Raw genomic sequence first — 111,512 nt, forward strand, 5'->3', positions numbered from 1 at the left:
CGTGATTTGTGCCGGTGGGGCACGACACGATCGAGCGAGCTGCTCAACAATCGCTGCTGCGGCGGACGCTACGGGCCTGCCAGGTGGAGGTAACTTTTTTTTTACAATACTTGACGAGTGCGTTTCTATTGATATAACAGAAAAATATAAGGTTATGTCCCTCGGAGATTATAACCAAGCAAAAAAAAAGAAAAAGAGAAATACAGAAACAACACTAGCGGGTTGGATTGGGGTATCAACACGCGCCGAACTCAACATTACTCAACGAGCCGCACAACTCGTCTCTAAAGACAACTCTGTCTGGTCAGAAATTACTCAACAAGCCGCACAACTCGTCTCCAAAAACAACTCTGCCTGGTCGGAAATTACTCCATGCGACAAACGCAACAGAATTGAAGCCCGCGGCACCCACCAAAATATCCACACTCATATAGTCACTGAGAACCTCCAGGCGTGATCCTGTGATGACAGGGAACCGAAAGGTGCAGACTGCACCGCACCGGGAAGACCACCGCCATGCGGGACCCTCCACCGCCGTGTCGCTGCAACACCACCCTCCACTTGACGGAGTGATACCACCAAAACCAGACCTCTTGTAGGCTACCTCGTAGTCGCCACCAAGATAACACAACTGAAAGGATCGATGGACCAAGAGGGGGGGTGAATTGGGCCTTTTTCAATTTCTAAAACAAGATAAAACAACCTTAACCTATGCAAAAACTAGAAAGGCTCCAATTCACCAACCGGATAACTAAACAACCTACACAAGCTAGTTAAGATGAAAAGAGATAAAGCCTAGCAAGGTAGAGCTAACTAGTGATCCCTAAATCAAGCACATGAATGAATTGCATGAAAGATAATGCTTGAAAAAGTAAAGTGGACAAGGGACAACCGGATTTTTCCCGTGGTATCGATGTGTTGGCACACACCCCTAATCCACGTTGTGACACTCACAAAGAGTATTGTCACCTCCCAAGTCACCAAGACGAGGGCGCTCACTAAGAGTCTCCGTTCACCATCCCGGTGTGGTGGAGATCAAGCCACGTACAAGTCTCTTCTCCGGGCTTCCACAATCCTTGGCAAGCTCCGCGAGAATCACCTCGATCACCAAGATCGCCTAGGTGATGCCAATCACCAAGAGTAACAAGCTAAGGCCTTCACTTGAGCAAGAACCAATCACAAAGAATGAATGCACACAAGCTTCTCTCTACTCAAGTCCTTAATCTTGCTTCTTGAATGATTGAATGAACAAGTGTATGAAATGTTGAAGCTCAAAGTGGCTCTTGGCTAAAGTATGTGTGTTTGGATGTTGCCTGGTGCCAAGAGTAGTAGAATGACCCATTGGAGGGGTATATATGGGCAGCTCACACGAATAGAGCCGTTGGAGAAAAAGCTGCCAGAAAACTGCGTAGCGCCGGTTAATCCGACGTCGCTCCAATAGTCATCGTCGGTTTAACCGGTGAATGTAAACTCCCCTTTTGAAAACTAGCCGTTACTGTTTGGGAAAAATAACCGTCGTTGCATCGGTTTAACCGGTGAGTGTAATCATCCTTTGATCAAAAGAAATACCAAGTCACTGGACAACTGCACCGACGTCCAATTTCAAATAGCGTCGGTTTAACCGGTGAGTCTATTTGTCCACTGATCAACTGAAAACCGAGTCTCTGGACAACTGCACCGACGTCCAATTTCAAATAACGTCGGTTTAACCGGTGTATTGACTTGTCCAGACCTGGTGACCTTGTTTAACCGACGTATAGAAAACTTTAGACGTCGGTTAATCCGGTGATAAGGATTTTTCTGAATTTGCCTTTTCTGACTTGAGTCTTGAATGAAATCCAAATATTCTTGAGATATAAGTTGAGAACCACTTATTTGAGCTTCTAGAAACCTGAGTGACCATTGTGTGCATCCATTTTCAAATGACCATGTCCATGCTCAAGTTACTAAGCCTAAACCCCTCTTAATAGTGCGATCACTACAAAACTACAAAACCTATACTAACCTAAGTGTCCTTCTCAACCTTATGACACTTAGGACTAGAAAGATCCTTAGTCTTGACACATTAGAGAGTTGAATGCCGAGATCGCCTTTTTGAATAATGAAAATTAGGGGCCTCTTTTGACAAATAACCAAATGAGCAATAATGATCTATAAAGCTGCACAAACTCATTAGTCACAATAATGGTTGTCATTAATCACCGAAACATACCTTAAGGGCCTAGATGCTTACAATCTCCCCCTTTTTGGTGATTGATGACAACACTGACATAAATAACGAGAGAGCGAGAAGGATATGGCAAGAATAAACACAGGCAAACTCGAAAGAAAGGAACCAAAGAGCTCAAAGGCTCAAACGAAATCCATAGATATGTCTCAAAAGCTCAGCATGCTCAAATGACAAATGTACATATCCATGAACTAAAACCAAATATAAGACAATATATAATACAATAAGAAACAACAGAGTCCTGATCGAGCTCTCTCTAGTGCTACCCTCCCCCTGACTCCCTCTCCCCCTTTGGCATCAAAGCCCAAAAAGGATAGCTACTGATCCGGGTGCCGCGGGACGGCGAGGAAGCGATCCGGGTCATCATCGTCGTCGTCGTCGTCAGACGGTGGATCCTCGGTGACAGACGGAAGCTGCTGATCTGAAGGGCCTGCTGGTGCTGAGCTGACCGGAGGTGTAGCTGTCGTCGAGGCTGTCGTCGAGGCCCTGGTGCTAGCACTGCCTGGGAGAGGGTCCGTGGAAGTAGTAGCCGGCTCAGCAGAAGATGTGTCAACATCTGAAGTAGTGAGTGCTGATGCTGCCGGCTGTGACGACTGCTGAAGTAAGGACACCTCTCCGCCTCCCCCTGAAGGTAGTGGCTGTGGTACTGCGGGGAGGCCAACTGACTGCACTGCAGAGGGTGACTCCTGGAAGAGTGAGGTCGCAGGCAGAGGAGAGAAAAGAGGACGACTCGCAGACCCAAGAAGTGCAGACAGTGAGAACATGATCTCCGGGGTCGCAGAAGAAGCTGGAGCAGTGGGGGCCGGAGCAGGTGTAACTGCAAGTGGTGGTGCTCCGGCGCCCTGAAGACCTGACTGTGCTGGCTGCTGAGGGGCGAGTCCGGTGTGAGAATATAACTGTGAAATCATCCCGAACATCGCCATCATGCCCTGCTGCATCTGCTGAAACTGAGCATCCGTCCTCTGAGAGACTCTGTCAATAAGGCCGACGAAACGCTCCTCTGTAGCAGCTCGCTCTCGGGCGGCCTCCCTCTGAATCTGTGCAAGCTGGGCCTCATGGGCTCTCCTGGCCTCCCCCTGTGCCCGGCGGTCCTCTCTCTGCTGTGTGACCAGCTGCTGTAGAAGAGCGGTGAGCTCAGACGGCTGAGACACCTGAGACTCTGAAACTGTAGTAGCAGCAGCTGACACTGGAGCTGGCTCTCCTGAACCCCCTGCCTCGTGATCATGACTCGCTGGAGCAGGTGCAGGGAAGTACTTCTCATCCTCGGAGGAGTCTGACTCTAGGTCTGACCAATGAATCTCATCATCTCCTCCGGGAAGCTGTGCCTCTGCGGCAAGCAGTGCCTCATCCTCCTGGGCCACTCGGGCCTGTACCTCTGGTGACAATCGTGCCATGGCAGCACGATCTGCCTGTCTCCCTCTCCTCCTGTCTGAGGGTGCTGTCGGTCGGTAAACTGGAAACCAGGGAGTCTCGTCCTGTCTGTAGACAGCACTGATGGGTGACTCAGCTGGCACAATCATGGAGCAAATAAAACTGATCCAGTGAGCATATGGGAACTGACGCACGACTCCCATCCCATCAGTGATGACATCCTCAATCTCTGCCAGAATAAAATCAACAATATCGAACGGCTCGTGAGTGAGGATGTGAAGTAGTAGCAGCTGCTGCAGACCAGTGAACCCGTCTGGGTAGCCACTCCTCGGGAGCAAAGTCCTCCGGAGTGCCATGTGAACTGCGTAAGCCTCTGGGGTCAGCAGGCTGGGAACTCTGGCGTAGGAAGCCGGGAAGGGCTGGCGGAAGCACTGTGAGATAGCCTCGTGAGAAGGTGCTATTCCGCCAATCATGGCTCTGCGCGGTGGATCAGCATCACCATATACCATCTCGTGCAGGGAGACGTCAACCAAGTCAACTCCTAGAATCCCTGCAAGTGTCGCTCTGGACAAACCAAACACCTGCCCCCCAAACATGAAGTGAACTGCTCTGCGCTCTGGGGCAATCCAAGCTGTGGCGTAGAAAACTCTGACCCAGTCCTCAATATATCTGTTCCTCTCAATCGAGAGCAACCTGGGCAGACCTCTGAAGTGCTCGAAGTGCTCGCGGACATCTGCTCCCCCTGCAGCTGTCCTCAGTGAAACCCAGTCGAGAACCCTGTGCGGAAATATCCTGTGGCCCCGCCTCTGGTAGGTCTCGTAGAAACTGGCCTGAAGAAGTGTCCAGAATCTGCGATCGACCCGGCTGTCTCGTGTCACGGGAAACCACTCCTCCTCCTGTACACTCCACCTGAGCCTCTTGACCTTTGCCGCATTGGCCTTGGTCAAGTTCTGGAGCAGCACACCTGGCTCCAGACGCACGACAGTGTCCATGCGGAACACTGCGCGCTCGGCCGCTAGGGCCTCGGCTCGACGAGCTGCTGCTGCTGCTGCTGTGGACCTGCGAGGCTCCTGCGGCTGGTGGCCTCCTCGCGTCCTAGGTCCGGTGCGACGCTCGGTCGCAGGTGGAGTCTCCTCTGCGGGGGACGTCTGCCGAGTGCGGCCAGAACGTCGTAGAGCTGGTGACTGAGGTGTAGCCTGCCCCTGAGACTGCTCTGACTGCTCTGACTCTGAAGCTGAATCGGACTCTGCCGCTGAGAGTGACTGCGCTGACTCTGCTGCTGCTGCTGCGGCTCTGGTGGCCCTGGCACCTCTGACTCTGCCCATGCCTCTGCCTCTGCCTCTGCCCCTGGCTGCTGGATCTCTGATTGCGAACGGACGAGCACGGCCAGACGCCTGCTCCTCGGCGGCCTTAGCCACCATCTCGGCCCTCTCGGCCTCTCTCGCTGCGCGAGTCCGCTTGCGTGCGGGCTCCTCAACCACGATCTCCTTTCCTTTCCTCTTGTCACGGCCCATCACGATCACAGATAGCAACAAGACGCGGTGACACGGCAGTGACGTCGACGCGGTGGCGCAAGGGCTCGCTGGTGCGGTGGCGCGCTAGTGGTGAATGGCGGCGGCGCGGTCGCAATGCAGGCGGTGCTTGGGCACGGCTGGGCGCGTACGGGCGGCGAGAGCGAAGGTGGCACGGGTGCGTGCGCGGCAGATGGTGAAGGACGGTGGCGGCGGCGCGGGCGCGACAGGCGGTGGTGCGACGACGGCCGGCGCGGGAATGCGGCGGGCGGCGGCGGCACGGTGGTGGACGGGCGCAAGTGAGGGGCCGGTGCGTGCGCGCGGGCGGCAGGTGACGGCGGTGGCGCGGGCGCAGGCGGCAGTGGGGTGAAAGACGGTGGCGGCAGCGCGGGAGTGCGGCGGGCGGCGGAGCGAGGCGACGCGAGCGGCGTACGGCGGCGCGTGCGGGCGGTGCAAGGCGGCGGACGGCGGCGGCGGAGACAGGAGCAAGGACGAAGGCGAGGGGTCGAGCAAAACACGAGCGAGAGTGAGGTCGTGACCGGTCAAGAGAGGAATATGACATGTGGACCCCGCAGATTTTCTTATCGCCGGTTGATCCGACGCTTAGGTTTTGAACACCGGTTGATTGCGTCGGTGCAGTTTACCAGAAACCCTGCCAAATTTGTATCTGTACGCCGGTTGAACCGATGATCTGAAAAGTGAACTCGTCGGTTGAACGATGCAAATAACAGTTGATTTTCAGGTCAAAATCGAGTTCTGTTCATCGGTTGATCCGATGCTTCAAACTTTGCATACGCCGGTTGAACGCCTGAAATGACTGAGCTGTGGCTGACACTTAGTAACGCCGGTTAAACCGATGGGTATGAATCCATTGAACGTCGGTTTAACCGGTGAACCCAAAAACCCTCTCTCAGCTCACTTTTCTATGCTAAGTCCAATGAACTTATAAGATTCAACTAAACTCAAGTTAATGGACTTGCATAGGCGACTTTACCCCTCAAAATAGGATAGTTTAATAACTTAAATAGTTTTTCTTTTCAAAATCAAGGATAAGTCGCAAGAGAGACAAAGCGCCAAATTAAAATGTATGAGCCATGTCATAGGAATATTGAAGGAGGAAAGCTTCAAACTCACACTGACATTGCTCACTAGGCAATAACGCACCTAACACTTTACTCTCTTCACTTCTCATGAATTAAGATCTTGCATGTAAAACAAGTCTCATCTTCATTAAGTGATCTCCTTTGTGACTTTTACGCATGCAATGATAATGCAAATTACAAACACATGTGAAAGAAAGGTAAACATGAGATGCACAACTATATGACAAGAAATGCATAGCGAGAATTTAAGATCTACTTGTCAAGTTTGATCCCACGGAAAGCTTCTTCATGATGAGCCTTTCTACAAGCCTAGAGGAAAACAGGTGGACCACCACCTCTAGCTAAACCCTTGCTCATCACTATCTTACCATGGTTAGACAAGTGTCCTATATGTATGCATTTTTCTATATGACATGGCAACTTACATGACGTTTGCCGCATCTAACACATTTAGCTCATTTCTTAGCCTAACAAAGGTACTCTCGTCTAAAGGTTTTGTGAAAATATCCGCCAATTGCTCCTCGGATCTCACACCTTGAAGGGAAATGTCCCCCTTGGCTTCGTGATCACGCAAAAAGTGATGGCGAATATCAATGTGCTTTGTGCGAGAGTGTTGAACCGGATTCTTGGCAATTTTTACGGCACTTTCATTGTCACAAAGGAGTGGAATTCTTCCTAGTTTCACACCAAAGTCCAAAAGGGTTTGCTTCATATATAGGATTTGGGCACAACATGCACCGGCAGCTATATATTCCGCTTCCGCGGTGGACAAAGCCATGGAATTTTGCTTCTTACTCGACCAAGAAACTAGAGAACGCCCAACCAAGTGGCAACCCCCGGAGGTACTCTTGCGATCGACACGGCTTCCGGCAAAATCCGAATCCGAGTATCCCAAGAGATCTAAGCTAGCGCCTTTGGGGTACCACAAGCCTATGCTAGGAGTGTGCTTGAGATACCGAAGGATCCTATTCACAGCCGAGAGATGTGATTCCTTAGGGTTAGCTTGAAAACGGGAACACAAGCACACACTAAACATTATATCGGGCCTAGATGCGGTAAGGTAAAGCAAAGACCCTATCATAGAGCGATAGAGGGATTGGTCAACCGGTTTACCGTCCACATCCAAGTCGAGATGCCCATTGGTTGCCATGGGTGTCTTGATTGGCTTACATTCATCCATCTTGAACTTCTTCAAGATATCTTTAGTATATTTTTCTTGATAAATGAATGTCCCTTCCTTCATTTGTTTAACTTGAAAACCAAGGAAGAAGGTCAATTCGCCAATCATGGACATCTCGAATTCGCTAGACATCATGGTAGCAAACTCATGGCTTAGTAAATCATTAGTTGAGCCAAAGATAATATCGTCAACATAAATTTGACAAATGAAAAGATCCCCGTTGCCGTCTTTTGTGAACAAGGTGGTGTCCACCCTCCCGATCTTGAAGCCTTGCATGATTAGGAAGTTACGAAGCCTCTCATACCAAGCCCTTGGAGCTTGTTTGAGCCCATAGAGTGCCTTGTGCAACCTATAAACATGATTAGGATTCCTCGGATCTTCAAACCCGGGAGGTTGCTCAACATAAACAAGTTCGTTAATAAAGCCATTTAAGAACGCACTTTTCACATCCATTTGATATAACTTAATATTATGATGTGAAGAGTAAGCAAGAAGGATGCGGATAGCTTCAAGTCTTGCGACCGGAGCAAAAGTTTCACCAAAATCCAAACCTTCGACTTGAGAAAACCCTTTTGCCACAAGTCTTGCTTTGTTGCGTACTACCACCCCATGTTCATCTTGCTTGTTTCGAAAGACCCACTTTGTGCCGATGATGTTCTTGTCTTTTGGAGGAGCTTCGAGGACCCAAACTTCATTGCGGGTGAAATTATTCAATTCTTCTTGCATGGCCATCACCCAATCCGAGTCCTCAAGTGCTTCCTCTATGCTAGTGGGTTCAATACAAGAAACAAACGAGTGATGTTCGCAAAATGAAGCATGCTTAGAACGAGTTCTTACTCCTTTGGAAGGACTACCAATGATTTGACCAATTGGATGATCCTTGGAGATGCGACCATGCTTCACTAGCGGTATTTGCGTGGATGCTTGTTGGGGTGGATCATGAGTGATTTGTGCTTGTGGTGGAACATTTTGCTCTTCTTGTTCTTGGACTTGGGGTGTTGGCGTTGACACATTTTCTTGAGGTAGTGGGTCAACTTTATCTTGATTTTCATCCACTAGGGGTGCCGTGGAGGTGCTTGGTGTAGATGAGGAAGGTCCTCCCCCTTGATCATTGCCTTCATGCACCTCTTCCGGCTTGATATCCCCAATGGACATCTTCTTCAAGGCTTCTTCAATCTCTTCATCCCCTACATTTTCATAGCCAACAACCTCCTCTTGGGAGCCATTAGATTCATCAAACTCCACATCACATGTTTCTTCAACTAACCCGGAGGTTTGATTGAATACTCTATATGCTTTGGAGTTTGATGCATAACCAAGAAAGAAACCTTCATCACATCTACTTTCAAACTTACCGAGCCTTTTCTTCTTATAAATGAAGCATTTGCAACTAAAGACTCGAAAGTATGATATATTTGGTTTCCTCCCGGTGATGAGCTCATATGGAGTTTTCTTGAGGAGTCGGTGAGGATACACTCGGTTGGATGCATGACACGCCGTGTTGATTGCTTCCGCCCAAAACTTCTCGGACGTGCCATAATCATCCAACATTGCTCTTGCTAGGGTGATGAGTGTCTTGTTCTTTCTTTCCACCACACCATTTTGTTGAGGCGTGTAGGTGGCGGAAAACTCATGTTTGACTCCTTCTTCATCGCACCATTCTTCAATCTTCATATTTTTGAACTCGGTGCCGTTGTCACTTCGAATCTTCACGATTGGGGAATTATATTCCCTTTGAGCTTTTCTTGCAAATGTCTTGAAGATTTCCGGAGTTTCACCCTTATCGCCTAGAAACATGACCCAAGTGTAACGTGAAAAATCATCAACAATAACTAGGCAATAGAGGTTACCACCAATGCTCTTGTATGAAGTTGGACCAAAGAGATCCATGTGTAGTAACTCGAGCGGCTTGGAGGTAGACAACATTGTCTTGATAGGATGATGAGTTGCAACTTGCTTCCCGGCTTGACATGCTTTGCATAGCTTGTTCTTGTCAAAAGTAACGTCCTTTATGCCGGTGATCATCCCTCTCTTGTGGGCTTTCTTGAGGTTGCTCATGCCAATATGAGCAATTCTTCTATGCCAAAGCCACCCAAGAGACGACTTGGTGAAGAGGCAAGTCATGGTGCTTGTTTGCTTTGAAGAGAAATCCACCAAATAGATATTGCCATGCCTAAACCCCGTGAATACCAATGACTTGTCTTTTTCATGAGTCACTACAACATCATTCTTGTCAAAGGCACACGTTAGTCCAAGATCACACAATTGTGCAATTGAAATGAGGTTAAAACTAAGTGCTTCTACAAACAAAACATTTGAAATGGATAAATCTTTTGAAATTGCAATTCTACCCAAACCTAAGACTTTCCCCTTAGAGTTATCACCATAGGTGACATGTTCATGATCGCCGGGGTCTTCAAGTGAGGTGAACATGCTATCATTGCCGGTCATATGTTGAGAGCAACCGCTATCAAGTACCCAGTGTTTTCCACCGGCTTTGTAGTTCACCTACACACATGAGAATTTATTTTTGAGTTTTCGGAACCCAAACAAGCTTTGGGCCTTGCACATGTGTGACAAGAGCTTTTGGGACCCAAAGTTGCTTGGGGAGCTTCTTCTTCGACTCCTTAGCAATTTTGCCAATGAACTTGGCCTTCACCTTGCCCTTCACTTTACTCAAGAGAAAATGATTATTTTGAAACATTGATGAGTAATTCTTGGGTAATTTAGGAAGAGGACGTGATGGTAAAGTGCACTCCCTAGTGTGGTGCCCGGTGACTTGGCAATGTTGACAATATGACCCAACTTCCTTGATGAAGCTTGTCTTGATCTCCGGAGAAGGAATTGTAGCCATGTTTGGCTCCGGAAATGAACCAAGACCTCTCTTACCATAGTCACGGGCATTGTTAAAGAGAATCTCCTTGTGGATGTATTCTCCCTTTGAGAGTTTCTCCACACTACTCTTGAGGCTTGCCACTTGATCCATCAATTCCTTTTCCCTAGAAGAGGCAAGCTTGGGCACAACATTAGTGGCATATGCATCAATGAGTAGGTCATCACATGAAGTAGAAGCATTGACCTTTTCATTAACAACTTTCTCAAGACTTGGGTCAATTACTTCATAAGCAAATTCAAGTTCTTGATACTTGTGAGCCAACTCCCTATGCTCTTGTTTGAGCTTTTTGTGGCTCTCTTCAACTTGCTTAGCAAGTACAAGTGACTCATTGTGCTTTTTGAGCAAGTCATTGTACTTACTAAGTAAGTCGGAGTGGGCAAGCTCTAACTTGGCATGAGTGCTCTCAAGAACTTTAACTTTGCCCTTTTCCCTCTTGATGACGGATGTATACTCATTGATGAGGTTAGTAAATTTATTTGGATCAAACTCTTCATCACTATCATCTTCACTATCTACCTCACATACCTTGATGTTACCTTTTGCCATGAGGCACATAGGAGGCGGAGGTAGAGATGGTTCTTCATTGGTGAGGGCGATGGTGACAATGTCTTCTTCATCACTTGAGTCTTCGCTTGATGAGACATCGGTCACCCATTCTTGTTTCTCCACCAAGAAACTTTTCTTGGTGTGCCCTTTCTTCTTTGGGAAGAGCTTGGTCTTCTTGTCATGGGTCTTCTTCTTCCCAAATCTCTTGTTTTTGTTCTTCCTCTCCTCTTCTTCATCATCGCTTGAATCATGGCGATGCTTACTCTTGTTGTCCTTGCTTCTTTTGTCCGGCTTGGGGCAATTTGGACGGATGTGTCCTTTTTCGCCACAATTGTAGCAAATCTTGTTCTTGACATCCATTGGCCGGAACATTCCCTTCTTGGAGTCAAAGTTGAAGCCCTTCTTATTGATCTTCTCGTTCAAGCGTGTGAACTTTCTCATCATGAGAGCAAGCTCTCCATCATCTTCAACATCGGATGAGCTCTCATGATGATCATCTTCTTCATTGCTTGAGCTTGAGTCTTGTTTGACCATCTTGAGCTTGCGGGATTTGTTTGTCTTGGTCTTTAGAGCAATTGACTTGCTTGAAGTTGGCTCTTCGGTCATACCAAGAATGCTCATTTCATGAGCGCGAATTTCGCCCACAAGTTCTCCAACTTCCATTGCGGCGAGATCCTCCTTTTGAAGCATAGCATTGATAATGTTATACTTGGGCTTCGGGAGTAGCATGAGGATCTTGCGGTTGATGGATGCACTGTCAATTTTGGATATTTCAAGTGCATTAATGTTCTTGACAATGACATTCAAGCGAGAATACATATCATTGCAATTTTCATGAGCTAGCATTTTGAAGGAATCATACTTAGCTCTAAACAAGTGATATTTTTGTTCACGAACTTTGGTAGAACCTTCATGTATTTCAATGAGCTCCTTCCAAATATCACTTGCTAGGTCCATGCCATTTACTCTAGCAAAGACCTCCTCACTAATAGCTTCGAAAATTGCATTTCTAGCTCTAGCATTCCATTTTAATTGGTCGGGGGTGGGATCTCCGGTGAACCCGACTTTAGTTGCCAACCACACTTCGGGGGCAATCGCATCAAGGTATGCGGCCATGCGAACTTTCCAATAGGCAAAGTTCTTGCCCTCGAAGTGAGGCGGCGAACCACCCATCTTGGCCATAGCTCTAGGCGGTGAAGCCTAATGATCCAAATGAGCAACGAGGCTCTGATACCAATTGAAAGGATCGATGGACCAAGAGGGGGGGGGGTGAATTGGGCCTTTTTCAATTTCTAAAACAAGATAAAACAACCTTAACCTATGCAAAAACTAGAAAGGCTCCAATTCACCAACCGGATAACTAAACAACCTACACAAGCTAGTTAAGATGAAAAGAGATAAAGCCTAGCAAGGTAGAGCTAACTAGTGATCCCTAAATCAAGCACATGAATGAATTGCATGAAAGATAATGCTTGAAAAAGTAAAGTGGACAAGGGACAACCGGATTTTTCCCGTGGTATCGATGTGTTGGCACACACCCCTAATCCACGTTGTGACACTCACAAAGAGTATTGTCACCTCCCAAGTCACCAAGACGAGGGCGCTCACTAAGAGTCTCCGTTCACCATCCCGGTGTGGTGGAGATCAAGCCACGTACAAGTCTCTTCTCCGGGCTTGCACAATCCTTGGCAAGCTCCGCGAGAATCACCTCGATCACCAAGATCGCCTAGGTGATGCCAATCACCAAGAGTAACAAGCTAAGACCTTCACTTGAGCAAGAACCAATCACAAAGAATGAATGCACACAAGCTTCTCTCTACTCAAGTCCTTAATCTTGCTTCTTGAATGATTGAATGAACAAGTGTATGAAATGTTGAAGCTCAAAGTGGCTCTTGGCTAAAGTATGTGTGTTTGGATGTTGCCTGGTGCCAAGAGTAGTAGAATGACCCATTGGAGGGGTATATATGGGCAGCTCACACGAATAGAGCCGTTGGAGAAAAAGCTGCCAGAAAACTGCGTAGCGCCGGTTAATCCGACGTCGCTCCAATAGTCATTGTCGGTTTAACCGGTGAATGTAAACTCTCCTTTTGAAAACTAGCCGTTACTGTTTGGGAAAAATAACCGTCGTTGCATCGGTTTAACCGGTGAGTGTAATCATCCTTTGATCAAAAGAAATACCAAGTCACTGGACAACTGCACCGACGTCCAATTTCAAATAGCGTCGGTTTAACCGGTGAGTCTATTTGTCCACTGATCAACTGAAAACCGAGTCTCTGGACAACTGCACCGACGTCCAATTTCAAATAACGTCGGTTTAACCGGTGTATTGACTTGTCCAGACCTGGTGACCTTGTTTAACCGACGTATAGAAAACTTTAGACGTCGGTTAATCCGGTGATAAGGATTTTTCTGAATTTGCCTTTTCTGACTTGAGTCTTGAATGAAATCCAAATATTCTTGAGATATAAGTTGAGAACCACTTATTTGAGCTTCTACAAACCTGAGTGACCATTGTGTGCATCCATTTTCAAATGACCATGTCCATGCTCAAGTTACTAAGCCTAAACCCCTCTTAATAGTGCGATCACTACAAAACTACAAAACCTATACTAACCTAAGTGTCCTTCTCAACCTTATGACACTTAGGACTAGAAAGATCCTTAGTCTTGACACATTAGAGAGTTGAATGCCGAGATCGCCTTTTTGAATAATGAAAATTAGGGGCCTCTTTTGACAAATAACCAAATGAGCAATAATGATCTATAAAGCTGCACAAACTCATTAGTCACAATAATGGTTGTCATTAATCACCGAAACATACCTTAAGGGCCTAGATGCTTACAACAACGCGCGGAGGCCTCACCACTTCTGCCGTTGGACCTCGCTCTCATCGCCTCGAAGAATCACCACGCGTGGGGACCTCGCCACACCCGTCACAATACTCCACGCCACGGTTCCGTTTCCTTTGCTGCCGTCGGGGTGGTGAGCAATGTTGCCCCACGTCCCTAGAACTCCATCAATGCTAAGCCACCACCGCAGGCCGACCTCACCTACTTGCTTCACCCGCGCACATGACCTCTGCCGCCATGCCATCAAACTGAAGACGTTGCTTGTGCCGTCTTTCGATGATGTACCGCACCGGATAGCCAGCCAAGCTGAGGAGCCCGCCGCGGTCCGTTGCAAGCCAAGTCGTCCCATGATGCCAATGCCACAAGTGCCATCCTTCGATGCAGTCCCACACTGCACTGACAGATGCCAGGCAACGCCAGCCGCCGCGGTCCGCTGCAAGCAGCCACAACCGACAAACATGCAACAACCTCCGGCCACCTCCATAGCTGCGAACGCCACCCCGAGGGCTGGACAACACCCGTTCAGCTTGCCACGCGGCGGAAAAACCAACATTGTCCGCTGCCGCCTATGACCAATGGACAAAAATACCTCATGCCTAGATGGGTCTAAAGATGATGCCTTCATGAAGGACACAATCCCAAAAGGCTCCGCCGTCGCTCGTCTAGGAACTGGATAGGATTTTCACCTAGAGAGCCTCGTGCAACAAGGTTGTAGCTCCAAGATGACGCCCGCAACAGGGAAAACGACGCCCTAGCGCGCCGCCATCATCTGCAAGGGCTTTCGCCCAGAGCATTCCAAACCCTCGCTACACGCTCACGGCTAGGCACTCCCGGACCATAGCCACGGCAGCCCATCTAGGGCGGCTCCGCCGCCATGCCTCCACGCACCACGCCGCTGACCTCCACCTCCGCTGCGCTCACCGCCCAGAACCGAGCTCCTCACACGCAGCCACCTCTGCACCACGGCCATCTCTGCACCAGCCCACCACTGCGCGCCGCTCCCGTAGTACGGCGAGGCAGCCCTACACCCACCACATGCCGTTGCCACGTAGCTATCGCCTCGCCCGATGTGTGCCCTCACGGCCTCCGCCGCGCAGGTGCCGCCGTGTGCACCGCGTAGAGGTCGCCGCCGCCGCACTGCACGGCCCACGCCGCCACGCGCCCTACGCCAGGCCGCGGCTGTAGTCACCATCGGGACACCGCACCGCGCTGCCAGACCCAAGCTAAGGAGGGCCGTCTGGCTGCAGATCCGGTGATAGGAAGACCGGATCCTCCTACGGCCGGGCCGGATCCGCGCCGCTGAAGCACCGACGTGCAACCAGGCCATGGGTTCTCTACGCCGTCCCACCCCATCGCGTGAGTTCCCCAATGGCCGAGTCGCTCCACCGCTGCCTTCCTCGCCAGCCGTCGGGCTTTCGGAGGCCCGCTCGGGCGACGGCGAGGGGGGAAGGCGGCGAGGGCTAGAGGCGGCGGCGCAAGGGAGCCCCCTGTTCGCCTTGCGGTGAGGGGGGGGGGGGGGGAGGGATTTGTCCTGTAGGTCGAGGTAACGGGTCAGACGTGTTGGTCTGGCGGTGGATCTTTACACGACGAGGTGTGACACATTTGGTATGGTGCTGGGAATTGGCATGGTTCTCTGATTTCCAAAGTTGATCTTACGATCTTGCGGAGAGTACTAGAGCAGGTACTTTCTTTTGTAAGATTTCTTTAATTCACCTGTCTTTGCTGGGTAGGGCAGGAGAACTAGAGCAGCAGCAATCGTACTAATAATACCCCGGCAGATGAGATGCAGGCGAATTAATTCTGCTTGCTAATTAACGCTCCTTAAATTAAGTACGGCACTTGTACTGTACGTCCGGCCGTTCCGTGGTACAGATGCTAGTGAGTAGTGATGCGGTGCTCTCTTCACCTGTTAGTTTTTCTAGTACCGGCTACGGTAGATGCGCGATGGCCAATGGGCGCATGCACGTCGCATGGACGGTAGAGTACAGAGGGAGTGCGGAGGGTTTGGATAGCCAACTGTAATGTGCAGCTGCTTGTGAGTAACAGAAGTGCCGTGCGAAAGCGCATATTTGGTGTTTCGCACGTTTCTGCAATCATGCTGTCGACTCCGGAAATAGCCGGCAGCTAAATCTACTTAAAATATGTATTGCACATTAAGATCGGATGTGGCCTACCATACAATGACTCAAGATTTATATTGATTCAGGCAAAATGCTCTACGTCTAGTCGGCGGTCAGTCGGTTGTACTGCTTAAGCCCAGGTGCTCGAGAGAGTCTGAGGAGTTAGAGGGTTTCAAGTGATGAATTGTCTCTGGTTCAAATCTATCGAGGGATCAACCCTCCTTTTCCTAAACGGAGGACCCTCCATTCTATAGTCCAGGGGGGCTCCATTACAGGAGATCTAAGGGTGTGAGAATAGAAAGAAAGGACTCCGACCCGTCGGTCGGGGTCGTCAGCTTCGTCAGTCGGGCCTTACCATCCCGTCAGTCGGATCCTTCCTAACCACCGCCCAAGTCACACGTCGTGGGGCAAGCATCTTGTCTTCTTCCTACACGTCATGCTCCGTCGGTCAGCGGGTGTGGGGGCGTCGATGGATATGGTATGGCTATCACGCCCCATCCCTGGCATCTCGCCGGGCCACTTCGTCATGACGGGGGACGTTTCGACCGTATCATGATGACGTTTCATCCCATCCCTTCAGTGAGGATGGGCAGGTAGAATAGTGGCACTCTACTGCCACAGCACAGGGAACTGTAACCCCGTGAAGGAAGCCGTGAAGGAAGTGGTTGGCCGTGTATGACAGGTTAGCTCTGAGGTTCATTCTTATCCTTCGTACCTACTCCTACCGCCCGCTAGTAAGCCGGGCCCGGCCTCCCGGCTAGCCTGCCAATCGGGGAGGCGGGCACGTGTAAAGCGGAGCTCGATCGGAGTACCCGGTCAGCGCCTCGGTCATCCCGACCGAGTTGCCAGTCGGGATCGTGGGCCGCGACCCTCCAGACAAAGTTGTTGCCTTGTATTGACGGATACTTATTCCAAGTCCAGTCGGCCTTGGACCAGGCCTACTGGGGAGACCCGGGTCCTGGACCCGTCACGTGCACTGCGGGTCTAAGGCTGTGTAACTTTTGAGGCTCTGCTTGCAACTGCACCAGTACGAAGCCATAGACAGAAATGGGCCGGTAGCAGAACAATACTCTGCTGAGCCAGACCCAACACTGAACGTCCATTCATTTTGCATACTCGGCGGCCGATCACCTAATCTTTTGATATAATCAAAACAAGATCACCAAATGGGCTACTTGAAAAGACATGTTAGGGTGCAAACTACCCATCGTACGGGAAACCATCGCTCCCAAATTGACGGCCAACAATGATACATTGATAGAAGTTACATCCGAGAGTGTTTTTGTCAGACAAGGGTTTCAGTAACTATGAAAATGCATGCCCAAACATCAATCGATGAGCAACATTCACCAGAATTACAAGATGATCATTAAAGATCCTGTGACTAAACAGGCTTCCCGTTCAGCTTCGGGAACGGGTCTTGTTTGCTGAGGACAAGGACCTTGCTCTTGTGAGCAAAGTAACCTTTTATGAGGTTCTTGTATATGAGGCATGCCATGATACACTCCACCTGGTAGCAAGGTGAGAAACTGGGTTAAATACGTCGCAGATAAACTGTCTGCAAGATATGATAGATTGATGCGCTCTCGAATCACCTCATCGACATCCATGTCGATTTCAAGCCATTTCAGAGCTTTTACGACAACACCTAGCTTAATTTGATGTGCCTTGGCTGGTTCCTTCTGCCTCTGAATGATATGGCTGTGAAAAAACAGCAGAGACTGTAAGGATTAGGACAAAAGGTGTGAAGCAATCTAGAGATGACTTCAGTTTTGCACTCACATTTTCTTAACTAGTCTCTGATAGACCTGAAGTTCAAGTTTCTCCAATACAAGGTAGACACCAGATTTCAAAAATCTTGCAAAAACAGATATTAGAGACAGTTAAAGGAGTGAAGCTGATTTAGGATAGGAACAGATGAATTAAGAAATCTTGCAAAACAAATAAGATATCAAAGACAGTGAATGGATTGGAGCTGATTTAGCCGAGGAACAGGTAAATTAAAGAAATCTTACAAAACAAATAAGATATAATTGACAGTGAATAGATTGAAGCTAATTTAGCAGAGGAACCAGTGAATCCAAATCTCTTGCAATGCAAAACAAATAAATATCATAGACAGTAAAATGATTGAAACTAATCCAAGGACCAGCGAACAGGTAAACTTACTGGTCTTCATGCCTGTCTAGGGCTTGCCTGAGAAGCCTGAGATCCCCTCTCTTAAGTGAAGTCATAACATCTGCATACTGAAAGGTCATATTACCACTTGTGCAAATCCCAATGAGAAGCATGACAGATCTCCCTAGATGAGTAACTATAGCACCATAAAATACAAGTCAAGCATGTTTATCGAAGAATAACGGATACGATGGAGAAGCATATTTAGCAAAAGTAGTAAGTACAACCATCAAAACGAGCTTAAGAGTATCAGCCTAAACAATAGTAGCTGTTAATGAGAAGACCAGAAAGATTAGCAAGGGAATTCAAAATAGCAGTCACTAGCAAAACAATCAGCTGGAGGTCATACCAAAACAACGTGTTCCCCTTTCATATCTTGGCATGTTTACCTCTGAAGTCGGTTAATGGTCATGTTTACACATAGTATGTTCATCATTATGGCAATTCATTGAAAAGCGAGGCTCGTCTTTGATGAATGAAAAGATAGTGTGTTTATAACCAGCCTGACTCACCAACCATGGTTTCATAGGCTGCTGTAAATAAGGTTGAGTGGTCAGGGCTTCCATACTAAACTCAATCGATAGCCATATCAACTCACCTAGAAGCTGTTCTAGTATAATTTGTGTAAAATGAGGCCATTATGTGGCCTAGCTGCTGATTACATGGTAGCAGATAGGGCCACATATTCCATGTGTATGACAGGGTATATGGCCTGGGACACCCGTGTTCAGAACAGTGGCGACAGCAGTAGATGAAAGGAAAAGGGCCTGTTCCAAAATGCATGTAGTAGGTCTCACAGGGCTTAGGTGTACTGTAGGATCTTTTCTTCACAACCCTTGTTTTAAACAGGGTAAACTTAATAAGAAAAGTTGTATCCTTCAGATTAAGAATCAACAAATGTAAAATTCTTTTAAATGTAACCAATATGTGGTGAAACTATTCTGTCATATGTCAAATACGAATTTTCAGCCCCATTGAATCCTCCTATCTACTCTTTGCAAAACCAGCTTTATACATCGAGAATGGGACAACGTTACCCTTTCAAGCATATTAAATGTGTCGTCACCTGTAAAGGTCTTCATGTAACAAAGCAGTGATTACACTGTTGCCGAAGTAACATGAGAAAAAAAAATAGCCTCATGTCATTTTGTAGTTGAGGAAGGTGGATGGTTCAATTCTGATGCATATATCACATGCTACAATTGCCTCCAATTTAAGCAATAACCCGTGAGTACTGAGTAGAAGTAAACATACCTCAAGCAGATTGTATCTCTCCAGGAGGGTCCTTTTTGGCAGTACACCTATTGAAAGCTTTACGGGGATAAGAAACTTCAAAATTCTCCTAAAAGTGGAACAAGGTTTGAGTTACAACACACATGTATGCTATAAATCACATGCTACACAAACCCCATGCAATATAAGTACCTCAAATTTGACTCGCTTTGAGGATTGCAATGCATCAAAGCATAAGTTAGCTTCTGATCTGCCTGATTTAATGAAACAAAAACTTGTGTTAGCAATTTCGCTATTTTGTTGGTCAAAATATCTTTGTAACCATGAAAATGTTCGCGCGTGCTAGAGAGATAGAGAGCTTACGACAAGAAAGTTCTCATTGAACACCTCCAGGCGCCCAGTGTAATACATGTAAGTGACCTGTACCATCACAAGGTAACTGATTAAGTCTCCGAGAGGGAACAATGGCTGTAAACTACGCTTATTTTACCTTATCTTTCACTGGAAAATCTTCAAAATCGAAATTCCTGGCAGTTTCGATACTTCTTATGACACTACGACAAAGGTTTACTGTTCCAAGCTGCATAATTTCATCATCAGCTCCAAGTCCTTGTTAACATAAAATATATTACTGATGAACTAGTGTACATACTACACTTAACTACTCATCAAACATAATGTCATCACTGCATATTGTATATATTTCGTTTTGTTCAATTAGTAAATCTAGCAACACAAGTTACAGACAGATGAACAAAAAATTACAAGGAAAACAACCCTACCCTGAAGTAAATTTTGAATAGCTGGCAGGTAACATAGAGTGCTCCAATACGCTTAGGTCCTTTCACCTGAAATATTGGACAGAAAACAGCTATCAAAACACAACAGATGATAGAAATAAATATGATGCATCAAAGAACAGGCTGAACGGTTAGCCAATAAAAAATACCTGAAAGATTTCAATGCAAGAATAGCCACTAAATGATGTTCCTCATAATTCGTATGAGCCAGAAAACGATAAGACACGGAATCTAATTCCAACATCAACTATTCAAGCCTAGCTAATTAGCATAGCAATTACCAAAATAGCTCACAGCTGTCCTAGTAATTCATTTGAAGCTTAGTAGCCTAAATCACCATTCAAGCAAGAATACTGAACAAATCTTTCAATCAATAGCATACCGCTAGTGCGCCGAAAACTTTCATCAGGAAGGACCCAGCTGCCTGAAGCTTGTCAGGGTTCTTACCGGTCATCGCAAGCTCCCTATCTGCCTACACCAAGACAATACACCAGAATACATGAGCCAAATACTCAAAAGTTCACACACCCAGATGGCCAGATCAGCCACCCCACTCACCTTCTCGGCGAGCAGCCTGATCTCGAGAGCCACAGTGTGCATCGCCTCCATCGCCCACGGTGTCTCCCAGTTCCTGAACTCCTGCAGGAATGCGCTGCAACCAAAACCACGTCAAATATTCAAAGAATCCAACACATTGAACCGAATCCGGAGGAAGCGGGACGAACTTGGCGGCCTTCTCGAACGAGGAGTAGGCGTCAGCGAAACGCTGGAGGGAGTGGGAGTGGATGGCGCGGAGCAGCGGGACGAGGAGGTCAGCGAGGTGCGGGAAGCGGTCGCCGGCGAGGCGCGGGAAGTCGGGGAAGGCGGCGAGGGCGTCGGAGAGAAGGGTGGAACCGGGCGCGGAGACTGCGAAGAGGGAGGCGAGCGCAGCGCCGTCCGACGAGGAGATAGCGTCGACCACGCGGGAGAGGTAGTCGCCGATGCGGCGGTGCGCCTCGCCCATGCTCAGGTACGCTGCCATCTCCGGCGGCGGCGTTGGGGTTTCGGGTTTCAGAATTCGGCGGCGGCGGCTGGAAGAAGCCGGGTATCGGGTTCGATCCAGACGTGGCGACGGTCGAGTCACAATTGTCCGAAGAGAGGTGCCGATCAGCAACCCTCGCCGTCGATCGAGAAATCGACGGTTATGATCGAGTTCTGCTTGGCTACACGGAACCAAAATAAGTTTTCACTTAAAGAAATTTCAAACATATTACCCCTAATTACTTATACTAATTGTAATTGAAAATCATATTGTTTATTTGATGCTTTAGAATCTAAAAAATGTGAATGCATTGGAACGAGAAAGTAGTACCTGTATACCATTAGATGATTTCATACCCTTCTCTTCTTGATATTTGGTATTGGTTTAATTAGATTGACCTTACTAGAGTTAAAAGAACACTGTTTGTGGAATAAAATTTGAATGCTAAAGGAGTATTATTTTAAAATGGAGAAAGTATTTCTTTGCTAAAAATTGTTTGACCGTTGCATCATTCTTTTGTGCCTGACCTATTTAGAGCAAGTATGTTGGTATTATCCAATAGGTGATCTCACATATTGCCACATAATTTTAAGATTATATAAATAGATAATACTTATAGTGGGTTGTATTTTAAGATTTCTCACAATAATTGTTTAATCCATTAATTTGTACATAAAAAGAAATTTTGTGAGCTATATGGAAAAACAACTTGTACAATACTTAGAAAAGTGATCTTGTAGTCTTTAATTTTAGTTTATAAGACGGTTGTTTCGCAAAACAATTATCTCATTCTCTCTCTCCACCTCCTCTCACCTCCATGTAAAAAAGAAAATAGCATAGACTGTATAAGATAATCTATCAGCTCGCTAATGCGTACCAATATAGTTACCCTTACCCTTACCATGATGAACTCCTTAAAAATTGTATCAACAAGTTTGTCATGAAAGCTTATCTTTGCCTGCAAAAATTGAATAACACACATAAGAACAAGAAAGAACGCATCAAAATTTTGGATCAATGATTAAGCACTCAAGTTTGGATCTTACAAACCGAGATCTTAGAACCGTTCTTGACAAATTAATCTAAGCCAAACTCAAATCTAGTTTGGACGATGGTTTTTAAATATAAAGGATTAGGATCAGCCAAGGAACAGACACGTCCCTAGTGAACTCCAACATAATAAACGACCCACGACTCAAAATAAGATGGTGCAGCACTCTGACAGCTTGTGGACATCCACTTGTTTTGACGATTCCTGTTGACTCAGACCTAATCTTGACGTGAGATTGGTGATATTGGAAATATTATGTTCTTAGTTTTTTATCTATATATACAACGTAAAAATATAGAGTCCGTATATGACATGGATGACGATTTTAGTGCGAGCTGCTCTTGGACTTCGAGCTGAACTCGAACTTGGTATGTTATGGGTCTCCAACTTAAGTTTGGACGCCCTTGTTGGCCTTCTCCTCCTCCGTGCCTCTCTTCAACCACGTTCTGATACTCTTCATTGTTTCTAAGTACAATAATATCATTAGATAATATACCATTCTTAGAGTTACAAAGAGTATACATAAACAAGCTCATTTGTGATTTAGTTGCCGAGCTCAAACTCTAGTGATTAGCCCCTGCACATCAACGTAACAAAATAGTGATATTCTCATCAAAAAGTACGAATAAGGGGCTGAGAGCGTAACATAGCCGAGCTCTCAAAACTAGTTGAACTTTCGATAAAAACAGTTGATATGGATAAAGTTGGCAGAGCAGAAGACACAATTAAACATGAATCAAAGCAGACAACTTTATCATAGATACGGTTAAGTTGGATCAAATGCTCAAATCGGCTAGAGCTCCTGGACCCAGGGGCGGATCCAGCATGGGGGTGGAGCCCCCTCCCCCCAACTTTTTTCAGCCATGGATGAAGAAGAGGAATAAGAAAAGGAGGAGGAAGAAGAAGAAGAAAAGGTGAGGAGGAGGAGGAGGAGGAAGAAGAAGAAGACGACAGCCCTCCTAACTTCAATCCTTAGATCCGCCATTGCCTCGACCAACAACTAGAGGGTGAGTTGAAGTCTAGGTGACCTGGAAAAATAATGCGTCGACCCATGGATCAGAACTAGCTTAGCGTCCGGCTGTAAGCTTGTACTAGAACCCGTCGGTTGAGCCGGAGGTACCAGTACATAAAGGTTTGAATAAGATCGAGCTGATTGAGCACATATCTCTATACGATTGTTAGTAATATTTTGAGCTTTGAAACACCTGCATTGTATCAAATTTAGATTCCTTTGTAGTATGATTTTTAAAAATGGAACTAAACCTTTAACTTGAATCCGGAAGCTTGCAAACCTTTTCCTTTAAAATATTGCAGATGCTAATCACCTTATTCACATCTTTATTTACCACTAAAACAATGAAAATCCATTAAGGAGGGTTGAATCCACTTTCAGCATCACAAGCGAATCTGGCGCTAACATAGTTTCATCTAGATAAATAGTGTTGGATGAGTCTCAAATTCTTGGCCTGCTTGTTATGCAAGGATCAGTTCAACACCCAAGACAACCTCCTTCTCCACAAGATTTTTCTCAAACTAGTCAAAGGCCTATACGTTCAATGACCCCACCCTACGAGGATCGCTTTGGCTAGGGATGTAAGTAGATGGGACAGATATCACTGATATCATATTTGTTTTCATATTTTTCTTCGGAGTCAGATTCGGACACGGATACCTGTCGGATACAGATAAGAATTCGGATTATCTCGGCTACAAATACGAATGTATATATATCAAATACATGACAAGACGGATACAGATAATATTGGTCAAGCATATTTCCTCTGAAACTTTTGAAATAACTAGATCTTTAACAGCATCAATAACAGCACAGGTTAGACGCGTTGCCACCTAAGACTAGTGTCAATAATTTGAGAGTGCTGATTTGAGAGTGCTGGAAAATGTACTTTGATATTTGGCTCCAGCTCATTTTCCTTATAAAAGTTAGATCATTACAAACGTCTAGTATCCCCTACTCATTTTTCATTTTAAATATGCTTGGAAAGGGGTGTAAATCGTATGTTACCTTACGAAAAGCATTTGTCTTCTCTAGATTTTATATAGAATAGCTAGGGGTGTAAATAGTACGGATATTTTCTGACCGACTGACCGAAAGGGGTTGGATAGTGGTTGTGATATCATTTTCGTATATCCGGATAGTTTTTTGATACCGGATGCGAATTCGGATATTTTATCCAGATATCAGATTCGAATATAATACGGGTAATATACGTCGGATATCGGATATCCAGTTGGATAATCCGGATAGTTAAGTTGGATACTAAATTCGGATAGTTGCATTATACAATATATATATATATATATATATTAATAAAAATCTGATTTAATCTCTAAAAGTTCATCACTAATTCATTTCAAATCAGAAAAATATACAATTAGTACCAAAATATTTCTAAAAATATAAACTACCTATTGGTACTATATTGAAGGTGAATCTATTTATTCATAGTTTAGTAATAAGTTAGAAATATCATGTGATGGTTGTTAATTTGCTTCATTAAGTATGATTTGATTAAAATTTGAACTTGTAGGATGTTTGAATGTTACAACACGTGTATGAATAAATATTGTATTTACTAGATATCCGAATAAACATCCGTGTCTGATATTATCTGCATCCGGTTCACTTTGTATTCGATACGCATCTATTCGTATTCGTAACCAAAGCAATCCGAATTCGTATTTGTATTCGAGGCTATCCGTGTTCAAATTCGAATTTGATAGAAAACTTGACAGCAAATACAATATTAATGATATCCGTCCGTATCCGATTTGTTTACATCTCTAGGAATAGCTTGTGAAGAAAACAAATACCCATCGACAAAAATCGGTGCAAATGAATCTTCAACATCTTTCCCTATTCTTCGATGGAGGAAAAAAGCATGCTAGCACGTCCACTCGTCCACAAAAGTCAACCAAATTAATATTCACCGATATTTCAGCGCGGAGAAAGGATGCACGTCAATCAAAACCTTGAAGATCACGACCAAGAGATTAAAAAGAAAAATCTCCATGGATTCACCCTCACAATCCACAGCCAGCGAACATTCTAGCCCCTTGTGGCGTCAACGGCAAAGCCTGCCCATCAAATCAGCCGTCCAAAAACAGCCGACGCAGAACCAGCCAGCCTCCATCGGACGGCGGAGAAAGGCCGTTCGCCACCTGGATTCAAACGCCCCGTCACTCCCACTCACCGAAGGAAATTACCAAGCTGCCCCTAGCCCGCTCCTTCTCCCTCAGCCTCCTGCTCCGTCGGAACGGGCAGCCGCTGCATTCCCCCTCCCTCCCCACCCCCTCCACCCTCGCAGCTAGGGTTTGCTCCCAATCCAACGCCTCCGCCATGGCCAAGACGAAGCAGGGGAAGCGGGACGTCGACGCCTACACCATCAAGGGCACCAACAAGGTGGTCCGAGGTAAGCTCCCGCCCCGGCCGTGTTCGTGATCGCCGCCGTCGCGGTGCACGTGCCTAAGATTCGAGCTCTGACGGGTCTGGCTGCTGCGCGTGAAGTGGGGGACTGCGTGCTGATGCGGCCGGCGGACACGGACAACCCGCCGTACGTGGCGCGGGTGGAGCGGATGGAGTCGGATGGGCGCGGCGGCGTGCGGGTGCGGGTGCGCTGGTACTACCGCCCCGAGGAGGCCAAGGGCGGCCGCCGCCCGTTCCACGGCGCCAAGGAGCTCTTCCTCTCCGACCACTTCGACACGCAGAGCGCGCACACCATCGAGGGCAAGTGCGTCGTCCACTCCTTCAAGAACTACACCAAGCTCGACAACGTCGGGCCTGAGGATTTCTACTGCCGATTCGACTACAAGGCGGGCAGCGGCGCATTCACCCCCGACCGTGTCGCCGTGTACAGTGCTCTTCCCACTCTTATTTTTAACCTTGGGTCATGTGGCCATCAGTTTGTATAGTGTCGCTTTGCTTGCGATGCAATGTGGGATTGCTGATCTTATGGTGTGGTTTGTTTGTTTAGGTATTGCAAGTGTGAGATGCCATACAACCCGGATGACCTCATGGTGCAGTGTGAGGGATGCAAGGACTGGTAAATTCCTGCGTAAAACGCCACCTTTTCCTCAAGGATGCATGTTCCGTGTTTATGTGGTCGTTATATGAGCTGCCTCTGTCCAGATGTTGCACTTTGCTGCTTTGTAGACATATCTCTACTTTGTCATGCAGAATTAATTAGTTATCTTGTCTTCAGTTTCTTATTAACTGCCGGGCAGAGTATAAATCATTTGGATTATCTGATTTTGTCCTGGAAGTAAGACTAAACATTGATTGGAGTACAGCTGATGAATATCTCCGAGGTTTCTTTGAGCCTTATGCTCCTGTATTTGCTTGCTCCCTGTGAAAGATACATGGTAATCACTATTAGCAGATGTTGCTTGCATATCTTTTGTATACATGTATAGTTTCAAGAACAGCAACACATATCAAGGAAAGGGCTGGTTTCTATTATGTAGCATTTTTCTATGTTGTCTGATTTGCTCTGTTTCATCATACATGTTGCGCATTGGTTTTTTCCTGTTTGATGAGACGCTACCCTTCTGTTTGGACCTGATTGTGGTGCACGCCATCCCGCTAGAAACTAATGTAGGATTGGAATTAGAACATAGAAATGAAGATGCCAGGCATTCTTTTTGGGTCTTTGCATGCTCTGGCATTTTTCAATTGTTTTATGTATGTAAATAAGCTCATAATATGTTTGATCTGCGTCATTTGCTTATAAGAATGTTTACACATCATGGTCCTGTCTGCTGTTCTGAATTGGAAGCCTTGGGCTCCTGGCACAAGCAAAGGACTCACTATTTTTTGGACAAAATATGCACATTTTGTTCTATATTACCACAAAATATCTCAGTATCTATCTATTTATATGTTGCATGAAGTTCTGACCTGCATGGTATTATTTAAAAGTACAATTTGTGTGCATGATAAATGCATGGCATGTACTCTACATAAAGACAGAGCAAATTTTATTGTACTTGTTGCTGAAGGATGCTATGCTGGCATAGATACAATGTTTGTCTTCTTCTTTGGCTTTCTGTTGAAAGGTTCCTTGAGACTTTTTTCATTGTGCATAATAGTATCTGTCACCATTTAATTCTGCATTGTGATATATTATTTTCGCCAATCATTATTTTCTCTACATCCTGGTGCTATGGATAGGACTTGTACATGATACCCTGTCTTCTCTATAATTTGTGGGAAATGTTTATGTAACATTTTAACAATGTAATGCTGTTTCTGCTATTTGTATGCTGTAATTGTTCTTCTTTATTTACATTTTTTATTACTCATCCAACTTTTAACTTGTCTAGGTTCCATCCATCCTGTATGGGAATGACCATTGAGCAGGCCAAAAAGATAGATCACTACATGTGCTCGGACTGTGCTAAAGAAAATGGTGCAAAGAGAACCTCAAATTCATACCCAGTTCCACCAAACTCTGATTCTAAGGTCATTCCGTTTTTTTCTCTTTATCAGTTATCACATGACTGCATAGATTGTTTGCTACTTTTCTTTTTGCATGTAGTTTCTTTTTCTATTTTGAGATGATTTTTAGGCTGACCCTGTAAGATCTGCATTTGCATGCAATGTGTTTCCAGAACTGGTGGTTGTTGCCTGTTTTCCTAAATTAGTTGATGCTCAGTGCTTAGTGCTGAGTTGTTGACTACATAATGCTCAATTTTGGTGATGTTTGCTGCCGTTAACCCTTGTAACTATTTGCATGCATAATTTTCATGTGTCTTGCATTGAGCAATACTGCAATACTGCCTCATGATTATTTGATGCAGCATCTGAATTAGTCTTCATTCTGTATGGTTTAATTTGTGTAAGCTGCCCTACTGTAAATTTGTATCTTGTTAACTAATGGATCCTTGTATTCTCAGTAAGTTTGTTTATGCTGCCTCTGTAGAGTATTAGCCGCATTGCTTTCTAGCATCTCACGCATGCTATTCTTCATCATTAATCTTTGATTCAGAATGCTAGTCGTTAAACTTGACTTCCAGTCTTGTCTTCCAATGTCTGAACCATGATCTCCTTGATCGATAGTACCACCTAGTACATTCTGAGCACCTGAAAACATCTCATAGAGATATGGAGCTTGCCATTCGAATTATAATGAGATTACTGCTAATCTGTGACATTCTGGAAAACACAAGCTATGATCACATGACAAATCAGTGGCCTGATCACATGACAAACATTAGCTATGATCACATGACAAACATAAGCTATGCTGTAGTGTTGAGCCCAAAGTAAACAGCGTTTAAACCTCCATTAGTATTTTTCACTCTGCATTTCTTGGTGCATATTAATGTAATAAAACCGGGGCTTGTTTCAACAATCCCTTTTGCATACAAATTAACTAGATTATGTAAGCTTTCTGTTCTGTTCTCTTCACTGCAGATTGAAGCAAAGAGGCGCAAGAGATAAATGCTGTAACAGAAACATCCCTGGCAAGGAAATGCGCTGTTTATGGCGCCAGCTCTTCGTTGCTGGTGCAGATTTAAGCTGTGGAGATGTACAACTGTGAGAGAAGAGCCAGTTCATTTGTAGGACAAAATCGTGTTTGACTTATTGTTCTGCTGTGTATCCTGGGGACGTTTCCTGCAGTTTAGAACATTAGAGTGGTGAGTAGGTTAATTTCCCCGCGGCTGCGCAACGCGCGATCAGCCACATGAGGCGGGGAAAGAATTCGAGAAATGCTAGAATGCTGCTGACTTTGTCGATGTAACCGTATCAGTGTGTGTTTAACATATTCCCCTGCCGGAAACGTTCCCTTGTGTGAATGATGTTGATGATAGCTGACTGTTTCATAATTTAATTAGATGTTGCGAAGAGTTTACAAACTGGTTATCTATGGCTGCTGCTGCATGAAATGTTATCGAGCTTGATGCTTCAAGTTTCCATGTGTAGAACTGTTTGACGACGAGGAAATTATGCTGGAATTTCTAGAGAGAACTTGGAAGAGCATTCCAGATCAGCGTTATGTGTGCTTGTGCAATCCACTACTTTGCTTCCTATGCTTGCAGATTTCTTTTCCTAGCTTGTAACACGTTGCATCAATTTGCAGATCTGGCTGTTCTCGTAGTTGGCTGACAGATTCGTGGATCTTGATTGGAAATGTAATGATGAATCAGGAAGGCATCTTGATGAAGTTGCCGAAACCCTGTGAGCTTTGACGTCGATCAGTGGTGGAGTGGTAAGGCGATGTCTGCGACTCCGATCCGGTGCCAGGCCGGCATGGCACGAAGACATACGAATGTGCTAAGTCCTGGCAACGCAGCACGACAGGCAGCAGGCAAACCTGCATGGTGCTGGTACGTTGGCTAGATGCATCCTGTGGTCTGTGGCGCTACCCTGATCGAGCAAGAACCAATCCACAGGACGGCACCGGAGGCAGCACATGTCGCACTCGACAGCACTGTAGCTACATCGTCCATGATTCATCAGTAGAATCGTGAAGAAACAGCTAGGCTACTGGAGTAAGATGCAAGGGTCAAAGACTCTAGGAGACGAGTCAAGGACCTCTTTTGGTTGGGTACCACACTTTTTTCAAACTCTATGGCACTTATGTGGCAACTGTTTGGTTCATGCCACAGTTTGAGCGTGCTACTGATTTTTCAAATATATATAATCTCACTCATCATGTACTCATTCTTTAGCTAAACATTGACTAAGGTGTGACTAACAAATCATTGCCTCATTGGTCACATCTGGGCAATGTGTTGGCAAGATGTGCTGTAAATTGCCATAGCTAACCAAACATAGGTTTTGATACAGCGGAGAGAGGACCAGCATGGCTTTTTGCAGCAAAGAGAATAATTTTCTTGGAAACGCAACAATTTGACATCCTTGGACCAAATCAGGAGGGGTTATTGGCTTACTCCGACGCTAGCTGGAGAAGGTACTGCCGTCTGCAACTCTGCCGGGCTTCTTAATTTGTTCAAAAAAGAAGTCCCGTTGGGCTTCTTTCGGGCTATCCATGATACGGTGATCAGGCACGGCCCACGGACCATGTTTTGCTGCTATCATGTCTTCACGTAATAATAAATAAAATCACAAGTTTTATATAAATAAAATATATGACAAACGGAGCTAAACTTCTTTTTTTAAGAGGACAATGCCCCACAAGTGTTAGGACTGGGGGTTGGGTTGGGGAGATAGATAGACAGATAGATAGATAGACAGAGAGAGATAGATAGATAGATAGATAGACAGAGAGAGATAGAGAGAGAGAGAATCTCTGCTTTATGGGTGTTACCACGATATATATTTCGATGACAAGGAAAAATCTAAAATAGTTACTCGAATATGATTAAAATTTGAATAACCTTTTAAACTATTTTATGGTTCCATTAACTCCTTCAAACTTTTGGGTCCAATTTATTTCATGTGAGTGAGGTAATGATATATATTCCAAGAAGAAAAAAGTCTAAATTACTCCCTTAAGTATGATTATAGTTCGAATAACAATCTAAACTATTTTTTAATTTAATATACGTGAGTGTGCCATTATATATATTCCAAGATGGAAGATGCATAAATTGTCCCCTCATGTATGACAAAAGTTCGAACAACCTATTAAACCATCTTTTGGTTCAATTTACTCCTACGACTATAGTAATTTTTCCCTTAATAAGATTTGTCCTTTTTATTTCTCCTGAAGTTTTAAGTTAAAATTTTATAGAATTATAGTAGACATCATTACTCATGTAAAAAAATAAATTACAAATTTGTATTATTACATTTATATAATTATATATGTAAGAATAATTTATTATTAGATATCCTAACCTATCAAAATAGTATTTTTAACATATGTTATGATGTCTTGCCTGCTATCACTCTGCAAAATTTTAACTTAAAACTCTACTATGCATGGAGGAAAAAAATTGTTAAAGTTAAGATGGGCCAGTTGATATTGTTATGGGAATAAATTGAAAAAAAATAGTCTAGAGGTTATCTAAACTTTAGCATATATATAAGAGGAGTAATTTGGAACTTTTTTCTTATGAGAATTCTATCCTCGTGCTATCTATGTGTGTCTCATATTGTTATATGCAAATAACTTAACCTCCAGTCACCATTAGCAATTCCTTGTAGAGCTGGGATCACATCTCTTGGAGGGGTGATTGAAACCATGAGGTTAATTGGACTCACTCACCAAAGATTCAACTTCTGACGTGCACGGTGAATGGTCGTGTGGTACCAAGTAATAAATTACTGCGAATTGAGTATAACTCAGCTGGTAAGGTTTCTTGTTGTGGAATTTACTCATCCAAGTTTAAATCCTCGACATGTCACGAGTGCGCGTATTTTTCTAAATTGATTCTAGAATTTAACAAGTACTACTTTTAGTGGTAAGCGATGTGATGTGCTCATTGACAGAAAGACGTCTGTGGTGTCTTAGAGACTCTCTCAAATGTGCTCAAAGGAGTAACGTTGCAGATCTATATTCATAGAGGTGAGTATGCGAACATATTTGTAAGTGCCTACATCCATACAATATTTTACAGAAGTACCAAACTACCAACAGCTACCATATTACTCAAATCATTTTTTTGAAACGAAATATTACTCAAATCATAACATCGTTTATCAAGCAAACAAATTAAGCACGTTCATATCAGGGGTACCACATAGCATGGGCGCCATCCCTAACCGCCAGCTGATCCATTAATAAATGGATGCGCGTTCTTTGCCCTGACGAATTAAAAGCACGCTAGAGACCCGCCTTGGACGCCGCCATCGCCGTTGTCGTCGTACGCGGCTGCTGCTGCAGCAACAGGAACTCCCTGAGGCAGCGGTTGAAGGCGCGGGGCCGCTCCAGCATGACCAGATGCCCCGCCTCTCTGACGCTCCGCAGCGCCGCCCTCTCGCCCAGCTGCCTGCATGTACGTTTCGCATTTATGCACCGACACGAACGTACCGTTAGTGTTCAACTACTACGCGTGCCTGCCTGCCTGGGTTGTGTTTCGGCACGTGCGGTGAATCATTTCGTGCCGACAGGTAAGTATGTGTGAAAGCTTGCTGGCCATGTGCACTCACTCTTTGAGCTTGCTCGCGAGCTCCACGGTGAAGATGCTGTCGTTCTCGCCCCATAGCAAAAGTATGTCCTGCATGCGATTTCAAAACATCAATTTGAAGTCCAGGAGCTTCGTAAGAACAATCCAATGCAGTTGGTCTTACGACGCGAGGGAACGAATCGACATAAAGTACTCTCCTAAGTCCTAACCATGTGAATGTAGGTCAAATTAGCACGCCAAATTTTCAAATCTGAAGCCAATTCATGCACTCACGCTCTGTATCTTGCAGTGGATCGAGAGTCGTCTCTGCATACGTACCTGCCGAAAAGAAGGTGCAGCTGCGTCTTCGTCGCTGATCACCATGCCCTCCAGCAGTTCCGCCCTCTCCTTGCGGTTAAACATCATCTGCACAACTTGTGCCCTCAAAAAAGAGAAAAACTTGTGCAATTTTTGGAAACATTTCTTGAGATGTACCAGCTCGAGGTAGTCCTTGAGGACGAAATCAGGGAACCACCACTTCCTGTGGGTGCCCGCGGCGAAGAGCGACCTGAGCCCGGCGACGTCGCCAGGGAGGAGCAGCTCGGCGAACGACGCGGCGCCGAGCCTCCGCAGCATGCGCTCGCTGGTGGAGCAGGTCATGTCCGCCAGGGAGCCCGTGACGACGACCGACGCGACCAGGCCCGGGTGCGCCTCCGCCATCCGGAACGCCACGAAGCCGCCGTAGCTGAACCCGACCACCGCGCACCGCCCCACGCCGAGCCTCCGCAGCGCCGCCGCCACGCAGTCCGCCTGGAACGCCGGGGACCGGCCGCCCCCGCCGCCCGCCGGCAACGCCGAGCCGCCGAAGAAGAGCAGGTCCGGGACGTAACGTCGTAGTGCTTGGCGAGGGCACCGACCTAGAGCAGTGTGCACGGAGCATGCCGTTCATCAGATACAGACCAGCACAGCACTGCACAGTCAGTGAAGAACAATGCAGCTTAAGGAGAGATCGATTGGTCAAGGCTATGTGTACAACCTGGAGCACCCACGTGAGGATGCCGTCGCCCGCGAAGCCGTGGAGGAGAACGACGGCGAGCCTGCTGCTGTCTCGCTTCGCTTCCTCCTTCCTCCTCTCCGCCGCCGGCTCGGGGCAGGCTGGCAGCGTGTCCTTGGGCACCCAGAAGTTCATTACCGTGCCGGCATCGTCGACGTCGACGGCGCATGGCTGCAGCCCTGCCTTCTTCGCCAGGCGGTGCACCAGCTGCTGCTTGGCTACTTGCACCCAGTTCACCATCCTCACCAGCTCGTAACTTCACACCGGCTCCGTGCTTTGGAATCGCTTTCTGATCCGATGCTTCGTGAACGCACTTGTTCCTCGATGCCCATACTCATTTATGCACCACCTGATGCCCATACTCATTTATGCACCGATCTTATACCCATTAAAGCTATTTTGGGCTGTGCCGTCAGATCTAGGCATCTAGCAGTATATACTCATTTTATATGAAAATATGATAGTTTTATCCCAAGTAAAATACTGACCAAATTTATAATGTATTTTTCCTATGAACTTAGTCAAAGTTAAAGGAGTTTGACTAAACAAAACTAAAACAGCCTACATTTTAGATCGGATAGAGTACATCTCCGGTGTAAATGTGAAACCAGTAAACGCGTGTTTCTGAGAGAAATGCCCAGATTCCGCGGTGCCAACTAAATTCTTCACCCTGTGCTCCGAGATCCTGATATTGGAGAGCACGAACTTTTTAGATGCCTTCTTATGGCTATCTGGATGCACGTCTAATAAAACAATTCCCAACTAGCATGAGCTGATTGAGTGATCACAAGTGAGGCGCGACGCTGGACAACGAAGCCAGGAGCAGAGCAAATCAGCAATTAGCCACACCACAAGAGGGCAACTTGAACACATGAAGACATACAAAAAGCACATGTAATAAGCTAATTACAAGCCAAACCCCAAAAAGAAGAAGCGTATAAACTACAGTGGCACATAGCTATCAAGCAGATATCAGATATCTTGGAGTCAAACCAAACCGATCACGGAGCCCCCAAAGGATCAGGCCAGCAGGAGTCGCAGCTGCTTGCCTCAGTCGTCGCCTACCGATGACATGGCAAGCGTCCGTCTGGAGATCTCCATGTGCAGTTGCTTCACGAGGTTGATCCAGGCACCAACGCTCTGTCCGTCTATTGTTACCCAATCCACGATTGTCGCTGCTGGCTGCTCGTACCACTCATCTACCTGGAAGTTACAAAAGCATGGCCACATGAGCTCACATTGTATGGCAGTATGTTTCACAGGACAGACAGGTTTGTGATGGCAAGACGGCAACAGATCTAGGCAACAGACAAGTTGACACGATGATCTAGTGAACAAACAAGTCCATAATCGCAGAGATATAAGTGGAAGCCAGTATTCACTAACCAGGCCCCTAACGCGCTGGCAATCTTCAAAACACCTTCGAGCTTCTTGAACTGCATTTCTCAGTTCCGGCAGCCATCTTTCGCTCACCACCTTTTCTTGTTCACCGGCTAATTTAAGGCAATAGTTGGCCACTCTAAACCAAGAAATGGCATATCAGTATGTGTTCTTTGAAATGTGCAGCTAGCTGGAAAATACATTAACTTGAGATAGAATAAGATAGAATAAAGCATTCTGACCAAAATAAAGAGAGTAAAAAATGCGATAGAGAAGATATCTCCTTTTCATTGAATCAGTTCCTGACTGGATTCAATAAATAGCTCCTGTTAACAGAGTGAACAAAATATGATGTACCTTTCATATTCTTGCTGAGCACGATGTGCACGGTTCAGCAAAACACGGTCATTCTCAACAAGATTTCTCCGTGTGTGCACCAAGTTGATAGCTTTTGATAAATCTTCTAATATACTAGCTTCAGACCCACAAGGTTTCAGGCAGAACTCCAGTGAATTTAATACTGAAGCCAAGCCAGAATCTGTGCCTTCAGTACCTGGTGAAACTATTAATCATGATACAAGAACTATTTCAGTACACAGTTGATAAATCAAGTCACATGTGCAGTAAGCAGTTGATCATTTGTTGCAACTTGCAAGCCAGTAAGTCATAGGAACAGAAAATATCAAAACATCCTTTAGTTGCTGTGAACAATAGCAACACAAGGATGGATACATTTTTCATTTCTTGCGTGTCATCATTATAATAAAACAGTTACATGTGATTTCATTTGAGTACGCATTTTACCTTATGACATTCAATAATCAATGATAACACATCCATGCCTAATGATAACACATCCTTGCTGCCTTATATATATTTATTTAGTTTTTCTCTTTCTTTTCCCTTTTTGTTGTGGTTCATGTTAGTTCAACTCTAGCCTACACCAACTTGCTTGGGACTAAGAGGTTTTCTTGTTGCTGTTGAACTAAAAACATACAATGACACCAGTGGCACTGAACATACCGGAATTATACTGAAGGGCAGCAGAGATGCGGCATATAGATGGCACAGCAGATGGATCTCTGGCACCAGCTCTTGCAGTTAACAAAGCTGCATGTTTTTCCGCAGCTGCAAGTGCTTCAGCTCCGGTCACACCGCTAGAACCCACAGCCTCCAAAAGGGCCTGCAATATAGAAACATCAGCAAAATAATGACTCGAGTTAACTGTGATAATGGAATTTATAACAATGGCTGACAGTAAGGGAGATGCACAGAGGTAGAGATGGAAGCTTTTATCTTTACTGAATGCTGAACATGATTCAACAGTGATAACAGCAGCAAAACAAAGACAATATATGGAGAACTGCAGACTATCAACCATAGTTGTAGTGGCTCATGCTTATCCAGTTCTTTCATGTAAAAGCTGATATAAATGAGAACTGATATAGGAACATAGCAGACAGATTTTATTTTGTAAAGAAGCAATCAATTTAAACATGTAGCGTTACCAACCTGAGGAGTTGCTGGCAATCTGCACAAGCTATTATCCAAGCTCTGGCCAAATGCAGCCAATTCTCGCTCTATGAGGTCTCTTGAGTTCGTAGACATGTCTACCACAGCATTGCACGCAGGAATAATCGTACTTGACGCATATCCTCTAGCTGATAATGGTTGTTGCTCCCAAAATGCTGATGCATCCTATATCAGCAAGATTCCATGTCAACACAGAAATTGACTAACTGTATTTGATGATCGTATACTGACAGTAAGACCAAGCCCATGGGTCCCCACCACCACTGACATATTTATGCATAGTTCCTACAACTTATAAACTGCAAACCACTATAATCACAAACCACATATCAACCTCTTAGTAGGAATAAGCAAATATTAGGTTGAAGCTCATCACAACGCTATATTCAATGTTATCTGTACTGGGAAGAATAAGCAACAGTGATTGACTTCAATTCCTAAGTTCAAGCCCATACTAAACAAATTCTTGAAACGATAGAGAAAGCCACAAGATTGCAACTAACCATATTGGCCCGTTGAAGAGCACTGTAAATGCATTCCAGCTCTGATCGACGAGCGTCAAATTCTTCGATTTTCTTCCACTTCTTCTTTAGTGAATCTTCTGCTTCCTTCCATTCAGCACATAACTTATACAGACGTTGTACCTCAGATGTAAGTGTACTCAAGCTTGCCTTTAGCCCCGCAACTTCTCTTTCCTTGGCCCAAACGTCCAGCTAAAATGAGGTGGACTATGTTATCAGGAAAAGAGTATTGATTATCCAAAGGTTTCTTTATTGATTTTGATATGCTAAAACTGGGAAAGAAGACCGAAGAATTCAGGAGCTTAGAAGCAGCAAGCACATGCAGCTCTAGACAGAAGTTTTGCCACTGCCATGAACAACTTTATGTAATTGCTTTGGTGCATACATTTAGCTACAGATAGTTATGTTCTATACAAGCAAGGTGTTTAAAATGAACTTGCATTATTACGCTGCTCAAGGCAATAAATTGGTTTTTTTCCTGTTACCTGATAGCACAAACTGCTAAACGCTGAAACTGGAACGACAAATTATATATCTCAGACAATGTGTGCAGAAGTTACTCTTGTTCCTACCTAAACATAGGCATTATAAATACCATTTAGTTTGTTAAGGAGCACCAAAATTGACTTCATTGTAGGCCCAACTTCCAAAAAACGTACCTCTAAATGCCTACTGTTGGTCACATTCTGTGAGGTATTCCCAGTAGGCAGCTTCTTACTTCCTGCCATGTCAATGGTGCCATGCAGGCGTTGCAATAGCTTCTGACTTAGAGCTTTAGCTTCTGCAGCTTTGTTCAAAGCATCTTCTGTTGCTAAAAATTGCTGGACATGTTCTTTCTGAAAGGCAAAATGTGATTAATAAGATGACTTCAGTCTTCAGCATCATCTGCTAATTGAGGTTATGTACAAAAGGCACAATGCAATATCTTAGTGGTTTAGTGCACCAAGTGGACAAAGAAGAGCTAGATGAATTACAAATTCATTTTTTTTGTGTAAGAGGTAGGCAAACACCATAACACTACAGGTTTCTATTATGTTTTCTCCTTCAAGGAATTAATTGTTCAATTCATTATTCTAAAGCAACAGCTACTAACATTTCAATAACTTTATTTTAAGAAAGTGAATTTGGTATCAGGAACGTTGAATGTTTAGATAAATTAAAATAAAGCAGGCCAAATAATATTAGTTCTACGAGATATTTTGAGACTTCTGATTTCGGAGATAAAATAGATGCCACGAAACAATATAGAAACGTAAATGTGATTATTTCATCCATAAAAAGAAGTGTGGAATCAGAAGAGAACAGTAAAGGTAGAGGGTAAACAATAAGCCTTGTGCTAATAGGACATCAAAACACCTCATAAGAATCAGAACAAAAAGAACACCTCACAAGCAACTACCTGTCTTTCTAGTAGCTGATCATATGTTCCTCGAGTTGACAACTGAGATCCAGTCTTCCCATTGCCATACACCTGATACGGTAAGGGTGAGCTCGCATCAGTTGAAGCAGCATCAATAACCTGCTCATTTTCATATTTATACCTAGGAAAAGAATGTGTATCTGGTTAACATCTAACCCAGAAAAATATAAGCATATGTAGCAACTCAATTCAGAACACATATTGACTACTAAAAATGAACAGACAATATGTGACCTTTCCAATTAGAAGTTTCATGTTAATATTAATACCATAGTCCACTTCCCACCAAAATAAATGGCACGAATATAAAAAGTAAATAACTTCCCAACCAAAACTTAACCCAGGTATATAATACAATCTCCGATTTCACTCATGAGCGCATAACTAGAGCATCAAGAGTTAGAATACTCCAGAATCAGCACTATGCGTCACAAAAGTAAGATTACACAGAACTCCTTTTCATGTCTATTCTTTAGATACAGCAAGAAAAAACAAAGATAAATGAGGCATGTAATACCTCAGCAGTTCTGCATCAGCGCGTATGTCGATCTTGTCTGTTTCTCTATGTATAAGTGTTTTCATGCGTGATGTGTAGGTGATGATTGACTGCAGAAGCAAGGTTGGATTCTTTAGGGAATCCAACACGACAGCTTTAACATCTGTTGGTATGTCACCATCCAAGTCAATGCCCAGTTTTGCCACATCTAATTGGCAGCTTGAATTAATGCCACTCCCTTCAAATGCTGGGAATGAACTCCGAATCGTTTCAATCATATCTGCAGCAAGAGTTTCACATGCCTTCCGAATGCTCCTTTCACCTGCAGTTTCTACAAGATCCTCTGGCAACCTATTGCTTTTGATAGTCGATGAGTAAAGGTTTTCTCTATCACTCTGCAATTGCATATCCTCAACAGCACCTGCAGCTCCAGAGACACCTATACTTGACCTTCGCACGTCCCTTGCTTGGTTAACGAACTGATGTAGCCGGCGCTGGTATTCAGCAAATATTTTGCATGCTTCGTCACATTGCTGTTCATATGCCTCGAGCATAACTTGCTTGTGCCTATTTTTTTATAACCAAAAAAAGACCTGTCATTTATCCTAGATCTGCTACAGTGCAACATCACCACTTGCCACGATTTATGATGAATAAATGAAACTGATAAGCATGAATGGAGAAACGCAAATTTAGTATCGCTATCATTTTTTAATGCATTAATGCTGATCATAGAACGTCTCTACCACAAAAGTTGATGCCAACTGCCTGTGTGCCAGAATTGAAATGTCAAAAAAAAAATTGCATGCTAAGAGATAGGTACTATTTTTCAGGCATTCCTGTCAGCAGGCTTACTACCATGAATGTCTTGACCTGTTAATGCAACAAGCATAAAAGAAATATTAATTTAGCCACTAAACCCTCAAATAGATTGCCATCAGATGTTGGTATGTGCACAAATGCTGATTTTCAGATTTAGACAATTGGTAGGAATATAAACGTAGTGTATTTTTCCTAATGAAAGAACATCTAATGACATCTAGGCTGGTGATAAAATGAGCAGATCATGTAGAGTGGAAGTTTGCTATGCGCCAGTCTTCTGGATTTCATCTCTGTGAAAACTCCTTTGTTCATAGCAAAGTCTATTCCTATCAAACTACAATTAGGAACGAAATTGTCAGCTTTAAAGCAATCACACCAGTACATTGAGCAGCCTGCACCATGGCTATTTGTGGAACAGTTACAGTCAGGAGGTCATTCATCTTTTGTGCCATTTCTATCAGAACTACAGAAGATTTAGCAAGCTTGTAAAACTGAACACTAGCATCAATGTGATCGCCTACAGCTAGTCACACGCTCGAACCCAGTAATTCCGCTTTGAATTTAGGTACCTGGCATTGGAACGCTCGCCGAGGACGCGCTTGCGCTCGGCCTCCTCCCTGGCGACCTCCGCGATGCGCGCGCGGAGCTCCTTGCGCTGCCGCCTCACGACCCCGCGCAGCCGCTCGGCCTCCTCGGCGGCGAGGTCCCGCTCCCTCGCCTCGGCCTCCCTGGCCGCGGCGTCGCCGGCCCCCGCCCCCATGGCCCCGCCCTCCCGCGCCCGCCGGGCCGCGACGCCATGGACGAGGATGTTGCGGCGAGCGGTGGCGACGGTCCGCTCGGAGCGGACGCGGCGGAGGAGGAAAGACCAGACGGGGATCATGTTGCCCCGGCAGATCTTGCGGAGCTGCTCCGGGGCCGGCGGGGCCGAGGGGTACCCCATCTCGTCCTGCAGCCACTCGATGATGGCGTCCGGGGAGACGCCGCCGGGGCCGCTGCCCCCGGAGACGGAGGACGCGGGCATCGCTCGCTGCCGGCGGGGGCAAACCCTAGGCAGGCGGCGCTCGATCTGGTGAAATGCGGAGAGGGGATTGAGGTAGGGTGGGTAGTGTGGAGGGAGGGAGTGGGAATGGTTTTTGAAACTTTTTTTTCTGGGCTTGCTTTGGATCTGTCCGCTTGGACAGGACGGCGCAACGGAACGGGATGACGGAACGGCGTCGGAGAAGGCCGGCTGTTTGGTTGTCGGGGACGGCCGCGGACGGCGGCTTTGCGGGTGAGAGCCCCGTGTGGCCGTGTCAGTGTTGCTGCGGGTGGAGCCTGTGGAAGAAATGTTCCATAACACTTCATACTGCATCATCCATCGGTAAAAGGTAAAGTTATAGCAGTGTTTTTCATGAGAAGATAGTAAGATCGTCGTACTTCATCACGATGACAAGTATTATTAAAAATTCAGATTTGCTAAGGCATGATTGAATTTGGCGGGGCTAAACTTTAGCCCTGTCATATCGATTGCTAATTAGAAGTATTAAACGTAGATTAATAATAAAACTAACTACATAATCCCTAAGCTAATTCGCGAGATGAACCTATTCAGTCTAATTAATCCATAATTAGCCCAAATGATGGATTAATTACAGTAAACATGTGCTAATTATGAATTAATTAGACTTAATAATTATAGATTAATTAGGCTTAATAGATTCGTCTCGCGAATTAGCCCTAGACTTTGCTATTAGTTTTGTAATTAGCTCATGATTAGTGCTCCTAATTAGCATCGAAACATACAATGTGACAGGGCTAAATTTTAGCACTTAGGACCCAAATACCCCCTAAATAACTTGGTCTAGCAAACATACAAGTCACCTAGCAGTTCTTTACAAAATTTTGGCTGATGATTGCTTACTCATACTAGCTTCTTTAAGGATCTCTACGAAAGTTGGATAGCCTCGTGACCGAGGAAAAGGGAGGGAAGGAGTTATGATCGGCGAGTCAGTATAAATGTTGCTCATATTCTACCGATGAGTGTGTCGAAAGTTAGGAGTTGTGTCTTCCGATGGTTAATGTTCAGGGTAATTTGTAGTGAAGTGATGGCTTCGGTGGTGGTAGTACTGCCAAGACCGATTAAAATGTTAATGAAAAGGCAAGAAAAATATATAGAGTTGAGAATAATTCCTACATAAGGGAGAAGGAATGTGGTGGGTCCTTGTCAAGACAATAATGTTGAGACAATTGGAGGCAAAAGCGATGAGAGAAGAGCATCAAGAAGATTCTTCTTCATGTGGAAAGGAACAATAAATATGGGAAGAGATGAGATAAGATAAGATTTAGATCAGATGGTTCAAAGACTGTCATTTGAAAAAAAATGGTTCAAAGACTTGGCTTAATTGACACTAAATCTAGTTATACGATGAGATTGACACTATAAATTTGCCAATTTTTGAATTTTAAACCTAGAAAGCTAGTTTTATCATGGTAGTAGGATGGTTTTAATCATGGCACCATGTTTAGTTGTATACATGGTAGTAGAAAGTTTCGCTTGACCAAGGAGAGCAACCTGTAAGGTGCATTCATAATATGTTGATCCTCCTACTCTATCTTCATATAGTTTGTAATAAGTGAGTTCCCCATGCTAACTACTTAGAGTCTATCTAGTGGGTAAATTATGGGTGGTACCGTTTATCATAATTTTTTGTCAAATTGGTTTAAGGTTAACTCACCAAATTCCACGTTTCGTTTAGTTTAGGAGAATGTAGTCCCCTTCTCTAATTCATTGACGTTTGGGACCAATCTTGAAGAAAAAGAATTTTATCATAGTTTGCGACTTTTGGTTACAGGTTTGATCAAACTCGCATAACCTTAGACATGATAAATAATGGCACGTTTTGGCTGCAAGCCAAATAGACACTTAGAAATAGCTAGACATAGCCTAGAGTTCCGTATAGCAACCACATTAATCTACAATTAATAAGTCACAATATATGCTCTATTTCGTGTCGTCAATCTTGACATTTGACTTGAGAAGAACAAAGAACCATCAATGTAGGTGTTTTGTTGTTTCCCTATGGCCCAAGCAGGAGCTCCTAAGCTTATATTGGATTTGGCATGATGAGATCAATGTTGAGCAAAGTATGGTGCTCATGCTGAAAATTGAAGTGCATCTTCAGAACTTGGGCCGGCTAACCCGGTAGGCCATATTACTCGACATTCCAAATTTGCTAATATGCAAGTGTATCGGCCCACCTTACTGAGGATCCTAATACGTGACCATCGGGATATAAAATGCCTCCTCCCCTACCATCTCCAAAATCAATCTCACTTCCCTTCTCCTTCAACTAGGGTTCCCGGCGGCGCTACTACCCTCGAGAGGTAGATGGCGCCCCAAGTCAAAGGATGGCAGATGAGCAAGCACCGTCGCAGATCCAGGTTTTTCTGGTCAGGGCTAGAGGCCCAACGTCGTGAGCAGAGAGAAGACGCAACTGAGGAGGAGCCACAACCCCAACCATGGTGGCTTCGAATGAATCACGGTATTATTTCTTTCGATTTCCTTACACAAATATCAAATCGATATTAGAACCTTGAGAAAGCAATCATTTATTCCATAATTTGTTTCCCGAAATATCAGATCTATTTCACGACATTTTGATCTCGATGCTTTGGTTGTTTATTTCACGATCTGTTCTCTTAAATACCAAATATACATCGCCATATTTCGATCTCGATGCTTTGATTATTTATTTCACGATCTATTCCCTCAAATACCAGATCTACAGCACCGTATTTCGATCTCGATGTTTTGATTGTTTATTTCATGATCTGTTTCCTCATATACCAGATCTAACATCATTGTGTTTCGATCTCGATGTTTTGATCTGTTCCTTCAAATACTAGATCTACATCATCATGTTTCGATCTCAATGCTTTAATTATTTTTATTTCACGCTTGATTTCCTCAAGTACCAGATCTACATCGTTGTATTCCGATCTGTACGATTTGATCGTTTTATTTCCAACTTTTACCTAAATATACTATATCTATTTTGCTAAATACTATATCGATGCCGTTGTTTCGAGCTTTGATCTTTTATCGCCTAGTATAATTTATTTTCCAAATATCATATCTACATCACCGAGCTCTCACCTTTGTGCTCAGTTTATCTAGATTTCAAAGGATCTCCAAGCCTTGCATCATCCACCATCAGCTATATCTTTTCCCTTGTCTCTTCGCGCACCTCTCCGTTCTTGATTCCTTTCCATTGGAGATATTCCAATACATTCACGAGGCACTAGCAGCACCAACGCCGGTGGGAACAAAGCCAAAATCTGGCGTGCACGGCATCAGCATGGAGGCACGGTGAAAGGCCGGAGCTCGGAGGTCCCCACGGCAAGAAGATCTCCGAGGACGGCCGGATCCACATGGATCACCAGAGCATCCGCGCGAACCTTGCCAGGGCGCCCCGGCGGACAAGCGTGAGCGATCCCAGTGCTTTCCCCCAAAATTCCCGCTCTTTTCGGGCAAAAACCCCCTGAACGGGCAAACGGCAAGAGGGACCTCATCAACCACGCCGTCGGAAACGCGCTCCTTGATCCCTCGCCGCTGCCCTAGCCCCTTGTCGTCCTCCCCCTCTCTCACCTTCCGGATTCACCTATAAAGATCATCCCTCTGGCTCTGATCCTCCCGTACAACGAGTGCTTAACATGGTAGATCTTTGACGCCTCCAAGGTACATTCCCTGCTCCTCGCCGTCCTACTCGGGCCCTCGAATCTTTCTCCGAATCTTGGCTGCCGTGCCGGCGCGATATTCTTGAGCCTTTCTCGTTTTCCTTTTTTTTTGGTTTAGAGGATTTTCGAATGTCTCGATTGATTCCGTTGTTTGTTGATTGCGCAGGGAGTAGCAGCACGAACAGCATTACGAGCACCTGGGAGACGAGATCAATGGAGGAGGATGGCGGCGCCGGCAGTAGGGAGTGGCTTGTGGCTGGGGCGGGCACCGGCAGCGACGGCGGCGGCACGGGCGGAGTCGGAGGAGGGCCCAACGCTGGTGGCGGTGCGAAGCCCCCGCAGGCACTACCGAAGAGCATCGGCGAGGTGCGGGGCATCCTGGAGCACAACCGCGTGCTGATCCAGGAGATCAGCCAAAACCAGGAAACCCACGACACGGACGGGCTGACCCGCAACGTGTCGCTCATCCGGGAGCTCAACACCAACATCGCCCGCGTCGTCGACCTCTACGGCGAACTGTCGAGCTACTACGCCCACGCCGTTGCCGCCAAGAAGGCCGCCGCCGCCGCCGGTGCCACGGCGGCAGCAGCAGGCGACAAGGGGGCCCCCAAGAGGCCCCGCTCCTCCAGCGCCGGGCAGCAGCATTAGAGCCAGGCGGCGCCCTCGCTCCGTGTTTAGATTTTCTGTTGTAGTTTAAAAAAAAGATTTTCCCATAGCGATCGATGGGGTTCGGGGATTTCAGAAGTGAGGGGGGGTGGGGGGGAGGTAGAATTGGAAATCCTTTTCTTTTCCTGATTTGGTGATGGATGACAGGATGATGTACTGGGGCGTTAACTAGTTCGTGTTGAGTTGGACACCTTGTTGTGATGTTGTCAGTCAGTCGGTCAGTCAGAGGTGAATCGTCAGTCGAAGAACATGCAGGTAAAGTTGATTCAGGTACAGGGCTGCGTGTGCATGCTTCAGCGAGTGGGCATGGGTACTGGTGTGGACCGTGGTGTCCTGCCGTTACACTGCACTGTTGCTCACGATGATGCCATGCCATTGCATCAGCAGCTCGTGATGGTGAGGTGGTGACGGCCACTGGTCAGCTTGGACCACGGGGCAGATGCTGCATTCTACAACAGCAAGCAGCCATGATTTATCCATACGAGGGATGCGGTTTCGTGAGCTTCCGATCGATCGGTACATCTGCCTCACGAATCCTTCCTGCAAGCAACAATTCGGAAAGGTGTGTCCTTCGCTTTTCTTCGGAGCCACGTTTGGTTCGCCGCCGGAAAACAGGTTGCTGTTTGTTTGTTCCCTCTGTCAAGCTGCGATTTGTTTGTTCCGTCAAGCTGCGAAAGGACTAAGAGCATGTCTGGGAAGCACTCCACTCCATCAAAACCAGCTCCACTCCACCAGCTTCATCTTCTGGTAGCTCCACTGCATCTTTTCTACGAAAATTTGGAGTTGATATACGTGTTTGGGAGATTGTGGTGCTCCAGCTTCAGAAATATGAGACCTTGGTAGGAATAGCCTATTTTGCCTATGATGGTTGGCTGAAGGGTTGGGTTGGGTTGTTTCTTTCTACTGCTACAGTATGCTACAGTACCTGTGCACTGTTCATTCTAAAAAACTAGCCCAACAATAATGTTCCAATGTCATTGTTGAACCAAAAAATATTAAAGATTGTAATAATTATGGTAAAAAAGTAACATTTTCATTACAAACTAATTCCAAGCGAGAGAGAGTGATGCGGCGGCGCTATGGGAGGGGAGGCAGGGGGGCGGTGGCGCCGCTAAGGGAAGGGGTGCAGGGGGTGCCGGCGGCGCTTGGGGAGGGGGAGCAGGGGGGCGGCGGCTCTAGGGGAGGAGCCGGATTTGGGCCGGCGGCGGTGGCGCTAGGGGAGGGGAGGAGCGCCGGGAGGGGAGGGGGGCAGGTGGCGACGGGATGAGGGGAGGAGCCAGAGTAATCGAACCGGTACATTGTAACGAGTGGTACGGTGGGTAATTACCCCATAACTCCATGAGTTGGAGCACCTCTTGAGGTAGTTAAAAAAAAGTGGTTCTGGCCCTCAACTTCACTTTTTTCTGGAACTGGAGTTGGTGGAGCTGTACATGTTTGGATGGCAACTTTGTACAGTTGGTGGAGTGGAGCAGTTTTTTATGAAGTGGAGTGCTCCTAAGGACCTGTTTGGGACTGCTCTGCTTCACAGATCACAGCTCAGCTTCATGAACTTCACAGCAGAGCAGCTCAGCTTTGAAGTTGCAGAGTTTTTGAAAGTGTTTGGCTAGCAGACCAACTTCAGCTTCAGAAAAAAGAGATTCGGATTGGAAAAGTCCCTTATGCCCTTGAACGATGTATGAGAGGATTTCATTTATGATTTTTCATGTAAACGCTTAATAAAAAAATAACAGTACATTATAAATAGATAATAAAGTACAAATATTACAAAATAATTCCATTACATATCAAGTCTCAATGATCTACTACTCATACTACATCCAAATTTGAGAAATAGCCGTTGCTAATGCATCACGAAAAACATCTATAGTAGGCGCATTGAGTACTGGAGATGATCCATCCGAGGGCACTACATATTTGTTATACCTTTCCGGTATTGTAGGCTCATAATTTTCATCACGCTCCACACGTTCAAAGTCTAAATCACCACTGTTATGCTCACGGATGAAATTATGGATCACCATGAGTCCTATCGGTATCATCTTTTGCTTCCATAATGGATACATCGATATTTTATAGAGAATTTGCCACTTCATTTTCAAGACACCAAATGACCTCTGAATAACACTACGAACTCGTGTATGAATACGATTGAACTTTTCCTTAGAAGACCTTGGTTCTACACCTCTATGCCATTCGGGTAAGTGATACCTCTCACCCTTGTATGGTGTTAGGTATCCCGGTCTATTAGGATATCCGGTATCAACAACATAATACTTACCTACAAATAAAAAGTATATGATATGTTTAGATAATAAAGAACTAGAGTTGCAAAATTGAAAATGTAGAAACCGGCCCTAATGTGTGTCCGATCTAGAGCACCAATACAATCTTTGAAGTGTGGAAATGCCCTTCTATCATCTGCTATCTTTTTGTGGACTGTACGAAAGTTTGCATCTTTTGGAAAAAAAATATTTTGCCATTTCCATCAAAGATTCTAGAACCTCAGTAAATTTCCTACTAATAGTTTCACCAGAGTGATTAAAACGATTTTGGCATTTTCTATTGGACTCATTTCCAGAACATATGAACAAGAAAATTGCAAGAGCCTCATAGGTGTTCATGTGCATAGATGGTTGCAGTCCATACCTTGACACCAATAAATTATGCAAATCCATGAATATTTCCGTGCTCATGCGCAACTGAGAATGACATTCACCTGGAGTTCTCAAGATATATTGTAACCAGCCCATGCCACTTTGTTCCGCTATCCTTGGTGGATTTTTGTTAAGGTAGAGATCAACATATTTCTCTGCCACTTTAGCACCACACAAAATCAAGTTTGCAGCGCTTTCTTCTTGAATTTTCCAGAACCCGGCACATCCTGAACAAGGAAGGTAATCAGAACCCCAAGAAGATATTGTGAACATAGATGAACAGCTAAAATTTGTGAACAAAACGATACTTACCACTTTTATTTTTTTCCACCATTCATTGTCCATGTTAATTACTCCTCTTGTATTGTCCCAACTGGTTCCGGTTTGATTCCGCAGTAACTTTTGCCAAATTGACCAATCATTCTTCAACCTATCCCACTTGTTTTTGATTTGTGTCTTTGATAACTCGATTCCGGTCATTTGGTAAAATCTTTCTGATACTTCAGTGTAACCTAAAGTGTTCAAATGTGTATTTGGTATATTCCCTCTCCTTACTTGTTCAGCGAATAACTCACATACAATACGATTATAATCATCCGTCCATTCCATAAAATCACCCTAATCAACAATTGTGTGAAGCAATATTTTGAAGCATACATGACAAGATAAATTATCTAATTGACTAGCATACATACACTCAGCAGCAATGGAATTGACCAGCAGCCATAGAAGAAATCGAGCGAAGAAATTATACCGATTTCGGAAGACTAGAGATGTGGGCACGACCCCTGCTGCCTCCCGCGCCGCCCCTCCCAGCGCCGCCCCTGCTTCTTCCTGCGTCGGCCGCGCCAGCCGCGCCGCCCGTGGACATGGCCGACAGCTAGGGTTTTGAGGGAGCGGACAGAGAAATGGGAGCGGACAGGGGGAGGAAGAGGGGGGGAGGTCGTGGGTACGGGAGAGAACAAAAGAAAAATGTTTCATTCCAGATGTGTAATCAGTGGTATTGGTGGGTAATTTTCCTCCAGCTTCATGAGGGAGTTCAAAACGACTATTCGTGAAGTACCGTTTTGGCTGCTTCATGGATTTCGTGAAGTTGGGGCCAACTTCACGTTTTTTGGTGAAACTGAGCCGGTGAAGCTGTGGGTGTTTAGCTACAATTTCATGAAGCGAAGTCGAATTTGGTGAAGTGAAGCAGTCCCAAGCTGCCTTTAAGTATGGCCAAAGGACTAGGCTTGGCACGGCGGATCTTTCGGTAATCTTTCGGATGCAATTCCCTGGATCCTCTTGGTTTTATTGCGCGAACTAGAAATTTTTTGTTGCAAATCATTTTCTAAATTTTTATGCATGTTTGATTGCCTGCCACATGTCTCCGGACCTTTATGACGAAAGCGTGCCGCGGATTTATGGATTCGTAAATATCTGAAACCAAACCACTGCTCCGAACCCAAATCAGGAATCGAACTGCGAGCAGCACGACTCTAAAATCAAGACTTCAATGGCGTGGGCCCGTCCTGTCTCCGCCTCTCTGTATCATAGTGGCCCCCGCCACGACCCCGACGAGTGGGACCTCGACTCGAACAGTCGAACCCAACCAGATCCCCCCAAACCCAAAAGCCACGCAAGCAAGCAGCGACCCCGTCCGCGCACGGCACCTTCCCCCCCCCCCCCCCCCCCCCCACCCACCGCGCAAGCGTGCCGTCTCGCCGGGAGCGCGCGCGGGAGGCAACACAACCGCCGCTCCGGCGATGGCGTGGGCGGAGCCCCGGCCGCGGGGGCGCCTCCCCGCCCTCCTCCTCCTCGTGCTCCTCGCTGCGTCCGCCGCGCTGCCGCGGGGCGCCCGGGCGGTGGAGCTCGGGCTGAAGGTGCCCTTCAGCCCGCGGGACGTGCTGCCCATCCTGCCGCGGCAGGTGGCGTGGCCCGTGATGAACACGCTCCACAGCGCCGTCGACCTGCTCCCGTCCTTCGTCGCCGCCGTGGCGCCCGGGGCGCCGGCGCCCGCGGCCTGGGGCGGCGCCTGCTTCGCGGAGAACGAGGCCGCCATCGAGCTCACGCCCGGGGACCGCAACGGGACCGACGTCGGCGGCGCCGTCCTGCGGCTCAAGGTCCCCATCCATGCCTCTTGACCCTTCGGTTTCTCGTTCTGGAAATAGCGCCGCGTTTATTTTATCGGGATTGGGCGGAATTGCTTGAGACTGCTATGCCATCTGGTGAGGTATAGGAGTGGGTACTGTTGATAACTGTTGACTTAGGTGGTGTTATGAGCAAGCACTTCGTACAAGAGTTGGTTGCATTAGAGAACTATTTAGTTGATAATTAGTATTTTGCATTGCTTGCATGTCTGGAACTCTGGATGGATATGCTTGCTATTGATCGTACTATAAATGATTTGATGTAGTCTAAGACTCCTCCAGAAGTCTAAACCAGCACATGCCTGTTGTATGAACAACCAAACTTATGTTGCACCTTGTTATGTCGACTAATTCCTTGTTTACTTTTTTTTTTGAAATAATAATTCCTTGTTTACTTAATCTGTGCCTGACCAGTTCATGAAGGTTGGTAGTTTTTATATGATCATTTTGTCATAACAAAGTTTTTTCCCTTTGTTTATGCAGACTGCTTCAGCTCAGAGCTGGACATGCATGGATCTCTATGTTTTTGCGACACCATATAGGATAACATGGGACTATTATTTTGCTGCTCGGGAACACACCCTGGAGATTAAATCATGGGAGGAAGAAGCGGAATTGGAATATGTGTGTTTTCTTTCTGAAAGTTCCTATCTATTTTCACGATTTTCTATCCTGTTGAATTTATCTTAGCAGTCTAATACTTTATGTTTGTGATCAGGTGAAGCAGCATGGCATCTCTGTTTTTCTCATGCCATCTGGAATGCTTGGAACTTTGTTATCTTTGATTGATGTCCTTCCTTTATTTTCAAACACTGCCTGGGGCCAACATTCTAACTTGGCCTTTTTAGAGAAGCATATGGGAGCCTCATTTGAGAAACGTTCCCAGCCTTGGGTTGCTAACATTAGAAAGGAGGACATACAATCTGGTGACTTTTTGGCTCTATCGAAGATTCGAGGTCGATGGGGTGGGTTTGAGACATTGGAGAAATGGGTAACTGGTGCATTTGCTGGGCATACGTCTGTTTGCTTAAAAGATGAGAAGGGTGATCTCTGGGTTGCGGAGTCAGGCTATGAAAATGACAAGGTATGTTAGTTTAATTTCATCTTCCAGAACAGATGAAATAATCACAAATCTAATAATCACAAAATCAGTTCCACTGGTCATCATTCTGAATATAATACGAAGACAAATCTATTATGCAATCGAACTTTTAGCTCATCCCTCCTGATTAAATATTGGGTTGAGTCAAGATGAGGCTCAAACTGTTGTCTGTGTTTGTACGATACATATTTTGGTTTTCTCTTCTTTAAAGAATTTTCTTGTCTTTTTGGCATCTTTGTCAGCCTCTTGGTGAATTCTAGAGTTATTGTCTGATTGTCTTGGGCATCTGGTGCAAACCACTGTTGGCCAATAAACAGTTTTTCCTCAGAAGCTTGTACCTAGTAAATCATGCATTTTACTCTAGTACAAGTGTTTCCATTTGCGATATTTCTGACAATAATCACTTGCAAAACAACAGGGAGAAGAAGTTATTGCTATAGTTCCTTGGGATGAATGGTGGACCCTGGCACTCAAGGATGAATCAAATCCTCAGATAGCCCTTCTTCCGTTGCATCCTGATATACGTGCCAGGTTCAACGAAAGTGCTGCATGGGAGTATGTCCGGAGCATGGTTGGAAAGCCTTACGGCTATCATAACATGATATTTAGCTGGATCGACACAATAGGAGATAATTATCCACCTCCTCTTGATGCTAACCTGGTAAGTCTTTGTGATCTCTGGAAAGATTAAATTGTTATTTTGTTTTATGTTCATTATTTATCTCCAGTGTTGTGCTATTTTAATACTATCTGAGTCCATGCATGATTTTATTTTCTATCACCTCAATTTCGTCAACACTGTTTTCAGGTAATGGCTGTTATGTCCATGTGGACTAGAGTACAGCCACTTTATGCTGCAAACATGTGGAATGAAGCCCTTAACAAACGCCTTGGCACTGAGGTTTGTAAAGTCCTGTATTTTAAAAGAACACTGGATTTCTGTTAAACCTATGGATTTAATTAGGCATTCCAGTGAGCTGTGGTGGTACATAATACATGCTGCCACTGTAGCTAACTTTTTGATATGTTATCTACTTGGGCTACGGCCGATGTTTATTGATCGGGTATGGTGGTTGACTGCACTTTGTTGGGCTTGAAATATGTTCAATTCAGTATTTTGCTCAAACTGAGATGGCTTATCAAAATGGATTTCCTTTTCTCATCTTAACTTAATTTTCCTGCTTTAGTTGTTACAGCTATGTTCAGTATCAAATTCATAAGCATGTATACATTTCGTATAGGGTTTGGACCTCCAGGGAATCATTATAGAGACGGAAAGACGTGGAATGTCTTTCGATCAGTTGCTCACCACACCTGAGCAGGATGAATGGATATACAGTGATGGCAAATCAACCACCTGTGTTGCCTTCATTCTTGCAATGTACAAGGAGGCTGGGATATTTGCTCCTTTCACCGAGTCGATTCAGGTCACCGAGTTCACAGTAAGTGTTCAACTAGATGCAGGTCCACACATTTCATGCTCAGTTTTTTTTCCTCTCTCGGTACATTTCCTCTAGTTGATTTTACATCACATCACCCAGCCTCACCTACACTGTTTGGCTCTGCTCTTTCTGCCTCAGATTCGGGATGCATATATGCTCAAGATTTTTGATGACAACCCAGCCAGGCTTCCAAGTTGGTGCAACACGGAGTCAGACAAGCTTCCCTTCTGCCAGATCCTCGGAGAGTACAGGATGGAGCTGCCAGAGTACAACACAATAGAACCTTATGCGAAGATGAACGAGAACTGCCCATCCTTACCCCCAACATACAAGCGACCTGCACGCTGCTGACCGTCAGATTGTTTACTTAGCTTGCTTCAGCTGTTATTTACCCACTGGAAGTAGAGCATTGTCCTAAGTTACGCTGTAAATAAATGGCGCGTATATATAGATATTGGGTAGATGATGGTAGTTACAAGTAATGTATGTGTTCAGGTTTCTGGCGTCATCCGAGCAGTTGTGGAGCTCCGGAGCAGCCAAAGTATGTTAGGCTTTGTCCACTTGGATCTGAAGTTTGTATACGCTGAACATTATTACTTGCCTGAGCACAGTGGGCCTGGACTACTCCGAAGTTGCAGGGCATGGAAAAATACACGCATGCAACGACCAATATTACATTTTTTTAATAAACTTGGCAAGGGATCTTTGCGACGAGCAAAATTTACGCCGCACCTCACGCGCTGAGAATACGGGATGACGTGGCGTCGCGGGGTTGCCTTGTATCTTTAACCGACCCAGGGCACTTTAGGAACTGCAGATCTGCTTTCCAAACGGGAGGGCGACGGGCCTATATATAAAAGCCATCGACCCCAACGAACCCGTTGCTTCATGTTGCCTTTTGGGATCTGAAGGTATGCCTACCCTTCTCTTTCAAGACTTAGATCTTCCGAGTTTTTTTTTTTGATTGGAGGGTCACTTCTTTTGTTTGTTATTCTCCACTCCTCTCTTTTGATTTACTCCTCTTAATCTAAGGGAAAAAGTCAATATTTGGATTGAAAGATGGATATGTATTCTTGTGACCTCTTTTCTTGTGTCTGTATGTTTTTCCTCTTTCAGTTTTGTTGTTTCCTTCATATAATTTTCTAAGTGGAGAGCTAAATGTTCATGTTGATCTAGATTTGCTAGGGAAAAGTGAAATCCTAAAATCTCCCTCCGTCTCAAATTCCTTAAATGAATCTATAGGAAGATTTTGACAGCTTAGCATCATGAGAAAAAAGACCTTTTTGTCCTATAATAATCTTGTGTTCCCTCTCCAAAAAGTGTCGTTGACGTTTCGATAGCCGAAACTAGTTTAATTCGCAGTTCATAGATCGATGCACACAATTAAAGCATAATCATATGATTGGATGAATGGATAAGTGGTGTGTCAAATTGATGGGGGTTGGGCTGCAAATGGATCACATACTGATGGATACCTATAGATACAAATACAGGTAGTTATTGTTTTCTCGGATTTGAATTCGGGTACATATAGTGTTAGCTATGCCAATATGATATGAATGGATATCGACATCATCTACATATTTTGAGTATTCGGATTAGCGTCGTACACTGAATATCCGGACTCTGATACGAACAGATGTCTGCCTCCCATCGAATAACAAATCGGATATGGATGGATAATATCCATACCATTTACACCCCCACATGAGGGACAATGAAATACAAGCCTATAAATTGATTTTTTTTAGATAGAGGGTGTACAAAATTTGTTTTTATATGCTTTTAAACATGTGTTTTTGTTCATACATTGTTTGATTATTTTTCACATGTATTACCTTTTGTAACTTCCTATATGGAATAATAGCATAACTACTCCATATGTCACTTGGATTTCGCGATACACACAATAAGCCATTTTGTGTAGATGCCCACCTCTTACTCTATTACGTTGGAAAAGCGAACCTAGTTGTAAGGTAGAAGTACGAGGGTAGCTATTAAGATTTCTCGAAAAACATACTTTTCTTCAAAAAATGTAGTGTGAAGTGCACAAGAGCAACGATCTAATCGCTCGTATAGTCGGATGTGATATGAATGGCCCGAGTGAGGGTCGGAGTTATCTCATTCTTTCAACTAGAGCGGATGGGGACAGGAGGTGAATAAGACGAATCGTTTTTTCCGTAATTAGTGGTAGGTGGGTAATTTTTTACCTCAAAAGCCACTGAAAGCAGGGGGGAGGTGTTTTTGCATTTGTATTAGGATGAAAGCTGCTTTTGGGCAAAAGTACCTAGAGCGTTTGCAAAAGCGCTTTGTTTGAGTTTTGGCTTTTGCAAAAGCAAAAGCAGATGCAAAAATCCAACCAAACACACCCTTAATTTTCCGGTACACCAAGCTCTCTAGGAACACAAGTATACAACATCTGGAAAATCTACCCTTCTCAGATTATTTGTGACAACGAACCTAGCTACTGTACATTCTCCAGTGCACACGATTCGTCACCTCCTTTGCTGTCTCGCGGACAATGTGAGGCGGCCTCCGGCTCCGGTGATGAGCAAGGCTCCTTCAGAACCTGCAAAGCATGCTCGACGGCATAGACGATCATCTTCTTCACCTGCAGCCATGAAGAGGTAAAAGAAAAGCTGTCAGTGGCAGCTTACATTTCTTGATGCAATGCTTTTGCAGGTAAAATACAAAGGCTAACGGTAAAAGGTGTGGAATGCCCTCGACCACATGTCAACCGGTTATGTGTGACGGGACTCGCAATTATGAGCTCTCCGCGGCGGCAGCAGCTGTACGTAGAGCCTAACCTTCGTCGCAGTCGTTAGTTTGTTAGCCCATTGTTTAGGAGATAAAAGGGAGATGATAGTTGGTATCTGAGCATCAGGTTAGATTATTGGGAAGGGATCGTATTTGTTAGCTCGATTTGTTACGTCGTGTTTTGTCTATAAGTTAGCCAGTGCGGTGCCCAACCTATACATAAAAAAGCTCTACATGAATTGTTGAGTCAATACCCTTCGTGAAAACAATGCCGCGTTGAAAAGATCCTTCTTGAATGCCTGAATAATCTAGTTCCTTACGTAAACTTAACATATATCATGTTTCTATGAACTGAAAGTAGCTTAGTTGGTTATATACTTTTTTACGGTGGAATCTACCCACTCTGATTCAAACCCTCGACTTAGTATATGTATTCAAATTTTTATAAATTTATTATAGGAATTATCGGTGCTAAAGCCAGAACAGTTTAGTTCCTTTTTTTTCCAAAAGAATCCAAGAAACATGATACTAAGAGTAGCTCAATTGATGTTCATGCTTGTTCAAGACCTCAACTCAGCACGGTACTGTAGGGAACTCGCATTTTTCTATTTATTCCAGAAATTAGTGATGTTGTTCCTTCAACCGTAGGTGACCTGACGGTTGACAACAAGACGATTTTGGTGAATTCGTGAACAATGCTAACAGTCACTCTACAGTGCTTCTCGTGGTAGTCTGGTAGACTCCGGATACGTGTATTCTAGGGATGAATGTGTGTGCATATATGTGCATTCATTTATGTATTGTAAAAATGTATTTTTTTTATCTTGAAACTTGGTAACTGTGGTGTATCGTAGGGAAGGGGTATATGATAAGCGAGTACCATAAGCATTTTCACGACCTGATCTGACAATGAGATCATCTGTTCTTCCATCCTATCACATCTCATTTGCCGACTAAACATACGAAAGCACGTAAAGAAAGATATAATCCTATCCTACTTCATCCTATGAATCAAGCACACCTTTCTGTGTTTGAGTTACGACCCCGAGCGGCTGCATATGGCTGTCGGGTCATTGGGGGGTGGATCTATCACCACGAAGGAGGACCAGAAATCTCGGACCCTCTAAATAGTTCCTTAATTTAAGTTTAGAGAGCTAACTTAAAAAATATACTCCAGCAGAAAGCATTCAAATCCTCTCCTCCATCCTCCACCCTTCATACCTGAGGGGCCTTCAGAGAACTCTAGAATTGAGAGTTTTTGAAAGACTCTAAAATTAGAGGCAACCTGCATTTAGCATTTGGAGGTTTGATTTAGGAGCAATTTCAACATTAGCCTCTAAGGGTGTGTTTGGTTCAGCTGTGGAGCTGTGAAAAAGCTGCTGTCAGATGTCTGCTGTGAAAAAGCTGCTGTGAGATATCTACTGTGAAAAAGCTGAAAGTCGTTTGGTTCAAACTGCTGTGAGTTGTTGACTGTGAAAAAGTTATATATTATCTTTATGCAAATTGACAATATACAATATTTCTTTGTGATGACCAAATTCTTTTTCCTTTAAATCTTTATTTTTATATATATGAAAATATTTGGAGTTAACTTTTTTGTATTCTTTTTTATTTTTATTTTCCTATATATGAAAATCTTTATTTTCTTATATATAAAAAGAATTGAAAGGGTATATATGTGACCAATAGTAGGTGTATAGTTTTCACAAATTCGGAAAAGCTGCAAAAGCAGGGTACAACCTGTTTTAAATTTGCACTATAGAAAAGCAGCTTTTTCAAAGCAGCTGTAGAAATGTTAAACCCCTTGCTGAACTAAACGCAGCCTAAATCAGACTCTCGAAATACTAAATGAAGGCTGTCTTAGCCTCTAAATTTGCTCTAACTCCAGCGATACCCTCAATTCTAAGTCTCCCTGGAGACCTCGTAGGAATGGAGGGTAGATGAGAGGATTTGAAAACCTACCTAAAATAGAAGGTCTAGCAGAGAGTCTGTTGTAGTATATTTTTTGCTTAGCTCTTTAAAACTTAAGATTGAGGTTGTTTAGAGGATCCGCTAGAGTTGCTCGGTGGTAGCATGGATTTGACTTGATCATGGGTCGAGCAACCCGACAAATCCAACCCGACCCGATCAATATGTGGACCAGGCTTGGGCCAAGATTTCAGCCCGCAATAAAAATCAGGCTATGCATAGACCAATTTTTTTTATCCGGAACTAAAAAAACTCGACCCGAAAATTATACATAAAAATTGGGATTTAACCCAACCTGACCTGAACCTGACTCGACCCCGACCACGTATCGGGTCCGGCTCAGTCCGGCTTCGCGTCAAAGGAAAGGAAAAAGTACCATGTTTTTCTTTGACTCGATCCAAACCCAAGATCAGATCTACTCTCACCGTCCCAAAAAAACATCATTCTAGAATTTAAAATTTATCCAAAAAATAAGTCATCTTACACTATTTAGAAAGTACGTATGCATGCAAGAATCAATTAGTGCCAAATATGGGTAATAAATAGAAGTAAATATGGTCATTTTACCTTTTTGTTAATTTATCGTAGAATTTCTAAGATGACTTATTTTTGGAACGAAAGAAGTAGTATGGATGAAAAGTGCCCCTCAAATGAATTTACGAGATTTCCTGTATAAAAAAAATCATAATTCCATAAATATGTTGCACTCTTGAGGCCCATCCTTGTGCTTTGGACCTTTTATGACTAAGGTAAACAGACATTACTCTTTTTTTGCAGGACCGTTGTGAGTAGGAAGAGAGGTCGAATTGCTACTAACGTCTCTTTAGGTAGTTGAGCTTTTTTTTTATGGAGGCATCCAAATGAGCTTAACTCACATCCACCAAACTGCTCTTGTTGTTTCCTTACTGAAGGACTCCACAAACGGAGCCACCGCAGCACAGCCCACGGCCGGCATTTATGGCCCTGTTTGGACCGCGGTCGGCAGCAGCGAGTCCCCGAGAAACCAAAAGCGGGCGACGAGCACAGTTAAAATCTTGCTTTTCCTTCGGTGGGCGGCCGGGCGACGAGCGTTCTCGCGGCCCTTGTTTCTGTAGGAAGCGATGCGAGCGCGGTTCCAAACAGGGCCTACTCCTTCGCAGCGCGGTTCCAAACTGGGCAAGATCAATCAAAATGATTGCACTAATTCGCCGCTGATGTAGCACTGGTTCGATATTACGATAGATGTGATCGATTTGATTGGTGGAGAACTCAACATTGATGATCCAGGCTTCTAACCAGTCACGATTTGAATCCCTGCAACCGTTACACAGCTGCTCCGTTAGTTATCGACAAACACAACTCAATTAATCTCGTCAAGAAGGTTTTTTTCTGCAAGCGAATCGAAGAACATATATCTCATCTGAGTAAAAAGTTCGAGCTCTCGGTTCGAAAGGACTGATCGACACAGTCGAGGAGAACAAGAATAGGGGCCCTAGATCACCGTAAAAGAACTGTCGCCATAGTTACAACGAATCAATGTTAGTTTCTCGATAAATTCTCGATAGAAAACTAGAACAAAACAAAACACAAAGACTCTCATGCGGCGGCTACTAAGTTTATAAGAGGAAGGGGACGTCCTAAGGTAGGGGCGTCCTCAACCTGGGCTTAAGGCCCGACACGATATAAGAACCGTCACGGCCCAAAACTGGTGATGCAACACCTTACCATGGTCACACAGGATGATCCACGAATCTTCTGGAGCTAAGACCCGAACCAAAAGAAAACTTTCATCGTTAGCTTTCCAGCACATCAAAGAATAACTCGTTTCGATGTCGTATGAGGGAGATGTGACCGCTTCCGTCCAGGATGGTCCGCTGAATCCAAACCAAACGCGGAGTACAAGTTGACGACAACTTGTAACTTGATGAAAGGTATGGTTCGTACGTATTCACCTTGGTGATGTTCTCATCAGCCGCTGCCGCGAATTTAGCATAATTCAGCTGTTAGCATAATTTTAGTTGGATTCCTCGATTCGGTGCTCATATTTTCTTCAATTTATTTTAGAATTTAATCGATGCTATTCTTTCGGTAGTAAGCAAGATGCCCGTCGACAGTGAGACGACTATAGTAACTTCATTGAATCTTGAAGATATGCCGGCTCAGTTTTTCGAACGTGCTCGATATACTACTTCAGAATCCAACTTCATTGGTACATTGCTTGGCAGCTGCAGCAGCAAAAGCAGCAAAGACAACCACGACACTATCGACAACGCGACCAGGGATGATGAAGAAAGCATAAACAACAAGCTTGGCGATGAAATAGACGCTCAATACCAACATCAGCCACACCACAACTGCGGTAGCACATCCATTCACTCAACAAGACAAGATGTATTTCCTCCATTTTAAATTGGAGGTTGTGTTTACCGTTGCTCTAAGTTAAATTTGTCTAACTTTCGCTAAATTCATGAAAATAGATTAACCTCTACAATATCAAACAAATGCACTACCAAAATATATTTCATTATCTAACTAGTAAAACTAAACTAATGTGATGTATAGATATTTATGGGTTTTTTATAAACTCGATCAAAACTAAACAAGTTTGATTTAGGATAAAACTCAAATGATTTACAATTTGTGATGGAGAATGTACATGATAACAAATGCCCTCTTTTGATGGAAGATATGATCCTCATGCATAACATGCTTGAGAAAATTAGCAGGTGATTAGATATTTGTTTGTCATTATTTTCCCTAAAACAACCTGCTGAGTGAGCTTTTGCCTCGGAGTGAATATCACTGTAAAAATCTAAACTATACTCCACAAACATGGTGCCGGCGGTTAGTAAGCCCAAACAAGTGTTTCGATGCCCTAGAGCCGAAAAGCTGTTCTAACAGCTAAATGAGCAGAGTTTAGCTCAATGTGTATTCACTTGAGAATTAAATGCTTTACTTGGCCCTTGGGCTACGTATTTATAGACCTACGGAAGACCCGAGGGCCCTTCCGATTACAATTTTGCCTCCGGTATGGATATGGTCGATGGCGTGGGGTAGACCATTGGCATATCCTTACCTTCTTGCCTTTGCGTATTTCGGCTACGTTCTCACCTCATAATGCATGATGATGTCTGTCGGTAACACATAGCTCTTTCATACTCGTACACTGAGTTGTCTCACGAATCCCGCTAGTTGTCGGACTAGGTAGAGGTCGGCATTCGGTGTTTCTTCTATTAGCCAAGCATCCACATGTATTTCCCTCGAAGGCTTCCGGGCACCCCCCCCCCTCCTTCCTCCCCCGCCCCTTCAGAACCGAAGGTCTCTTGACGCTTCTTTCCTTCTTGCCCTTTAACTTCTTGCCCCTTACAGTTTTTCGGTCTATGACCCATACCCCAACACCTTGGATACATTGAAAGTGGTTATGCGGGCTAGATTTATTCCTTCATATCATGTATGTGATTTGTTACACAAGCTGCAACAATTAAGATAGGGCATCAAAACTGTAAAAGACTATTAAGAGTTGTAAATATGACTCTAGGTTTACAGGAGAATGAGGTGCCCTCTATTGTTCAAAGGAGAATGAATAAGTTGCTTTGGCTAGATAGGCTCTGTTTTGATTCTTTCCAGCTAATGGTTAGCTAGCTAATTGATAATAGTTTCTATTAGCTAACTAAAGATTAGCCAGCTAACCATTAACTGGGTGTGTTTGATCCATCAACCAATTGCTAATTTTTAACATGAATGAACCATGCTACCCTTATTTTTTTTGGCGCCAAACTTAGGGAGAGAGAGGAGTGGATCAGAGGTAAAAAGGATGTTAAACACCATTAGTTAGGATTAGCTGGGTTCAATCAGCTAATGAAATATTGTTCAATCAGCTAATGAAATATTACAGTAAATATTAGCTGAGGGATAATTAACTACTTCATTAGCTGATCTATTTGATCCTTAATAGCTAATTTTAGCTAGCTAATAATCAGCTAGAGGATCCAAATAGGATCTTAGTCGTTTGTAAAGCTATAAGGAAGATGCACAGATATCGAGCAAGGGACGTGCCGGTTCCAGACTCCATCCTCCTCCGTTGCCCGTTGCAATCAGTTTATCTATATCCATCTGTTTTTTGATAGACCAAAGATGGGCTTTTGTCTATATGTAACTTGCTCTGAATAAGTTTCAGACGGTTGGCTCATCTTAAAATCATCTTTGATTCCCGTAATGCAGGCATTAACTTTGCTGTTTGCAACATGGGACCAAATTATACCAACGCTCCCGATAGATGGATACAGCATCATTAGGCATACAGCCTTTTACACGTTTGTACTAACCACTTTTTAAATAGTGAATGGAGCGTCTTTCGGAAACAAAAAAAACGGATGGAGCACATATAGTACCCATGACCACCAGGGACCACAGGATAGGAGCCGCCAAGTGTTTTTTTATAAGTTATGCATATATTAAATTAGAACAGTATTACAAGTTCACCCTCAACGAAGGTGGATATTACAAGCTGGTCCCAAAGAGATGCACGCCTACAACATCCATGTATGACGTATCCCACCACGTGTCGGCAAGGTACAAGAAGGAAGGAGAGCATGGATCAGCACAGGAACTCGAGAGCATGGATCAGCACAGTAGCTCGAGAACAACCAAGTGGGCACCAGTTAGCTCGTCACCGTCAGCAAGGATGCGGGGACGAAAAGGGCCTCCTGCCAAATAGCCGAGGTTGAAGAGGGGCCAATGAGATGGCATGGAAAGAACTTCGGTGAAAATGTTGAAGATCAGCTGAAGCGCCAGAGTGCAGATGGTTGGCTTGAAGAAGCCCTAGGGTAGCCGGCGATGGACTCAGGGGCCATTGATACCATTGGATCCGAGGACGAGCAGGGCGGCTTGCAAGGTGAGGCAGAGCGGCCGCTAGAGGGCGAGTGGAGGTGGAGGCGGTGACGTGCAGGGCGGCTTGACGCAGAGCTGGAACACCGGTGAAACGAAGGAACACGGCCGGATCTGCGAAGCAGACGGTCTGATCCGCAACACCAATGGTTGGATCCTCAGCAAGGACGACCAAAATGGGGGTGGAGGTGAGCGACTTCCGACGGCAGCGCAGAAAATCCGAGATGAAGGTGGTGTGGATGGCCTGATTCAAGGCAAGGCAGGAGCTATCATGGTGTCGACGAGAGTAGGCAGATCTCGAGTCAAGACCGCCATATCGGCAACACCGACAAGCAGTCGAATCAAGCACGGGAGCACGCAAATCTTGCGGTGGAGGCCGGAGATGGAGATGGAAAGATCGGCTTGGGTGAAGAGGAGACTTAGAGTCCGTTTGGCAAGGCTCCGGTTCCTTTAAAAATAGCTCCGGCTCCGGCTCCTCTGGTGGAGCGACTTCTTTGGTGGAGTAAAGTTATTTTGGAAAATGTTTGGTAAAATAGGTTCGCCCTACTTTTCATGATAGATTGAAAAGGAGGAGCCGGTTGGAGTCATATTTTATGGCTCCACCACCACATTAAAAGCCGTTTTAGGTTTTACCAACGGCTTCATGCATGGAGCCGTTCCAAAACTACCCATTTGGTAGGCCTTAAACGGTCTTAGAGCCGTTTTCTAAACCCTACGAAGGGGCTCTTATTTTATTAGCGCTCACCTCGCCTTCACCGGAGCTGCTGACGAGGAGGACAACGATGATGGCGACAACGGCAGTGAGGGAGCTGCAGCCGAGCTTCTTCAGCAGGCCCAGGCTTGAAGGAGTACGCCCCGTGCGATCGCACCGACCCCTACCTTCCTAGGTCAGGCCCAACACTTTCCGATCCAAATTAGGCCCAACACTCCCACAAGCCAATTAGCCATCCAGGTAGACTTCAAACTATAAAACTAAAAACTACAATACTAACCAGCCCACCCCCCACCCCCCCTCGCCATAGGTGCGAGGGAGGGAGGGGCCGGGAAGAGTAGTGGTAGTATCATATATATTATTTAAAAGAGATATGGATGGTAATTTTATATCGATCTTTTTTTTATTTTTCTTGGAACTTATACACATCGGGTGGTGTAGATGGTGTGTTATGGACAAACATAGTGAAACAAAGAGAGTAGCGCAAGTAGAGGTCAAAATTACATTTTGGAAATTGTGTCAATGTCTAAAATACTTAGTGATTGGAGGGAGCAAATGCATAATGTGGATGTTATGCTAAAACATGCACTTGGGTCTTTTTTGTTTATTCAGAATTTGAGGCTTGAGATGAAGCAATAATAGACCATATGAGAAGTAATTATTTACGTGTACGTCCTATTGCCTATAGCCAATTAGCAGCTAACAAGGTTACTCTGGTTTTATTTTACAAAAAGAAGGTTCAACACGGTGGTGCATTGAGAAGTTCGTACCTCTAGTTTATCTTCTTTCGCCGTGTGCTTCTTTGGAAGCCTGCGGAAATCCTCTGTTAAGCTAAGACAGTGCTGAATGTTCTCTGGAGATACAAAGTCCAGAGCAATCTTGGTGCAAGACTGCATAGGTAAAAGTATTACACATTCAGATGTAGATCATGTCAAACTTGATAGAATTCCTCCCAGTCCTCATCTACCTATTGCATTTGAAACTGGGTAGTGCAATAGCGCATTGGCAAGTTTACCTTGAGATTCCTTACTTGATGAGGACAACCCGCGGGTATAAAAACCGCTTCTCCAAGTCTTTGTACAAACGTCCATGGTTCGATTCCTACAATATCATATCAAAAATTCAAAACTTTTAGCACTGAACACTGTAACCATTTGCACCAAAGAATTTTTTAAAAATAAAAAATATAAATAGATAAGGCAACTCACCATACTCCTCTTTGAGCTTCCTCTTGTGTTTGTTTGTTAGATAAAATGTTTCATCATGCACAGGGTTAAAAGTCTGCATTTAAAGCAAGTGTCACAAAATGATAAACTATGGTCTGCACAAGCTCATTCAGAGATCAAACTGACACTAACCTTTTCAACTGGAGAACAGTAAATATGGCGAAATTCTTTGGAATGTTTTATGAGGTATTCTTTTAGTTTTCCAACATCCTCCCTCCTGAAAATATCCCATAATGCACCTTCCCCATCATCCGTGCAATAAACAGGGGATATATCTGCATGTTCCGTGCTTGTATCATTTCCATCTATTGCTACGTTCTCCTTTTTATCCTGTTCTGTATGTCTTCTTTTCAAGTTTCTTATCTCCTGTTGTTGTTCTTCAGAGGGGTTAACTTTACAAGTATGCATCAAAACATTGACCTGACAACAGAAATAACATTACAGAGTTAACAGAAAACAATTTTATAGCAAGATGCTAAGCATTCTCTATTCTATTGGATTAAAAAAAAATTCATAGATGCAAGCCAGCATTAAAAGGGGGGCAAAGGTTCTATCATGTAGGCAAGGATGAAGGTTTTCTCTTCATGAAGACGCCTCATCTCACCAGAGAAAAAAAAACATTCGAGGGCTTGATCAACACAGTCCAGTATGATATAACTATGTCCAATGGATTCGGGTTTAAATCGTTCTCAATTCCAGTAGTGCAAATTATTTACTTACCGCATCAGATAAATCACAATGAAGCTTTGTAACAGAATCTCCTCTGCCTAGTTCCTGTGCATACCCATAAGCTATATATGATTTTGGGCCCATGTCAAGCTTTAAGATGTCACCAGGAAGCAACGCAGAGACATTTAGCAAGCCAGATTTCAAATTTGTATATGGCTGAAATGGCAAGGAATTGATGTATTTCCTTCCATGGGAAGGCAGAATATTTTCAAAGTGATTTGAAGTAGGCCAGTCCTTTAATTTAAGCATTTCAGGCCAAAGATTGTGATACATCCGACCTTCATAATACCCTTTAAAAAAGTCATTGGTGCATATCTCGACCTGTATATATAAACAAATAGATTAGGTTTCTCACTTGATTATGGTAAAACGGAAAAAAATAACTCAACTGATCGGAGTCTTTCAGTCCACTAAGTCAACATCCATTTGAAGAATAAAATTTGCATCTATTCTATGTCCCTTCAGAATTTGAATCCTTCATTTATTTTTCTCAAACACGCACCTAGGCTTGGACTCTATTTGTCGCCCCCCCTCCCCCCCCCCCCCCCCCCCAACCCCCACTCCTTATTAGCACTGCTAGCACTGCCAATTTTATCCTTCATTATCAGATTTCAGGTAGACACGTTCCAAGTAGACTACAAATATGTTTGGATATTTAACCTAGTTGACCTTTTTGCCAGGTGACCATCCAAACACCTATAATTTTGTGAGCCAATTCCCTCAGTGCCACAAAAAATCTAGCCCATTCCTTCACTGCCACAAAATTTTAGGAATTTCCCTCAGTGCCATAGAAATTTTGGTTTATACGTTTAGTGAGATTCCGTCCCTTTTTCCATCCATGTGCTGTTAATTGAGGTGTGGAAAGACGGATTTACCCCTAGCCTCACATGTTAGTGCCTCTCAAGTCCAACGTAGAGCTCTGCCTGTGGGACCCACCCATAGTCTCCTACCTCCCGTCACCAGATCTGATCCCTACTCCCAGCATCCGTAGCAAAGTCTTGTCCACGCCAAGCGCGACCCGGAGGCAAGCAGAGCTGCAGCTCCAGCCTCCTCACTTCCTACCCCTCCTACGCCACCGCCTCGTCGGCTGCCGTGTCCCCACCCCTCCACGCACGTTGGACATGGGGAAGAGTCGAGATCAGAGGAAACAGGAGGCGTCAGCCCCGACGTGTCCGTCGTAGACGCCGACGAGCGTGTCGCACGGGGAGGCCAGCACCTGCGCCTGGTCCTCCATGTCCAGGTTCACCTGCATGGCCGACGAGGCGAAGCAAGAAGCCGTGCCCGTCGCGGCGGCGGCGGCCAAGGTGGCCGTGACGGAGGCCGAGAAGATGTGGAGGAGAAGCTCGCGACGGCGGCCGAGGAGAAGCCTGTGCCAGCGGCTGAGGAGAAGCCTGTGGCGGCGGCAGAGGAGAAGGCCGCAGTGCTCCGGCGAGGGAGGAGGAGAGGGAGCAGTGGCTGCTGCTGCCCGAGCCCAAGCAACGCCGCACGTGCGTCGCGGCGCTTGATAGTGTCCCCTCCGCGGCTGCGAACGCGGAAGGGGCGGGGTCGGGCTTGCCTGGCCCGGGCGGCGACGCGAACGTCACACCGTCCTTCTCGTTCCAGCACGCACGGAGTGGGTCCGTGGCGCTGAAGACCACGCCCAAGTTCGAGCTGCTGGGACAGGGGGTGGTGGTGCGGAGGTCAAGGGACCAGATCTCGCCAGCGCTGCGGTGAAGCAGCTCGAGGCACGGAGCTCGTTGCCGGCCCTCATCCGTCCCAGGCCCCGTTTCGCCGCGGCCCGTCGTCCCGTGGCCGTCCAAGTGCCGCCCCGCCGCCTGGTACCTGGCGTCGATCTCGCCTTGGGGCGTGGCGGCGAGGCGGTCCTTGAACAACAGGTAGTCCATGGCGCCGACGGAGTGTGCGTCGGAGAAGGTGGAGCCTGGGAGCGTGTCGTTGGCGTCATTTGCGCGCGAGACGACGCCATCGTGGCGACCAGAGGGCACGGCGTAGTCGATGTGCCAGAGGGTTAGACGAAGAAAGAATAGAAGGAAGAAAAGAGAGGAAGAGAGGGACTGACATGTGGGGCCAGGGGCAAATCCATCTTTCCACTCCTCAATTAACAGCACATGGATGGAAAAGCCCGCGACGGAGGCCAAGAAGGAGGAGGAGAAGCCCGCGACGAAGGCTGAGGAGAAGACCGCAGTGCTCCGGCGAGGGAGGAGGAGAGGGAGCGGCTGCTGCTGCCCGAGCCCAAGCAACGCCGCGCGTGCGTCGCGACGCTCGACAGCGTCCCCTCGGTGGCCGCGAACACGGAAGGGGTAGGGTCAGGCTTGCCTGACCTGGGCGGCGATGCGGACGTCGCACCGTCCTTCTCGTTCCAGCATGCACGGAGCGGGTTCGTGGCGCCGGAGACCACGCCCAAGTTCGAGCTGCTGGGACCGGGGGTGGTGGTGCGGAGGTCAAGGGACCGGATCTCGCCGGCGCCGGGGGGGAGCAGCTCGAGGCACGGAGCTCGTTGCCGGCCCTCATCCATCCTAGGCCCTGTTTCGCCGCGGCCCAACGTCCCGTGGCCGTCCACGTGCCGTCGCCACCGCCTGGTACCTGGCATCGATCTCGCCACAGGGCGTGGCGGTGAGGCGGTCCTTGAACGACGGGTAGTGCATGGCGCCGACGGAGTGTGCGTCGGAGAAGGTGGAGCCTGGGAGCGTGTCGTCGGCGTCCTTTGCGCGCGAGACGACACCATCGCGGCGGCCAAAGGGCACGTCGTAGTCGATGTGCCAGAGGGCTAGACGAAGAAAGAATAGAAGGAAAAAAAGAGAGGAAGAGAGGCACTGACATGTGGGGGCAGGGGCAAATCCGTCTTTCCACACCTCAGTTAGCACATTGATGGAAAAGGGGATGGAATGACACTCAAGGTATAAAAATTTCTATGGTACTGAGGGGAATTTTTAAAATTTTATGGTAATGAAGGAATAGGCTAGAATTTTTATGGCACTAAGGGAATTAGCTCTAATTTTGTTGGTAATAAACAGATATGGATACAACTATGCCACAGCAAAAAAGAGTAACAGCCGTGTAAATGCTAGTTAGTTTCATAATAAACCTCGGTTTGCATCTCTAACAGATTAATTAATGTAGCATAGATTTGCAGTTGAAGGAATGTACTGCACTAACCTCACAGCAAGACAGACAGTCAATGGCTTTCACCATTTTCATCTCAGAACCAGTATTGGTGCCATGTATAGCAGACCACATATCTGGTGGCTCCCAGCTGAAATGAGACATTTTCTTGAGTACCCCTTGCACAATTACAGGTTCTCCTTTCACCCAGTGCTTCTGGAAGTGCTTCAGATCATCTGGCTTCTTGTCATCTGATATGGGACAATATATGCAGTTATCTGTTGAATTTTCTCTGGTGGCAGCTTTCCTTGAACTTTCATGATTAGCTGAACATGAGCATTCGCATGTATCTTTACTGATGATATCAGAAGGTTGTAGCTGCTTGCTCATTTGCAAAGCCAAAATTTCGAGCTCACTTAACTTATCTTTTTCAAAAATTTCTCTCAAATTAAGAACACCGTTGCCACATCCACCAAGTTCAGATGGAGGGCAATGAATGATTCCGTCAGGATCAGCTTCCCACTTTATAGACTGAGAGTGGTGATTAGACAAACCTGTTTTCTTGTAATTGATTAAATTGGAATCGGGCGGTGGATCAGGATCACCATCATGCATATAGTCATTGCCACACACACCAAGTTCAGATGGAGGGCAATGTATGGTCCTGTCAGGATCAGCTTCCGACTTGATACACTCAGATTGGTGACTAGGCAAACCTGTTTCTTTGATTAAATTGGAATTGGGCAATGGATCAGAATCACCACCATGCATATAGTCAGATTCTCTTTCAGGATAATTTACCGGTGCCTCCTGACAGGAACCCTGAAGATGGCGTTCACGAAGCTCCTTACAACAGACGATGCATAAGTCGTAAGAGCAGTTTGGGCAGCTTCTGTGTAGATCAAATATTGATGTTCTGCAATTGTCACTGATTCACAGAACAGTTTTTAGACATATAGGACAAAAAATCATTAGCAAAAAAAATGAAAAATTACTCAATAATTGACAGCATCCAGTACCAGAACACCCTCTCATCACTCCAGGTGTCAGCTTTCTCGACACTCAATTCTGACAATTCCAATCCTGTTGGGGGGAAATGAGGGGATGAAATAAAATAAAAAAAGCAGTTGAAAACCACAAGCAGCCCGGAAGTTATTCCATAGCATCTATTTTACCTTGAATCCTGGCCTCCACTTCTCTTTCTTCCATCTGGTCCTTGTTGATCTGTGTCAAACATGGCAACAGGTAGTGCAACAGGTAGCTGGCATATTTGCGTTTTGTTTCAGGATCGACCTCATCAGTGGTCACATCTGATGTATCCACCTCATCCAACATGGCAAGTGCATTATTCATCCTATTTGTCCTCGCAAAGGAGTGGTCAATTCCTTTAGTCCGTCTTGCCACATTACGAGCCCTGGGTGACTTCACTCCTGCAGAAGCGGGCCTCTTTTTTCTTGTAGCTGATCCATTGCTATTGCATTTCTTCAAAACCGAGCTCTGCAATGGGGGGAAATAAACATTCTCAGAACTCAGCAAATAAGAGGTCGTGACTGGGAAATTTGAGATTTTTTCCCCTCCACAGGACCACGACTCACTTATGACTTCTAAAAAATTATGTAAGTCAAATTCTCCAAACGCTTTCACCCACTACCAGTGAAAAAGGGTTATCACAACATAACAGAATGGAACGAAATCCACAACATGCCAGAACAAAGAACAATTCTCTATAAACAAGGAAGCACGAGAAATTAAGTATTTATGACTGAAATTGATATTTATTTTGTCAACTACTCGATTATGAATTCACGTAAACAATGTAAGTCAAATTCTCCAAATAATTCTAAACAAGTCATCACCTCCAGCTCAACAGTACCAGTAACAAAGAGCTCCTTTTCATAATCTAATCGAACTGAACACATCCCACGTCGTCACAACAAAGAGCAATACTCTCTAAACAAGGAACCGAAACAAATTTCAGAAATTTCAAATCATGCTGAATTGCTGAGGTATGTATGTACTCGGGTGTCGAGCTCAGAAGCCACAGGAATATCACCTCGGGCCCAACCTGCTTATCCTTGGCAGCGCACCGCGTACAGATGCAGACTCCACGGCAGAACGGGCACTGCTCCCTTACCTCCGCCTCCGACATCGTCGGGTACCTGCAGAATCACAAGGTTCCCTGACGATTCCGAGACAGAGCAGGACAGGGCAAGGCGCGCGGTCGATGGGGGGAGCGGCATTACCTGTTCCTGACGCAGGTGGCGCAGTAGACCTTCTGGTCGCACCGCCCGCACCTGATCATCTCCCCCGGGCTCTGCCTCACCCTCTTGCACTGGTGGCACGACCTCCCGCCCCTCCCGCCTCTGCCGCTGGCGCTCGGAGCCACGTACTCCCCGTCCGCCTTCCCCACCCCGTCTTCCGCCGCCGCCGCCGCAGCAGCAGCACTGGCACCTTCCTCCGGCGAAGGCTCGGCAGTCTCCGGTCGCGGCGGCTCGGGCGCCACCGCCGCCGCGGCGCGCCGCCGCTTGTTGGGCCCCAGCCCGGCTCCCGTGCGCCCCCGCGGCGCGGGCCTCTTCCGCTTCCCCCTGCTCCTCCTCTCCTGCCCGACCGCCCAGTCCTCGTCCTTGCTGTCCTCTTCCTCCTCCCCCCGCGCCCCTCGCCCGCCCTCGTCCTCCTCGCCCGCCCCGCCCATCCGCCACCCGCCCAGCGGCTCGATCGGGAGCCCCACCGCCGTCATGGCGGGGACCGACCGAGAGGCGCCGCCGGGGAATCGACCGGCGATGGGATTGCAGGACCCGCGGAATCCGAGAAGAGATCCAAGGGGTGATCGGGAGAGCGAAACCGGGATTCGATCGGCGCGGGGCGGGACTTGACCGGGTTGGGGGAGGGGTCCTTATTTATCCGCAGCGGCGCTGGCGATGCGCGGCGGGAGCACGTGGAACGCGCGCGGCGCAGGCGGGAGCGAGCGGGAGACCCCGGGGGAGAAGGGGGGGAACCCACGAGCCCGAGGCGTGCCCTCCCACGGGTTTGGTGGGTTGTTTCCGCTGGCGAGGTGGGACCTTGGTGGGCTTGGTGGTTGGGTTGGGCTGGCTGCAACGGTAAACGAAACGGAATGTGCAGCAATCATTCCATTTTGATTTAAACAACGCCAGTAAAAGATTCGTGAGAATTAATTAACGCGAAGGCAGCCAAGGTACACTGATAGAGGCAGAGAGACCATATCTTTGATTTTGATTCCTTGGTGATTTACCTTATCTTCACATGCTTAACCTCCGAGAAATCATGCGCCTAGACATCGTGGGCCTAGGGAGTAGGTTGGGCTGAATGACACACTTAGCATTTATATGGGCCTTGGATTTAATTGAATCCAAATAGGCCCATTAACCAATTAAATCCAATATGCCCTACCTAGGTCACCGTGCAATCCATGTCCTTCCCATTTCCCGTTGGGGACGGTTGGGTCTACGAACGATGAGCGTGTGTTTACAATCAACGATGAATGTTTCTTAATCCAAACTACACTGATGAATGGAAGATATGAAACCTTCGAGTGCTAGCAGCTTCCATTTACATTTTGGAGACTCGGAAACCGCTTCATTTTCAACATAATATAAGACACGGTCTGCAAAATTTTGATCCTAAGTTGTCCTAAGTTCATAGCATCAATGGAAAATCATGACCTTGACGAAGTACCAATAAGCTGTCCACAATATCCCGTGTTGAATGCTGGTACATTTGCGTGACGCCCTGCAGATACATGATTCTTTCCTGGGTGACATTGTGCATTTTCACAATGAACCTGATCTCTTTGATTTATGAGTTAACTAAACAGGTTCAAAACTAAGACCATCATGGTGGTCTGCTTATTGTAAAATATACGTGCATGCAGAGCAGCATACATAATTTCCATGGATCCGGTGTGGTCTCCTGCAATATACATCTGCAGCTGTTCCCCGAAGATGAGGAACAGCTACTACCTCGTCATGAAAAATGCCCTTACAAGGACACAAGTTTGGCGATGCAGGACGCCGACCTGTGCTGCTCGGGGAGCGTCCTCCACCACGCCACAAAAGACGAGCTCCCCAGAAACACGTCCATGCCCAGACTTCCAGAACTGTGCCATCCATGCGCGTCGCTCTCGAGCTTGACCACCCTATCCCTCAGGTCCTCGAACGCCCTGCCGTCGACCATCTCGGCCTGGAGCTCCTCGACCACCGCCCAGAAGCAGGACTCGAGGCTGGACCCGGCGGGCGCGCGCTGTAGCTGCTCGTGCCACTTCTGGGTGTACTTGTACCGCCGCGGCCGCCCCTTGGAGAGATAGGAGCCGGTGTCCTCGTTCTTGGAGTGCCGGTAGTAGTTGGCGATGTCCAGCGGCTCCACCAGGCGGCGGAACAGCGTGCCCAGGCGCACCCACTCCTCACGCGCCTCGAAGCCGTCCGGCAGCTCGCGCCTCCGCAGCATCTCAATGATCTCGTCCCAGAGGCCGGCCAGCTCCAGCCTCCGCACGTTGGCGTTGAAGTCGTGCACCTCCCGTTGGAGCTTGAAGGAATCGTAGTAGCTTACGCCGCGGAGCTCGCATGTTCTTTTGTAGTCGTTTAGGGACCTGAGGGCTTCCTGGATCTTTTGGCAGCTTTCGTCAATCTTCGTTTGGTTTCTCTGCCTTTGCTTCTCCCATTGCGCAGCTGCAGAAAGACGCAGTAAAGCTTCCTTGCTCTGTGATTAAAAAAGAGAGGCTCTTTTACATTAGAAGAATACAAGTTGGGAATCTGGAAATGGAAACAGTCACTGAAGATTGCTTTTTTGAACATGACGACAATTATGAAAATAAACTTTACAAATAATTACAATTTGAGTTGGGATAGGAAATGTTTTTGTGTTGGACTACAATATAGCACATAATGAAATCCAACTTCAGTGGTTTGCAATTCCCTTACCAAGACTGACTTCACTGAGGATGAACGCATGTTCACAAGTGAAAAGATATGTGCATGGAAAAAAAATGGAAATGGTGGCTTACCAGTTCGATGTTTCCAATTGCCGCTCTGTCTGTCTGCCTCCCGGGAGCGGTTGATGAGATAGCTCCCAGGTAATCTACGCAAACTATATCCGGCATGCACTGTTTAATTGGTTCATACTGCCAGTGAGCACTTAAACTTCTAGCAGCAGCATCAAGCAATTGTTGCTGGGTGTCCAACTGAAGGCAGTAAAATAACAACTGCAGTACAGCATCTGAATTTGTGAGAACAATCAGTTGTTCATTACTTGTGAAGAAATGATACGTCCCACAGGGTCTGTAAGGGGAGAGATCAATGAAGGAAGTCAATGTTCCCAGGATTGAGCTAGTGCAGCCCATGAAAGAACAGGCCTCATAGCTGGCAATAGATAGCGTGCTTCTGAGTAAATTTTCATAGTACTCAGGTATGACAAGAGACCTCCCAGCAGGTGAGTTGTTTGGTGTCTGAGGAGACAACCAATCCAGAACAGCTTGAATTTCTTCTCTGAAGGATGCAAGTGGAGTCAGTGGTATACGTGGGACAATGTCTAGTGGAAGAAGGAAATGCAAAATACATTGCGACCAGCCCTCTCTTCTAACAGCATGGTTGAAGATATTGTCTCCAATAAGAGGAGCCCCAAAGGCCACGCAGAATGGATGTGCTTGATTAACACTTCCCTGTCTGGTGCACTTCTCAAGAAACCATATAGCAGCAAGGGTGGCTATGGAACCTCCTGATGAATGGCCTGTGAATACTATACGTTTCTCTTCAGCCACAGCTCTCGATACCTGTATTTCAAGGGGAAGTTATCTTTTGTTCGTTTAGGTGAAAAACAGAGTGAAAAGCTACATCTATCCACATCTTAGTTAACATCTCAAGATAACCAATTTTAAACAGTATAATTCTATATATTATGATACAAAAGTAATATCACTGGAATCAAGACTATGAAGGGCTGAAGGCTATGGTAATTGCCCAAAAGAAAAAGGAAGAGTGCATGAATTGCTACTCAATTTATTGTCCAAAGTAATGGAATATCATCGATCATGAAAAAAAAATCACCAGTAAGGCTGGAAGGCTGGGGCAGAAAGGTAACAATGTAATGAACCTACTTTGTAGCCCCATAACGAGTATGCCATACAAATTACCAGCAAGGATTTTTTTCTTTTACTTCCCTGAACTCTCGTGCTTTATAAGCTCAATTTAACCCGTAAATAACCACAAAGCACTGTCATGTTTTCCAGCTATACCGCCATTTTGCACAGTCTAAAAAGTATTTTCATTTCTTTTTCCAATAAAAAAGGGTGAATTGAAAACTTTGCAAAAGAAACATCAGGTCAGCAACCAGCCAAAAAAGACACTAATGGCAGCATTCACTGACCACTAGAGCACGCAAAAACAAACAAGTTGAAATCAAGCACTCCCTCCACATTTCCATGCTCTATCCCTGATCCACAATCCCACCACTTTAATTAGACAACCACGCAAAATTCAGAAAGGTCAATGCAACTGCAGCGTCCACATAATTTTAATTGGCTGAGCAGTTGAAACAAACACATACATGAACACAGTTTTGATATTCAAATACAACAGCAGCGGCAGCAAATGAACCTTCCTTGCAGCTAACACACCTTACACTCAACCGATGCATTTCAAACTATAAGAGAAAGCAAGTTTTAAAATTGATCCAAATAAATTCGTTTTCCATTACAAAGTATCCTCAGGGACGTGTCATTTTCTGTAGCAGCAACGAGATCTCGGTACAAAGAGTCACATCAAGCTACCGGGTACCAAGCCGGCGCTTGATTCACTGACCTCGGACTGGAGCGGCGATCCGTCGAGCAGGCCGCGGAAAGCGGCGAGGAAGGCGGCGTTGGCGCGCGCGGGGACGCCGCTCCCGACGGCGCGGAGCGACGGGAACAGCGCCGGGTCCACCTCCGCGTCCCCGAACGGCTGGCGGGCGCCCTCCGCGGAGGAGGGCGCGGCCCAGTCGGCGGCAGACCAGGAGGGCGCGAAGGCGAAGGCGGCGCAGGGGTAGGGATGGGACGCGTGGTGCACCTGGAAGGAACGGGCGGAGGCGGCAGGCGGGGCGGGGGAGGAGGGAGGGAAGGAGAGCTCGGCGCAGTGCGCGACGAGCAGGCGGTCGTCGTCGGACAGCGTCGCCGCGCGCTGCGGCGGCCCCGGGGTGTCCGTCGGCATTGCCGACGGAGAGGGGAGCACTGGAGCGCTTGGGGGAGGCGGGAGGCGTGAGCTGCTCTGGGCACCTGAGGCTGAGCTGAGGTCGTTGGGTTGATTTGTCGCCGATGAGCAACTGGGCGAGGGACGGGAAAAGGAAGAAAAAGGCTGGGAGGCTTGCGATGCACCTTGCGAGGCCAGTGGCTCCTGCCACAGCAGAAAACGGCTACGACAGGATGTCTATTCGTATATATCCATTGAAGATAATAATATTTTAAAATAAAATAAAAAGCAGAAATTGCAGGTAAAATAAATTGTTCCAGAATATTTTTATCTTATTTTAAAATATTTTATTTTATTCTAGAATATTTTTATCTCCAGCGGATATACGCGATGATACAGTTATTCGCACGTGCTACGAGTAGACGCCCCGCCGATAGCAGTAGCAATGGCCTAGCTCCACTCGCATGCTTGGAACTGAGAGCTTACCAAATTTGTTTTAGCCGCTGATATCAACGCCTATTCGTCTACACCATATAAGCTCTTTTGAGCTTCAGCAAAGCCTATTAAGATTTTTTGAGTTCTGCTTGTTGGCTCATCCCTTGTGTGTTGGTGTGCACGGCTCTGCTTTCAGCCGTGCAGCAAGGACTTCGCAGTACAAGCTAACAGGGGTCGATATACATGCGCAGGCTTTTGAGTTTCTTCAACTTGCACCTAAAAACAATTTCAACAGGTTATACACGTACCATATGTTAGATATACTCCCCCGGATGCTGATTGCTGAGGCTGTTCCCATGTAGCGGTCGTGCAGAGCTGCAGACACCGGTGCGAATACTGGACCGCGGCCTTGCATATTGCAATTTGCCCCGGTAGAAGCCAATTTAGTTCACCAGAGCAGACCAGTGACAAAAAAAAAGGGGTGTATGTAATATGCAGGAGACCCTGATCCCAGCTATCTAAAAAAAACGTTCTTCTTTCTCATGGTATTCTTAGGCAGTATGTAGACATAACGTGCATTATTTTCGTTATAAAACTATAAGAACTATCAACTATCATATGAATCCGCTACGCCCACAATGAGCAGAGGAAGGACAGTACACTATCATCTTCTTGATCCAAGTATCCAATGGCTGATATAATACCTTGTTGGAAACAGAATTCATGCCTAGAATATTCAGTTTCACGTATCCTTTGGCTGTCACAGGAGAATTGTCACTTGTCAGCGACAGTGAGATACAAAAGGCAACATGAAAAATGAAACAGATGTGGTAAAAACTAAAAACGGGCAGGTCACTTCTAAAATATATATATCGGTACAGATCACACGCTGGTAACAGTTACCTCAAGATACTGGGACAGGCTAGGTGAAGAATGGACAAGCCCTTTGCCCGAATATGACAGTGCATACTCTTCTATATTCTCTAATCTGTAAGTTATCATACACTTAGAACATGTTGTCCATGAAACTCATCCATACGTATTAGCATCACCTGTAGCCCAATAGAAGCATACCTGTAAAGATAATTGACCATGATACCTCCACTTTGTTGAATGCCCTTCTCTGATTGGTCAGCCATCCAGTTTATTCTCTCAATCATCTGCCAAATTAGCCAGTGTGGTTGTATGAAGCCACCAAATTACTTCAAATAGCTAATCCTCTTACAATTAGGCCCAGATTTATGAATAAAAATAGCATAAAAGGGCTTACATCAGTAAAAAACTACAGTATTATAACATGATTCTTGGAAAAATATTTGATTTTTTCCTGGCATAGGTAAACCAGACATAAGTTTCTGTTTCTAAACTCCACAAAACCACATATGCTCCACAGCATTTAAGATTTAAAACTGAATTTGTGATGCTGGCTTACTTACTGCTCCATTTTGCAAGTGAAAATTTGCTACAGCATCTAGAGCTTTTCCTCGGATTTTCTCTCTGGCAAGATACCTATACATTATAATAAAAGACTATCAACAGTTGCAATTTACATATGGCATTTCACTTACTCAGAAAATGAACTAGTGCACAAACAGAGGAAACAATGTTTTTGCATACCTTGCACACAAACGCATTAGAGGAGATTTCAGTGCAGCAGATAATTTTTCAGATTTTACCCACTGAGTTGTTTTCAGTGTATCTTGCAATAGTTCAATTCCTTGTTTCCCATGAGCTTGTTCACTGCAGTGACAGTAACAACACAGATGATCATTATGAAGCAATTTTCAGACTTTTACCCTCGTTCTATGTTTTTTTGAGTAAATTGCACCCACCATACATACAAGTATGGTCGTATCACTTTAGTCCAACAAGTTGCAAAACATGCAAATGAATAGATGAACTTGTGAAATGTGTGCATGTAGGATCACATATACACTACGAGTGTATTATGCCAAGTTGGTAACATCAAGGACTATAGCTTATTGTGTGATTGTAATGAGGTAAACATATATTGCGAATATATCTTAAAAATAATCTCATGTTTATTATGTGATTGTAATTGGCTACACATGAAACAATAATTATGCCATTAGCATTTTATCACAACTATTTTTGACAAATTATTATTCTATTCCCTCCGTTCCAAATTGTAGGTCGTTTTGGCAAATCTAGATACATAGATTTTGCTATGAATCTAGATATATATTGTGTCTACATACATAGCAAAATTTACATATCTTGATTTGTCAAAACGAACTACAATTTGGAACGGATGGATATTTTGGATGTTTTTTCACTTATAGATTATCATTACTTTGATCGAAGTATTGTGATTCCGTTCCGGATTATAGTATCCTTGTATAGATGATGGTCGTCAATTGAATAGATACCAGATGTATGTTGTTTTACATTTGGTACAAAATGTTTACATCCTATCTAAACTAAAATTTTGTATAAGATTTAACTGCTTTAAAGAATTGCATCACATGATCCTACCAACATACATTATATCTTATTAATCTTTACTCATCCTTAGCGGTTGCTCTCTTCTTGCTCAAGTTATTTGTTCAGGTTATGTCTAGCCCATTAAAACCACACCATAAATGTATAATTATTTTTTAGAGATATGATAAGACATGTTTAGCCCATTACATCACATTATTAATGAGGTATAGTCTACATGACCTCCCACCAGGATAAAATACACTTTTTGGTTTACATGTGACCGTATACACACATATATGATAACTTCAGGTATATGTTTGCACAGTTGCAACTTATTGAACCAAAGTGATACAACCATACAAGTTGGTGTATGATTGGCGCAATTTACTCTTTTTTAAATATAAAAACTCAGGAAACAGGTTTCAACTTTCAAATATATGAATCTTAGGGCAAGCTGGTTAGTTCATTTTAACTAATTAGCTTGCGTTTTTAGATATTGATCTTTAGGACAAGATAATTGCTTTATTTTTTAACAAATTAGCCTGTCCTAATTTCCATATATTGAAAATGGAGAGAGTATAAAACAAGAACAGCACTGAAAATACGTGAATTTGCAACATTATCTTGGAATGGAACATACATGGCATCATGAATCATCTTCTCTTCATCGGGAAGAAGGATGGACTCTCTGAAAGTAGAGCTAGCTCCTTCTAATGAATTCCCCTCTTGCGATTCCGTCTCTGCTAATTTTATTTGGGAGGCCAGTTTAGCACGAAGCCATTGCATGAAACCAGGGATTGGGCTCAGTGTTGCAAAAATCTGCATGAAGCATCAAAAAAGAAGTATACGATGTTTGATGTATCTGTAAACGTAGCTACAGCTTAACATGAGCTTAGTAAGTCTGGTGAATTATTTGCTATGATGAAAAAATGATTTTACAGGAAACTGTATGTACTACACTTTTAAGTGAAGCAATCAATGGACATTCATAGAAGCACAAAGCTATTTCATTTGCAGCGATCGGTACAGAATGAAAATAAGAACAAAGATGTGCATATAATAGTGATGATCAGCGATATATATTTGAAGCATTACCTGTACTGAAGGCATATCTCTTCTCAACATGTCAATCACACGCTTGAGAAGAAACTTCCCCAGATTAATACCTGATAAGCCAGGCTGGCAATATTAATAGATGATCAGTTCTAGACTTCTAGGCACCAGTTTGTGGTCATACTAGTGCCCATCAGGGAACTAAATTTGTTATCTTAGCAACTTTGTTTACCTGGGTAGATGATATTGAATAAAACAGTGCACAGGTGGCTTCAGATTCAGGAGTCGGGGGTTCATCCCACAAGACCTCCTAGTATGACATAAGAAGAACATAAGGTGTGGTGAAGTGGAATACTATTTTAGCCAAATATAGCTATGACAGTTTAATACCTGTATAGATGCAGCCATATCTTTGTGTAAAGCAACTTCGATGAAAATCAGGGGCTCCCCTAATGTTAATAAAGGAAGTAAAAGCACTCAGAGAAAGTAGCCGCACTTCAGGAAAGTCATCCAGCAAATAGCTAATCGCTGCACTTAACGTCTTAACAACTAGTACATAATTGGTGTCATACATTTCTTTCATCCTTATGGTACAAAACTAGATATGCAAATCTTGTTAGGCACACTTGCAGAGTTATTTGGAATTTGAAAGGCTAGATTCGGCTGCAGCATCAACAGTAGGCAGTAATACTCTAGAAGTGCAGCAAGCCACAATTAGCAAGTAAAGTGTCAATCTGACCTGGTATTGCTGGATGGAAGTAGCCAAAGCAGCGGCGGCCTACACCCAATCTTCTCTTCAAGTCTATCAGGTTCCTGATTGGATGCACTGCCTAAATAAATGGAGACAAAAGCATCAGATGGAACACCAAACTAACAATTCAGGATGCACCAAATCAAAAATCAACAGGGAGTCGGCCACAAACTTCATATGCCACAATCTTCTCTAGCAAGGAGGCAGGATCATCCCATGTTATCTGGTGGAGCGTCAGCGCCGCAGGGCTGAGCCAAGTCACCAGTTTCTCCTTCAAGTACGAGTCCAGGGCGCGCAGCGCTGGAGCGTTCTCCTCCCTGCGTTGCAACATTGGGATCGCCAAGGCCTTAAATCCCCAAGTTTCTCATCACAACAACAGAAAAGCATGGCAATGGCAGTGTTGATAGCAATCAATCTCACCCCAGCAAGGCCAGGAGGTCGGCGCGGAGCACGGCGAGGAGCTTGAGCCCTCCGGGCTGCGCGTTCATGGCCTCGAGGAACCCGGCGTACCGGGGCCGGAGCGCCTCCCGGAGACCCCGCTCCATCCGGTACAACGCCGCTGCAGCACCCTCCTTCCCCTCCTCCGCCTCCGCGCCATCCCCGCCTGCCGCCGCGGCGGAGGCGACGCTCATGTACTGTCTCATGAGGTCCCGGACGCGCGCGCGGGGCACGTCGTAGTCGGTGGCGAGGGAGCGGAGGACCTCGCGGCGCCCGACACGGTCGAGGGAACGGTACCCATCGGAGAAGCTGTCGAGCGTCGAGGGGGGTGGCGAGGCCGCGGAGGCGGCGGCATGGAGCCAGTGGCGGACGGAAGCCGCGGGTGGGGCGGCGGGGTCGGGGTCAGTGAGTGGAGGAGTCGGGGACAGTTGCGGCCGCGGGGAGGGGATTGCGTCCGGGTGCATGCGGGCGCGGAGGAGGACGGCGAGCGACTTCGGGGTGTGGTTCCTGGTCATGTGACGCGGTCGGGGTCGCCGCCGGAGGCGCGGCCGGAGGCGAAGGCAGGGCGGGAGGCGGCGCCGGCGGTTGCTGGGTCGCGGCTCGCGTGCGGAAGCGCGGTGCCAACTTTGCGGTTGGGTTCGGCCGGTGAGGGGTCAGCGTGTCCCCATGAGTCAATAGTCAGTACGAGCAGTTTAAAAAGGTTGTCTGGAGAGTTTGGACGGCCTGTTTTGCTCAAAGGAATTCAAAACTTTGTTTAAAATTGTACTGAAATGCGACGGCATGAAGAATAGAACGAACTCGTTCATCATTCCATAGCTAAAAAAGCAGTGACCACTGTAAACCCACAAAAACTTTCGAACTGCATTTTTATTTGCTGCCTAATAGTTGAGGGGCAAACACCTGATTAATATTTGTTTTATGAAAACTGTGTCCACTCTGGTCTTGTTATTAATGGAAATTGCATTTTGACCGAATTCTGATCCATCGACCAAAATCTGCAAGAACGAACATGGACACATGTGGTACCAAGAAGGTCCAAGATCCATTGAGAAAGCCCAGTCCAAACTATTTCAAAGAAAATCCCAAGTCCAAAAGCTGTTATGGCCCAGTGGACTGAATTCAGAATGTGCTAGGCCCAAATAAATGCAATGGATATGCAGATCAGCAGATGGTGGAGGAGCCGAGGATTCAGCAAAGCGACCGAAATAACCAATGCAAATTTCTTCAGATCACACATGGGCATGCACAAGGAACAGAGTGCATTTCCTCCACATTCAGAAACGCCTACAAAGAAAAAAAGACCAGCTCGCGAAGAAAAAAAAGACATATAGTAATATGCATGTAATTGTCTATGTGACTATGTATTTACTGTTCTCCAGTAAACATTACACTTCTTTTCAGTCCTGTGACACCTACACAAAACATACAGGTAATTTTTGCACACCTTTTTTCTCCTCCTTATTCCTCCACTATGATTCCTGTTCTTTCTTTCACTACTCAAAACTCTCTCTTTCTTTATCTTTCTCATATTAACACTTCAAAAAATTAATTTTATGGAAGCTAGTAATAATTAAGCTTATTACGAGAAAGAAAAAAGAATTTCCCCGCCTTGCACACCACCGCCGCCACCTTTTTATCTACACTCCGCCTCGTCAGCCGCCCCCCTCCGGCACCCCTCCGCCGCCGTGGCCAGGCGGTGGAGCCTGGCGAAGACGCCGACCATGGGCGCCGTGTTGTACGTGCAGGCCTCGGTCTGCATGTAGTTCCCGCGGTCGTCCCGGAACTCGTCCCGGCAGTTTGGCCCGCCGACGATGGCGCCGGCGAGCACGTTGGGGTTGGCCCGTCCCCGGCCGAACCAGTCGTCGAACCCCTGCATGCAGCCGATGAAGCGGCTGTTGGCCTTGTGCGCGACGATGGAGGCGCCGCGGTGGTGCACGCGTACCGGGTACCGGCGGCCGTAGCCGACCATGTAGCTGAGCCGCAGCGGGTTGCGGCCCAGGATGTAGTCCGCCTGCGACCGCGCCAGGGCCAGCAGCTCGTCCGGCGCCGCCGCGCCGCGCGGGCAGCGGAGGAGCCCCGGGGAGGCGGAGCCGGCGGAGAGGTAGCGGGAGTAGGCGGTGAGGAGGAAGGCGGCGCTGGAGACGTACTGGAGGTTGTTCCACTGGCGCACGTAGAGCATCCCGCCGGGGCTCCGCTCCACGTTGTCGCTGCCGTTGCCGCCGTTGAGGCCCAGGCACGCGCACAGGTAGTGCTCCGCCTTCGCCTTGTACTGCTCCAGCACCGCCCGGTGCGGCAGGGCTTGCTGGTCGCCCTCCAGCAGCAGCTGTTGTTGGATCATAGAAACGAATCAAAAAGCTTGTTCAATCTTACATTCTTAAAATTACTGCTAGGTAGGTAGGTAGGTAACTGGACACGGTCGTGACACAGAGATGCAATGCAAGACCACCACCATGCATGGGCATCACTGTCAGCGGGACGACGCAGCACGAAGGTTGCCCATGCGTGCGAACTGTATCGATTGACCAGAACGTCCAATCAACGCCGACAACGCAACCCCAACCATCGATCGATCTTTCAGTCTGATTCAGGCATTAATCGTGTTAAAAACCGAATCGAAAGGGATCAGACTCGTGAAATGCTTCAGGGTTTCAGGCTGCCAAGCCGCGTAAACTTCAATGGCATGCAGAAGGGATAACGCAGCAGCAGGCCAGCAGCACCTGCAGCAGTAGCAATCAAACAACTGCTTGCAAGAACTGCGATCCAGCTCGATAGTTCCGATCGAACAGGCGAGCCCGGTCCACGACGATCGCCATTGATTCCGGCGCAGGATGCTGTCGGTGCGGGAGGCGACGGGGCACATGCACGGTGGCCCGACTAGTCACTCGGCCGGCGCCTCTTTCCGGCGCCAATGCAGCCTCTGACTCCCCATCCTCTCATGGTGCCGCGCGCGCGGGGCCACGCGTACGAACTCTGCTCACCAACCGGTGGGGCCCTGGGGTGCGGGACTGCTGCCGTACCGGTGCGGCCAGCAGCTGCCACGTCGCTGCCCCGATTTAAAGCTCGCGATCCCGCCCCGCCAGCTTTTGGTGCAAAATGAATGCAAGTTTGGAATAATAAATGCGACATATTTTTTGATTAATTTTTACTAATACTACATCTTTTGCTAGGTTTTCTGAACCCAAAATGGATTTTTTCCCTTTGTTTTTCAAAGACTCCTAATACATAACAATATATATATATATATATATATATATATATATATATATATTACATCCATCATCAAATATAACCCAAAATATAAGACATGGGCCTTTTTTTAATCTCTGACCGACAATGAGCCTAGCCTAACACAATGGAAAGTTTATTTTACAAATATAGTATCATTTGATGGTTGGCATTTAAAGTACTTTTCTGTTATTATGATTTTGTTGCTAAGGTAAGTCAAACCGCACTTTAATTTATATTCTCCATTACTGTAGAGCTAAAGGACGGGCTTGCCAAAACTTTTTACACACACTTTTACATAATCTTTTAGCTGGGATCAACTTAGTAGTACTTGATTTAGACAAATTACTGCAATCCACCATTAGGCTATGGAACCCTAAATGCATCTAGCTACCCCTGACAGAGCCACGGAAGCTTCTTGCGAGAAATAATGCTTGGGCACACGTCAAGGCTCTGGAGACAAAAATGTGGACGTCACTACCAGTGGAGCGCGCGAAAACAAAGGTGAAAGAGAGATGGTCCGCTAGCTGTATGCCATGAACGTTCGCTCCAGGAAACTGGATATTTTGTCTCGTTTCCTTCTGGGCATCACCAGTTAATTTGTTTATGTGTGTGGGATCGTTGACACGGCAACAGAAAAGCCTACGCTAAAGAATGCTATTAGCCCAACAACCACTTTGATGGCGACATCTGCTTGGACCATCGATCCATCCATCCGTGGACGGATCGGATTAGCTACGGTTAATCGTACTGCTCCTACCAGGCATCGATCCCTAAATTAAACGCTTGCAAATGATCCTGCTAAAAAAACTTAGTTACTTGCTGTGCTGTACAAGTTGTGGAGCTAACAAATAAACTATTTCCCACGCCTCTTGTTTTGTTTCTTCACGGCATTCATTTATACACAGCATACTTTCAGCTACGTGCAGCTGTCAGAGCAACTGTGCAAGGAATGGCTCCTACATGAGCACCCAAGCAATTTCTCAGAAATATATAAGAAGAGGGGGTGAAACACGCAGCTGGTGTGTGTTTGAGCATGTTGCCGATCAAGTCCAGACTAGATATCAGCATCTCTGGTCTACGCAGATTCTTTTCAAATGCCAATGTCCAGAACACAACTTGGCCATTGGTGAAAACGTTCCAATAAACCAGCATCTGAGAAGTTTTTTCCTACATTTTTCTGATATCGCCGTACCGGAATTCAGAGGTTGGTGGATCTTAAGCATATACTGCCCATCAAGCCCAAACTAAAATGTCAACAACATCTGGTGTCAGTGTCTGGCTAGAACGCAAGTTCGCCGTGAACTGAAACCTCCCAAGAAATCAGCACTTCAAAGCTCCTTTTCCCCTACGGTTTCTACATCACGTAAAATTAGTGGTGGCTATATGGTATCTTTTCTAAAGTAGTGGACATGCAGTTACTACTTTACTAGTACCAAGCTAGCACTAGATAGCAACACGTTATTTTTTTTTATTTTGTATCTATACTTTTGTCTCGTACCTTCCAGTTTTCATCCAATCAGCACGCATGTTCCGCAGCAAGATCACACAGTATAGTTTGATTAACACACTAGTTTTTCTTTTCACCAGGAATTGGTACCTGCGATCTTTCCACTTAAACTTGTGGTGCCATGTATTCCTATTCTCTCCCATACATCGAGAACGAAGTGCTACGACCTCTCGCCACCACTGGCTGCTGCACGGCGCGCGTTCCGTGAAAGACCAGGTTGCCCGTACAGTGACTTCGCCGGAAAGCAATGCTTCTGGACTACGGAGTCTGGACCCAGCGCCAGCAGAGCGCATGGAGCGGGAGTGCCAGTGCATCACTCTCTCCCAGGTCCCCTCCACTAGCTGCTCCACTCTCCTCGAGACAGTGATGAGATGGAAAAGGCGGTCCAGGTCAGCCGTCCACGTCGGACGCCCGTCGCGGCGTGTGGAATTCCGCGCAGAGCCCCCGCCGTCGGCAACTCAACTCGGTGTCCAGCGATCGACCTAGCTCTACGCTACGCCTGTACACGCCGCGCAACCGGGGCGACTAGCGCGACGAGACTAGCACGACGCGCATGTCGTCCTCGATCGGCCGGCCCGGGCGCAGCTAGCGCCACTCCATCTACCGTGCACGTCGCGCCGAGCCCCCGCGCGGCACGTACGCGCACAAGAAGATAGAGCCATAGAGGGAGAAAGACCGAGCACAGAACTTGACGCGAAAACGGGCAGGCACGCCGAGACGACCAGACCACATCGCACGCCGCCGTCTATAAGCCATGCGCGGCCAAGTTTCGGCAGCTTCTTCCATCCGGATCCTTAGCTAGGTGACGATGCTCGAAGCGAGCCCCCACCCACCCCCATTGTATGGACGTGCCGTTTTGGCCGCCATGATCCCGGGAGTGTCTCCGGCCGCCTATTTCGGCCTCGACCGGCAGACAGCAAACAGCAGGCGCGCTAGCCGGGACGGGTAACCCTCCATCCACCGAAGGGAACAAAGCAAGTAGTGCGCGGGAGGAGGGGGGTTCCCGAATTTCTCGTGCCCGTTTTGTCCGGGCGCGGAGGAAAAACCGACCGGCCGTGTCCATCGGTGGAACAGTCTGCAGCGCAGCTCGGGCACAGCGACCTCGCCCTTGACCTTTATTGCCATCGAGGAGAAAAGACGCGTGCGTGACGACCTCGACCGGCCGGCGCCCGGCGGCTACCGCGGCGGACACGTCGACGACGCGCGCGGCCACGTGCCGCGCGGGGCCGCCCGTCGCTCGACCAACCGCAGCTCGTAGCCAGGCATAGTGGTTTACAACTTGGTGAGAGGCTGTGAGGTGTCAGCTAGCCTGGCCGTCCCGTGGTTCCTTTGGGGCTGGGCATGGCGCGCTCGATCTCTCTCTGCTCACCTCACCCCGGAAGAATTTCGCAGCTGGCATGGCGTGGGCATGTCGTCGAAGCGAAGCGCTCAAGATCGCCTTGCCTACTTCTCTCTACTAGACTACTACCATGTCCTAGAGTCCTGCGTGCACAAGTTTTCTGTTCCTATTCGTGGTCCATTGCTGTTCATCAGGGTCAGGTATTATACAAACACCACGACCATGACGTACGGCTGTGTGATCCGCGAGTGATCTACTACTGATCTGGAACGGATGTCTGGGGGGCACATGACATGTGCGTCAAGGAAAAGAGCCGGGATTCCCCAGTTGGGGCGGGGTCGCTGAGGCAGGGGGAGCTACTCGCTGCGTGCTCGTCTTGCTTCGCATCTCGCGACGTTGCTTTCGTGGTGGTTGATCATCTGTATTTGCAACCTCCCGATCCGAGCAGCTCGTGTAAAGCGAGATGATTGGGGCCTCTGACGATGTACTCCTTTTTACTGAACTTTGTCAAAAGGGATCTGTGCCATGTCTTAGAAGCTAAGTCTGCATATTCACTCCGCTGCTTCGGAGTTTAACCCGGGCACTGCGTGCTGCTAGTCTGGGTAAATAGCTGCTAGTTTGGGCACTGCGTGCTGGCTAGCCTGGCAGGGTCACTAGTCAGGTTAGCCAAGACGCCCCAGACCCAACAGCAGGGGAACCCTGACGCGGACAGGATTGAGAAAGGCCTCGTCTGAATTAGCACCCGGCCGCAGCTTTCAGCGCGAAAGGCTCCCACCCCCCTGATCAGATGCCCGGCCATGTGCCCGGCCGGCGCCGGATCAGCTAGCTGCCGCTCTGATCAGGAGCCAGGACTCAGGACGACACGCACACAGGCTTCGCCGCCAGCATCATTGCAACAGGAAGGTAGGCCAGACGATGGGGAAAGCGGGCTTGGTCCATAGCATCCGTCGGTCGACGATGCGGCGGAGCTGTTCGTTCTTGGACCCATCTCGACCCTCCCTCCCCCCGTGTCGCCATCAGGCCCAACAGTTTCCGTGGACGGGCATGGCTTCGCCTCCCTGACCCTGATCGCCGGGGCTGAGTCGGACTTGGGTGTTGTCTAAAGCGTGCGGTGTGATGCCTGAGCGGAGCCGGAGTGTGGGGATTTCTTTCGGGGGACAGGAAAGGATACCGCCATGTGGCGGCATTAACTCCCCTCGCTGCTAAGAAAGAACACCCCATCCATGATCCGTCGCCGGAACTGAGATGTGCGTGCGTGCGTGCTCGCTCGCTCAGCAGCCGCCGCGGCGGCGGCGGCGGCGGCTAACCGTGCCCTGTCGTGGTAAAAAAAGCTGCATGGATCCTCATGGGAAGTTACCTAGGAGTACCAGATCAGTCTAGGTGCTGGTTAACCTACCTAGGAGGGGCACGGTGATGAATGGGTTCTGCTCCGCACGGCCGGGTCACACTGGCGCTTGGTTGCACGGCTCACCCACCGGCACCCAACGCAATTTACTACTACTCCTCAACGCCTTTTCTAATAGCGATTCGAAACATACCCGAGTGCTCAAGGAAGAATTGTTCCGAGGGTTGCCCGGCACGAACTTAAACCTTTTTTAAAAAAAAATCTTTTGAAATTGAAAAGGAAAATTCTCTAGTCTTTTGAGGGTACCAGCGATGATTAACAATTGGAAAAGCAGGCGGGCTTGACGTAGGAGAGAGCCGTACGTCGGATCCTCTGCCTCTGCCTTTCGTGCTCCAGTTTTTCGAACGGCGTGGAAAAGCGGGGCGACAGGCCCGACCGGACACCAACCGGCGCACGCAATGACCCAATTCTACCGTCAGGCCACCGTGTCAGTGAGGAATAGTAGTAATCAGTAAAAAAAAACTAGTGAGGCGCAGGGGGATGGATGAACGCGCGCTCACAGAATGTCACGATCGATTTCAAAACAGCCGGCTCGTGATCAAAGGAAGGGATCGCGCGTACCTTGGCGGCGAGCACCTGGACGCCGGCGTACTTGACGTCCCAGCTGAACTCGGTCATGGCCCAGCCGACGCCGCCGAAGTCGTCGGCCCTGTCCGCGGCGTAGCGGAGGTACTCGGCGCGCCCCGTGGCGCGGTGCAGCCACAGCGCCGCCCACAGCAGCTCGTCGCGGTACCCGCTCACGGACGCGTAGTAGCTCCGCACCTCCGCGATGCTGCTGTCGTACGTGCCCTGGTACCGGTCGCCGAACTCGAACAGCTGCCATCGTATGTACGCCGTACAGGTACGTGTACACAGATACAGTCAGACAGAGCGTGATGAGCGCGAGCAATCCAACCAATCGACAGTCACCTGCTGGGCGTGGTGCAGGAGGAGGTGGGAGTAATGCGGGTTGGAGCGGCGGAAGACGATGGAGGCGGCGGCGAGCGCCGCGGCGGTCTCGCCGGCGAGGTCGGAGCCCGGGTTGTCCTTGTCGATGCGGTACGCCTGCCGCGACGTCGTCATGTCCTCGGGGCGCTGCCAGCAGTAGTGGTCCGTGTCGCCGTCCCCCACCTGTCAGCCACGGCGCAGGCAAAGGCACAGCTCGGGTCATGCTATGCTAGCTATTAATGGCCGCCATCATCCGTCATGGATCGCGTCCCGGCAGCGAGCAGCAGTAAATTCCAGCAGTCAGGCAGGAAGTCAATGACTGCATGTCGAGGCCTATCGGGCGGTCTTTCCCTTTCGACCGATCCATGGATCGTGCATCGAAGTGGCAAGAGAATGGTGGCGCACGCGGGCCTAGCTTGCAGCAGGTAGACGAAGGAAGGAAGGGAAAGGATAGAAGCAGCACCAGCAGGGATGGAAGCAGCAGGTACCTCTGCCCAGTAGACGAAGGGCTCGGTGTGCGCCTTGACGAAGTAGTCGGTGCCCCACTTGATGGCCTCGAGCGCGTGCCCCCACTCGCCGGCGGCTGCGACGTCGTCCCCGAACTCGATGGCGCCCCAGGAGAGCATGGTGACGGTGAAGGCCATGGGCAGGCCGAACTTGACGTGGTCGCCCGCGTCGTAGTAGCCGCCGACGAGGTCCACCCCCTGCTGCAGCCCGTCGGTGAGGCCCGAGTGGCCCCGCCACGGCACCCGCTGGTTGTGCGGCAACCGCCCCGACCGCTGCGCCTCGAAGTAGAGCAGGCTCTTGGACAGCGCCGCGCCGTAGTCCACCGCCGCCTCCTCCTCCTCTTCGACCTCCGCGGCGGCGGCGGCGGTGCTCCCGCGCCCACCGACGGAGACTGCCAGCAGCAGGAGGAGGAGGAGTAGAGCGGCGGCGCTGCGGCTATCGGGTGCCGGCCGGGCGCGGCCCCGGCTCATGGCCAGCGCCAGAGCGCGCGCGCGCCGCCCCCTCCCTCCCTCTGATTTTCCAGCGCCTGGCGCGCGCCGCGCGTACAAGTGTTTGGGACTCGGTCTCGCTGTCTCTCTTCCTTGGGCCGGGGACTCTGTTTCCCCCTCTTTCTCTCTGTCCTCTTTATTCTTGCGTTGCGTTGCGTCTCTAGGACGGATGGGCTGTCTGCGGCCGGTCAGCCACTGGCGATCTGCGCGCGCGGGGGGGTCTCTCGCGGCCTCCGCTTTCCAGGTGTGCGAGAAATGACCGGTGGGCCCCGCGCACGTACGCCACAGCGGCCGCGCATGCGGCGCACACTCCCCTGCCCGCCCCGCGACACGTACGCGCGGCCGCGGTGCGCCGGTGACAGCCCGCCCCGAAACCGCGTGTTCCGGAGCGCGAGGGAGCTCGCGCGCGTCTCGCTCTCGTCCCCCTCCGCCGGCCGGCCGGTTGGGCGCGACGAGACGAGACGGTGAAAACCGGGGGGCGGCGGCGGGTGGTTGGGCGGACGGGGGGCCGGATCGGCGGGGCGCGCGCGCTGCCCTGAGGACCTATGGGTGACCGATCGGGAGCGTCGGCTTGTTGGTGGCGCCAATGAATGCTAGTGGCGAGGATGGAATGAGCGAGGGGGTGCAGCGGGTTTGACTGGCCCAACGTACGTACCAGAGGCCACGCGGCAGGCGTCCACCCTGCCGCCCAGCTGCCGCTGCTGCCGCCGGCCGCCGCTGTGAAATTCTGGGGGACCGAGCTGCCCAGCAATTTCTCCGTGTCGGGGTGGGGAGCAGGACGGCGGGAAGTGAATCGAGTCGCGGCACGACGTTGGTCGGAGGGCCGGCGAGGGGGGCTGGACCGGCGCCCACAGCGGCAGCGGCGCAGCCGGATCCGATGAGCTTCGTTCGTGACGTCCGCCTCACGTACTCTGTATGTATCCAGTGATCAACGTCAACCTAACCTCGACAAATGGCGTATGCTGCAGGCTGCAGCTCGCGACAATGAGTATATCTGTAAATGCCTACTAGCTAGCCGCATCCCCGCGTTGAAGACGCGCGACCGAATAAGGCTCTCATCTGCAGATGCGCCGACGAGCGGAAGCGGACGAGAGGAGCGGATGGAATGGGACAGCGGCCGCTATCGCGACATGCAGCAGCCAACAGCTTTGTGCCGTGCCTGCTATGGCTAGCTAGCTTCGCCGTGCCCACATCCATTACCCGCGGAAGCGGCCGGGCTATAGCTAGCAGCAGCGACCAGCAACGCGAAGCTATCTGCACTTCTCCAGTGGTGACGTCTACGCCACCGGCCCACCGCCGCGCGCGCGCACGGACGGATACGGACTGGGCGAGCGCCGCCGATGGGGATCCAGGCCCAGCTGGTCGCGACCCGAGCGTGCGCGCGCGCGCGGTGGTGGTGGTGGCGGCGGCGGCGCGCGACGTGTCCGCGTACGTGCACGGCGACCCGATCGATGCGCGTCGCCGGCGACGACGATGACGATGAATTGATGATCACGTACATATACGTCTCGATCCGGCTCCACTAGCGCGACAGCTGCTCCGTCCGTCGACCGGGGACCTCGCCACCGCCCGGCAGCGGCAGTGCCATGACCGCCGCCGCCGTTCCGAGCTCCGCCTCGTACGTGTCGTCCCTTGGGCGCGATCGAAACGGAAATCTTTCCGGATGAATTGGGCGATCGATCGAGTGCGTGTCCTCTCTGTCCATCTACGTTTCTCTGGACAGCACGTTAACTGGCATGCACGTCCCTCCACGCGCCGCGTCGCTTCCATTTGCGGCCGCCGGTGGCGGTGGTCTCGCGGGAAGCTTGTTAGTGCTGCACGGCGACCAGTCGCGACCACGCTTCGGATCTGCACGTCGGCGTGGGGCTAATCATGCCCCGGTAAATGCGATGAGGACAAGCGCGCAAAAGAGGGATAGTGATCACCACATGGCCGTGACCGATTAGTTTCGAATGTTAAACCTGCTGAGACTTTTCCCCCATTTCTTGCCTACCAGAGGCTGTTTGGATTTCCGGACTAAATTTTACTTCCCGTCACATCGAATATTTGAACACCAATTAAAATTATTAAATATAGATTAACTACAAAACAAATTGCATAAATAGATGCTAATTTGCGAGACGAATTTATTAAACCTAATTAGTCCATGATTTGATAATGTTGTGCTACAGTAAACATATGCTAATGATGGATTAATTATGCTTAATAGATTCGTCTTATGAATTAGTCTCTATTTATGCAATTAGTTTTATAATATGTTCATGTTTAGTTCTCCTAATTAATATCCAAATATTCAATATGACCCGAACTAAAAATTAATCTCTGGATGCAAACAACCCCTGGAAGCAGTACATACACCAGCTGTGAGCCTACACTGCCAGCACCACCCAGCAGCAACCGTCGACAGGTTGCAAGCACTAAGCACATATACGTCATTTGCGACGGCGACGACGACATGGGCAAGAGAGCATATGGCATGCAGCTGCAGCTGGACGCCTACATGTGTATCGTATCGTGGTAGCTCCTGGATCCTTGACGGACGAGTGCCGAGTTGACGACATGCATGCCCGTGTCCTTGCATATACAGCACGGCATGATGATAGGTTCAAGTCCATGCTTGCTCCTTGAATACACAGCTAGCGTTGGATCGGAACCGGTCAACAACTTATCAACCTGGCTGGACTGAGCTAGCCAGTCAACCAGAGAGTCCTGATGAACTAGCTTACGAGCTAGCTAGCTAGCTAGTATATACTATGGACCACCGACACTATTACTGTATAAGGCTTGCATCGTTGCATTCGTTTCGAAAAGAAAGGGTTGCATTGCATTCATGCATGTATATGAGCGCCCGGGAACCAAGCTAGGAATGAAACAAGAGGGAGAAATGCCAGTAAAAAGGAGCACCACTTCATTTTCCTGCCATCCCAACGCCGACACTGTTCACTGGCCGGTTCTTCCGCTAGTGCAGCCATCTTCCCAATATATGCATCCTCTTTCTAATCCTAGTAGCACACACCCTCTCCGCCAACCCAAAATCATAGAACTCTAAGGTAACCTTACAATTAAATTCCATTCTAATAATTATAATTTAGACGCAAATTTATTAAGCCAGTATAATTATCTACGGAATATATTTGTATACTATTGTTGGTCATATGAGGAAGATACTTATATACTATATTTCTACTATGGAGAAGTGAGCCAAAAAACGTGCTATAAGTTACGGAATAGAAACATAGCTGGGTGGTGTATAGAATCAATTTCCATCTCCCATACTATAAATTTAGGATAGTCTTATATCTAAACTTTGGAAAGTAAAGTGGTAGGATGTCAAATTCTAATTTATTAAGTAAATTTCAATTCCTCCAAAATGAGAGAATCCAAACAGCCCCTAAGAGCAATTTCTCACTTCTACTCGCTATTGTTGGCAATCGAAATCTTCCAAAATTTAGGAAAATGAAGGGTCTGCTTGATCCACGGGCTAATTTAATTACTAGCTAGGTTGGACCAACTAGCTGGATAGTTACCATATCTAAGCTAGTTAGAAGAAGTTTAGCCGTATATTAGCTAGCTCTGTCTAGGTTCACCCTAACTAATTAACTATTAGCTGGCGGGACCTGAAGTCTACTAATCGTGAAAAAGTTAGCAGTAAACTCTTAAGATTGCTTTCAAAATTTAGGTGACTTACATTTGCAATGTCAAAGTGATGTATATCAAATTAAAGAGAAACCGCACGAGCAAGCCAGAAAAGATTTTCACTCTCACACCTTACAGAGAGATCACGCTGCAGCTAGGCGGAGTTGTCGTCAGTGCTTCTGCCCAAAGCGCACGTACGTGGTGCGTGCTTATGCGTAGGCCGGCATGTACATGCCTTCCGCGTTCCAGCTAGCTTAGCCTTGTAAAGTTACTAAGCATGCACATTGCACATGCACCCATATGACAGTATGCAGGCATTTCTGTCGGTTTAAAGTTAAAACGACTGTCAATATCAGCTTGCTGCACACGACAGATTGACAGTGTACATCATGGTCTGTAACTTCCTGCTGCCAGCGCCCTGGTCATGCTGTGTATGCCTGTGTATATGCGTAAAGACTTGATCCGGCAGCTAGATGTTGTTGGAGCTCTAGAGGACTTAGCTTCTTTGTATGATTGGATGGCCCATACGTGCGGTTGTGCCCTTCCATGCTTGAATAATTCAGCGGATCGCTTTCGGAATAGCGAGGCTACACCTACAAGTACTCGGACCGTATGTTGTCATAAAGAAGAAAGAAAACTATATATCATCTGTTGCAATACGTTATACTAGTATTTCTCATGAACTTGTCACATCATTTTCATCAGATGAATAATCATTTGGGGTCCAGTTCTGCATATGGCATAACCATCACCCAATCTTTTGCTGTCAAGTAATGAATTTGAATTGTTGCCCTCCCCCCTCTCTCCAACCAACAAAAAAATGTATTATATGTTGTGGAAAATCGGTATTTTTTTGCCTTAATTATGACAACAATGTGTATGTACCGGGTGCAAGGTGCTTTGATGCGCTGTCGGTATGAACAATGCCTCACTATTCTAAAGGCGGTCCACTGAATTAAGATCCAAATAGCCCTTTAGTCCAAATATTATTACGCTCCTTCCGTTCCAAAATGCACATATACGCTAGGTGCATAGTAAAAATTATGCACGTGCTCAGAAAACCTAAAAGATTAACATCGTTAGTGTGTGCCCCGAGGGGATACAGGATACTACTTATCCACAAATCCTTTCTAGGGGGTCCGATTCACGCAAGAACCAGTTCGTTACCCTTAGTTTATTAGTATTGGACACAGGAGCATCACAGAAAACGAAAACATTACAAGAATCTTGGAGAAAAAGGTACAAATACAGATTGATATAGATGGGCAGTTTTCAGTGGACCAGTGAGTTCTGGCTCCCTCAAGCTGAACTGCATGATTGGAACTTGCATTGGACAGGTAGGACGCACAGTAGGCCCGAATTAAGACGAGGTAGATGGACCTTCAATTCCGTGTTTAGCCCAAGCCATCCGGCGAACCGCTCACTCCCTGACCTCAATCTTCTTCTTTGAGACCGCTGCTTGACCTCAAATTCTTGCCATATATGCACACTCGTGCCAGTGCGTGTACTGTTGGTCATTAGGGGAGACGAGGCTCGATTGATTGATTCGATTCAGTTAAATGCTGTGCCGCGCCCGTGCACGAACGGCGAGGTTTATGCGAGTGACGTGACCACGGATTGAAGGTCGGCGTGGACCTGATGGATGATGGGGGGAGCATGTTTGGTGGCACGTATGCGTCAGGGATGGCATGTCATGTACGTGCGTGCTGCTGGTGCACCGATCGATCTAGGAGTACGTAGCTATTAATCGTAGGATGTCCGTGGAAGTTGGTCGTTGCGAAAGGACGAGAATGCCACCGAGGGTCCGTGTTAGTTGGTCGTTGCTTATTTCAGGTTATAAGCTATATGATTGTAAAATTATAAGCTAGATTATGTAATGTAGTAAGAGAACAAACAAGGTCTGAATCACATTTTGCAGATCGTACCTTTGGAGCAGATTGAAATCCTTTTGTCGACGGGAAGATGTAGAGGTGAAGATCGGAGGATTCTCCCGGGAACGGCCTGGGCAGCTGCAATACTGTTCCAGGGTCCAAGATTTCAGAGCAGTTAATCTGAGATCGGATCATCGGACAGCCCGCATGGCGATCGATCTGCACCGGACTCGAGTTGCATTCAAGATACAGGTGACGGACGAACGAACCGACCGATGGGTCGATCGATCGGGAGCTGCGTGCCAGGGCCCAGTTAACCCCACGAGGCGTGTCCCCGCGGCCCGACGTGCCGCGCCAAGGCGCCATGCCCGGCGCACGCCGCGTCCATGCGGGTAGATCCAAGTCATCATCACTGCCGCCGACTGTGCCAGCCTGCTGCTGCTCCTGCGCATCAGTTCCGCTTCAAGAAGCAGTCTTCAGACACATGCTATTATATTCCTCGATCTGATTATTGGAGGAGTCGACAGTGCCGCGCCCGATGCAACTGTCCAATCGCGTGCCTCTGTCCCGTCGCATCAGTGCATTTTTGAATCATGGACGGAGCAGGCACACTGCATGCACTGGATCATCCAAGAGAAGGCCGGCACGGAAGATTTTCCCTTTTTTTCCCCTCTCGGTTCCCCATTTGGATCGGGAGCCAGGAATGATTGGTACTCTGGCGGCGGATCATGTGGCACTGGATCACTCGGTCATGCAGTTGTGCAGTATCTGCCTGCCTGCCCCGAACTACGTGCAGCCGCCTTTTGCAGAGGAGTGGTAGCCAGGGGAAGCAGCAGCCGCCGTGCTGGCGCGGTTCGTCGTGAACGGGCCAGCCCAGGCCTTAAGCCTACCTACCTACTACTAACAACAACCGCGCGAGGGCCCGCGTCGTACGTGCCGCCGGGCCCATGTCGGTCGACGACGCGTACCCGGCAGTCCGGCGTCGGGTCGGAGTGGTACCCTCGCCGCGACAGGATTCCTTGCAGGTTTCCGTGCGTGCTTCCCTGCTGGCCGGTGACGCGGATCAGGAGGATCGATCGCCTCCCAGCTCCTACATGACGCATGCGTGACCGTGTCGTGTTCATCTCCGTGTACGTAGTTGATCATCGGCATGGAAGTAGCTAGGCGACAGTGTTAGTTGCAGACCATAAGGTAGCTTAGCGATCAGTAGCTAGCTAGCTCTCTGCCAGAAGTTAGGTGACACGTCGCGCTCCCTGCCTAGGATCATGCGTTGGGTTGGGAGGTCGCCATCCCTCAAGAACAGGAAAGATTTGATGGGAGGCACAACCTCTAGCTGCATCCGACCATAGTCGCGTCCAACCGACAAAATTCGAGGATAGGAATTAGGATAGGTAGGCAGCTCATGCGATGGTGCGTCGACCGTGGTGCTTCTGGTGGCCTTTGATCATGGCTTCAACAACGTCGTCTCAAGTCTCAACCAACAACCTGATTAAGAGACAATCAGTTGGTAGCCATCATGCATGTTTACAGTTCTCAGGTACGGCACGGTGACTGCCGTTGCTTCTCGCCCTACAGCTATACTACATGCATGTATGCAGTTCAGGTGACTGGATTGCTTAATCATATCGGGATCACTAAGGTTGAGAATCAGACACGGGCCATGAGCAGCACACGATGGATGTAATGGAGTTGACAATGACAAAACTTTTCACCGAATTAGTTGATGATCTAGGACCGAGTTAGCTGCCGGGCCGGCCGGTGCTGTACGGTCACGTCCATGGGCATGTGCAGATTCGAACACATGATGAATAACATTGTTACTTTTTGGTCTTCCTCGTCTGCGCATGATCCAATGGCAGGGAAGGAAAGAAGCAAGCTCATGCTAGCCATGAGGCATGGATCCAACGGCATGAGGGCTACTGACTCCACGACTAGGCAGCCTGTTTAACCTCTCTATACTTTTTTTGTCCATGGAAGAGGAGGCCAGACGTGTCTGTGACCACACGTTCAAGTACTCAATCTTTTTTTTATGCTATGTATGTGCCTTTATATGATACCGGCCTAGGAAGCTAGGTACCCGGCAGATCGGTAACACTGCACATCAACTAATTTGAAAAGAACATAGAAATGTAGCTGGTTTAGTGGTTCGATATATTCATATGAAATAAAATGTTTGGCGCTAGGAAGAGACCCATAGTGAGGGCACATGCCCCCACCCAAAATTTTAAAGCTAAAGTAATAAATAATTTTTCACCATGTAAAACGCCCATGGTTCGTACTCGCGTTGGTATTGATATCAAGCATGAGCTCAATCTAGACTAGCAGTCCAGCACCATGAACATGTGGGAGCTTATCGTGCAGTCCCTTGCAGCTTGGTTATGATAGGAAGGAATGAGGTCAATGCAGCTATGAAAAACACGCCAACCACGGGGTGGTGCGGTAGCGTAGAGCTTACGAGGTGATGCCCACCACAAATCCAGTCAGCACAATTGTCAGTAACACGAAGCCGCTAACATGAGGCATAATCCTTTTGATACGGGAGGCAGAATCCCCAAGCCTCCTTCAAGAGCGCATAATCCATAGTGGTAGAGCCAAACTGTTGATGCTGGCTAGAACATAGGAGGAGGGCGAGCTGGCCACTCAAATTTGAACCATGTGTTGTCAATATATTAATCTAAGCAAAAATAAGGAATCAACCATACTTGAACATATACTTGTACCAGTGAAGCAAAATTAACAAATTTGAAGCATGCTCAAAAACAGATCCATGTGCGGTTCAAACAAAATTAGATAATATGTTAGTCCAACGCCTATGCTTTGTCTAATTGTTGATATGAAGCTTAGTCTAATTCTTACTCTCAGCTTAGATATAAGCTTGTCTAATTGGGCAAAGTAGGAATTTGAAATATATGTTCTTTTGAAAAACCATACCCTTTATATGCATGGGTTGATGAGAAAAAGCTTATACATTAAATCAATTGGTGAATGAATCGAACACCTTAGATGAAAGACAAACAAACGATTTAAACTACTAAGGGTTCAAGTGCGCGGTGGTCTCAACACCAATACACCGGGTAGGTGGGGGATAACTTATACTTTGTACACCATTGCTACACACTAATTTTTTGCTATGTAAATCATCACATGAAAGATTGAACTTGCCATCCCACCTCCCCTAAAAGCTATTTGGCTCCCCCGTCATTATTCTTCATACTTGCCCCTCCCTAATTACTACCGGGTGGAAGGTTATGTGGTAACAGCTAACCAGCTGGCTAGATGTCCCTGGAAAATTTCTTGTATGTCATTGAAAATTTAACTCATCCTTTCTGTACCGTCAGAATTCAGACCATCCTTGAGTGCCATTGGAAATATAACTCCATCCTTTCTATGCCATGGCTGTCACATTACGGGCACAATGCTACTAAGTGAAGATGAAAATGACAATATTACTCCTGTAGAGATGAAGTGTACCGTTACAGTTGACAACAATACTGCCTATGAACTCAACAAGCAATACGCATCAATTTCTTCTCTCCTCTACCAACTTCCACCCAATCAAGAAATGTGAATCAGAAAAAAGAAGAAAGAAACAGAGGAATTCCCCAATTCCATCCGTCCATGCACTCCATGTATCATCCGCTTCTCATGGTGGCCGGTCAGAATGGCATGTGCCTGGTCCTGGAGTCGCACCCGCCGAGGCAGCTCTTACCGTTCTTGCACCCGCTCTGCAGCAGCAGCAGCTAGGACGGCCTCCACGCGCAGCGCCTGGGCCGGGCACCTGGCCTCGGTGGTCAGGACGCACACGGGCGCGGGCGCGGCGCCCAGCAGGACTCGCGTCGCGGCGATGGCCGCCAGGCTCGAGAGGCTGAGAGCCCCGCCGCCACGGCTCTCTTGTGCAGAGGATGCCCTTCTCGTCGTCGGGGCCGATGGGGCGGACCAGCTCCGCGCGGGACGGAGCCAGGATTTTAATATTATAAGGGGCTAATAAAAAATTAGATAAATTATCTGGAAAGCGAATATACGTGGGCGAGGACCTCGAGGGTGCTCCAGCGAAACGAGGCTCGTGGGGTACGTGAGTGAGCGACCCCAAACTAGATTTTGGTGAGGCAATGTTTGAGGGTGCACATGCAAATAGCTTGGATTAGAGATCAATTCGCGTCAGATGCTCTTCCGACCGCCGCGTCTAGGGTCTTTGACCAACAAAAGCACGTGATTAAAGCTAAATTTTTAGAAGAAAGTTGTGCCAAGTTTGAAATAATAAAAATGAATGTGCTAGAGTAATATAATTGTATCCAATTTAATTTGAAGTGTTGGACCATACTAAACTTTTCTCTCAAAATAAAATCTTAAATTACGTAGCATATTCATTTCATTCAAACTATTTATTTGTATTATTAATATTCAATCCTACTCCGTTTCACAGCTTCATTTGCAATGCAAGTGCATAATTTTAATCAACTAATATGCAAATTTCTACTACCTATTAGAGTTGGCGTGCATGCATAGGAGGGGCTATGGCCCCTGCCAGCCCCTCGCCTCCGCCATTGGCTCCGCGACCAGCGACTTGGACTCGACGACCGCGCGCGCGGCCGGCATCGCCGCACTGCGGAGCAGCGACTCCACCAGCCTAGCCGCGTCGACACGGGCCTCCAGCGTGCTCCCGCCCTGCAGCACATGCGCCAGGGACGCGTGCATGGACGGGCCCGCCGGCCGCGAGCGCCGCGGCCACGCTTGTTCTACTCCTCGACGCTGCGATCACTACGCCAAAACAGCAAATAGGAGCAAGCAATCTGAGACAAGCCTCTAAGGGCACGTCGCAGATTACAGAAAGAAAGACGCGCTAAAAATGCGGGCGCGGCGCTGCGTGGGGTGGGGGAGGGTAAGAGACAAATGCCAGACGGGCCGTGGTAGGGCAAGTCTCCGATCATTTTAAGATCTGAGATGCGCCTTACTAAGGCCCGTCTCGCATTACTTGTCAACGATTTTTATAAAGCCACAGAAATTAATGCGCGACGAGCCTTAGTAAGGCGCGTCTCTCATTACTTTCTGTGGCTTTATAAAATGATCGGAGACAAGCCCTCCCACGGCGCGTCTCGCATTCAAAGCGCCGTGGGAGGGCTTGTCTCCGATCATTTTATAAAGCCACAGAAAGTAATGAGAGACGCGCCTTACTAAGGCTCGTCGCGCATTAATTTCTGTGGCTTTATAAAAATCGTTGACAAGTAATGCGAGACGGGCCTTAGTAAGGCTCGTCTCGCATTGATCGGGGGGGGGGGGGGGTGGCGGTGGCGCGTCTGTAGCGTACAATACATATTACATGGAATCAATCCCTTGAAACCGAACGAACCGGCTTACATTACATTACATTAGTAAATCCAGCAATACATTACAATGTCTGAAATACAAATAATCTCACAATACATTACAATATCTAGCTAAATCCAGCATTACAATGTCTAGCTAAATCCAGCAATTATTATTACATCGATATTAATTATTAGATAGATATTAAATCAGGCAATGGCGCTGGCTTACGAGCGCTAGCAGCTTCGCGAGCTGAATCACCGTCCTCCCCCTTGTAAACGTTGTTGTTCCCCGAGCCACAGCAGTTTAGGGTGACTGAACAGTCGCTGCAGGGGAGGCAGCCGCCGAAGCAGCTAAACAGCTTCGACCAGCTCGGAAATTTCATCCTGGGCCAGCTCGAGTTTCGTGGGTTTCGTGAGACAATAGAAATCGATAGAGTACTACCACTAAAGCAAACAAAGAGAAGCTTCCTCCGTGGGTTTGCTGATGCAGATTCAGGCAGAATGCGACGATTCCAACAAATACATTCAACAATGGGAGGTACCCGATCCTTATGTGCGGGGGATGTTGGTGGTGAAGGGCGTTGTGGTCCCGGTGTCGCAGATCTGCGGCTGGTGGTGGAGAAGCCCGGGGATGTTGGTGGTGAAGGGAGCTGCGGTCCCCGTGCCGCAGATCTGCGGCTGGTGGTGCAGAAGCCCGTTGGAGGAGGCGCCGCAGATCTGCCGGTGGCGACCGCTGTGATCTCCGAAGCGGTGCACTCCGGGAGCGCGGCGGTCTCGGAGGATGCGCCGAGGAGGGTGATGCCGTGCGCCGCGGTCTCCGGCACGCTGGGGAGGGGGATTTTGGCGGTGGCGAGGTCCTCGGTCTCCGGGACGCTGGGGAGGGGGATTTCAGCCGTGGTCATCTCGTTCAGCAGTACATCTCGTGACTATAATTTTCTTTCGATAAATAGCCGGGACGCGTCTCGCTTTACTTTACTGAGACAAATGGGAGACGCGTCACTGGAAGGCGCGTCTCAGATCATGAGATGGGAGACGAGCTTTTGGACGGATCGTCTCAGATCATGAGGATGGGAGACGCGCAACTGTAAGGCTCGTCTCAGATCATGGGCGTCTTGCATTTGTTCCCACCTCAGACAAGACCCGCCTGGGGGTCTGGAGACGCGTCACTGGAAGGCTCGTCTCAGATCATCAGATGGGAGACGCGCCTTTGGACGGAGCGTCTCAGATCATGAGGATGGGAGACGCGCTACTGCAAGGCTCGTCTCAGATCATCAGATGGGAGACGAGCTTTTGGACGGATCGTCTCAGATCATGAGGATGGGAGACGCGCAACTGCAAGGCTCGTCTCAGATCATCTTGCATTTGTTCCCACCTCAGACAAGACCCGCCTGGGGGTCTGGAGGTCCGAACAAGCTATCCGAACTTGCAGTCTGATACTTTGGTGGTGCGGCTGGGTGGATCTGGGGAAAGTGGTGCTGGCGGATGTGCGGCTGGGTGGATCTGCCGCGGCGGGCGGTGGAGATCTCGTGGGGAGCGTCTCGCGGCGGGCGGCTGGAGCACGATCGAGCCTCTTCTTGCTGTCGTGTGTCGCGGGGGCAGTGGCAAGGTAACTCCGATATGATATCGATTCTTTTGGTTCACCATGTAATAATTAAGTTCTAAGTTCAAACTTTTATGGCTAGAATAGGGCATTATAACTTATGTTCGAAAATACACCAAGATTTTTCCATGATTGTCTTCAGACGTTAAGAGCATCTAATACTAAATAAATCCGAGATAAATCATATAGCATGAAAAGTAAAGATGAAGATCTTAAAATATTTTTACATTCTTGCATCATTGGCAATATTTGGCTCCACATATGACCTTACTGGCTATGGTTTGTCATGTAAGAGTTCGTGTCTCTAATTAATATTGCCTCTTGCTGCATGTATTATATCGTAGATGACACGTCAAGATACAGAAGCTGGGATAATAAATTTTTATTCCATCATCTAAAAAATTATAAAACACAGATTCTACATGCAGAATAATATTTCGCAGAACTACACTTCCAAGCAAGCAATAATTCCATGCTTGCTAACATATTTGAACTTAAACACTAGTTGTGCATGGCCCCAAACTATGAGAATCCTAACGTTTTGATTTCATATTCTATATAGATGTCGTATCGGCGTTGGATGTATGGTCACGCCTTTGCAAGGACTTTATGGATGGTGTTGAAGCCTTCATTAAGAACGCGAAGAAAGATATGGTGGACAATGGTATACAGTATCTCTATTGCCCATGCAAAATTGCAAAAATGAGAAGCGATATCTTCAAGAGCACGTGTTGAAATCACACTTGATCAAACGTGGATTCATGAGGATTATCGATGTTGGAATAAACACGGTGAAGAAGGACTTAATGAAGCAGAGAGTAGGGATTCCTATGTGGAGAGGGAGGTCCATAGTGTTGTCGAAGAAGAGGACGACGATGTGGATGAGGCGGATATACTAGGGTTGAGCAATGCCGACATCATGGAACAGGTAGTACTCAAACCCGGCCCCATAATAAAGCTTACAATTAGAATAATAAGGTCGTGCTAATATGACTTTTTCATGTCTGGCTTGACAGGTTGATAACATAGAGGAGATGGTTTGCAATGCTGACAGACACGGCGACGATGAGTTCAAAGGAGCCGAATTCGGAAAGTACAAGAGGATGATCGAAGACTCTAAGAAACCTTTCTATCCTGGTTGTGGATTGAAAATACTCAAGGCTATTTGCGATGGTGAAGCTTTTCCAGTTGAAAGCAATCCACGGATGGAGTGATGGCAGTTTCAAGGAGTTGTTAGCACTCCTTAAGGACATGCTTCCACAAGGCAACACCGTCCTGAGACCGTTTATGAGGCCAAACAGATTATCTGCCCGTTGGGATTGGAGTGGAAAAGATCCATGCGTGCAAGAATGATTGCATTCTCTATCGTGGCTCGAATTATCAGGACCTTGAGAAGTGCCCTGTTTGTGGACTCGATCGATTCAACCGTAGAAAAGATGGTGGTGATGATGAGGACTGCAACAGAACAAAGGGCGGACCTAAAAAGGTGTTTGGTACTTTCCAATTGTTCCACGATTGGTGCGCTGGTTTGCAAACAAAAAGGAGTCAGAATTGTTGCGATGGCACAAGGAGAAGCATAAGGTGGACGGGTTGATAAGACATCCTGCTGATGCCACACAATGGCGGAACATAGATTTGCGATATCCTAAATTTGCGGAAGATCCGAGGAATATTAGGATTGCAATGAGCACAGATGGCATGAACCCATTCATGAACAATAGCACACATAGCACCTGGCCAATTGTTCTGACGATATACAACCTTCCACCTTGGTTGTGTAACAAACGGAAGTACATTATGCTGTCGGGCTTGATACCGGGGGCCACATCAACCTGGTAATGACATCGACACTTATTTCAGTCCTTTGGTTGACGATCTGAAGTTGCTGTGGTGTGAAGGAGTGGAGGTCTGGGATGAGTACAAGCGTGAGTACTTTCAGCTTCGAGCCATTTTGTTCGCGACTATCAGTGACTCTCCAGCGGCACGGAACTTGTCCGGACAGAGCAAGAAAGTAGGTTGCGGGTGCCCACATTGTTTGAGAGAGACAGACTCTGAGTACTTGAGTGAGTCAAAAAAAAATAGTGTACATGGGACATAGACGCTACCTTGGAATGAAACACCCGTTCCGGAACATGTGTGATCACTTCAACGGTAAGGCCGAGAAGAGGCGTCCTCCTCCGCATTTCTCAGGTCATGATGTCTACGAAATGGTTAAGAATGTCCATGTTGTCCTCGGTAAGCGGAAAGGAGAGAAGAAAGACAAGAGGGGCAAGAAGGTCGTTGTTGAAGAAGATGACATGTGGAAGAAGCAGTCGATTTTCTGGGAGCTGCCGTATTGGAAGGACTTAGACATCCGTCACTCTATTGATGTGATGCACGTGGAGAAGAATGTCTGTGAGAGCCTTCTCGGCACATTGCTTAACATGGACGGAAAAACGAAAGATCACGCACATGCACGAGCTGATCTGAAGAAAATGAAAATTAGAGAAGAGTTGTGGCTCAATGATGACTCCGTTAAAGGAATGGAGCTGCCCACATCATGCATCACCCTGTCAAAGAATGAGAAGAAGGAGTTTTGCGAGTTCTTGAAAAGTGTGAAAGTTCCAACTGGCTACTCAACCAACGTCTCGAAGCTTGTATCAATGCCTGATCTAAAGCTATCTCCCGGCATAAAGTCTCATGATTACCATGTATTGCTGACGCAGATGATTGCCGTAGGAATTCGGAATATCCTACCGGTCAATGTTCGGGAGGCTATTATGAACCTGTGCTTTTTCTTTAATGCAATTGGTCAAAAGGTTCTAAGTGAAGAAGATCTTGAGTCATTGGAAAAGAAGCACTATGAAACTTTGTGCGTTCTTGAGATGTATTTTCCACCTGCCTTTTTCGATATCAGCCTTCATTTCACGGGCCATCTTATCAAGGAGATAAAGCTACTTGGTCCTGTGTTCCTTCACCAGATGTATGCGTACGAGAGATTCAACGGCATCTTGAAGTCACTAGTAAGAAATCGAGCTTTCCCCGAGGGCAGCATGGTACAAGGATATTGTACAGAGGAAGCCATTGAGTGGGCTCTAAACTACGCTGACCCGAGTAACCCGGTTGGTGTTCCCAAGTCTCGTCATGAGGGGAGGCTCACAGGCACGGGGACGATCGGGAAGAAGGCTATAATTCCAGATCGAGATTTATTTCATAGGGCTCATTTCCACGTGTTGCAACAAATGGACATTGTGTCTGAGTACTTCGATGAGCACAAGGAGCTGTTGCTTAGAGAGAATCCTGTACACAGTGAATCATGGTTAGCAAAGGAACACATGAACAAATTCTGTGGTTGGCTCCGGAATCGAATTTCACGATCAAATACTCCTATAAGTGAACAACTCAAAATTTTGGCTCTTGGTCCTATATTCACCGTTATGACATACCAAGGGTATGACATAAATGGATACACGTTCTACACCGAACGACAAGATAAGAAAAGCATGTATCAGAATAGTGGTGTACGTGTTGATGCTTACGATGTTAACGGAGAGGACAAAACAGCGTACTATGGTCAAATACAAGAGATATGGGAGCTTGACTTTCACGGTTTTAAAATTGCTCTTTTCCGTTGCAATTGGGTTGATGCAAATAGAGGTGTACAAAAAGACAAGTACGGGTTCGTTAGTGTCGATCTTAGCCGTCACGGATACAAGACGGACCCTTTCGTCCTCGCACAACATGTGGCTCAAGTGTTCTATGTTTCCGACACCACAAACAAAAGACTCAAGGTGGTTATACCTGGAAAACGGCGAATCGTCGGTGTTGAGAATGCGGTCGACGAGGAAGAGTTCGATCAGTTTGATGAGATACCTCCTTTCGCCACCTCAATGATCAAGCCAAGAATACCATCGGCCAACGAAACTCCCTACTTGCGCAACGACCATAAAGAAAAAGTCAAGAATTTCAAAAAACCAAGGGAACAACGGAAAGTAGCAAAATGATTGGGCACACAATGTATATTAATTGTTCCTTTGTCAAGTATGGGAATTGTGTGACTGTAATTGTTCCTTTGTGAAATATGGTAAAAGTGTGACTTTAATTGTGCCTTTGTGAGATATGATAATGTGTGAATATTTGTGAAGTACGAATTCATATTTGTGAGATATCAATATGTGTGAATTTTCTGTTTCAGAACTGAATGGTTGTGACTTTAATTGTTCTGGACATTCAGTTCTGGAACTAAACAAGAAAGGCGAGACGCGCGTTACCTACGGCGCGTCGCTCATATACCTACTCCGGGAGGAACCCAGGGACCCTGGGGCACTTGTGCCTAAAGAGAGAAAAGAAAAAAAGAGTTACACCTCGGGGGCCTCAAATGCGAGACGCGCGCTACCTACGGCTCGTCGCGCATATCATCATGCGCGACGCGCCGTAGATAACGCGTGTCGCGCATAAGCCCACGAACAGATTGAACGGGTGAGCCCTCGGGGCCCAGTCCCACACCAATGCGCGACGTGCCGTGGGTACCGCGCGTCGCGCATTTCCCGGTATCTGCAATTATTTTTCCGGCTCTATAAGGGGGTCCGGGCGGAAAACACTTGTGCCTCAGAGAGGCAACAAAAAAAAGTTACACCCCGGTTGGGGGTCCAGGGCCACCGGGCTCAACCCGCAGGGTACCACGAACAGATTGAACGGGTTCGACCCGCAAGGGAGCCCCTCGGGCCCCAGACCCACACCGCCAGCATGGGCAAAGAGAGGAAACTGTGGCTCAAAGGTACTTGTATTGTAAATTCGAAACGGCGAAGACCGCCCAAGCTTATAAGCTGGACGCACTCGCCTTGCGTTGGCGAGGTGGGACAAAATCCCCTCCCAACGCGCGCCTGAACAGCAACCATCTCGGGGGCCTCAAATGCGAGACGCGCGCTACCTACGGCTCGTCGCGCATATCATCATGCGCGACGCGCCGTAGATAACGCGTGTCGCGCATAAGCCCACGAACAGATTGAACGGGTGAGCCCTCGGGGCCCAGTCCCACACCAATGCGCGACGTGCCGTGGGTACGCGCGTCGCGCATTCCCCGGTTAGAACGCGACCCTCGGCCTTCTGGGACTTAGGTCAAATTTTCAAATCAGATACAACCGTTCTCTGCTCCCCGCCGCCGCGCCGTCGTCTCGCGCCGCCCGTCGTCGTTGAGCCAGACCGTCACTCCCTCGCGGCCGTCGTCCCCGGCCCCGCAGCGCCGCTCCGCGCTATCGGCGCCCCCGGGCCCGAGCTCCCGTCCCCGCGAGTGCCGCCGCCGTCGAGCCTTCCCCGAGCCGTCGCGCCGTCGTGCCCGGCCCGCGGCGCCGCCCCAAGCCACCGTAGCGTCGTCCACTGCCGCCGTAGGTGAGCTTTCCCCCTTTCTAATTAGTCACTGTTCATACCCTACATATGGATGTACCAGGGCAAGAAACATCTTCCATGGACACACATAGGGCCTGTTTGGATGAATGGGAAAGAGAAAGAGAAAGTGCAAAACTTTTGCTCTTTTGCACTTTTTTTGCACTTTTAGATCCAAACACCCCAAAGTGCAAAAGGGCAAATGCTACCGTAATTTTGCTAATTATGGATTAATTAGACTTAATAGATTCATCTCGTCATTTAGTCCTCATCTATGTAATTAGTTTTTTAATTAAACTATATTTAATACTTCTAATTAGCGTCCAAACATCTGATGTGACAGGAGCAAAAAATTTTACCATTTGCCCTTTTGCCATTTGGGGTGGATCCAAACACCCCCATAGTATGTTTTGCTACACAGAATTGAAATCAAATTATCAAGAGCAAAAAGAGACCAACCTAGCCAAATAAAAAAAAGAGCGGTTAATGACCAAAGATTGAGTCATATATTTCAAAAAATGGAGATTACTTTGCGAGAATATGTATCACTAAAGCATTAAGCATGTCTAGGCCTAGGTATGGGATTCATGCGGTTACTCTATGGTTGTATCTGATTCGGAGCGTTTACTCTATGGTTGTATCTGTTTTTTTTTTCTTTCTCATGTAGCACGATGTCCAGTGGTCCGGACAGTGTGCAGCAAGCTGCAGGCGATGAGGACAGTGTGCAGCAACCTACAGATGACAGAGCATCATCAGGACGGCCGGCACGGTCACAGTCAGGAGCTAGCACATCTGGTGCTGGCAGAAAGAAAAGGTCACAGACAAAGTGGCCATCAGATGTGAAAAGTTGTGGCCGGCTCAATTCTGAGGCAGCACCCGAAGAATCGTCAGTCTTGGTGAGATTAGCACGGGTTTGTGGCCTCACTGCCCGGCAAAGGGTGCCACTCACCTTGGAACATTTCGATGACTTGTCTTGGGACGACAAAAAGAGAATCTTCGAAAACAATATTCAACCCTATGTTGAATATCCGATAGAGTTGCACGATAAGGCTACGAAGCATGCTATGAAGATCATCTCTAAAGCCTGGAGGAGCTACAAGAACAAGTAAAGTGTTGTCACTTACTATTGTCATTTACTAACATTTTTTCATTATCTACTGTCACTTATGCAGATTTATTGTTTTGTCGTGCAGGCTTTTAAAGTGTTGGAAGAAGAAAGAGAACCCTTTTGACAAGTATGCGGACTTGACCAAAGAAGCCTGGGACGAGCTTGTTGAAAAGTGGAATACTCCCGAGTTCCAACAGTCAAGTGAGTATTTTCGGGGTCTCCGAGCGCGGAACGAGCTTGACCACCACCTTGGCTCAGCGGGATATGCTGGAAAGCAACGCAAGTGGGAGCAGGAGGATGAGATGCTGGCAGCGAGGGGCATTGAGAATCCCTATGAATCGTTTGAGGGACGGCTGGCACCATTTATGCGTGCTAGGTCAAAGCTCACGGAGGATGGCAATATCAATTTCTACAGCACGAGCGCTGAGGAAGTTGCTCAAAGGGCTTTGATGGAGAGCAGCCAAGGTTCAAATGAAGGAGTGAGGAAGTTTGATGCGCTCACCAGGGCTTTGGGAACCCGTGAGCAACGGGGCCGTGTCCGTGGTGTTTCCAGTCAGTTGACCTGGAAGGAGGGGTTCCCTGAACACAAAGGCAGATACCGGAAGCGGACTCGAGACTCCTCATCAAAGGTTGACATAGATGAGATCAAAAAGCAGGTGAAGATGGAGATGTTTGGAGAGTTGAAGACCATCTTCGAGTCTCAGGGATTGTCATTCCCTGATATGCCGGGGAGTACGATGAGTGAAGAGAGAAGGGACAGCTTCGCTTGTACTGCAGCGGGTGCTTCTCAGAGTAGAGGGACAGAGAGGGCAATTGTGCCTACATCAGTGGAGCCGGATACGATAGATGGCTTGGCTCGTCCGACCCGATGCAGTCTTCTCGTGCAGCTGGTCGGAGATTCGTCTTTCATGGAGGTCGGGAACGGGCTTGTGTATCCCGGTATGTCCCAGCTTGAAGGTGTCCAGGTCAGTGCATTGGTCTTTGCCTCTCTTTTCTTTTCTCCTATTTCTTTTTGTTTTTTTTTCTTTTGGTATGTACAACTTGCTTGAGATTTAAAGGCTTTGTTGTTGTTGTTGATGTTGTTGCAGGTCAGGGCTGATTGTGCTGTGGTCAAGATTGACTACGTGCATGAGTTTGCTAAGAATATCAAGCTAGAGGTGCCACCAGATGACATGACCACCACTTTGCGGGATGCAGTTGCGAGAAGGGTTCAGTGGCGGAGAGCTGGTATTCATATTGATCCAGCAGATGCAGATTCAGTACCGACCAGTCAACCTCAGCCACAGAGTGCTGCAGTGCCACCGACGTTTTCTGAGCCATGCCCACAGCTGCCGGATACACGGGAATCGTTATCGGAACCGCATCCTCCTGTCCCTACTCAGCCTCAGGTTACCCCCCCTCCACCTGTTCCGACAGAGCCAGCTACCGCTCCCAAGAAGCCAAGCAAGGCTAATCCTGTGAGGAAGAAGCAGAGTAGGCCGATGGCGACGAAGCGGGAGATCTCAGAGGGTAAGAAAAAGGTGGAGCGGATAAAACAACCGGTCACAAGGGCTTACACTTCTGAGAATCCAAAGTACAGGGTTGGAAAGGCCTTGCTTAGTGTCTCTGAGCTTCGGGCAGCAGGTCCATATTGTATGGACCTGCACAAGTACTACATGCAAAATGTCAATCAAGCTGAGGAAATCATGGTGTCATACGAAGAGCGGCACTTTCTGCAGCTTGAGGGCAACAGCAACATCTTTATTGTTGCCTGGAGCGATTTGTTCGACCTTTTCAACCTCGACGCTTTGGATCTTTCTCTCATTCGGTGCTTTGCATTGTAAGTCGATTAAGACTTGTTTCCATTTCAATGCATTTGATATACGTTCAACAATTTAAGTCGTTTCTATTTCAATTCATATGGATCGTGTAGGCACATGCAACAAGAGACAAGGCGTCGAACCGGAAAGAAGTGTGGGTACATTGACCCACAGCTGATGACGGTGACATTTATGCTGACAGCTAGAGATAGCTTGGTCAGGTGCGCACATGCAATAATTAAACTTGTTTTCATTTCAACTTGTAGCCACATGTAGTCACTTGTTTCCATTTAACACATGTAACCGCTTGTTTCCATTTCAACTTGGTTAGGTACATGGTGAAGTGCATGCGAGTACATGCTGACAAGGAGCACATTGTGGTGCCGTACAACCCAGGCAACCATTGGGTTACACTCATCATCAATGTCAGGAGCAAGCAAGTCTTCTACCTTGACTCGAGCATTCCATCAGATGAGTCGGGCGCGCCTCAGATACGTGATTATTCTCTAGTCATCTCAATCCTTGACGAGTAAGTTTGTTGTTTGCTTTAGTTTTTTATCATTTGCCCATTTCAGAAGCATTTGTAATATAACATCCGGATGTCTGTGTTTAGGTCTCTTGACAGGCATCTTAGGGACAAAGAAGGATACAAAGAGCAACGTCAAGCTGCGTTTACACATCACACCGCGTGGACGGTAACTACTATAACTAAATCGCTTTACTATTACGATGTTTTCTTGGTTCTAAGTGTCGCAAAATGCTAATTTCTATCTATCTTTGACATGTAGTGCACACGGCAACCCTCGGGTAACTCATGTGGGTTCTATGTTTGCCACAACATGCTTCTAGTTGCAGAGAAACCGGATTTCACGGTAAGAATTATCACGTGTTATAATTAAAAAAAATCTGTCTTCATCTTGTATTCTAACTGCTTGTAATTATATTTCGAAGGACGAAGATGATTATTTCAATCAAACGACGCTTGGTAACGTGAAGGATATCCGAGAGAGGCTAGCGGGATTCCTCATGATGGAGGTGGTCAACACAAAGGGGGAGTTCCATCCACAATAGCACGGCCCGCGACATTGAGCTAGATTGAGAGACTTGCTTTGCATGTACTCTATTGTTCTTATCGATCATTGTTGCTAATTGATTGTACATGTGTTATATAATACCATCTTTCCTTGTGTGTATCGCACTATGTGAATTGTATGGATGCGTGCGATGATTGCGGTGAATTCTGTGAATTGAAATCTTTTGCAGGTATTTGATTGCAGCTGCCAAATCCTGGCTAGTTCCAGGATGCAGCTGGGGAATAAAAAGGCCCCTGTTGGAGGTAGACTAATACAAGACACGCCTCGCTTGGGGCGCGACTCTCAATAGGCTCCCAGGGCCAGCTGTGTGAAGCCAAAGCGAGACGAGCCGTAAATGAGGCGCGTCTCCCATCTGTGACTAATGCGAGACCCGTCTAGCCTAAAGCTCGTCTCGCATTTGGCTCCCAGTGGCGCCTGTGTGAAGCCAAGGCGAGACGCGCTGTAAGTGAGGCGCGTCTCCCATCTGTGACTAATGCGAGACCAGGAGTGCCTGTGTGAAGCCAAGGCGAGACGCGCCGTAAATGAGGCGCGTCTCCCATCTTTGACTAATGCGAGACCCGCCTAGCCTAGAGCTCGTCTCGCATTTTGCTCCCAGGGAAGCCTGTGTGAAGCCAAGGCGAGACGCG

The 111,512-nt window shown here is 47.0% G+C and overlaps 11 protein-coding genes and 1 long non-coding RNA gene across 22 annotated transcripts; 4 read left to right on the forward strand and 8 right to left on the reverse strand.

The window, feature by feature from the left end:
- Positions 1–16,978: 16,978 nt before the first annotated feature.
- LOC112882939 (enhanced ethylene response protein 5) lies at positions 16,979–21,118 on the reverse strand. 2 transcript variants are annotated; one of them, XM_025948138.1, is made up of 12 exons: positions 20,743–21,118; positions 20,576–20,669; positions 20,400–20,489; positions 20,000–20,065; positions 19,708–19,797; positions 19,581–19,637; positions 19,410–19,471; positions 19,239–19,326; positions 17,976–18,052; positions 17,589–17,663; positions 17,402–17,507; positions 16,979–17,316 (listed from the first exon to the last, which is right to left on the reverse strand). In XM_025948138.1, the coding sequence occupies exons 1-12, from the start codon at positions 21,036–21,038 to the stop codon at positions 17,191–17,193; spliced, it is 1,227 nt and encodes a 408-aa protein (XP_025803923.1). In that variant the 5' UTR covers positions 21,039–21,118; the 3' UTR covers positions 16,979–17,190. The 2 variants fall into 2 exon arrangements, with proteins under 2 accessions (XP_025803923.1, XP_025803922.1); XM_025948137.1 differs by having other exon boundaries at positions 20,400–20,485; positions 20,576–21,118.
- A 4,231-nt stretch (positions 21,119–25,349) lies between these two features.
- LOC112883168 (chromatin remodeling protein EBS-like) lies at positions 25,350–28,965 on the forward strand. Its single transcript, XM_025948422.1, has 5 exons — positions 25,350–25,520; positions 25,616–25,958; positions 26,082–26,150; positions 27,430–27,568; positions 28,523–28,965. Exons 1-5 carry the CDS (start codon positions 25,448–25,450, stop codon positions 28,547–28,549), a joined length of 651 nt encoding a protein of 216 aa, XP_025804207.1. The 5' UTR covers positions 25,350–25,447; the 3' UTR covers positions 28,550–28,965.
- Positions 28,966–31,616: 2,651 nt separating this feature from the next.
- Positions 31,617–33,516, reverse strand: LOC112882988 (biotin biosynthesis bifunctional protein BioHC-like). The gene is given in 6 exon segments (XM_025948188.1): positions 31,617–32,007; positions 32,168–32,235; positions 32,464–32,550; positions 32,620–33,014; positions 33,017–33,041; positions 33,161–33,516. Coding segments are annotated over 6 exon segments (999 nt in total). The 5' UTR covers positions 33,419–33,516; the 3' UTR covers positions 31,617–31,841.
- Positions 33,517–33,985: 469 nt separating this feature from the next.
- On the reverse strand, positions 33,986–40,473 carry LOC112883326 (AUGMIN subunit 5). Its single transcript, XM_025948608.1, has 10 exons — positions 39,920–40,473; positions 38,550–39,095; positions 38,012–38,153; positions 37,272–37,448; positions 36,595–36,804; positions 36,071–36,256; positions 35,582–35,741; positions 34,916–35,120; positions 34,565–34,697; positions 33,986–34,381 (listed from the first exon to the last, which is right to left on the reverse strand). Exons 1-10 carry the CDS (start codon positions 40,369–40,371, stop codon positions 34,229–34,231), a joined length of 2,364 nt encoding a protein of 787 aa, XP_025804393.1. The 5' UTR covers positions 40,372–40,473; the 3' UTR covers positions 33,986–34,228.
- Positions 40,474–44,279: 3,806 nt separating this feature from the next.
- On the forward strand, positions 44,280–44,714 carry LOC112881071 (protein ELF4-LIKE 4-like). Its single transcript, XM_025945778.1, has one exon. The coding sequence runs from the start codon at positions 44,280–44,282 to the stop codon at positions 44,712–44,714; it is 435 nt and encodes a 144-aa protein (XP_025801563.1).
- Positions 44,715–49,131: 4,417 nt separating this feature from the next.
- LOC112882016 lies at positions 49,132–52,770 on the forward strand. The gene is made up of 7 exons (XM_025946973.1): positions 49,132–49,488; positions 49,999–50,139; positions 50,234–50,599; positions 51,036–51,278; positions 51,426–51,518; positions 51,859–52,059; positions 52,198–52,770. The coding sequence occupies exons 1-7, from the start codon at positions 49,132–49,134 to the stop codon at positions 52,408–52,410; spliced, it is 1,614 nt and encodes a 537-aa protein (XP_025802758.1). The 3' UTR covers positions 52,411–52,770.
- Positions 52,771–52,892: 122 nt separating this feature from the next.
- LOC112882015 (lysine-specific demethylase JMJ25-like) lies at positions 52,893–70,401 on the reverse strand. 8 transcript variants are annotated; one of them, XM_025946965.1, is made up of 12 exons: positions 69,660–70,401; positions 69,470–69,575; positions 68,592–68,913; positions 68,436–68,499; positions 67,471–68,344; positions 64,309–64,638; positions 63,721–64,008; positions 63,571–63,643; positions 63,378–63,463; positions 63,133–63,252; positions 62,396–62,533; positions 52,893–54,670 (listed from the first exon to the last, which is right to left on the reverse strand). In XM_025946965.1, the coding sequence occupies exons 1-12, from the start codon at positions 70,151–70,153 to the stop codon at positions 54,524–54,526; spliced, it is 3,042 nt and encodes a 1,013-aa protein (XP_025802750.1). In that variant the 5' UTR covers positions 70,154–70,401; the 3' UTR covers positions 52,893–54,523. The 8 variants fall into 8 exon arrangements, with proteins under 8 accessions (XP_025802750.1, XP_025802752.1, XP_025802755.1 ...); XM_025946966.1 differs by lacking the exon at positions 52,893–54,670 and adding an exon at positions 60,274–61,469; XM_025946967.1 differs by lacking the exon at positions 62,396–62,533 and having other exon boundaries at positions 52,895–54,670.
- LOC112882018 lies at positions 54,677–55,710 on the forward strand. Its single transcript, XR_003226572.1, has 2 exons — positions 54,677–54,850; positions 55,465–55,710. It is a non-coding gene; the product is annotated as an uncharacterized LOC112882018 (long non-coding RNA).
- LOC112882017 (atherin-like) lies at positions 64,897–66,781 on the reverse strand. The gene is made up of 2 exons (XM_025946974.1): positions 66,374–66,781; positions 64,897–66,235 (listed from the first exon to the last, which is right to left on the reverse strand). Exon 2 carries the CDS (start codon positions 66,198–66,200, stop codon positions 65,475–65,477), a length of 726 nt encoding a protein of 241 aa, XP_025802759.1. The 5' UTR covers positions 66,201–66,235; positions 66,374–66,781; the 3' UTR covers positions 64,897–65,474.
- Positions 70,402–71,201: 800 nt separating the features above from the next.
- Positions 71,202–74,780, reverse strand: LOC112880746 (protein EDS1L-like). Its single transcript, XM_025945499.1, has 3 exons — positions 74,226–74,780; positions 72,434–73,198; positions 71,202–72,129 (listed from the first exon to the last, which is right to left on the reverse strand). Exons 1-3 carry the CDS (start codon positions 74,607–74,609, stop codon positions 71,413–71,415), a joined length of 1,866 nt encoding a protein of 621 aa, XP_025801284.1. The 5' UTR covers positions 74,610–74,780; the 3' UTR covers positions 71,202–71,412.
- A 144-nt stretch (positions 74,781–74,924) lies between these two features.
- LOC112880747 (malonyl-CoA decarboxylase, mitochondrial) lies at positions 74,925–80,363 on the reverse strand. 3 transcript variants are annotated; one of them, XM_025945502.1, is made up of 13 exons: positions 79,693–80,363; positions 79,445–79,589; positions 79,261–79,351; positions 78,912–78,970; positions 78,754–78,831; positions 78,564–78,647; positions 78,109–78,287; positions 76,641–76,763; positions 76,460–76,532; positions 76,098–76,183; positions 75,927–76,011; positions 75,728–75,780; positions 74,925–75,431 (listed from the first exon to the last, which is right to left on the reverse strand). In XM_025945502.1, exons 1-12 carry the CDS (start codon positions 80,223–80,225, stop codon positions 75,766–75,768), a joined length of 1,551 nt encoding a protein of 516 aa, XP_025801287.1. In that variant the 5' UTR covers positions 80,226–80,363; the 3' UTR covers positions 74,925–75,431; positions 75,728–75,765. The 3 variants fall into 3 exon arrangements, 2 of the variants coding, with proteins under 2 accessions (XP_025801287.1, XP_025801285.1); XM_025945500.1 differs by lacking the exon at positions 74,925–75,431 and having other exon boundaries at positions 75,539–75,780; XR_003226428.1 differs by lacking the exons at positions 74,925–75,431; positions 75,728–75,780 and having other exon boundaries at positions 75,953–76,011; positions 76,456–76,532.
- A 660-nt stretch (positions 80,364–81,023) lies between these two features.
- LOC112882063 (endoglucanase 22-like) lies at positions 81,024–89,230 on the reverse strand. Its single transcript, XM_025947038.1, is given in 5 exon segments — positions 81,024–81,407; positions 81,410–82,033; positions 87,751–88,005; positions 88,099–88,299; positions 88,605–89,230. Coding segments are annotated over 5 exon segments (1,614 nt in total). The 5' UTR covers positions 89,094–89,230; the 3' UTR covers positions 81,024–81,362.
- Between the last annotated feature and the right edge of the window lie 22,282 nt (positions 89,231–111,512).

Source organism: Panicum hallii, chromosome 2, assembly GCF_002211085.1.
Source record: "Panicum hallii strain FIL2 chromosome 2, PHallii_v3.1, whole genome shotgun sequence".
Taxonomy (NCBI): Eukaryota; Viridiplantae; Streptophyta; class Magnoliopsida; order Poales; family Poaceae; genus Panicum; species Panicum hallii.

What these genes read in the sequence shown, in the direction of transcription:
- LOC112882939 (XM_025948137.1), bottom strand. Translation starts at nt 21,038, where the DNA reads ATGGCAGCGTACCTGAGCATGGGCGAGGCGCACCGCCGCATCGGCGAC. An exon ending in ATTTTCCAGTGAAAGATAAG is followed by an intron (nt 19,638 to 19,707) that starts GTAAAATAAGCG and finishes GTGATGGTACAG; the next exon opens with GTCACTTACATGTATTACAC. An exon ending in AGAGATACAATCTGCTTGAG is followed by an intron (nt 18,053 to 19,238) that starts GTATGTTTACTT and finishes ATGACCTTTCAG; the next exon opens with TATGCAGATGTTATGACTTC.
- LOC112883168 (XM_025948422.1), top strand. Translation starts at nt 25,448, where the DNA reads ATGGCCAAGACGAAGCAGGGGAAGCGGGACGTCGACGCCTACACCATC. An exon ending in TGTGAGGGATGCAAGGACTG is followed by an intron (nt 26,151 to 27,429) that starts GTAAATTCCTGC and finishes TAACTTGTCTAG; the next exon opens with GTTCCATCCATCCTGTATGG. An exon ending in CACCAAACTCTGATTCTAAG is followed by an intron (nt 27,569 to 28,522) that starts GTCATTCCGTTT and finishes TCTTCACTGCAG; the next exon opens with ATTGAAGCAAAGAGGCGCAA.
- LOC112883326 (XM_025948608.1), bottom strand. Translation starts at nt 40,371, where the DNA reads ATGCCCGCGTCCTCCGTCTCCGGGGGCAGCGGCCCCGGCGGCGTCTCC. An exon ending in GCTGATGCAGAACTGCTGAG is followed by an intron (nt 38,154 to 38,549) that starts GTATTACATGCC and finishes TTCTTTTCCTAG; the next exon opens with GTATAAATATGAAAATGAGC. An exon ending in CTCTTCAACGGGCCAATATG is followed by an intron (nt 36,257 to 36,594) that starts GTTAGTTGCAAT and finishes TTGCTGATATAG; the next exon opens with GATGCATCAGCATTTTGGGA.
- LOC112881071 (XM_025945778.1), top strand. Translation starts at nt 44,280, where the DNA reads ATGGAGGAGGATGGCGGCGCCGGCAGTAGGGAGTGGCTTGTGGCTGGG.
- LOC112882016 (XM_025946973.1), top strand. Translation starts at nt 49,132, where the DNA reads ATGGCGTGGGCGGAGCCCCGGCCGCGGGGGCGCCTCCCCGCCCTCCTC. An exon ending in CTCCTCTTGATGCTAACCTG is followed by an intron (nt 51,279 to 51,425) that starts GTAAGTCTTTGT and finishes CACTGTTTTCAG; the next exon opens with GTAATGGCTGTTATGTCCAT. An exon ending in TTCAGGTCACCGAGTTCACA is followed by an intron (nt 52,060 to 52,197) that starts GTAAGTGTTCAA and finishes TTTCTGCCTCAG; the next exon opens with ATTCGGGATGCATATATGCT.
- LOC112882017 (XM_025946974.1), bottom strand. Translation starts at nt 66,200, where the DNA reads ATGGACTACCTGTTGTTCAAGGACCGCCTCGCCGCCACGCCCCAAGGC.
- LOC112882015 (XM_025946965.1), bottom strand. Translation starts at nt 70,153, where the DNA reads ATGACGGCGGTGGGGCTCCCGATCGAGCCGCTGGGCGGGTGGCGGATG. An exon ending in AGTGGAGGCCAGGATTCAAG is followed by an intron (nt 68,500 to 68,591) that starts GTAAAATAGATG and finishes TCCCCCCAACAG; the next exon opens with GATTGGAATTGTCAGAATTG. An exon ending in ATTGTGATTTATCTGATGCG is followed by an intron (nt 64,009 to 64,308) that starts GTAAGTAAATAA and finishes TTCTGTTGTCAG; the next exon opens with GTCAATGTTTTGATGCATAC.
- LOC112880746 (XM_025945499.1), bottom strand. Translation starts at nt 74,609, where the DNA reads ATGCCGACGGACACCCCGGGGCCGCCGCAGCGCGCGGCGACGCTGTCC. An exon ending in GATCGCCGCTCCAGTCCGAG is followed by an intron (nt 73,199 to 74,225) that starts GTCAGTGAATCA and finishes CTTGAAATACAG; the next exon opens with GTATCGAGAGCTGTGGCTGA. An exon ending in CAATTGGAAACATCGAACTG is followed by an intron (nt 72,130 to 72,433) that starts GTAAGCCACCAT and finishes TTTTAATCACAG; the next exon opens with AGCAAGGAAGCTTTACTGCG.
- LOC112880747 (XM_025945502.1), bottom strand. Translation starts at nt 80,225, where the DNA reads ATGACCAGGAACCACACCCCGAAGTCGCTCGCCGTCCTCCTCCGCGCC. An exon ending in ATTCAATATCATCTACCCAG is followed by an intron (nt 78,648 to 78,753) that starts GTAAACAAAGTT and finishes TAATATTGCCAG; the next exon opens with CCTGGCTTATCAGGTATTAA. An exon ending in CTAATGCGTTTGTGTGCAAG is followed by an intron (nt 76,533 to 76,640) that starts GTATGCAAAAAC and finishes TATAATGTATAG; the next exon opens with GTATCTTGCCAGAGAGAAAA.